The sequence below is a fragment of the Phascolarctos cinereus genome, unplaced genomic scaffold, assembly GCF_003287225.1.
Source record: "Phascolarctos cinereus isolate Bilbo 61053 unplaced genomic scaffold, phaCin_HiC Scaffold_4;HRSCAF=312, whole genome shotgun sequence".
NCBI classification, from domain to species: Eukaryota; Metazoa; Chordata; class Mammalia; order Diprotodontia; family Phascolarctidae; genus Phascolarctos; species Phascolarctos cinereus.
Window position 1 is genome coordinate 698,417,159 of NW_027555847.1, and position 121,896 is coordinate 698,539,054.

Sequence of the window (121,896 nt, forward strand, 5' to 3'; positions counted from 1 at the left end):
TTTCAAAATATAGAGATCTAGCAGAAGATATTAAACCCATGTGGGAAAAGTACAAGGTAAATGTCACCACTGTCATTTTTGTTGCATACAGCAGTTGTCCCAAAGATGCTTTTGATGAATCTATAGAAGATGAGCTGACATCCCAATGCTTTTATCCAATTACAAAAGTAATCAGTTGTATCTACCTGTGCAAGAGTTTACAGAACATTATATATCCAAGGATAGCAAGATAGTGACTCGTCTTTAGACTACTTCTCTCTGAACCCCATCAACAAAGATGAAAATGAGATAATAACTATTATTATAGTTATGAGTATTTATAACTAAACTATGAATAAAATTTATGTAATTATCTGATATGATTATGATACAATTAGCATGTATAATTATCTAATGTGCCATTTATAATTATCTCATTATTATAGACATTTGTATATTATAGACATTGTGGTGAAGTGGATAAGGGCTAGTCTTTGAGTTAGGGAGATCTGAATTCAAGTTTGACACATCCTGGCTGTGTGACCCTGAGAAAACTACTTAATACTCTGTGTCCCAGGCAACTCCCTAAGAGCAGTTGTGACCTCTTTGGTAGAGGGAATTTCCTCACTTGATGCTCCTTACACTGAGGAAATCACATACTGGTTTATTAAAAAACCAAACCAAACCAAATCCTACCTATTGGTTTGGCTTTTTCTGTTTATAAAGCACTTTTCATGCTCATTATCCCAGCAGGACTTTAAGTAATCCTGGTTTGGTTTTAGATAGCTTTAAGAACTACAAAATACTTTATATTCACTGCTTCTTTGATCTTAACAACCCTATAAGATAAGGATTTGTAGGTAATATAAGCATTGTTAGCCTATTTTACAGAAAGGAAACTGAGGCTGGAAAAGTGAGGAGATTTGCCCAATTAGATACAGCATCAAGGAAGGTCATTCCTGGGGACTCTCAAATGAATCCTTTCATCTTTTCCCCTCTATCTCCAGCCCAGCCATCACTTACCTTAGATTTTAAGCTCTTAAAGGGCAGTGAATATTACCATCTATTTCTTTGCATCTCAAATAGCTTTGAGAATGGTGTCAGGCATTTTAAGAGGCTCTCAGTAAACGTTTGTTGATTGGACAATTTAAGTAATTAACAATGAAACCGCCAGGGGATCTAGCTTTGTGATGAAATCCACATTACTTTCATAAGGCTCTAAAGCAGGGGTAATTAGCTTTTTAGCACGATGCCTGCTTGGGACATAGTAAGCACTTAATAAATACTTCCTTCTTTCCTTCCTTCCTTCCTTCCTTCTATATTTTCTCCCTCCCTCCCTTCCTTTTTTCCTTCCTTTCTTCTTTCCTCCCTTCATGGACGCCTTTGGCAGTTTGGTTAAGCCCTACAGACTCCTCAGAAGAATGTTTTAAAATGCATAAAGTAAAATACATAGCATTACAAAAGAAACCAATTAACACTGAAATAGTTATCTAAATGTTTCTTTTAAGTTAATGAACCCCAAGTTAAAACCCGGTGCTGTAGAGCTAACCCTTAAAAACCTTTAGGCAGAAAACGTGAGGCCGCCCCTACCAGCTGAAGGAAGAAGGAAGGACCCTTCCATCTATGGGCCATAGCAGTTGGCTAGTCAGTCAGTCAACAAGCATTGTTTAAGCACTTCCTGCGTGCCAGGCCCTGTGCTTAGCATTGAGGACACAAAGAACAGACCATGACAGACACCAGGACTCTTCCCCTCTGGGAATATTAGTAAGAGAGTCACCAGCTTAGAGAAGCTTCCTGAAGCCAGTTTGCCTATGCCCTGAAGAGCAGTTAGCATTCACAACATAGACCACAAGCCCCCTGTCTGGAACAGAGGCCAAAGGGAGAGTCTAAACCGGGAGGCTCTCCTCCATGGAGGACCTCAGCGGACTCATCTGTCAAATGAACTCAGCTGTGACTAGATCTCTGCTCCAGGGCACGGACTCTAAGGGCACCAATTTAGAGGGGGCTGATCACACTGGGTGCATAGAAACAACCAAGCTTAGCATGGCGTTAGCAAGAGTAATTAATTAAAATACGAAGCTACCAGATAGTGGACTGGAGTGAGTTCCTCCCACAACACACTCCCCATGCCCAACACCTTTCTGTAGAAGACACTCCTTGGCCCAGGCATAAAAAGCCTAACAACTTTGAATTGTTGAATTGGAGTAGAGTCAATTCATTTCAACTAACTTTTACTAGAAGGTATCTCTTCCAGGCTCAGACATTCTGGCATTGAGGTTGGGAGTAGGGATTTGAGTTCAAATCCCATCTCTGCTATCTTGTGCAACCTTGGGCAAATCCTTTAACCTCTCTAGGCCTCAATTTCCTCATCTGTAAAAGAAAAGGATTGAGCTAGAAGGTCTTCAAGGCATCTTCCAACTCCAGGTCTGTCTATGCTCCTATGATCATATGACCATTCGAGGTCTCAGTTTCCTCATCTGTAAAAGAAGGGACTAGACTATATGGTCTCTGAGGTCCTTCCCACTCTATGTCAGTCAATGAGTATTTATTAAGTGCTTATAATTGCTTATAATATAATAATCCAAGGCCCTGGATACTTGAGTACAAAGAATAAAACCACCCAAAGCTTTCATTGTCCTGGGAGCTCTAACTTTCAGGTGCTTGGTTTCTGGCTGGGAGGTTTCTGGCATCAACGGGTCATCACCTTTACGGGCAAGAAAATAAGGAAGATGTTTCTGCTACAGTTTGGGTTCTTTGCAGTTGGGGACTCCGGGAACAGGTTTCCACTCCTTCAGAGGCTCTTGGTAGCACAGAAGAGTGACAGAATGAGGCCATCAGAATCATTCTGACAGGTTATTCTCTTTCCCTGGCAAAAGGGAAAGGAAGAGAAGTTGGTAGAAAATTTTCCCAGAATTAAGAAGGGGGAAAAAAAATCCCAGTGCAGAATAATGGATTGGGGATGTTTACATCACTGGAAATGGTACATCTACCCCCATCTATTTCCATGTTCTCCATGCTTGACTAAATGATCTGGTAGACCTAGAATATTGATTTTTTTAATAGTATATCCTTCCTTCTACAAAAAAAAAATCATCTTTAATTTTCAAGCATTTTTGTCAATAATTCGTTTTGCTTTGCCACAGTGCATTCCTGAATAAAATTATTTCCCTCTCTGGATACGGTACACTCATGAATTTGGAGCACGTATCCCTGGACATGATAGAATCAGAGGCCTGAGGAGATCCCAAAGTAGACTGGATTGAATGCCACCTTGAACATGGCACTATTCCAAAGAACCCAGGGGACTTTCAGGAACCCAAAAAAGGGTGATATCCCTGCCAGGGGACATATTTCCATGTTTATTGGAATTTTGATGTGCCAACTGTCTGAGCTCTTTCCAATTCTATTCCAGTGTTCTACAGGTCAGATGTTGGAGCTATAATTTAATTCAATTCAACACACATCGATTAAAGGGATGCTAACGACCCAGGGCTTGGGGAATTGCTGTCACAGTGGTTGACAGTCAGAATTCAAAATTATCTTGGCCGGCTATAATATTAAGCCTAGATGAATCAAGTGAAATTTAATAGGGATAAATATTAAGTCTTAATAAGTTCAAAGAGTTTACATTACAAGTTCAAGATAGACACAAGACATGACTAGAGTCCAGTGCTTCTTAAATTGTGGGTTGCAACATTTGCAAATGGAAAAAGTTTAAGAAGCCCTGGACTAGACAGCAATTCATCTGAAAAAGATCTGGAGGTTTTAGTGGACTGCAGGCTTGATATGAGTCATCAGTGTCACATAGCAACAAAGAAAGTGAATGCAATTTGATGGAACATTGAGCAGCACGGTGTCTGGGAATAGAGAAGACATAATTCTACTGTGCTCTGTCCTGATCAGCCCATGCCAGGGATGGATACTATATATTAAGAAGGATGCTAATAAGTTATAGAGCATCTTGAAGAGGGCAGCTAGGAGGATGATGGGCCTCAAGTCCATGCCATGTGAGAATGAGTTCAAAGAACTAGGGATGTTGAACTTGGAGAAGAGAGGACTTAATGGGAACATGAAATCTATCTTCAACCATTTTAAGGGATGGCCAAGGTATTAGCCTGGTTCTGCTTGGTTCCAGAGAAGGAGCAGAGCTAGGAGCAATGTACACAAATTACAAAGAGACAAATTTAGGTTTGGTGGGAGGAAAAACTTCCTAATAATGAGAATCTCCAAAAGTGGAATGAGTTTTTTGGGAGGTTGGCCTCCAAGGCCCCTTCTAACTCTTTGATGTTGCAATTCCATTAAGTGCCTACTTTGTACCAAGCACTGTGCTAGGCACTAGAAATACAAAGAAAAGTGCCTGCCCTCAAGGAATTTGAGGCATATTGAGATGTATGACATAGACACAAATAAATTTTAGTATGAGTGGAATTAAGGGGGATTAAGGGAATTAATGCCTGCTGGATTAATTGGGGAAGGTTTCATCAGAAATGAACCTGGAAGGAAGGTGAGGATTGTAAGAAGCAGCAGTCAGAAGGGACTCATGGGAGATGGTTTGGGCAACCTAGTGGAGGTAAGCATCCAGGGGACAGATGGCAGTCTGGTTCATGAAAGGGAGTAATATGAACTGAGGCTAAGGAGGTGGGTGTGAGCTGCTAGATTGTGGATGGCATTAAAAGGTAAACTTGGGATTTTGTATTTTATCCTGTAAGTAATGGGGACCCACTAAGGATTTTTGAAGAAGGAAGTGGCATGGTGTCTATGGAAGACTACTTTGTCAGATATTTGAAGAGTAGGATTTGAGGGGATGTGGTGAGGGAAAGGAGAGAGGCTGGAAGCAAAGACCAATGAGGAGGCTATTCTGTAGTCCTGGTGAGAGGCAGTAGAGACCTAATCTTGAGTAGTACCCTTATGAGTATAGTCAGTCAGCCAACAAGCATTCGGGAAGAGTTTACTGTGCACCAGGCAATGGGCCGAGAACTAGAGATGGAAAGAGAAGCAAAAACATGGTCTCTGTCCTCAAGGAGCTTCCATTCTAATGGAGAAATGTCATGTAAATAACTAAATACACATAAGATATGTATACTGAGTAAATGGAAGTTAAACTCAAAGGGGAAGGCATTAGAATCTGGGGGCAGAGGAAAAGGCCTTCAGAACAGGGGATTTGAACTGAGTCTCGAAGGAGAACCGAAAGGTAGAAGAAGAGGAAATACTATGGAGACAAAATCAACAAGGTTTGCCAACTGGGAGCAAGGATATTTGCTTGCTATGGAAATTGTGAGAATGACAACTTTTGTGTCAAAATTCCCAAGTATGAGGGCATGGGTTGGGCTAGAGACAAGTTCATGAGACAAGTCCTGAACTCTTTAAGAAAGCAAAGGAGAGTGACCTGGAGGTTGGGAGATCAAAGCAGCAACTCCCAAACCAGTTGGTAAAGACAAATAGAATACTTTGAAAGGAGAGGTTCCTGAGTGGTAATGGCAGAAGCAGTGGTCTGGAAGGGGCCATGGGGAATAAGGGCTACACCCTCCCTTCTCCTCTTGGCCCAGTATGTTGAGGGGCATGAAAGAAAGAGCAAACATCACCGCAGACAGTGATGATGAGGGACCCAGAGACTTCTGGAGACAGCCAGGTTTCCATGACTGCAAGAAGAAAAACGTGTGAAGAGAGAATAGGGATGAAGAGAAATTTATTAGTGATTTAGTGGGCAAAAGGGCAAAATGGACATGGAGGACAGGCACTTGTGCATACAATGATTGAGCAACATCTGCTTTCTCATAGATGTCACTGGCTTCTAGCTAAGCTCAAGTGTACATCCTTACGGGATTTAAAGCTGGAAAAGACCTTTCTTAATTTCCCTTTTGGTTCCTACAATCACATAGTTGGGCAATAGCAATGCCTTCTTCCCTCTGCCATTGGTGGAGAAGTCATCCAGCTCTGAGAGTGAAACTTCAGTAAGATGAGGTGATAGAGATATGAGGTATTCAGATGGCAAACTGTACAAAAAAAAATGCTCCCGGCAGCTCACACTGTTGTGTGGCTTGTTTGTGTTGCTGTGCAGTTGTAATGGAAAATGAACAAAAATAAAAATCCTGGGGCCCTTTTTTTGGCCAGGGCTTGGCAGTTAATCCCACTGCCCTGGCAAGATTCCAGCTCAGGTCTCTGCTCCTCCCCTCCCCCTCCAACGGAGGGCTAGTTCAACACAGTTTCTCATTCTAGGCTGTGTGTTCGGTTAAGACAGCTGCTCTTCCATCCACCCCGCCCCCAGGGATGGCCACATTTCTGTCGGGCCCACGGTGATTCTTCTCTCCCCCACCTCTCCCAGGGCTGGCCTGGTGCAGCATTCCAGCCTCTTTACTGAAAGACCATGTTTCCATTTGTTGTAATGGGGTGGGGAGGGACAACTGACAGGATCTGGATTTAGTCTTTCTGGATCTTCCCCTCTGGAAAAGTAGGATCCATCTCTGTCTCCAGGTGCAGTTTCTGCAGTTATAGAACTTCATTCGTTCATTGATTCATTCATTTAATTTTAGGGTTTCGGGAACTTAAGCTGCCTGATCCTTTTTTTTTTTCTTTTTTTTTTTTTTTAGTATCTCTTTCCCATTATCAAATACAAGCCTGCCTATGATGACCTTAAGTTTACTGACCCTCGGTTTCACTAGAAGTTTGGGCCTTTTTTTTGAAGGTATTATCTTAGCAATGAGCTTCTTTAACTTGCTAATGGACTTTGGTTGACTACTGCTGGAAGCAATACTTTCACTTTTAATCCCAGTTCATCTTTGTACTGGGTTCACCAATCAGGAGTTGATCCTCTGAGATGATCCAGACTTTGGTGTCTCCGAGACACCATGTCAAATCTTGAGAGCATTTAGACTACTGAGGACAAAGCTATGTGTGTGGGTTGTTTTTGTTTAGGAGAGGGGGGATAGGGAAGGGAGGATGGTAGGAAGATGCAATCGGTGTACTGTATTCCGGGTAGAAGAGGACTCTGTTCTCTTCTAATGAGTCACTGAAGTCATTGAATCAAATGTTTGCAAGCATCTCCAGCCAAATGATGGGACCAAGAGCCTCTGCTTTCTTGTATGCCACCTAGCTCTCAACCCCCATCCCCCTTCAACCTCCCCATGGTAGACCCACCAATGAGGACTAACTAGCAAGATGTTCAGATTCAAACCCAAATGGGAGACAACTGCTTCTCCAGCCCATCTGGATGAGAAGTAACTAGCAGAAGGCAGCAGACAACCACCTTGTTCCTCACACATATGTTCCATAGGAGCAGAGGCTCTCAGGGATGGGGAACCTGAGGCCTCGAAGCCACGTGTGGCCTTCTAGGTCCGTGGGTGTGGTCTTTTGACCGAGTCCAAGTTTTACAGAACAAATGCTTTTACGAAGGGGATTTGTTCTGTGAAGTTTGGATTCAGCCAAAGAGCCACACTTGAGGATCTAGAGGGCCACGTGTGGCCTCAAGGCTGCAGGTTCCCCACCCCTGGGTTGGTGATACAGGCCAAAGACATGAACAGAGTGAACAGCTGCAGGCAGGAAGGCAGGATGAAAGAAGGCAGAAGGAAGGACCTGAAGAAGGAGAAAACCTGCTACCTGGGTCATGGGAAGCTCTTCTAAGTCAAGTCAACCAGTATTCATTAAGCATCAGCCATGTGCCAGACATTGTGTTAAGTGCTAGGAATACAAAGAAAAACAAAAGACAGCTTCTGCTCTCAAAGAGCTCACAGTCTAATGGAGGAGATAATAAACAAACAACTAAAAACAAATTATATATACATGCACGCATATATACACTTACACTATATGCATTTATACATATGCACATGTATATGTGCATAAATATATGCATGTGTGCATATGTTATATAGGTGTATTTATATACGTATGTGTCTCTATCTATCTATCTATTTATCTATCTATCAAACTCTTCCTGTACAGAGCAGCTAGGTGGAGTAGTGGATAGAGCAGTGGCCCTGGAGTCAGACAGACCTGAGTTCAAACCCAACCTCAGACATGTAATATTCCCTGGCTGTATCACTTACGCCCAGTCACCTCCCCAACAATAAATAAATAAATAAAATTGAAAAATCTTCCTGTAGCAGGTGAGATGTTTCACTGGGACTTGAAGGAAGTCAGGGAAGCCAGGACATGGAGATGAGGGGGAAGAGAATGCCAGACCTGGTGGACAATGACTGAAAATGCCTGGAGTTGGGAGATGGGAGTATCTTGTTCACATAACAACAGTGAAGCCCATATTACTGGATCTTAGCATCTGTGGAGGGGAGGAAGGTATAAAAAGACTGGACAAGTAGGAAGGGATCAAATTATGAAGGGCTTGAAGAACCAAACAGAAGGTGTTATAGTGGATCTGGGAAGTAACAGGGGAGCCATTGGAATTGATGGGACATGGTCAGCTCTACACTTTAGGACGATCAGTTCGCCAGCTGAGTGGAGAAAGGATTTTCAGAAACAAGAGCAGCAGAAAAACGATGAGAGTGAGAAGTCTGTGTCCATATAGAGCAGAAAGGGGACTTAAAGGTCATCTAGTACAACCCTTTCATTTTATAGAGAAGGAAACTGAAGTCCAGAGAGATTCAATGATTTGCCCCATATCACAAGGTGACAATAATGACAATAATAATAATATCTGGCATTTATGTAGCGCTTTAAAGTTGGCAAAATTCTTTATAAATATTGTCTCATTTTACCATTACAACAACTTTGGAGGTAGGTACTATTATTATCATCCCCATTTTACGGATGAGGAAACAGTGAAACAGGTCAAGTGATTGGTCTAGGGTCACGTAGCTAGTAAGTATCTGAGGCTAGATTTGAAGTCAGGTGTCCCTTCATTTTATAGGGTGGCAGTGCCAGGAATTGAACCCCAGTTCTCTGACACCAAAGCTCCAGATTCACAGGACTCAGAATGAAAAGACCTTAAAAGTCTAATCCAACGTCTTCATTTTAAAGATAAGAGAACTGAGACCCTTGAAGATGAAACATCTTGGTCAAGGTCACATAGGGTAGTCAGTGGCAGAGCTGGAATCCGACCCCCAGGCCTCAGACCCCATTAGAGGTTGAAGGGTGTGGACAAGGAATGAACTGGGCACTAAAACTGAATTAGAGCAGTTTCACTTTTTATCTTACAGAGGAAGATAATGATGAGGGACTCAACAGCATGAACAGGAGAAAGGAGAGGTGCTGGGAGGAAGATGGTCTTGGGTTTAATAGACTGCTTGAACCAGATGGAGGAGATGCATCATCTCCTCTTGGATCAGACTGGGCCCATCAGACACGCTCCTATTAGGATACACAAGATGAGCCGTCCCCACTCCCCACCACCTCTCCCAATTTGCGCCATCAATTTGGAGAGGAAAAGAAAAATTACAAGATGATTGAAAGGGCAACTAATCTAAAGAGATCTGTGAGCAGTCAGGTAACTGCAGCAAGATTACAAAAGGAAACCCCTGAGCTCCCACCTCCCTCTTTTTTTTTTTCTACTGTTGGGAATTGAGAGAGCCAGCTGGTCAGCTCAGGAACAAAGATCCTATTCTAGGAATCTGCCCACTGCAACATTATCCTTCGCATGCCCAGTCCTTGGACTTCTGCCGGAGTGAAACTCTACCTGCCTCTGGCTGTTGCTGCTGCTGCTGCCATACACTGCTGCCTGGTAATAGAGGAGGAATCTGTCAGACTACTTCAATGATTTAAAAATTAAAATCACGTTCAACCTTTATTCATCTCTCTCCTGGGCTTGACAAGGCAGTTCATCTCTGTATTTTGAGCACCTTGCTGTTGAAGTTATTAGCACCTTAAGACAGAGGAAAGGGAAAGGAAGTGGGAGCGGGGGGGGGCAGTAAAGAAGAACTTTTGACATCTCTCCACAAAATCAAAGAGCAAGCTGACTTGGGGGGAAGGAGGGCATGGTGGAATAGCTGCTATATTTAAACCACATTATCCCATCAGGGAGCTACCATTTTGAAAACCATTCTACAATACTTCATTTGACGTGGCAAAATGGGTTCGTTTTTAAAACGGTGTTGCCATAACTACGCACTGAGATTATTTCCAAATTATTCTGCATATATCTTGTTTGTACATGGTTATTTACATGTTGTCTCCTTCATTATATTATTAGCTTCTTGAGTGCAGAAATTATTTTTGCCTTCTTGTGCTTAGCACAATCTGTGGCACATGGTAGAGGCTTAAAAAATGTTTGTTGACTGTTGATTGACTGACTCAGGAAAAGCAATCCAACAGGGGAAGACCACAGTGGGTTTAAAGTAATGGTGAAATAGACCAGAGCAGCCATCAAAACAAAAGACTCCCTGCTGTTTACTGCTGGTCACTTCTGTTGGTATCACCCAAGCTTGGGCTTTGGGCACTTTGTCATTCATTCATTCAATATATTTATTGAATTAAGTGTTTAAAGTTCTCTCCTTCCTCATTTCTACCTCCGAGCCTCCCTGGCTTCCTTCAAGTTCCAGACAACACTCAAATCTGTTCTTCCACAGGAAGCCTTTCTTGATTCCCCTTAACATTTGTGCCTTCTCTGTTGATTATCTCCAATTTATGCTGTGTATGACTATATGTGTATGTTTGTGTGTAAATAGATATGTGTAGCCTTGTTTGTAAATAATTGTTTGCATGTTGCTTTCCCATTAGACTGTGAGCTCCTTGAGTATAGAGACTATCTTTTGCCTGTTTTTTTTTTAACTATCCAGCATTTAGCATATAGTACTAGGCACTTATTGAATCCCTAGCAGGATACCAAGGACCATACAAAGAATCTTAGCTCTCTGCCCCAAAGAAGTTTACAATCTAGTTGGTAAGTCAAGAGAGAAAGCTCGGGAAAAGTCAAAGAAGGGTATTAGGCTAATATTGAATGCACCAAACAGGTGATACAGAAAATAAATACCATAGGAATTCAGAGGAGGGAGGGTGACATAAATGGTGAGGCTTCCTGGAAGATTTGGGGCTTGAGCTGAGCCTTGAAGGATGGATATGGACAGGTGGAACGCTGAAGGGTTGATCATTCCAGATCAGGCAAATGACAGTGAACAAAGAAAGACACAGAGATAGGAATGTACTCGGTGTGTCCAAGGAACAGGGTGTACACACAAGCCGGGCCAAAGTGGAGAGTTCATGTAGAGTGGAAAATAAAAGTTGGAAAGTAGTTTGTTCTTTATCCTACACATAACAGACAGCCTCTGAGTGAGTGGCAGACCTGAAGAAAACTGTTTTAGGAATCTTCAGGATTCCTCTGTGGTTGGTCCCCTGCCGAACACACATTTAGGCAGCCATTCGAAGGGCGAAGCTAACTTTACTGCAGTTTCAGGAAATCATGGGATGCAAACTATATTTAAATAGGCAAAGATTATTAGCTGAACCTACCTTGGCTTGGTTTAGCTTAGGAGAGTGAGCAGGTTTTTACCGTTTTAATTGATTCTGGCTCATCCTCTTACCCTCTCCTTACAGGACCAAACGTGTTTTGTTGTTTGGTTTTTTTTAAACTAGATTTCAGGTAAAATCTTTTGGCTCCTCATTGCAGCTTTCCTTTGTGCAGGTACTTGAATCTTATTCTAGAAGTTTTTTCTTCCCTTGCGTTTCACGCGCATACTTCCTTAGTTAAGTCTTCCTTTGCTCTACAGGGACAAAATGTCTCTCAGCTCATGCTCCCTGACTCCAAGCCTTTGCCCCCTGGCCTACTTCCAGTCAGTCAGCCAGCCAATGAACTCCTTTCTCTTTTTATTAGCATTCATCAAATCCTTCCTTCTTCAGAATCCCAATTTCCTGTAACAGTTTCCCTTTCTTTCCATCCTTGTCTTGCACTCGGTTTATACGTTGAGCCCAGCCATCTAGCGAACCTTGGAAAGAGCATCTATGAAGCCCATTTTTAAGTGAGATAACTGCATCCTGGGTAAGCCGAGGCTACAATTCAGTGTGCTGATGCCTCTGTTGATCTCCTCAGGGTGGCCGCTTTCTGCACAGGTGCCCCTCCACAGCTTCTTATCCTGTGCAATGCATGTCCATGTCTTGCCACAAAATCTCAATGAAGACTCCACCCAACGCTTTGGTATCTTCATGCCTCGGTTTCCTAATCTGTAATATAGGAATAAGAATAGCACTTACCTCACAAGGTTGTTTTGAGGATCAAAGGAGATATTTGTAAAGTGCTCTGCCAACCTTAAAATGCCAGATGAATGTCAAGAGGCCTTTGGAGAACACTTTGCGGGTACCAGTGCAATGCTTGGGCTTTCTGTTATCTTTCTCTCTTGCCACATGACTTGTCCTTTCTTCTTTTCCAATCCCAGGTGTCATCGTATGAATGGCAGTAAGGCATAATGGATAGAACACTCGACCTTGAGACTCGGGTTCAAATGCCACTTCTAACACTTGCCAGTTGTATAACCAAGGACCAGTCACTTCATGTCTGTAAGCCTCATTTTCCTCATCTGTAAAAATGCAAATAATACTACCTGGAGGACTGAGTCGCAGTGATGATCATTTGAAATAATGTATGTAAAAACTCTTTGCAAACCTTAAAGTGCTACATGAAGTCAGTTCTCATGCACTTGGTAGCTTTTAAGATATCACGAGTACGGTTCGTTGTTGGTAATAAGCTGCGACTTCCTTACTCCCACCATGTGTCTCTTCATTGCCGCATGGGTCACCTATAATTGTGACTCAATTGAAATTATCATGTTCCATGATCATTCCACAAAGCATCCTTGGAAGATGATGTGTTTAAAAAAAAAAGGGGGGGGTGTGGGCTTCAAATGTGGTCCCAGAGATAGGTTTGTATTTATTGTTTTAAGAACTGTAGAGCAGGGTGGGGGCAATAATGGAAAGCACACTAGACCTGAAATCAGAAGAGACCTGGGTTCAAAATCCTGCCTCCGACACAAGTTATACAACTTTGGGCAAGTCACAAAATAATAAGTAGCACTGTTACTCTAAGGTTTTCAAAGTGCCTTACATTTTGGGAAATAAGTGCTATAATTATCCCCATTTTTACAGCTGAAGAAACTCAAACAGAAAGAGGTTAGGCAGCTTGCCCAGTCACACAGAAAGTATGTGGCTGAGGCCAGATGTCCCGAGCTCTGTCCACTGTGCCACCCAGACAACCACTTAGCCTCTGTGGTTAACTACAGGTCTCCATTTCCTTATCTGTAAAATGAAAGGGTTAGACTAGATGGCCTTTAAGGGCCCTTCCAGTCCTAAAGCTATGGGCTTTCTTTTCCCCTTGGCCTTACTGAGCCTCAGTGTCCTCATCAGCCAAGTGGGAATAATAATGCTCCCAGGGTGGCCAGGATCAAATGAAGTGACACCTGCAAAGCATTTCACAGAACTCTCTTACAGAGCCAGGTAATTGTCAGCTCTTATCATCTTGTTCTCATCTTTTCAGTGGAGTTCTGACAGAACAGACCCAGGACAAGTTACTAGACTGGTCTTGTTCTTTTACATTTCATGTCCTACAGACTATTAATAGCACAGGTAGATAAAATAACTGCCTTTTGTAGCTAAACAAAAATACTGAGATGTAAGTAAGGGATGTCTGCTATAGACTCACTGAAAGCATCCCTGGGACAGCTCCAAGGCACAGGTATAATAGGTACCTCTTTGCATTCTCACATTATTCTAATTTATTCTGCTAGGTTTTTATTGTTATTGTTATCTAATTCTCTTGTCTTTTTAAAAATAGGGTTCAGGTAGAACAAGTCACTCTCTTGCCATTTGCTATCTAGCACAATACCAGACACATGCAAAAAGCACTTAATTAACGACCTTGGTGCTATTGCAGAGACAGATAAAAATGACTACTTTGGGTAAGTTAATAGGAGTACTAGGACACAACCTCATCTTCTGTAGCCTCTGTGGCACAACTCTCAAGTCATACAGTGATGACATGTACTGTGTCCTGTTCCCACGTGACTCTGATATCCTCTGCTAGGTCTCTATATTTCGAAAGCTTTTTTTTTATTCCATGTATTTGGGGGGTTGATGAGTCAATATGTCACATCTATTAAAAATGTGATTCTTAGACTAACATCTCACACCATATGCCAAGACAAGCTCAAAATGGGTACATAATTTAGATATAAGGGGTGACATTATAAGCAAATTAGGGAAGGATGGAAAAAATTACCTGTCAGATCTTTGGGTAAGGGAAGAATTCATAATCAAACAAGAGATGGAGAGGATCACAAGAGGTAAAATGGATCGTTTTGATTACATTAAGTTAAAAAGATGTTGCACAAACAAAACCAGTGCAGCCAAGATTAGAAACAAAGCAGAAAACGGGGGGGGAGAGGAGATTTAAAGTAAGTTTCTCTTATAAAGGCCTAATTTCTCAAATATGCAGGGAACTGAGCCAAATTTATAAAAGTAAGAACCATTCCCCAATTAATAAATGGTCGAAGGATATGAACAGGTAGTTTTCAGACAAAAAAAGCAAAGCTATCTATAGTCATAAGAAAAAATGCTCTAACTCACTATTGATCAGAGAAATGCAAATTAAAACAACTCTGAGGTATCACTTCATACCCATCAGATTGGCTAACATGACAGAAAAAAGAAAATGACAAATGCTGGAAAAGACGTGGAAAACTTGAGATACTAATGCACTGTTGAAGCCGTGCACTGATCTAACCATTCTGAAGAACAAGTTGGAACTGCGATCAAAGAGCCATCAAACTGTGCATAGTCTTTGACCCAGCAATATTCCTATTTGGTCTGTTATCTCAAGGAGATAAAACAAAAAGGAAAAGGATCCATGTGTACAAAAATATTCACGGCAGCTCTTTTTGTGGTAGCAAAGAATTAGAAACTGAGAGGATGACCATCCATTGGGGAATGGCTGAACGAGTTGTGGTCGATGAATGTGATGGAATCCTATTGTGCTGTAAAAAAAGAGGAAGGGCATGGTTTTAGAAAAAACTCAGGAAGACTTGTATGAACTGATGCAAAGTGGAGTGAGCAGAGAACAAGGACAACATCGTGCACAGTAACAGCAATACTATGACAACAATCAACTGGGAAAGACTCAGTTACTCCGATTATTATGTCTCTGGCAATGCCAAAGGACTCATGATAAAAAGTGTCATCCAGTGCCAGAGAGAGAACTGATGAACTCTGAGCCTGAGGAATATTTTTTTCACTTTATTTTTCTTGCTTTTTTTCTCTTGCAACATAGTTAATGTGGGAATATATTTTGCTTGACTTCATATGTATGATTGTTATCATATTTCTTGTCTTCTCAATGGGTGAGGGAGTGGAGGAAGAAAATTTGGAACTGAAAATATATATTTTTTAAATGTCATTCTTAAATGTTGATGGATCGACGCTATATCTGGGTGGTTGTGACCAATGGTTCTGCCTGTAATGATGCACTGGTTTCAGTGCAGTTTATTTGGAAAATACACAAGAATATTTGGGGGTTTCACTTATCATTATGACTATTGTTGTTATTATGGTCACATCACTCTTCTCATCTTTATAGGATCAAAGATTTAAAACCAGCATTGAATAAGAAAATGTTTATAAAGAGCTTTGCAAACCTCAAAGTGCCACGTATGCCACTGCTTGCAACAGCAGCATGACATAGTGGAATGGGCCCTGGGTGGGGTCATGGTTTCCGATTCCATGCTCTGCCACTTCTACCCAATGACCTTGGACACACGGGGTTGGACTAGATCACTTCCAAGGGTCACTTCCAGCTCTAGAATTGTGGTCCTATGAGGTTTACATGTTGTCTTTGTCTTGCTTTCTGCTCCTGACAGAATATGTGCTTCTAGTGCTTAGCACAATGTCCAGCAGATAGGAGGCACTTAATAAACAGGGCAACTAGGTGGCCTAGGAAATAGACTGCTGGAGTTGTACTTGGAAAGACATGAGTTCAAATGCTGACTCACCCTTACTGTGGGACCTCTTTGAGCCTTACCTTTCTTATCTGCAAATTAGGGGTAATAATAACACTTTCACAGAGTTATTGTAAGGATCACATGAAATAACACAAAAAGTGCTTTTCAAACCTTTACATGAGCCGACTATTATTATAAATTCTTATTTATTGATTTATGGAGGTAATTAGAGAAGACTTCCTATTTTACAGATAAGAATACTAAGGTAAAGAGGTGGGGGAATCACAGAACTGGGATCTAGATCCCAGTTTAGCCTTTGGGTGCAGAACTATTATAATACTACTACTACTAATAATAATAATTTACCTTTATATATAAACCTCACAGCTTTCTAGGCCTTTGGGTTTAGAAAGCACTTTCCATGCAAGTTCCACAATGCCTAAAAAATATGTAATACCCTTCTATTCCTGGTAGTGCTAGAAGAGATAACTGGGATTGGCTACACATGGTGCGGATGTGCTACCAGAGAGAAAGTAGCCATCACCCCTCAAGTGCAACACCCTGGAACAATCACAGAAAGTTGCTCCATGACTGTGACCTAACCAGTTTCCACCTTGCTTCACCTGGCGCATTACCATACACAAGAATTTTTGTTTGCTTGCTTCATGGTTGTTGGGGTTTTTTTTTTAACCTTCCAGGTATCAATCAAAACCTCATGCCAGCCTCCACTCCTTGGAAATAATGAAACGAGATGCCGTGCGCGATTCATTCAGCTGGGCAGTGCAATGTGACCTGCATCTGGCTGGAGGAATTAATCGGTTTCCAATCCTCAGGCTGAACTCTCTGGGGCAGTTGAGCCGGCTCTCCCCTGTGGCTCTTAGGGTGTGCTCTGTCTCTACAGATAGAGAGACAAAATGTTTTGCTTTGGCAACCTGCTGCAGGAAAGCTGCTCGTCTCTAAAAACCTAATTTGCACATATTTTGTTCGTGGATTCCGTGCAGAGGTCCCTCCTCTCCACCCTCAGTTAAGTGGCGCAACTCCTTTATATTTGGGAAACTTCCTTTATGTCAGGGAGATGTGGGTTTTGTAAAGAACATGTGAACAAAATATCTGCAGCTAAAGTGTAGGCTCTGGAGCAAAATGGCCCTCCTTTCCCCTGCTGGAGAAAGTGACAGAAAAGAAAATATACCTAACGTTATCGCATCAGTGCCTCCATCTTCCCAACCCAGGAGCTGCTGAGAACTAAGTACTCAGGCATTCTATGCTACTGCAATAGCTATTTAAAAGTTCCCAGATCACAACCTGTGATTTCTAATGCAGACAAGTGGTATCATAAGACCAAGTGTGGGTGTTAAAAATAATAATAATAAATTACTATGCCATTCTCCCCTCTTCTTTTGCCAGGAAAGTATTTATTAACTCTCACCAGGCAGAGTGCAATTCTTCTTAAGGGGCTTTTCAGATGAGGAAATGGAGGCCCACGGAGTTGACCTGCCTGAGGCCACATAAGCAGTACTGGACTGAGGTGAGATGCAAACACAGGTTTTCTGATTTCAGATTGAATGCTCTTTCCACCACCCCAGGATGCCTCTAAAACAGCAGATGATAGGACAGGCTGGGTGGTGGGGAAGGAATACGATAGCTACCTTTAAGCATTTTGAAGGCCTTCATATGCAGGAAGGATAAGTCTTCTGTTTGCCAGCCCTCCACCCTGACAGGCAGAACTAACAGCAGCAGGTGGAAGTTGTAAAGACATATTAAGTTTAGCAGGGATGTCAGGAAACACTTCCTAATAACTGGAGCTATCCAAAATGGAATGGGCCATCTCAGGAACAGGGGGAGCCCTGAAATTAGGGGTCTTTGAGCAAAGGCTGAATGACCACTTGTCAGAGACATTACAGTACAGACTCTGGTTCAGGTATGGATGGAGGATGATCACAGGCTTTCAGAGTTAGAAGAGAATTCAGTACCTATCCAAATTCACTTATATTCCAGAGTCCCCTCTTCTTCAAGATGATGGGGGACCCCCTAACTCCCAGAGCAGACCATTCCCCTTTTGAACAACTCTTTTAGTAAGTTTTTCATTAAATGGACCCCGACATGCCTTTCTGAATCTTCGGTTCCCTGCCTCCTGGGACCAAAAGCAAGCTTGTTCTCTTTTCTTGGTCATCAGATATTTTAAGAGTGCTCTCATGCCCCTGCTAAGTCTCCTCTAGGTTAAACAGGCCTAGTTCCTTCAACCAATCCTCATGGGGCAAGGTTTTAGATTTCCGCCTGGTTGCCCTTCTCTGAACATGTACCAGCATATCAATGTCCTGCCCAAAATGTGATACCCAGAACTGAACGCAATACTGCAGATGTGGTCTGACCGGGGTAAAGGACAGTGGGATTACTGCCCCAGGAAAGCACTTCCCTTTCTTACTTTTCCAGCTCCTGTGGCCTTAGTGATTTTCAACCTAGTACAGAGAATTCTGAGGTCAGTCAATGTCTGGTAAGAAGAAGGTAGTGGTGAATAGCACCTTACTTGAATGACGTTAAGATCAATCTTGAGCAAGTCCCTTAAAATCTCCCTGGGTCTGTTTTCTCATTTCTAAAATGGACTGGAGTAGAAACCTCTAAACTGATCTAAATCATTTGAATACCCCATAGGTATGGCTCCTCTCCAGAGTCGTTCAATTGGATGCTCTCAGAGATTTCCCAAAGACCCAGAGTTCAGTGGTTTCTGGGCTACTTCCAGATGAGTCCTCTAAAGTCTTTACACCCTCCATCTTCCTGAGGGGCACGGTATAATTGTAAGAGCTCCAGAGTTTGGATTCAGGGCAGCACCAGATTCCCCAATATGTTGTGATTCATCTGATCTCACCAAACTACATTCTCCAGTACTTCTCTCTGTCCATATCCTGCACCACAGTAATATCAGGTCACTGTCAGTTAGTCAACAAACATTTATTAAGTACTTACCACGTGCCAGGCACATAAGTGCTGAGGACACAATGGCAAACACATGTTTCCTGACCTCAAGGAACTCATATCTCGTCCACGGGTCGCAGTTAGTGTCTGAGGCTGGATTTGAACTTAGATCCTCCTGACTTGAGGACCAGTGCTTTACGTTGCCACCACCTAGCTGCTCCTAGCTCACATCTTAAGGGGAGAGATAACATGCATAAACAGTGTACACACAATAAGCACATAGTACAAGAGGAAGGTAATTCCTTCATTCCTTACCTCCCCCAACCCCTACCCTCATTGACATAGTGGGGGAAAGAAACAAAACCCAGGAAGATTGAGATTCTAGTCTCAGCTCCTCAATTCCCTTGATTGTCACTCAGTCCCTGAACCTGAGCTACCTTATTTACAAAATGGGATTGATCATACTTACCCTGCTGAGCTCCTTGAGCACAGGAACTGTTTCAGTTTTGTCTTTTTACACTCAACAACTAGCACAATAGCCACCATCTAACAAGTGCATAATAAATGCTTGTTAATTGGTGCCTTATAGGATTGAGGATCACATAAAAAGTGCTATAATTTGGATTTCATCAGTCTTCTGAAGAAGCTGGTATGAGGGAATTATGAAGATACACATACACCACTGTTCCCCCCCAGGATACCCCAGGCTGGAGGCAGATTTCAAACTCTTGACAGACACACTGAAGATCTGAGTTCTAGTGTAGACTTTTTATGACCTGCTTGACCTTGGACTGACTGGAAGGGAAGATACTGGGGTAGTTAGTGGACTGCAAGTTCAAAATGAGTCAATATTGCCACCCCCCCAAAAAAAAGTTAATATATCTCTAATTCACATATTAAGAGGACTAGCTCCCAGGAATACGAGGCTGACAGGCTCACTGCCCTTTGCACTGGTCAGAAGATGTCTGGAACCCTTTGTTCAGTCCTGGCCACAACACTGCAAGAAGTCCGTTGACAAACTGGAGAATGTACAGAAGATGTCCAGGAGGAGGGTGAATGGCCTTGAATCCACATCCTATGAAGTCCAGTTGAAGGAATTGGGCATTGTCAGCCTGGAGAAGACTTAGGGGAAACATGAAGCCATCTTCCTCGAAGGCTGTCATGGAAAGGAAAGATGACCTTCCCTGGTTCTGCTTGACCCCAGAGGGCTGGATTTAAAGAGACAGATTGAGGCTGTAGAGCAGGAAGAGCTTCCCAGCAATAGGATGGTCTTCAAGGTTCAAAGGGCTCTCTTTCACCGGAAGTCTTAACAGAAGCCGCTGCCCCACTCAATAGGTCAATTAACTTGAAGGGCCTACTGTGTGCCAGGCTCAGGGCTAAGGTACAAAGAAGGACAAAAGGCAGTCCCTGCCCTCGGGGAGCTTACAGTCTGAGGAGGACGGGAGGCAAGGGCGGAAAGCTGTACAAACAAGCTCGAGATGGAGAAAGGGGAGATTATCCACGGAGGCAAGTCCTGGGTTAGGCCTCGTGGGAGGCCTGTGGGCACGGGACGGCCGGAGTCTGAGGTGGACATCAACAGCCGCGACCCCTAAGGGGCCCTCATGACCTGCCCAGCCCTCTCTCAGCTTTTCACGACGGCACGTCCGGGCGCTCCCTCAAGGGGAGCCCCCGCGCCCGCGCCTCCTCTGCCCGCCAAGCCCGCTTCGGAATGGCAGGCCAGCGGTTCCAGTGCGCCTGCGCTGGGGGCTCCTCAAGCCTCGATCCGGGCCCTCGGAGCCGGCCGGAGGGGGCGGGGCCCGCGCGTCGGCCCGGGCGGCGTGGGTGAGGGAGTCGGCCGAGGGCTGGAGCCGAGGAGGAAAGGGAGGGGCGGGGGTGAGGAGCGAGGAGGAAAGGGGAGAGAAGGGGGAGGCAGGGGGCGTGGCCCGGCCGCCGGCGCCGCGCTGGTGCCTCTCGGCCAATGAGCGGCGTCCACATGCCGCGGCGGCGAGAGGGGAGGCAGCAGCGAATAAATGCTATTAGAGCTGCCGCCGCCGTCGCCGTCGCCGTCGCTGCCGCGCCGCTCGCTCCCGTCCCCGACGCCGCCGCCTTCGCCGCAGTCTCCTCCTCGGGTCACCGCCGCCGCGGCCCTTTGGGGTGGGGGCTCCGCGGACGGAGCGAGCGCCGCTCCGGCTAGATAGAGCTCCGCGGGCGGGAGCGTCGGTGCGCCTCCGGAGCCGGGCCGACAGCGGGGGCCCACTGCCCAGCCGGCGGCCGGCGGGCGGGCGAGCGAGGCTCGAGGCGCGGGCCGGGCCGGGCGGCGGTTGGCGATCGAGGGCACCGTCCCGGGCTCGGGCAGGAGCCGGGCGAGGGGAGCGGAGCCGAGCGGGGCGGGGGGCGGCGTCACCTGCCCCGGGGCCGCGGGGGGGAGGGCGCCCGTGGGGTGATTCAGCGCTCGGCGGAGCGGAAGGAGGCAGCAGCAGAGGAGGAGGAGGAGGCGGCGGCGCCACGGCTGCTGCTGCTGCTGCTCCTGGTGGTGCGGGGGGTGGAAAGCGCTGCAACCGGCCTTGCCACCGCCTCCTCCGGTGCCGGCGGCCCTCGTGAGCCTGGGCTGCTGCTGAGCCGAGCCGAGCGCGTCCTAGCGGGGCGGGAGGAGTCGGAGGCGGCCCCGGGCGGGCTCGGGCTCGGGCTCCGCAGCCATGGAGAACGCGCACACCAAGACCGTGGAGGAGGTGCTCGGCTATTTTGGCGTCAACGAGAGCACCGGGCTGAGCCTGGAGCAGGTCAAGAAGCTCAAGGAGCGCTGGGGCTCCAACGGTGCGTGCCCGCAGCCCCTCGCCTGCTCGCCCGCTGCGGCAAGGGGAGGGGGAGGGGGCTGCCTGACACACGCCCGCAGAGGGGCTTCAGCCTTTCCTTGTAGTGGGCCCTGGGAGGGGGTACCCACGTTCTTAAGCCCCCTCCTTTGTGCCTCTGGGGTCCTTTCCCGTTTTGTGGAGGACAGCCCCTCCTAGTTGGGGGTGCAGACCCATCCCTCCCTTCCCGCCCCCCACCCTTGGATGTTGTCCGCTTTGCGCAGGAGGGGAGGGGGACCCACGCTTTTCAGCCAACTACCCCCCCCATGTTGGGGCCTCCCGTAGCCTTTTTTGGGGGCTCTCCCCGAGGGATGAGAAGGCAGCCCCTCCTAGTGGGGTCCCCGGGCTCCCCTCCCCCGCCCTCTGCGGAGGAGGGGGCTGTCGGGGGGCCGGGGCCGGGAGTCTGGGCGTGTGGAGTCCGCATCTGGCAGGGAAGGCGGCCTAAGAGAGAGGGAAGATGGCTGACTGGGGCTCCACCTCGTGGGTCTCTCCCACCCGGGCTTCCCCGCCCGGGTTTTCGCTGCGAACCCCCCCCCTTCACCCGAGCCTTCCCCACGTGGGGAGGGGGGCTCGGGAGGGCCACCGCAATCCGATGCCGGCCGTCGTGTTGTCCCTGGCCCCTTTTCCTTGACCTTCTTTTTGTGCCTTGGTGAATCACCCACGCAGCTCCAGCGCTTCTCTGGGGAATGAGAAACTGATCAATGAGCTGTCAGGAGAAATCGACCTCCCGTGGACCCGGGGCTTAGGACTTAGAGAAGCCTCTGACCTTCCGGTCACCCCCCCCACACACACACACATCTGGCAGGAGGGGTGACCTGGCTGATATGTCTCCTTTTTAGGGTCCCCTTCTTAGGTGGCTGGGTTTCAGTCTGAAATGTAGGCACAAGGTCATTAACCAAAAATAAAATTGTATCTTTCTGTTAATTGTCACCTACAGAAAAGATGGTCCTTGGTCTACTCTAGCTAAAGGTTTTATCTTCCAGAATGGAAGATGTTTAAATTTAAACAATTTTTCTTTTAGAAAAAACCGAATGTTAATGTTTTCTTCTTTTCTTTCTCTCATGTTCCCTTGCAAATCTCTGCATTCTACAGAATTGCCAGCAGAAGAAGGTAAGTCATTTGATTAAAAGTTTTTTTTTCCATTGTTTCTTGCCGAGGCTATTAAGATAACTGTTATAATAATTTGCATTTCTTATTATAGGGAAAACCTTATTGGAACTTGTAATTGAACAGTTTGAAGATTTATTAGTTAGAATTTTACTGCTGGCAGCCTGTATATCTTTTGTAAGTATAAAAAATGTCTTTTTCTTTTTTTAAAAAGTATTGGTCAGCCAGATATTGCAGGGATAAAAGTTGTAAAGCTAAAAGCAGAAAAGAGCAAGCAAAAATGTCATGTCAAAGTACTGTCTTGGTGTTAACCATTTGTATTCATAGGATATAAACTATTGATTTATTTTAGAATGGATGCTTCGGTCTGAGGGTGTTTTTTTTTTTAAACTAAGGCAGTTAAAGCTGATTAGATTTTCCAAACACATATTGTAGAGCCAAATAAGCTTCTAAAAGCAAAGGGTTTTTTCCCAATTATTAGGCCTTTTAAATTTTATTTTATTTTATTTTTAAATTTTGGCCGCTCCTTATTAACAAGTTATAAGATCACATGAAGATGGTGATGGGGTCATTGTCATCTGTAAATAGCACTTGCCAAAGGAATATTCCCAGTTGGTTTCCCTTTCTGGTAATAGCAAGGTGACAGTTGCTTCTGACGGGTACAAGAATGATGACGCTGGTGATGGCTCTGGGGTTGACCAAATTTGGTCACTGCCCTTCAGGGTGGTGGTATGTTCATCTAAGTTGGACCCCCCCAACTTTCCCGGACATGACTGAGTACCAGATAGAACTCCTCAGATGGAAAGGACAAAGTTCGGCATGCCCTGTTCCATGGACATAATGTTAGAACTGGGCAGTTTCCTGGTTGTGTGAGCTGGGGAGTCTCCGTTTGCATGCAAGAGCTAGTGGGGTTGCTAAGAAACGAGAGAGAAGGAGAGAGAGAGAGATATGCATGCAAAGAATGAAAGACTCCGGAGGTGATGGGGGCGAAAATGTTCTTGATAAGTTATTAACTGATTTGTTCTCTTCGTCGTGAAATTCTCATGTGGGTTATTCTTTTTTTGAGCCCAGAGAACATTTGTATAATGTGGTAGATAGAGGCCCTTGAAGAATTGCAAGGAGAGCTTTGAAAACTCGATTCTCTGGTTGAAATAAAACAGTCTCATTCAAAAAATTTTTCTTCCCCCACAACTTGAGGACAGGAAGGATTGGGCCTAATGTGACTGCATTATGTACAGGCGGCATGTGTGCCTCTGATTTTCAGCCAGGCATGGCTTTAGAAAACCCCCAAACAACCCACTTGAGGTGAATTTGTTGGCAGTTGGACAGGATACCAGCTGCCCCAAAGGGCTACCTTCATCTTTCCTCTAGCTGTCTTTTCTCTGAAGGAGATTTGAGGAATCGGCCAAGCCATTGACTTAGAACAGTAGACATCTGAGTTGTTTTCCAAAGGGTAGATCTAAGAGGAGCAAACATTCAGTAGACACAATTTTGGTGCTGTAACCCTAAAATGAGCTTTTCCCCACTAAGTATAGTGTGTGTCGTAATTACCGTGACAGTGCCATTAATTACCTTTAGGGTCTGGCCCTTGGATTCTTCTCTTAGGGGAAAGTTGAGGCATGATATCATAGCAAATGATTTGCTCAGCCTACCGAATTGCTCCCAACCTCCTAATGTGGCTCTTTTCCCCGATATTTTTTAAACTTAAATTACGTAGTTTAACTCTAACATATCTGAACAAATTCAGATCCTCTTTGGTGTAGGTTAATTGGTTTGCATGTGAGAAGTACACTACCATGTACTTGAGCTTTTAACTGCAAATGCTGTGTGGATTCATTGAGGGACTGAGCAACTGCTAATAGTCCTGAATAGTTTACAAGAGGAATAAACAGTAGGCAGCCAAAGAGCGCTGGAAATGACTTTGCTGCCTTACCTTGAGCTCTTCACAATTTGTTGAGTAGAATCAAATTTGATCTAACTTCACGAAATAAGGCAAACTGAATATTTAGACTGGGGAATGTCTTACACCTTTAGATGGCTGAAATGGTTTTTTAAAATCTCATTTCTGAGTCAACACAGTTTTGTACTTGGGGCTCACAAGGCGAGCCCCACCCCATCCCCCCACCCCTGGGACCAGTGAGATGTTACATCAAAAGCGAGGTCATGTATATGTTGAAGCAAAATTAACCTTAGCTACTGAGTGGTTGATGTTGGTAACACAGAGGTCAGTGTTGGAAATCTTAGTTGAGCTGGTGAGATGGTTGGGTCTCATTTAGGATCTGTTCGATTTCAAATGTAGGATATTTCTCCCTCTCTCTCCCTCCCTCTCCTTCTCTTTCTCTCTCTCCCTCTCCCTCCCCCTCCCTCCCTCTCCCCCTCTTTCCCTCTCTCTCTCCTCTCATTCTCTTTCTCTCAGTATATTTCTATACAGAGAGAGAGAGTCTGTATATAGTATAGTATGTTTTTAAAACTTAGCATGTGATGGATGTTGAAAGGATAGTTTATCGTAAAATGTCCATAGAGTTTATGGTTTCTTGGAATTCTTGTACTCATTTTCAGAGTATTTCAAGCAGCATCTTCTCTGACCTTTCCATCCCACTTATCTTATGGTGGTCACTGCTGGAAATTATACAGGATTCTCATCTTTTTTGAATTTTAAATTCTCTGGGGCCTGCAGCACAATGAGTCTTGTCATGCATTCGAATCTCTGTTCTGTTATTTAATAACTGTGTGACCTTGAGCCAGTGAACTCGTCTCTAAGCCATATTTTTTTTATCTATAAAATGAAGAGGTTAGATTAGTTGATACTCAAAGCCTGTTTCAACTGTGAATTCTGTGATTCTTTGAGAAAAATGACTGGGAAACAATTTGAAAATGAAAGTTGTTTAAATTTGAGTAGCTGAACAAGGCAGATATGAAGAGGCAGAAGAAAAACTGCTGTGCTGTGTAACTAATTTCTTATTACATTAGCTTCTTTTGAAAAAAAAGTGATGCCTAATTATTTCTTTTATTTTAACAAATGTGTTTTGTAAATGTGAAGTTTTGATGCATGTCTGATAGAGATGGGAATATGTGTTGTGTAATTGGCTCTTCTTAGATTGTAAAAATTCCCCTTGCCTAAACATTTATGTGATATTTCTTGGGACTGTTTGACATGCTAAACCAGAGAGTAAGCTGTTAATTCTGGTTAATGTTCTGCTATAGCGGAATATAGGAAATTGCAATTATTTTTACACTGGTGACTTTTAGGGATTTGTTTAGTCACTTCAGTTGTGTCCGACTCTCTGTGACCCCATTTGGAGTTTTCTTGGTGAAGATACTGGAGTGGTTTGCCATTTCCTTCTCCAGCTCATTTGACAGATGAGGAAACTGAGGCAAACGGGATGAACTGACTTGCTCAGGGTCACAGTTAGGAAGTGTTTGAGGCTAGATTTGAACTCGGGAAGATGAATCTTCCTGACTCCAGGCCCGGTACTCTGTTCCCTATGCCACCTAGCTGCAATATTCACCACAGAGTGTGTTGGGGGAAGGCCCTCAGTCTAGAATTATGTATGTATCTGTGTGTGTGTGTGTGTGTGTGTGTGTGTGTGTGTCTGTCTGTCTGTCAGAGAAAGAACGAGAGATACACGCGCACACAGAGGAGTGAGAACATAAATGGAGTGACCCTGGGGTTCTAAGGTCAGTGTTTGCTGCTGCTTACCTTTTAATTTGTGGGAAAGTGCTAGGGATTTTTTTTCTTTTTCCTACCTAGATTTGCTTAGTCCAGCTTCTGATAAGCCGCAGTGAACCTCAGATGTGATCGTTACCTCTTCATAAGCTGCTTACCATTTCATTGTTATCTCCTGTTCTCTTCCCAGCTTCTGGCTTGCCTTCCTCCTGAACCTCTCCAGCCTCTCCCCCTTTCTGATGTGCCAGCACTGATACTTCTCTGAGGCCCCCTCCTTCCCTGACTCCCCAGGTCCTAGAACAGAGGACTGAACTCGGGTTCAAAGAAATACTTGGGTTGGTTGGACTAGCCAGTTGTATGTGGTTGGCTTCCAGTGTGGTTAATGATGCTGATTCCTGTGGGTTTATAGTCTGAAATCAACATCGTTTTTCCTGTTTAACCTTATAAACCATACTTGGTTGACTGTCTTTTGATGTGTTCTTCCATCCTTGGTTATATTGAAGGCTCCATTATTAGTTTTTTCTAATTTTATTTGTAATAGAAATGATTAGCAGCTACTTCCTGTCCTTAAAGGTAAGCCTGTTAGGGGAGTTCTATCAGCAATAATCAGTACATCTTCATAGATCCTTTCTATTCTTCCAAAATACTCATCAAATAGAAGTCTTTTGTGTTAGGTCTTAGATTTGTATCAAAAGGAAAAACACAGTGAAGGTTTTTTTTAATAGAAAAAAATTTTTTAAACAAACTAGCATTGTCTTGCTCTCACATAAAAGAGCAAAATCTAGGTCAGTGGCTACAAGCATTTATTGACGCATAGGTGTTAATTGCTGGCAATATGTAAGCCAGTCCCTGTCCTCAGGAGGATTACATTCTGATGCAGAAGACAGTCACATACAGAGTACACGGAAGGTAAAGTTAGCCTGGAAGACGTCAGCAGCTGAGAAGGCCGGGAAAGGCCTGTAGTTTGTTACTGAAATGTGTGCCTTGAGACCTGCTGCCAAGAAGGAAATTCAGCCTCTTTCTAACAAGGTGCGAAGCTTATCTTCGAATTGCTAATGCCTCACTGACCTTTAAGAAAGGCCCTTCTCCTCAAGTCCAACAATTTTTTTTTTCCTAGCTAGAGAGTTAAGTTTCTATTTCTAATACACTCTCCTTGGCAAGCCTTGGGAAGACTAGCAGCAGAGCAGCTGCCATCTTGCATCCATTACAATTTATCACTTCCTCAGGGAAGTTGTCTTTTTGGCACTAGGCCTGGTCCTCAGGGGCTGCAGGAATGTGCTGTGTGTCAGAGAGCCTCCTTTTAGACGGTCGGGCCCTCTCTCATTCTCTCCTTGGGGTTTGCCTGCCTCAGTATTTTCAGTATCTTTTTAGAAATTTGGCTATATTCCAATTTTTCCCCCATTTTTGTCTCTGTACCTTGCCCTTACAACCATTAAACAGTAGGCACTGAATTCTCATTGGATAAGACCATACCAATTTCTTGTGGCAAGGTTTTTAGCCAGACGTGTTTTTATTACCATTAATTCCAAAAATGTTCAAAGATTATATTCACTGCCTACTAACTAGATCAGTTGAACTCTTATTAGCCACCATTACAAGTATCTGTTTAAAATACAGACTCTCTGTCCTAACATATTGGAATGCTTTCATTTCAACTCTTTATATTTCACCTGTCCCTCAATTAAAGAGGTGGGGTGATTGACCTTGTAGTGCCAGCTTTGGCACCAGTAGGGTTAGGGCAATGTCTGCTGGTCTTCGGTTTTGTAGCACACTCCTCTTAATATGATCCCATCATTACCTGGTTTAGTTGGAATCCTGTATTAATGTTTGAACTTGGGCTTTGCTGTACTTCAGTCATTTCAGTCCTGTCTGACTCTTTCTGACTCCATTTGGGGTTTTGCCATGTCCTTCTCCAGCTCATTTTACAGAGGAGACAAACAGACTTAAATGACTTGCCCAGGGACACACAGCTAGGAATTGTCTGAGTCCAGATTTTAACTTGGGTCTTCATGACTCCAGGCCCAGTGCTCTATCCACTGTGCCTCCTAGCTGCCCTGGGGTTGTGCTATGTGTCTGAATGCTTCTTGGAAAATGCTTTTCCTTCACTTAACCCCATTGCCTAACCAAAAAAAGAAAAATAAATAAGTAGACTATTAGAAAAAAAGAAAAATGCTTTTCCTGAGATTGCAAGTGTCTGATTTTTTAAAAATGATTTTTGCTCATTTTTTCCCCTTCTTTTAAAAAAATTCTTTGTTATAAGGGATAGCTCTCTGGGAAAGAGAGATACAGGGGGAAAGGAGATGATGTAAAAAAAGTGTATCAACAAAACCTATCTTTTAAAAAAGTTACTGCACTGCCTGGGAGTGGTTTTATTCTCAGCCAGTTTTCAAGAAATCTGAAAAATAAACTTGGGGTAAGAATCTCAGGTATTCTAAAATATCATGATCATGTCTACTGCTTAAGAGAATTTAAATAACTTTTAGTTAGCTGGTGTCTTTAGCATACTTTTCATTACTTGTTTCCCCTTTGGATTGTACACGAATGGTAATTTGAACTCTAGAAATTGCTTTGAGAATATAATGATACTCGGCCTTCGTCTTTTTTTTTTAAGTATATTTAGCACCACGTTAATTTAGCACCATTTCTGCTTCCTATGTACAAGCCACCATGCTGACCAATAGTTCCCGATTCAAATGATTTCAAACGAGTAGCCAGGTTGTTTCTTTACTATATTCTTTGACCGTCTTTGGCTGTTTTCAGTTAGGAGTAGGTATTGTTGGTTTAGATGTATGTAACTTTTCTCGAAAGCTAGTATTTGATAAATCCTGGGAGAGCTCCAAAGAAGGATAAGACTGGAACCCTGTACTCAAGGAAAGTAGAGTCTAACAGAGCAGGCATGTGACTCTGGGTGAGTTAACTGCTCTGGGAGCCTCAGTCTCTTCTTTTGCTGGTGGTTGCGGAAGAAGGTGCTTTGTAACACTTACCGCTTAAGATTAATATGTTAATCGTTGAAAGAGTTGAGAGATACAAAGTGCTATGATGGCTTGGAGAAGGAAGAGGTTGCCCTCAGGCAGGAATCAGGGTCTCATGAAAGAGATGATTGATTTGAGTCTGGAAGGATGGGCAAAATCGGACCTTCCACCTACACTCCCATGGCCTGTCCGTTTCTGCCCATCCTTCAAGGCTTCAGGAGGCATCAAGCGTAGGATGGGCAGTTGGATAAGAGAGGATGAGGTAGGGATAATAGGTTATGGGCCAATCATGGAAGGCCTTGGACACCAGCTGAAGTCGGTTGTACTTTTGGGTAATGGAGAGCTATTGAGATTCTGCAGGATTCTTGTGTTTGGTTTTCTAGCAAGATGATGGCATGGTTAGAGATATTTTGGTTGGAGATTAGTTGGGCTGTGTAGACTAGAGGGTGAACAGATTGGAGGCAGTGGGGCTAGGTCATTAGAACAATCCAGATGAAGGTTTGGGAACTAGGATGGTGACAACCTGTATCTCTGGCTGCCTTGAAAATGAATGTGGCTGTATTTTTCTGCTAATGCTCAAACACTCAGTACATGGTTTTGGTACATTTTGAATATCCATGAATTGTCATGAGCAGCCTGGTGCTGGTTGCAAACACCCTACTGCTCTTGGGCTTTTTCTGGGGAAGTTAAGAAAAATCGTGTGGCACCTTAAAGTGGAACATAGTATGCTCCGCTCACTGCAGCAAATGTCATTTGCTTTTGCAGGTCCTGGCCTGGTTTGAAGAAGGCGAAGAAACAATCACAGCTTTTGTGGAGCCTTTTGTAATCCTGCTCATTTTAGTGGCCAATGCCATTGTGGGCGTGTGGCAGGTAAGCCGCAATGTTTACAAAGCAGCGTAACTAGTGGGTGATGGTGTTAACCCGTCCTCTCGTTCATTCCAGAAGCAGGTCCCTGTCTATTCTAATCTAAGATCTGTGATCTTCTGTAGGGATTCAGTAAAAGGAAGCAGGCTGGTTCTTTTTGTCTGCAGCAAAACTGTCTCTTTCTCTCCCCTCCTGTGATTTTTTAATTACTTTTTCTCTGTTCGGTAGCTTGCTAAGAAGCTACCTGGCTTACCAGAGAGCTAGAAGATCTTTTTCCTTAGGTTTTCCTGACTCCTGGGAAACAGTTTTAGGACCTTAGCATCAACTTGTGATTTTGGCATGTGCTTCATGGGGAAGATGCTGCAAATTGTTCATCCTAGTATGGTCTCTTTTCCCCTCCAGTCACTCAGCCAGTTTGTGCTCATGGATTATAATCAAGTTGACTTAATAAATATTAAGAACCTACCTTGTGCCAGGCTCTGTGCTGAGCTCTGGAAATAAAGATGAGAAAGTCTCTCCTCTCCAAGAGCGTACAGTACAGAATAAACCAAGAATAATAATAAATAAATTTAGTATGGCCTCTAAGACAATAATCTACTACAGAAACGTGATACACTGTGTTTCAAAGTCAAATAGGAATGTCTTCTGTGTTGTTTTGTGGGCCCGTGGTTTATATTTCCCATGTGTCCCTTGCAGTGTCTAAGGCAAAGCTAGGCTCAGAGCCCTTCAGCAAGCATAGCTGGGGGTCAGGGCAAGGTGGGGATTAATGCCCTAGGATGGTAGTGGAAGTAGATGGGTTGGCAGTATTTCCAGGACCATTGCTTTACCTGTATTACAGGTAGATGCTGATGCGCTTGGAGACATCGGTAACCCAAAGGTATCTGAAGATACCGAGAGTGCTGTGATGTGGGATGGCTGGGCAGGAGGGGAGGCTGGGGAGCCAGAGGAGCTGTTGCAGAAGTTTGGCTAGAATGGGAGGCAGTGACTCCTGCCCAAGAAGGTGCAAAGTGATGATCGCCCACATTTGATCATTCATTTGCTAAGACTGACTCGCTGCTTGACTGGCCTTTGACTCCCATGTCCAAAGGTCATTCTGAGCTGGCAGAAATGAGGAAGCAGAAGGAAGAGCTCATTTTTAGGAAAGAAATGGGAGATGAGTTTGGTGGTGGTGGGACAGCAGCGCTGGGGGGCCGCTCCACGCACTCACTTGCAGCTTTCTTGCTTGTAGGACAAGTGTTAATGGGTGGTGGGGTGTGGAGGCTGGCCCTGCAAGCTTTGTAGAATTTTGGGGGGGACAAATTTTTTGATTGTCATGGGACTTGACCTTTGTGTGCATCTCACTAAGACATTGAGGTCAAGCTTCTCTCTCCACTGTTGCTCTCAGCTTCTTGGGCTGAGGTGGTGGCAAAGATGTCTTGAAAAGAGGTTGGCCAAGTGAGGTGGGGGAAACAAGTGAATGATGCCTGGGAAGAAATGATGGGGCTGGGGACCTCATTGGGGGCCTGTCTGTTCCCTTTACATGACGGGAATGATGGGGTTTGTGATCTTAATGCTAGGGATTGTGATATGGCAGAGTCAAGACTCTTGGGCTCAAAATCTTGAACTTCGACACGTAAGTAGTGGGGCAGCCTCAAAGGTTCGTTTTCCTAAAAGGAACCTTTGGACATTATCAGTGACAGCTTTTTCTGTTCTACCTTTGACAAATCTTGGCAGTTAGGTGGTGCAGTGGGTAGAGTCAGGAAGACCTGAGTTCAAGTTTGGGCTCAGAGACCTTTGCCTGCCTCAGTTTCCTTATCAGTAAAATGGGGATAATAATAGCCAGTACCTCTCAGGGTTGTTGTGAGGATCAAACAAGATCATATTTGTAAATCACTTTGCAAACCAAATGCTAGCTGTTACTAATAATAACACATTTAACATGATTTGATTTTTCTGGTAACATTTAACATAGTAACACTTGCCCTTGAAATAACATTTTTAAATGTTGCTATATTCTCAAATATAATTGTCCTTCAAGGATGAAAATGTGTCTTAAGAGAACACATTTCTGTTATGATAGAATTGCATGGGAAGATTGGATTTGTTCAATGACAATTCACTTTACCTCAAAATCGTATAAAATGCTGCTTAAAAAAAACCCTTCAGCATTCTTTACATTTGCAGAATATATTCTTGAACCCCAACCCCCTTTCTTTCTTCCCTCTCCATTCCATTAAACTAGGCTGGCTTGTATTCATTTATGCTAAGCACCTATACCCAAATTCTTTAATTGGCTTAGACAATTTGGGGCTAAATTATGTACAGTGATTTATCTTTTCCCCTTCCTCTTTTTTTGTTTCCTTCCTTAATCCGACCCCACACAAAAACAAAATTTCTTTCCTCCAACTTCTTTTTTAAAGATAGTGGTAGGGAATGTACCAAGTGTTAATTGGCGTTGATTGGCCTTTTGTTTCTAGAAACGTGGAATGTTTAAGCTTTTCCATGTTCTTATTGAGAAAGCTTCTTTGCTCATTTTTGTTGTGTTTAATATGGTGAAAGTGTGACTTAGGTGCTCTCTCAAGAATAGACTTCAATTTCAGCCATCTGGTGAAGTTCTTCACCCTACAGGTCCCCAGTGTAGGCAAAAGGAAGCTTTGAATTTGCCTGGATTGACAAAGAAGGAAATTTCTTAAACTTGCTTATAACCCAGCATCATCAGTGCTTACAATTCTTCCCCAAACCTCAGTGAGGCATGAACTATCCCTGCAAGGGGAGGAGGGTCGTGGAAAGGTGACTTTATTGTTTGGGCCTCAGAATCCAGGACATGTAACAGATTGCCTAGTTGCACAGAAACATAGGTGTGTTCTTCTCCACCCACGAGTACTTTGAACAAACCTAATATATGAGCGTCTTGATTGGCTTTTTAGAGTGTTTGTGTGTACAAGACTACTTTGAATTGTAAGATTCCTTCATGTATTTAGATTTAGTTTTTCTCAATTTAGCATAACTATAATATATTAGTATATTTTAGGGGGGGCCTTTTTAGTTCCATTTAAACAGCCTTCTTAAGGTTTCAACCAGCTGTTGTGTCTGTGATTCTGTGGAAGAATGAATTGGGTAGAGTGAGGCATACCTAATCAACAACCATTTATTTCTTTATTTATTTTTCTTCTTTTTTTTTTCATTAGTTTATTTTGATTTATCAACAATCACTTCCCTAAGCTTTTGAGTTTAAAATTTTTCTCCCCCTCTCTTCCTGCCTCCCTCCCCAAGATGGCACACAGTCTGATATAGGCTATACAATATACATTCCTGTTAAACAAATTTTCACATTAGTCATGTTGTAAGGAAGAATTAGAACCAATAGGAGGAACCACCAGAAAGAGGAAGAAACAAAGTCAATGGAAGAAAAAAATAGCAAATAGTATGCTTTGATCTGCATTCAAACTCTATAGTTCTTTCTCTGGAGGTGGATAGCATTTTCCATCATGAGACTTTTGGAGATAGATGTCTTAGATCCTTGCATTGCTGAAAAGAGCTAAGTCTATCAATGTTAGTCATCACACAATGTGACTGTTACTGTGTACAGTTCTGGTTCTGCTCACTTCACTAAGTATCAGTCCATACAAGTCTTTCCAGGTTTTTCTGAAGTCACCCAGTTCATCATTTCTTATACCTCCATTACGTTCATATACCACAACTTGTTCAGCCATTCACGAATTGATGGGCATCTTCTCAATTTCCAATTCTTTGCCACCGCAGAAAGAGCTGCTATAAATATTTTTGTACGTGTGGGTCCTTTTCCCATTTGTATGATCTCTTTGGGATATAGCCCTAGAAGTGCTATTGCTGGGTCAAAGGGTATGCACATTTTTATAGCCTTTTGGGCATAGTTCCAAATTGCTCTCCAAAATGGTTGGATCATTTCACAACTCCACCAACAATGCATTAGTGTTCCAATTTTCCCACATCTTCTCCAACCTTTATCATTTTCCTGTTTTGTCATGTTGGCCAATCTGATATGTGTGATATGGTAACTCTGAGTTGGTTTGATTTGCATTTATTTCTCTAATCAATAGTGATTTAGACCATTTTTTCATGACTGTAGATGGCTTTAATTTCTTTTTTTTGAAAGTGGTAGTGGTAGTGTTTTAATTTACAAATGGCCATTAACAAGATGTTTAACTTGGGTTTACACTTAGCATGCCGTACAGTGAAAACTCCAGCTGAATTTTTGTAGCTCATTATCTTGAATGTTACATTATGGTTTTCTTTAAATAACTTACTCAGTATTGTGACACTAAAATAATTTTACATGATAGATGCAGAAACATGAAATAATTTTTCTAAATAAATATTTTAGGAAGAACATTCACATTCATTTTGTCATGGGTTTCTTTGTGGCTCTTCTATGTGTGTGTATATGTACATTTATACTTATGTTCATATAAATATATATGTTAATCAAATTAATGAGGCATTGGTCCTATACAATTTTTAACAGTCCATTTTCAATTTTAAAATGTAACAGTACAAAAACAAGCAATATGTTAAAAAATAACCCAAAAAAATGCCAATATGACATTCTCTAGCTAGAACAAAATGAAGTAAAAGTACATATTAGTGGCAGGCTATGCATTTCAAAGAATCATTTTCCCAGTTAAACAAAAGTTGAAATGTAAACATATTAGTTTCTATGTTTTTTTTGAAATGGTTTAGAATGTCAATTTAGGTCTAAATATTAGGTTTAATTTTTTGCATATTTAACATAATGATTTCAAAATAATCTATGATGTCATTTATGGCTCGTCAGTAATGGATGGCTTTAATTTCCTCATCTGAGAACTGCCTGAACAACCATTTATTAGTTGCCTGCTGTGTACCAGGTGCTTTTGTTGGCAGCTGAGTGGAGCAATGGATAGAGCGCTGGGCCTAGAGTCAGGAAGACTTGTCTTCCTGAGTTCAAATCCGGTGTCAGACTGTGTGACCCTGGGCAAGTCCCTTCACTCTGTTTGCCTCAGTTTCCTCATCTGTAAAATGAGCTGGAAAAGGTAACGCAAACCACTCCAGTATCTTTGATGAGAAAACCCCAAATAGGGTCATGAAGAGTGGGATACAACTGAACAGCAACAAACGTGCCCCTTGCTAGAAAGACTCAAAAGACAAAACTGTCCCCGCCCACAAAAGCTTCTGTTCAGTCAGGGAGACTGATACATTTCTACGTGTTTGTACAAAATGAATGCACAGCTGTGTGTGGGCAAGGTACTAGCAGCTAGGAGGCTTGAGCTGGGGCTGAGTCTTACTGAGGGTGTTTTAGAGTCAGAGGAGAAGAGGGAGTCAGGAGCATTCTGGACGTAACGGACGTCAAACACCGAGGTGTGGTGGAACACAGCAAGAAGACTGATGTTGATGGACCTCAGAGGGTTGGAAGGGAAGTGACGTATGGCAGGCTTGGAAAGGCCTGTCAAAGCCAGGCCCAGGAGCAATAGGGAGTCGGTTGAGTGGGGGGCGGGGGCATTGGGCTTCTCCTTTAGGAAAATCACTTGACAGCTTGGGTTGTACTGGGGAGAGACCTGAGTCAGGGAGATCCATTAGGGTCTTGCAGGAGTTCAGGGAAGAGGGCATGGGTGTGAGGTAGAAATGACAAGATTTGGCCCCAATTTGAAATGTGGAATGGGAGCAGTGAGTATGATTTCACAGATATCTAGAACTGGGTAACCAAAGGATGGGGGTACCCCTCAACAGAAATAGGAGAATGCGTTTTGTATGTGTGGAGTTTGAGGTACCCACTAGGCATTGAATTTGAACTGTCCAACAGGCAGGTTTCGATTTGCTGGCACAGGACTACGGACTTGGAAGAGGAGACTGTGTCTCTATGTGGAGGTCTGGTAGTTACCGACAAGCGTGGAAGTGATCATTAGACCCATGGTAACTGGTCATCAAATGAGCATGGAGGGAAGAGGGCCCAATCAGCCATCAAGCATTTATTCTCAGTTTCTACTCTGTGCTAGGTACTGAGCTAGGCATAGGCTACATATTCAAATATATACAGAATAAATAGAGAATAAAGAAAACAAGGTAGTTAGGGAGGTGGGCCTCTAACAGGTAAGGGAGGGGTCAGGGAAGACTTGGTGTAGATGGTGCCTCTGCTCCATCTTAAAGGAAGAGAGGAATCCTATGGGGGCAAAGTCAGCACAAGGGTACGTGGATGGGATGTGAGGAGCAGAGAGCTCTGGCCAGCGGGAAAAACATCTAGTGAGGTTGGAAAATCAGTTTGAGTCCAGGTAGTGCAGGGCTTTAAATCTTAAACAAAGGAGGGAAATCTGCACTTAAGGAAAACCATGTTGTGGTTAGTGTGTAGGATAGGCTAGAGTGGAAATATCCCTGACAAAAATGCTTTATAAGGGGCAGCTAGCTGGTGCAGTGGATAGAGCACCAGCCCTGGATTCAGGAGGACCTGAGTTCAAATCCAGCCTCAGACACATAACACTTAATAGCTGTGTGGCCCTGGGCAAGTCACTTAACCCCATTGCCTAAAATAACAACAATAACAACACCAAAAAAAATGCTTTATAAGATTAAGCTTACTATCAGATGTGATAAAATTGGGTCATTTTATGATAAATAGAAGATGTCTGCAGCATTTCTAGGGTTTGTGGGAAGTGATATGATTTCTTGAAGGAAGGTAACTGTGTCCTTGGGCAGGTCTCTTTATGTTTTCTTCTTTATCTATATAATAATAGGGTTGAGGCAGATAATGTCTGAGGTTTCCAGCTCTCAGTTCTGTGATCTGAGGACCCTGGCTTCTGAAAATGCCTCGAGAGGGCAGAGGGTGTCCAAGCACTCCTGCTGCTCCCTCCTTTTTTCTTGTCCTCCATCTGTTTGATCAGACCATGTAGTGTAAGATCATGATAGTCTTGAATTGAATTCTGATTTTCTTCAGAATGATGTTGACATTTGTGAATTGTTTGAACCACAGAATGACCTTGACCACACAGGTTTCTGGCATTCTTCTAGACTGTAATTTTAACTGGATTTAGTGGTTCTAGATTGGATTGGCTCTTTGACCTAGAAAGGGACTTCACGAACTTGATGACAATAAGAGGTCAATAATTCATAATCTGGCTTGGCTCTGCTAATTAATGGTGGTGTTGCCATCAACAACACTTCTTAAAATGTCTTTTTTTCCTCCATTTGTTTTTAACTACTAGTTGGTAGGCATTTAACATTTTTTTTTCTTACAGGAAAGAAATGCTGAGAATGCAATTGAAGCTCTTAAGGAATATGAACCTGAAATGGGCAAAGTTTATCGACAGGACAGGAAGAGTGTCCAGCGGATCAAAGCCAAAGACATAGTTCCTGGGGATATCGTGGAAATAGCTGGTGAGTAGTTGGGTGTTTGGTTTTTTTTTTCCCAGATTGTGCATGTGAGCATCCTACTTTGTAGTGTCTTGTTGTTCTGAAGTCTGTGTGTTTATCTGTAATTACACCTAAATGAGCCCTTGCATATATGAATTATCTTATTATCACATTTTAGGAGTGGCCAGCATCAAAACAGAGCCTTGCTGTATCCTGAATTATATGTTTCAAAGTGTTTTGGCATCTTCCCCTACACATTGACTACTGAAGTTTTCTGTACAAGATTTGTTTGAATTACTGTATTTGTCTGGTTTGTGCATGCTGTTTGTGCTAGAATACCGATATTCAGGAATGGTGCTGAAATTGTTAATATTTTGTATTTGGATGTAGTGAATGTTTGAAGGCTTTGAAACTAGAGGATGTGAATTTTTTCTGTTTTCATCCTCTGTACAATGTTAAAAAAAAAAAACTTCTTGGTGTTACCCATGAGAATTAGGTTGAAGGGACCAGATGTCACTTATAAATTGTTTCTCTCATGGAAGAGCCATAAATAAATATTATCTTGGAGAATAACTCATTGACACAGCCTCTGTGCCTCCATTTCCTCATCGGTGAAATGAGAGAGTTGTACTCGGAGACCTCAGAGGGCTCTTCCGAGTCAGGATCGATGCCTCTCTGGTCCTCGTGAATGCCAGAGACCTTGGGCAGAGCATCCCAGAGGCGGCCTGCACGCTTTCTGTCATTGTGCGGATTTGTCCCTCGGTCACCTGTGTGGGCACTTTAGGTCCCTACTAAAATCCATCTGCTACAGGAAGCCTTTCCCACCTCCTCAATTCTGGTGCCTCACCTCTCGATTATTTCCTGTTTATCCTGGAGATAGCTTGCCTGTGTGTGTTCTCCGCCTTCAGATCGGAAGCTTCTTGAGGGCAGGGACTGTCTTTTGCCTCTTTTTGTGTCCTTGCTAGATGTTTATCTGTGTACCTTAGCTAAGATGAGGTAGCTCCTGCCCTTTCAGAGTGAGTTTACCATCTAATTTTGTTCTCATGATAATTTCAGCCGTCCTACTTGCTAGTGGTCTGGCTAGAGGGGAATGGTTAGCCAAGGGTCATTTCCGTTAAGTCTACTGGAATGGCAGGCAGCACAGCTCCCTCTTGTGCCGGTGAGCCTGCAGTGGGGAGGTGGCCTTTGGAAGGAAGTTGCTTTGTCCTAGGGATCAGCAAAACCTGGGACTTTATTCCTGAAGCAAGGCTTTAATATTATGACCATTAACATTGTAGCCAGTACTGGTGACTTGAGTTCCAGAGGTAGCGGAATGAACGGTGCCAGGAAGGGGAAGTGTTTTAGTCACTGTCTGAGTTAAAAATGACAACCACACATTTCTTTAGTTAGCACTGTGGTTTACAGAGCGTTCCTTCTGACATCCCCAAGATGCGGGTGGTGTATCTCTAAACTCTATTTTATAGAAGAGGAGACTAGGCACAGAGAGCTCCAGTATCTCATTGAAGGTCGCACGGCTAGTAGGTGGCCAAGCCAGGATGTGGGCCCTTTTGTTTATCTGCCCACACGCAGTATGGGGCTTCTTACCCCTCTGTGGAGGTGTGTCTATTAGCAAAGGAAATGAAAGTGCTCGTCATTGATGCTTTTGTATGAAATGTGGTGGGTGGAATGTGCGAAGTCACACTGCATAATTTAAGCGTTTGTGAATTATTCTGACTTTTTTTTAATAAGCCCCTTTTCAGCTTCCTGGCAGAATACACATCTTCTGTCAGCCGTAAGGATAAAGATATTAAGCCATTTCTAATTCCTAACCAGTCTTAGTTGGAGAGACCACTCTAACCTTGAATCAGTGAGGCGCTGCTCTTCATTTACCTCAGTAGATGGCAGTGTTCAGGATCTCTCTGGGAAAGAGATCACGGAAGAGGGCAAGGGGAAGAATAAAGTTTTGGAGGCCTCTTTTGAAGAGAGAAATAAAGGAGGGCTGGATTATTTTCAGTGGAATAAAGAAAAAATGTTCCTTAAGAAAGTGGAACTAGGAAATCTGAGCTGACTTGAAACAAGAGTGGGGAGTCACAGACTAGCAGAATTCTAGAATTTGAAAGGCTCTCGGGGTAACGTAGACCCAAAACGGTAAGCGCCTGAGCCAGCGATGAAGCTGGGGTCCTTTGAGTTCAACTTCGTGGCTCTTTACTGGGACCAGGTGAAATTCCCACCACCTCTCTAGTCGAGAGGGTCAGTCACCTTCGCTTGAAGACCTCCATGGAAGGAAAGATCACTACGCTCCAGAGCAGCCCGTTTACTTGGGGACAACCACCAGACAATATTGTTAGAACGTTCATCTTTAGGTCAGGCCCAAACTTTGCCTCTTTGCTTTCTCTCTTCCTTCCTAATTTGCCCTCTGGAGCCAGAGGGATCAAGTATAATCCCTTCCCCAGAGGACAGACAGCCTTTCAAACACTTGAAGACACCTGTATGTTCCTCCTAAAGTCTTCTTTTCTCCAGGCTAATCGTCCCGTTTCTTGAGTCCATTCTGAAATGGTATGAACTCAAGGCAGCCCTTTACCATGCTGATTGCCCTCCCCCGCAGCTTATCCATTTCCTCCTTAGAATATGGCACCCTAAATGGAACACAGACTTCACCTGTGGTCCGAGCAGGCCAGACAGTAGACCAGTTCTCCCGCTTCCTTTTTCCTTGAAACCTTGCCTCTCAGTGCAGCGTAAGATTACAGTGGTGCTCTTGGGGGCGCCATGCTGTGTGGCTGGCTTTGAGTTTATAGTTCATTAAAGCTGCTGCCTCCCCACCTTGTACTGAGAAAGTGGGGTTTTTTTGAACTGTCATATGAAGACTTGAAAATAAATAGGGATGAGTAGCATTTACTCAGTTCAGTCCAGTGGGTTCGAGCTTGTCAAATCTTTTCAAATCCTGGCTATTGTCATGCTTGTCCTAAGGGACCTTAGCATATAAAGGGAGGTAAGAGGACTTGACCAAGGGGTGTGTGTCTCAAGCGCAGGTGTGCGCGCGTGCGCGCGCGCACACACACACACACACACACACACACACACACAGAGCTAGGCTCAGAAATGGGCTGCTGCTACAGAACACGCAGTGTTTTCACATCCTTTTGTCTTTATGTTCCTTCTTAGTGCGGGGTTGAGTCACTTCATTTGTCTTGCTAATAGCAAAGTAACGAATGTCATGCCATGGAGTATGGGGTGACTCAAGTCTGGCCTTTGTTTGCCTTTTCTTTGTCCCTGGGGAGAGCCTTGCTGAGGGGGCCAGGGCTGCTAGTGGCTCATAGTGTGATTGCTGTTTTTAAAAAATCTTCTGCAGAGTAGTGGGGGGACACCAGCCTTCCATGCTGGAGTTACTACTGAATGAGGCAAGAGATAGCGGGAGGGAGATCTTGAAAAGCTGAACGTGGCACAGATGCCTGTGTGCTCTCTGCCATGATAAGTTGCGTTTGTAATACACACCCTGTGGTAGAAGGGGCAGATTGCACCAGAATATTATGTTACAGGATTAATTATGTAACACCTGTGTGTGTGTGTGTGTGTATATATGTGTGTGTGTGTGTGTGTGTGTGTGTGTATAATATATGACCAGCCCACAAATAATAAGTGCTTGTCAGCTGAATACAACAGCTTCCAAAGAGTTGAAAATTACTCTGTGGGTCTAATCAGTGACTCAGAGCCAGTGAGGTGCTTCATAAAAGAACAGGTGTGAAAGGTATCATTGGGACGATGACGTGTATTAGACTTATCCCATGGCAAGGCTGGGGGGCGACAGCTGGACAGCTCAGGTACTCCATTGGTGTTCTTGCTACTATGGAAGGCTTCCAGCATTGGGGGGGACCCCCTATGGCAGATTTCTAGAAGGGCCTGGATGAGAATCACAGGATAGATATATGTAGGCAGAAGTAGATTTCAGTCTGTGTAGTTCAAGGGAACAGTCTGTCCTTTATCCCAAGTCATCGATAAGAACATTAAACAGCCTGGGGCAAAGCCAATATCCGGGGGCATTCATTCCACTGAAGACCTAGCCAACTGAAATGGAACCACTGATGACCCCTCTCTGGGTCTGACCACTGAACCTGTCTAGAATTCACCTGATTGTATGAGGAGAGAGACAGAGAGAGAGAGAGCTCACACTTCCATCTTCTACACAATTATTATAGAGATTTATAAAGGTGTTTTTCGTGGTTTGGGTAAACCGTCTCCCTAGCATTCCATGTAACCCTTGTGTCAAAAAGGAGAGTGAGGTGATTGTGGTGTGACTCATTTTTGATGATACCCATGTTGGCCCTTTGTGATCCCGCTTGGTGTGGGTTCATTTATTTGTTTGTTTGTTTGTTTATTTATTTATTAGCTATTTCCTGGCTCTTGTCTCCAATTAGATGTTTTAGAATTTTGCTAGAGAATTGAAGTTGAGCTCGCTGACGCTGACTCTGTCCCCGTTCTGTACCATTCTTCCCCACCTCAGTCCGAGTGGCTCAGCGGTCCCTCTGGTAGTTTCTCTGCTGCCTTTGGTTCAGCTCACCCAGGCCTGCTGACTTACGAGGGTGGTGTAGGTGCTCTTAAAAAGAGCTGGATCAGCTTGGTCTCCCCAGCCAGAAGCATTAGCAACAACTCCCTCAGTGCTACAAAGTAAGGGAAGCAGGTACGGCGTCTATCCCTGACCCACATTTTATAGCCAGGATGTCATTGCAGAGTTCCATCACCTGTAACTGTTTGGTCCTGGAGAATCCCCTGGGAAGCCGTCCCCATTGCCCTCTCCCTGTCCTGAGTCTTCTTCCCCCAGTGCTGGAGGGAGATCGCCCCCAGCTTGTAGACACAGCTCCACTAACCACATGTCCTTTCCATTCTAACTGGTGCTGGCTTTTGTAGTGTTGCCTTTAACTTGCTGTGATATAGAAAGAGCTGACTTTTAGGAAAAAAAGAAATGTACTCTTCCAAGTAGGTCAGTATTTTGAATATAGTTTTCAACATACACATGTGTAGTCTTCTCCACCCCCCACTCCCCAAAGAGGTTTGAAGGATTCGGTATAGTCAAATGAAAAGATCAACTGGCGAATGCTTGAGATGAGGGTGAAAGGGGCAGCCATCCATGTGCAGCTGGCCTTTGGTGGCAGGAGTTTGTGGAATTCAGTCTCAGGTCATAGGAACTCCAAGCTGCTAGGTTTAGGGCTCTTACCTTGCCTTAGTGGGTTTCTAGCTTTCTAAATTTGTGAATTCTAGGTTGTAGGAAACAAGTCCTGAAATGAATCCCCCTTTGACTCACTTCATTCTAAAGTCTGACATAGAGATAAACATCTCTCCTGATAGACTAACCCATCCAGAACAGAAAATGGGCTATTTTGATGTTGGGGCATGTATGTGTGGGGTTGGTTTTTGTTTTTCCATGACTCTGGCCTTACCGGACTTGAGTCAAGAGGTGTGAGCATCCTGTGGAGGCATGTTTTAGATGTTTCACCCAGAACTCCCTTAGTCTTCTAGACTCGTCATGTCTTTAAAATGCTTTAAAAGCACACATGTGGTCTTACTCTGTTAATGTTTGCAAGGTAAATTCAGGTAATTATAAAAGTTGTGCTCCTCTTATTCAGGCGCCTTCTCTTGGTCATACCATCCCCTCTAGGGCTTGTCCTGGCTCTGCTTTTCACCACCAATTCCTAGAAAAAGCTGACTCTGCTTGTTGTCAGTGTTCTCTCACCTCCCACTCACTTCTCACCTCCTTGTCATCTGGTTTCCAACCTCTGAAGGCTCCCCGGGATGACTTTGATCCCCAGATTCTGGGCTTTTTTTCAGTCCTCATTCTTGACCTCACTGCAGCATCGGGCATGGTCAGCCCTCTCCTTTGCAGGTTTCCATGAGTGGCCTCTGCTCAGTTTCCTCCTTATACAGAAGAGTGAGTGCCCCAGGGCTGTGCACAGGCTCTCTTGGTGAGCTCAGCAGCTCCCTTTGGTTCAAGCATCATCCCAAAGCATCCCTGATCTGTAGAGTCCACCCCGAGGCCTGCGTCTCCATCTGGATGGGTCTTGGCTGGACACTTGAACTCGACCCCTACCTGCCTCAGACACTCCTTTCTTTGTCACGTGCCTGTTTCTCTGTTGAGGGAACCTCCGTGTGGGTCCCACTCGTGTCCCAGACCCTCGGTCATGGTGTTGCTCTTACTCTCTCCCCTCCCTCCCCCCATTGGCAGTCTCTCACCAAGGCTTGTTACTTCTGCTCCCCAGGCTCTTTGCTCACAAATCCATCTTCCTCATTCAGGCCCCCAGGATAAACTAGAGGTACTCCTGGCATTCAGAGCCTGGCACATAGGAGGCACTTAATAAATGTTTATTGACTGATGTTGTAGCCAGATTGTCCTTGCTGTGCTCTACACAGCGTTCCCTCTCCTGCCCCCAGGCCTAGAGTGCTCTCCCTTCTCACCATCTCCTCCAGGAAGTCTCTCCTGATTCCCTCACCCCACCCTCAGGGTTAGCCCCTCCTCCCACAAACAGCTTTGTGTCTACTGTGAATAAGAGTTCATTTTTTTCTGTTGGACTTGTAGAGTTGTTTCCCCGCCACCACCCAATAGAAAGTCAGCTCCTTGAGGGCAGGAAACTTGTATTTTAAGCTCTGTATCTGAGTACCTAGCACATGTAGGTGCTAATTAAGTGCTTGTTGAATGGATCAAAGTGTAACAGCTGTAAAATTTACCGAGTGGTAGGTAGGATGAAGTATTTAACTTGACAGAAGGAAAAAAGCTTGCTATATGTGTATTCAAATAAGTTCTATTTATGTCTGATTTGCTTAGAAAGTTCCCTTTAGATGAAGTAGTTTGTGTGCATTTAAAGTGTATAAAGTAGTTTAATTATCTTTGCTTTGTTGACACTCCAGCTGCAACTTAAAGGCTTTTCCTTCCCTAAGCATTGGCATAAATAGTTATCTTTTGGATCATTTCTATCAGTAGCTGGGCAGGTCAGTCGGACAGATGGCAGTATCCCTTGAAATACACTGTCTGTCACATTCTCAGTACCATGCTGAAGCATTCAAAATAACTGTATACATTCTTAAAAATATATTAACATTATGAACTGTCCAAAGAAGAGCTGAATCTTTGAGGCTGAGAGAAGGGTGTGAGGTGTTGTTTGCTGGGGAGCTCTGGCCAGTCCTGGAGATGAGAGTCTCAGATAGATGTAAGCATATTGGGAGCGCTGGTCTTTGGCTTGGCGTTTGCAAAAAGATGACCATGTAAGGAATTGATAGAATATCTCTCCCTGGGATACCTATTGAGGCATGAATTTTTTAGGCAAGATGCCAGTGATATTTGTATGTCAGAGTTGAGTGGCAAAAATAACCAAGGGGAAGGTTTCCAATTTCTATTCTAATTCCCCATATCAGGAGCCTCAAGCTTGAAGCTGTAGTGCTTCAAGATTTGCAGAGTGATTATATATAATCTAATATGATCTCACTTTAATTTGTTAGGTTTTTTCCCATGTATTCTACTTTTAATAAAGAAGAGTAATTTAATTGGACCCAGCATATTGGCAGTTAATTACAACTGTCTTTTCTAAATAAAGATAATAATGATCTTTGATTTATGTGATTCAAAGTAATAAATTGAATGAGGATCAAACTGATAAAAAGTTGCTGCCATGCTGCCTGAAGTGCAACATTTTAGAAATTGTGTATCTCTTGAGTTACCTGACTCTTAAGCAATGCTGCAGGGGTGGTGGGGCCAGAGGATTAGTTGCTGGAACATGGGCCTTTTCCACTGTTATGTACGCATTCTCACTGAACTACTTTGGAGATGCGGGCGTTGCTCTTTTGTGTCCACATCCTCCAGATTGGGAAAGAGACCATTTTGTAGTCCTTGGTTAAGAAGGATGGGGATAAGCTTAATAGCTTTTCCAATTCCCAATCAATCCGTGGCTGTGGTCTGGCCAGACTGGTAGAACCATTTGTTATGAGGCACTCGAGGACCACTCCTAATGGACTAGGTGTGCTGGAGACTCTGCTCCAGCATTCTTTCTAAGGAGAAACAGGCAAAACAGAAAGAAAAGGAGAAAAATAGCTACTGCAAAGGTGCCAAAGAAAACAGGCTGCTGGTAAAACAAGACCGTGACCAGCACACTGTTGTTTGTTGTCGAAAATTGGGGCTCTTCATGGACAAGCCTCCAGACAGACCTCTCTGCATGGCTGATAAACAGAGCAAAGACCAGACCTGATTCTGTGGGAAATGGACACATGGGGTTTTAACAGCTTTCGGGACCATCTCCTTGCATGGTAGAAGGAGGGGAAGAGGAGACGGCCCCAGAAGCTTCGTGTCGGGCACCAGGACTGCTGGTGTTTGGAGTGTGCTTCTGAGGTCGTCCTCCCTGTGACGGCCCCTGTGAGGCTGTGCTCTCTGGGGCGTTCACCACAGAACCAGGAGGCGGATGGCTAGCTGACTCTCTTTTAGACTCTGGTGCCAGTCTGTGTTTAAGATCAACATTCCTGTCTCTTAGTTTGCTGCCATACATGTAGCTGTATTCACTTTAGAAACATACCTTAGAGGGATAGCTAGATGGCGCAGGAGATAGAGCACCAGCCCTGAAATCAGGACGACCTGAGTTCAAATCCTGCCTCAGACCAAACACTTGACCACAATTGCCTTTAAAAAAAATGCCTTAGGAAAGGGATTGTAGTTTGTGATCTTCAGCACTGTTTGACCTTCAGTTTAATACCAGATGTTCAGTAGTGACATAAATTTAGGATTAATTTAGGAGGAAAAAAAAACAATTTAAAATGGTTGAGTGTCAGGAGTGAAATGTCCACTAACACCAGACAGTTGTGACAGACTGCACATTCGGCCCATATAGGAAATCGCCTTTCCCGAGCAGTTGTGTACAGCAGAAAGATGGGTCTCACAGAGGCCCCAGACAGGGTCTGCTCCTGAGCCTGTCACTAACCAGGCTGCATGATGTTAGCAAGATTGTAGAAGGCAAAAATAAACCCAGAATTCGTACTGTTGGTTTAACCATCATGCACATTTATCTGTAGTAAATCTGAGTGTATATGCAGTTGGTGGCATTCTGCTTTGACAGGAATACTGAATGCATAATAATTTATTAAGTGCCTACTGTATGCCAGGCACTGTACTGAGTACTGGGGATACAAATGCAGAAAAGATCTGTGCCCTCAAGCCTCCTATCTAAAGGAGGGGGACAGCACATACCAGGTTAGGAGAAGGAAAAGATAGGGAGCGGGGATACCAGTGAAGAGGAGGTATTGGAGTAGACCAGGGGAAGCCTTCGGGTCAAAGACATGCAAGTGGAAAGCACTCCAGTCTATTTAGTACAACCACCACTTCTTACAGCCGAAGAAATGGAGCCTGTGGGGGTTACTTGTAACCTCTGACCTGACCAGCAGTCACCAGCTTGCCAACTGGAATGTGAAATCAGGGTTTCGGTACCATGTCTAGCATTGTCCTGTGCTCCAGGGCATGGCCAGGGGGCAGGAGGGGATGCCTTGTGATTAGAAAGGAAGGGATTGGATTTACAGGGGTAGGTTTACAGAGTTTGGCCATGGGTTAAGTCATGGGGAAGACAAGTGTGCACAGGCATGAGTGTGTGTGTGTATGTTTTCAGTATAAGATAGTTATTGGGGTGAGGAGGCAGGCTTGAGCATGACCTCTGGTGTCAGGAACTGCGATATGGCAGGTGTTGCTGTCCACTCCCTTCCCAATCCTGTAGTTGTGTGGTGATTTTTTTAAACCCTGGTGTAGCACTTACTATTTAGGCAGAATAAATGTGATCTTACAGGGTTCGACCGATTGTTCTGTTTTGTCGGTCTTGCCTTTTGGAGCTTGATTCTTGTCCAATGTGTCGGTCATATCCCCAGGCTTCATGTCAGCTACCAAGTTGATAAGCTTGCCATCTTGGCCTCCCTCCAGATCATCGACAAAACCATTGAACGCAGTACCAGTCATCTGCATGTACGAGAGGTTAGCCTCCTTAGAGTGGAGGCTCTTCCAAATAAAATTCAGGGGGAGAGCACAGGCCCCTCCCAGTACTGGACTTTGAGGGTTGCCCTTTGTAGAGAGCAAGCTGGTTCAACCCAATCTGAAGAGGAGGAATCTCCCAGCAGGGAGCGGCTACTGTAGCCAAAAAGGAGAAGACTTTAGCAGGGCCGTAGTCTCCACCATTGCTCTCCAGGCCTCTGCCTCAGAAATGGCAAGGCTGTTGGACAGCTCCTCCTTTCTAGGGGGAAAAAAACCCAAGTCTTCATTTAGCTATTTAGCTCATTGTTTCTGAGGCTTTAAATGTGTATTAGCGGGCTTCTCCCTTCACTCTGCAGTGTTACAGATTGGTAATTGCATTAAAATGCTTGCCTGACAGTTAATGTTCAAATCATTTAGATGGGAAGAGAACCCTCTCATGGAATAAGCCCAAGGCAGCATGGACTTTAGTGGTAATCTTAGCTTTCGTGAGTACTTGGCGTCAATTTCACTATCCATAAAATGGGTATAATATTTAATAAAATATTTGTACAACCAACTTTTAATTAGCATAGAATTTAAGCTCTTGGGGCACACGTAGCCCAAGGGTTCTTGGCCTTTTTGTGCACACCCCGTTGGCTGGCTGGTGAAGCCTAGGGGCCCCCTGAGTAATTTTTTTTAAATGCATAAAATAAGAGACATTAGATTACAAAAGGAAACCAGTTCTATTAAAATACAACTATCAGAATACCAGAGCTAAATTCCGGGACCCCAGGTTAAGAACCCTTGATCTCTGCTCCAAATCCCTGATTTTGTAGTTGAGGAAACTGAAGGCCCTGAGGGCTCAGACTGGCCAGGAAGGCACACAAGTGTAAGGGGGAGGCACTGAGATTTGAATCCAGGATCTCTGAGTCCCAGTTTGGGGCTTTCTGCTACACCAGTGAGGAAATTCAGCCATGAGTGTGTATTAGGAGTATTTTATGAGAACACTTGGGTTTTCTTCATGTTTGCGTGACTCTTAGGTTGGGGTTCTCAGCAGAGCCTGAGATACATAGTGCGGTTCTTCACCGCTCATTAGGACTGATGAGATTTATTATTGGAACAGGTTGTGCAGGATCACATGTTGAAGCATCAGTCATGTGAATCTAATATGAGACCACCCTTCTGGGATGGAGAGGTCTTTCCATGTATGCGGGGCAAAGGAGTGGCTTGCTTTTCCTTAATCTTGGTAATTTGGCAGAAGTGTTCTTGGGTTGGTTTTTGCTCATCTTCCCAGTGGAGGCCAAATGACCTGGCATGGTTATTGTGCTTCTCTGCCTTCTGTGCAGCCAGGGGACACCTGATTAGTGGGTGCTCATTGTGGGGGTCCTTCATTGACAGTTTTAACAGTGGGCTTTTTTGTGCTGTTAAATGATGACTTTTGTTCTAAACGTGCTCTATCCTTTTGCTCTGCAAACTTCGCTGATGACCCCCTCATCTCCCCTACTCACAATTGCACTGGATGTCTGCAGCTGTCAGTCCAGCAAATGGGCATTAAGCATCTGCTGTGTATCAGACACTCTGGATCCTGGAGTGATAACGTTTAGAGCACTGTCTTTCCTTTCTATAAGCCTTCTCTTCATAAAGTATGTGCCATTATACTGTCGGGGGGGGGGCAGGGTTGCCATTAGTATGTTTTCTTCTCAGATTACAAATTCCTAGTTGTCAGGATGAATTTCACATTCTTTAATTTCTTACAGCATCTTTCATTGTGGCCTGAGGGCTTGTGGCTACATTCATTGAACACTTGTCATCCACGGAGCATAATAAGTCTCTTGCTCCAAAAGGTGAATTAATTTCTTCCATTCAGTCAGAATCCCACAATTTGAGAGTCGGAAGGGACCTCATACGATGAAACCAAATGGCTGCGAAGCCCACCCCACACCACTCTAGGCTGCCCAGCCCACTTTGGAACAGCTGATGGAGAGCAGGCTTCCTTGGCTTCCCCATCACTTGACCCTTTAGGGGCCAAGCAGTTCACGTTGAACCCTAGACCAAAGCATACCCAGTCCTCGCGTGACGTGAACTCAAGCCCCTGTAACTCTCGAGATAGTTAGGTGGCACCATAGATACAGTGGCACGCTTGGAGTCAGGAAGACCCAAGGTCAGATCCAGTCTTGGACACTTCTTAGCTGTGTGACCCTGGGCAAGTCACTTAACCTCTGCCTTAGTTTCCTCAACTCTAAAATGGGGACAACAGCACCTACCTCCTATGGTTGTTGTGGTGATCAAATGAGGTAATAACTGTAAATTGCCTGGCACATAGTAGGTGCTATATAAATGCTTGTGGTTGCCCCTGTTCTAGACACTCTCCAGTTTATCAGCATCTTAAACTGTCATGCCTAGAACACTGCACAATATTCCAGGTATGTCTGATGAGGGCAGAGTGCCAGGGGACCACGGCCTCCCTCTTCTGACGCTCTGCCCAGGCTCCAACAGGCTTTAGGCTGCTATGCCGCCCTGCTCGTTCCTCCTCAGAGTCCTTTCAAGCCCCAGGTTGGCTCTTGCACCCAGCGAGAGCTTTACATTTGTCCCTGTGGAATCTCGTCTTTAGATTCGTCCCAGTTGCTTTGGATCCTGACTTTGTCATGCAGTGTCATGCAGCTTGATGTCGTCTGCGTACCCGACCCTGGCATCCGTACGCCTTTCCCCAAGTCGTCGATTAGAATGTTAGACAGCCCGGTGCCGAGCGTGCTTCCCTAGGGCGCTCTCTTGGAAACCTCTGGCTTCATAGATAGCGAACCATTAACAGCTCTTTGAGACATGGGCCGAGATGGCTGCTGGAAGAGGAGACTGACTTCCCTCTGCCCTTGTCCCCCCAGTTCCCACATCCCTCCCATCAAAATACTGACTTGCACCAGACCACGCTATGGAGAAATCTGTTGAGGAAACTGGAGTAAGTGACTAATGCCACCCATCGCTGCACACAAGAGTAGCCAAGGGCAGTGAGAAAGGGGGCTCCCTGCGTGAGTGCAGGATGGCCGGGCAGCCTCCCCACAGAAGGTCAAAGACACACACACCCTTCAAGGAAGCCCCAGGCAGGGGCCTTGGAAGTCCTGAGGAATGGCAGCGGCGTACACAGCTGAACCGCTTCGATGGAGAGAGCCAAGGCCCAGCGGCTTTGTAAAGTCATGGACTTGGAGTTGAAATCCTTCCTTGGATACTTTCCTTACTAGTTGTATGACTGGGAAAATTGCTTAACCTTTCTCAGCCTCAGTTTCCTCATCTGTAAACTGGAGCTAACAACAGCACCTGCCTCTTTGGGTCGTTGTGAAGCTCAGAAGCCATGACACAGATGAAGTGCTTTGTCAGCCTGACACAGACCTTCACACAGGTGAAGCCCTTTGTAAGCCTTAAAGGGCCTGCTTGGTCATCTGGCTGTCGCTGTTTCCTTATAAATATGGAATGTCAGAGGACTCTGGGACTCTTGTGCTCTAACCCTCAAAGCAGCAGGGAGGCCTAATCCTGGGAGGAAGAGGGAGGTCAGCAGACTGAAAACAAGGCCAAGCAGAAGGGCAGTGGGAACAAAGCGCCAGCTCAGGAATGCCAGCTGGAGAGGAGTCTTTGAGCCTACGTCAGAAACTTGTGTCCAGCTAGAGTTTCCTCCCAGAGAAGGAGTAAGTAATTTCATAACAATTGCAAAAAGAGGCTCGATGGGAAAGCAAAAAGGACTTTCCACAGGGACTCCATGAATGCCTAGAGAGAATAAAGTAAGAGAGAAGAAATGAGATGAAAACTTGGGAGGAAAAAATTGGAAAGAGAATAAATAGCCAACAAAGTGATGGACCTTCCCCAAGTAACACTCCCTGAAAACTAAACTAGACCAAACAGAAATCAGTGACTCCATGAGACAGCAAAATGGATTCATAGAAAATGTAAGATAACTAACATCAGAAACAGCCGACCTGGAAAGCAGGTCAAGGAGAGAGATCCTTTAAGAATTGTTGAATTTCATGAAAGCCATGATAAAATAGGACAAGTATATTTTCAATTTTAAAAATAGGTTTGAATTGTCTAGGTCTCTTAGAACAGAGGGCAAAGTGAAGATAGGAAAAATCCACAGATCACTTCCTGGAAGAAATCTCAAAAGTCACTGCAGCGGTCCAGCCAAAACCCAGAGCTCTTCCTACATCAAATGGAATAGCATTGTAAACACCCGGAACGAGGCAGTTGAAGGAGCCAGAATCAGATCACCATGATCCGCCTGCCCGTACTATAAAGGAGTGATCTGGGAAGGCAGCATTCCAGAAAGCAAAAGATAACAGGCTTATGATCAACAGCATTTGATGCTGCCAAGCTGAATGTAGTCCTACAAAAAAAACCAAACCCTAACATTTTGGAATAGAGGACTTTTCGTGCATTTCTGATGAAAAGACCAGAGCTGAATAGGAACTTTTAAATATTAATGCAAGAGTCCAGAGAAACCTAAAAAGATAAGTTTATCTCAGCAGTAAAAACTGTACGCTGACATAGTGCTAACATTCTAATAGGTAGAGAAGGAATGAATATCCTTTTTGAACCTTAATGTCTTAAAAAGGAAGGGTATTGAGGGAGTTAAGGAAAATAGCTGTCCTTGGGAGTAGATTGGGTCTTCTAAGGGTTGTAAGAAGGGGGGAAAACGGTAGGGGAAAAGGAGTACACTAGTTGAGAAAAGAGGAAGGAGGTGAAACGTGCTATTTCTCAAAGTCGACGTGCTTGAGAAGTATATGCAAACACGAAAGGAGTGTAGGAGAAGAGGTGTGTTGGCCATTATGGTTGTTGCATCCCCACCGGGAAAAGGTCTTATTTTATGTGGGAGTTAATCTGCCCTTAAGTGTCTGGAGTTATGTCCTGCAACTACTGGCATATTGTTAATGAAATAAATTAATATGCAAATGAGATAGCCATAAAATGCCTAGCAGCGCCTGGTATACAGTAGGCACTGGATAAATGCTCATTCCCTTCTCTTTGCCATTTAATATACAAGAAAAATAGCATTCCCAGGTTTCATCTCGGCAGATATCTTGTCCCTTGGCGGTTAACCATTTCCATATTCTCTGCACCATCTTGTTGTCAGGACTGGTCATGCTTAAAATGGCTGTCTCTGTGGCACTGCCAGTAATCAACTTGATGTTGGCAGTAGGCCTGGATTTGGAGGCTAAAAATAACTGCCGGTGAGGAGGCTAGAACTTCCCTGCTGGGCTGTGGAAACTTGGGGTTTCTTTTGGGGGATTGGCATACGTACAGTTAGAAAGTCTGTTGCATGTTCCTGATCTCCTGGAAGTTAAATATCAGGGTGGAGAGAGTACTAAGTTTGAAGTCTGAAAGACCTGAGATTGAATCTTGTCTCACACACATTAGCTCAGTCACTTACTCTCTCTTAGCCTCAGTTTCCACATCTGTAGAATGGGCATAATAACACCGCCTACCTCCCAGAGTTGTTGTGAGGTTCAGCCAAGATAACATAGACTACAAATGTTAGCTGTTATGTAATCAGCACAATCGGCTGGTCTTGGAAGTATCTTGAGGGCAGACTGTGGGTCAGTAGAAAGCACACAGGACTTGGAGATGGGAGCGTGGGGGCTGGATGTGCTTCTGCCCTCCGTTGGCAGGGGTCCCCTCGGGGTAGCTGCTGGCAGTGCTGCTGTGTTAGACTTGCCACAGCCATAATTCTTGGCTTTCTTTCATTTAAATACTTTTATGAATATTTAATATCTAAGTCCGTGTCTTTCAGGATGGATGACTTAGCCTCTTTGCCTCCTCCTTAATGGCTTTTAGCTGTAGGATTTACTCATTCTCCAGAGGCCCTGGATCCCATCTTAGCTCCAGTTCTTTTCATCTTTCATAGATGTGGTTCCCTGAGAAAGGTATTCCCATCGACGCTGCCTCTCTGGGGTCCATCGGTGTGACCTAGACGTTGTGTCTGTTTCTGCCTGGTGGCGTGACTGATTTTTGTCCCTGAAGGTTCACTTGGCTTTTGTGGAGAAAGCTCGTGTATGGTGACAGTGTTGTGATTCTAGAGTAGATGGTTTCAGCATTCCAGTAGATTTCCTGTAGGTTTTCTGAGATTCGGTTTGGGGCCAGACCTATGATTGCATCAGTTTGGAGAACTCTCATAGTGGAAAGTCTCTTCTCATTTGATAGATTAAGCTGAAGATCAGCAGAGGCTGCGTGCTGTTATACCTAAGGGATTTGGTCATGCAGCTGGTATGTGTCAGAGTCTGGATTTGCACCCAGGTCTTACTGATCCCAAGGCCGGCATCACTACTCCTTGCAGCCTTTCTCGAGATCTGTCTTTGGGAAAAGTTGGATGGCATGAACATAGTGTGAAACCGCTTCTCCTCCAAGTCTGTCCCTTCAACTCTTATCTACACCTCATTACTTCCAGGAGAGGTGCCCTCTGAAGATGTAACCTCTCCCCCTCCCCCAAACTTATTAAATGAATTGGCAAATCTGTGAGGAAAAAGAATTCCTAAAATGAAGATGCGTTCACAGTCGACAAGTGAGACGGCACCTGAATGTGGGATTTCATGGGTACTAGGAGTTCTGCCATGAGAGTTCTCTCCACTTGGCATCTGCCTGGTTTCAGCCCCTTGGGACTAGACACCCCTGGTGTCCCGTTCCCCCCCTCCCCTTTTTCTGTGTTGTCTCTCCCCCATTGGATTGTAAGCTCCTTGAGGGCAGGGACTATTTTTTATTAATGTACTTAGCCTGACTAGTAGGCCCTTAATAAATGTTAATTGGATTATTGGATTGGAAATGAGGGAGGAAACACCCTTTTAGCAGCCTTTTAGCAATTCAGGTCTTATCTGCCTAGAACACTTGAGAGGCTAAGTGACCTGGCTCCGCACTCTCTCCCGGCCCCCTTACTGAATAATGGCTGCATTATCTGGCCTTGCTGGCCAGTCAGTCAACGGGTGTTTATTAAGCACATACTGAGCTCTAGGCACACTCAGGATGCCACCAAATGAACTTGTAGTTTAATGGTGGAGACTGCAAGGACATCTACCAGTGTGCACCCCCATAAATACAAATATATACAAAGGAGCTAAAGATGATGTGGGGATTGGGAAAGACTTCATGCCTCTTGGAAGCAGCAGTCAGGAGAGGGAAGGGATGGCCCACCTTAGGGATGGCCAGGAGAAAGGCACAGAGGTGGCAGCTGGACTGAGAGAAAACCAATTTGTCTGCATCTCCGAGGATTAGCCGGGGCTGCTGACAGGCCGGGCTCAGGCTGTGTAGGCTTTGAAGGCCAGACTGGCTGTTTCTTTTTGGTGCTGGAGTTGGTCGAGTAGGAGAGTTTCAGGCTCAGCCTGTCCTTAAGGAAAATTACTTGTCTGTCTGTGTGGCTCGATGAGGGTGGGGACGAGCCCTGGAACTGTTGAAAGTTGTGATTGCTTTCTTCCCCGGGTTGGCAGGTCTGGTAGAAGGCAGGAAACTCAAGTTCATAAAAGAGGTCGATATTTGATTTTCCAGGTATGTAGTTGACTTGCCATCCATACCAGTCCAGAGAGCGTTAGGGTGAAGGTCGTACCTCTGGCATTTCCTCCTAGCAGGTAAGTCCTCACCCCCCATCTGTTGGAGAAGCCTATAATAGTACGAATCATGGGAGGTGAGAGCTGACCTTTGCAGGGCAATTCACATCCATCCCCTCTCATTTCATGCTCAGAGGAGCCCTATGAGACACACCCCATAGGTGACGTTACCCTCAACTGAGGCTTGAGACATTACTTTGACCACCTTCCTAATAAATATCCAAGGCAGGGATTTGAACCCAGATCTTCCAAGGCCTGTACTCGGCCCACTAGGCCATACTTCCTTTGGCTGGAATCAAGTTATTTTCCATTATATACCTGTAAATGTTTTCCTTTCATAAAGATCTTATTTGCAGAATTTCATTTCTACTATAAATCCCAGTTGCTCTATTAACTGGCGTTGCTCAACTTTGTTTGCATGGAAAAGTACCGTGGGGATGGAGGAAAGAGAAATTTTTTGGAGTTCCTGGTATGTGGGAATTTAGGGTTGAAGACCACAGAAAGGACATATGTCTGGCTGATAGGCCTGGTCCTGACACTGCCTAGGTATGGAACCTGGGCCAGGTGACTGGCTTTGATGCTCCTCTTCCTTCCTTTTAAAATGAGGGGGTGGAATTTAGGAGATCACTTCAGAGGACAGTGTCCCTTCCAGCCCTGGCATTCTTTCAGATATGCCTGGATCCGTCCCCTCTTCTTTGTAACCTGGCCTGCTCAGGCATAGCTACATGGTTTCACAAAAAAATGTTGACTCTCAAACTAAGGAGAACTATCCTCCCTCAAGACTGCCCTGGAGGAGGGGAGATGGTTGGGGTTGGGAGTGTACAAAGTTTAAGACGAGGCAGATAGGTGGCATGTGGGGCTTTTTTGGTTTGGGTTTGTTTTGTTTTTGTTTTGCTATATACATCAAGTCAACTAGTATTTATTTAGCACCTATGTGCCAGGCGCCGTGCTTGGAGTCTTGAAAACAAGGTAGCTTAAGTGTGGCAAAAATTGTGGGTGATGGTTATGTATTTATATGAGTGTTCTGAAGAGTTAGAAACTATTGTAATAAGTATTTATACAGATCAAAGATGTATTTGGAAGGTCATGTTTAGAATTATGGGGTTCCAGCTTTCCCCATAGTATTATTAAATGTCTCCTGCACTAGAGTTTGTAGACTAGGCCTAGGCCACCCTGAGCTGAGGGATGGGCCAACTGCTCCTGTAGAGCTGATAGCTAGAGGCCGTCAGCCTCCATGTGCTCCCTAGAAATCTCTTCACAACCTTACACGAGCATTGGCTAGTAGTTTTCCTACTGGGGTCATTGCTCACTGTTTGTCTAGTGCTATAACAGTCTTTCAAGGGAACAGATAGGGTTGGATTGCTCTTCATGTGTAATGTATGATGTTAAAGGGAGGAAGAATCATTTTTAATTGATTCTTTGTAATGTGATTGGTACCAAGTCATTGAGTCTCTTGTTGGGGCACATGCAAACTGAGAAATGTATTAGAATACAGATAATTCACCCTCCTAAGCCGTCTCCTTCCAAGTCTCTCTTCTTTGGGGCAGGAGCAGAACTAATCACAATAATACTCAGACTCAGTGACTTGTTAGGTATGAAATATTGCTACTTGTTGCATAAGCATTTCCTGAAGGAATTTCTTTTTAACTTGGTGTGTCCCTGCAGTCAGGTGAAAGGCTGCGCTTTTCTCTCTTGAGATTATGCTTTCACGGTCTCCTTCCTAAGCTGGCTAGTTAGTGATCACATGCCCGGTTTAAGTAAGGTTTAGTGAAATGGAGCTTAATTTAAAGAGTAAGCCCAGGCTCACACGATTGGGTGTTCATGTGTCAAAATCAGGGCATTAAAAAGAGTTGAGAGTTAGAATAAGTTCTTTGGTGTGAATGAGCTCACTTTAGACAGAACTGTTTAATGTGGATGGCAGAGCTGTAGCTTACATCAAGTCGAACCTCCGTGGTCCAAAGAATCTTCTCTACGATGTACCCGTAGAGTGACGTGGGTAATGAGCAGTGAGAAAAGCCCATCCTATCTTGGGGCAGGTCATCATTGGGTGCCTTTTCCACAAGATGGCCCTTCAAATACTTGAAGGAGACAGCTTTTGTGTTCTACCTTCATGGAGCAAAATATCCTTCAGCCAGCCTTCTTGCAGTCTGAACTTCAGGCCCTCGCTCTGCTGGCTTCCCCTGGCATACCCTGCCAGCCCATCTCGGTCCTGTCCCCTCCTTTCTTCTCCACGAGATCACCAGCACCATTATTTGTGCTCAGTCATCTTCAGTCTCTGCGTGTCTGTAGGCTCTTTCCCTGCTGCCTATAAAGACACTTGTGTTTTCCCCCTCCTCCCAAAACTCTCACATGATCCTGCAGTTCCCATGTGCTATTGCCCTCTGTCTCAATGTCTCCTCTGGTGATGTCCTCGGAAAAGACCCTCCCCAAGCTGGCTTCCTGATCGTCCACCCAAAGCTGCTTTCTCTTTCTTCATTGCCATATGTAACGCCTGTTCTCAGTCCTTCTCTCTCTTGACCTATTGGCCACCTGCTTCTGAATCCTTCTTGGGGTTTTTGTGACACTCCCCTGGCTCACTGTTCTTTTCGAGTCTCCTTTTGCTGGATCTTCATCCTTGTCAGCCACCCAACGCCGATCCCCAAGGCTTTGTCCTGGGACCTCGTCTCTTTTCTCTTGTCTTGATCTCCCCTGCTGATCCCGCCAGTTCTCATTGGTTCATCTGATTCCCCGATTTCTGTACATCAGCCCTAGTCTCCATTCTGAGCTCCAGGCCTGCATCTCCAGCTGCCTTTTAGAGATCAGTCCAACAGATATTCATTAAGCACCTGCTATGTGCCAGGCACCGTGCTCGGCACTGGGGATACAGTTAATAAAAAGGCAGTCCCTCCCCTCGAGGAGCTTCCCGGAGAGGGGAGGAGACCAGGCGTGCTTGGTCACGGGCAGCTTGTTCTGGGAATTGAAACCAGGCAGAGCAGCACATGTGGAGTGCGGTGAGTCCTCGGCTCCATAGGTAGAATACATGGGGGGAGGTGACACCTTGGGCATCTCAACCTCTGCATTTCCAACAGTTCCTTATCCCCTCCCCCCCCATCCTGTCAGGGGCCCCGACGTTCTCCTGGCCTCCTAGGTTTGACTCTTGGAGGCATTCTTGACTTGACCTCACTCATCCCATAGATGGGATCCATTGGCTGAACTTGGATTTCAGGCCCATCACCTCCCTCGATGCTCGGCCTCTCCCACACGGCCCGAGACCGCATTAGCTTCCTTGGCCACCATCTTTCTGTGGCGCTTCACTGAACTCTCCGCCATCTGTGGTCTAGACATCCCAACCTTGCCGTGGACGTGTGAACGTGGAACTGGTGGGGGGGAGGGGGGTCCCCAAACCAAAATTCATCTCACTCCCTTCGGCCCAGTGTTGCAGCCTGTCCAGACCATTCTGGATCCTCACTCTTTCATCATTGTGTTTGCCGTCTCTTCCATCTTGGCATCATTTGCAAATTTGATGCTATTTTTGCCTTAATCTAAATCATTAATAAAAAAAATATTAAATATCATAGACCCCACATATCGTGTTGATCCCTGGGGCGCTCCAAGGGAGAGCTTCTACATTAGCTGCTAATAGCAGCTAACATTTATATAGTGCTGACTGCCAGGCACTGTGCTGTTTTATGAACATTATCTCATTTGATCCTCGTAACAACCCTAAGAGGTAGGTGGTGGTGGTGTCCCCATTTTACGGATGAGGAAACTGAGGCCGATGGGTTAAGTGACTTGCCCATGGTCACACAGCTAGTAAGGGGGGCAGGAGTTAAACTCTGGTCTTCTGGAATCCAGGCCCAGCACTCTGTGCACGATGGCACCCCCTGGTGCCTGCAGCGGTGGGACGCCGTCGTTACTTTGGTAGATGCTTTTTCAAAGCCAGGCATTCCACATTCTCAGCTTATGTCAGCGCGCCCGGGTCCAGGCCCTTTTGTAGATACTCACCCTCTCGTCTTCGATTCCTGGCAAGGACCAGAATGTGTTGAAGTCAGCCTGGTAGCTGATGGCTTGGAGATACACTTCTTTTCCCCTTTTTGAAGATCAGGACGTCTGTCCTCTGATCCAGTGGGCCTGCTCCCATTCTCTCTGTCTTTGGAAAAAATGCCCCAAGCAGCTCCGGAGTCATCTCCACCAGTTCTTTCTGTGCCAGACGGTGTCGTTCATCAAGTAATTTAAACTCTTTAAGGGCTTATTTACCTGGGGTATCTGCTACCTTCCAGCCACCCTGGTTCTCCCCTTTCCCAAGAACATTCTCCTTGGCAGAGGAAACAGCCCAGACAGTCACCTGAGGGCAGAGGTGAAGAGTTCAAGAGCTCTCCATCAGGAGACATTATCAATCCATCCAATCTATCCAACAGTTACTAAGTGTCCCCTTTGTGTCAGGCGCTGTGCTAGGCACTGGCTATACGCTCAGTAAAGAGAACAACCGGCCGTACCCTCAGGAAGCTTAGGGTCCAGTGGAAGGAAGCAAGGGGTGGGGGAGAACAGTGGCTCGGGGGCATCTGGTGTGGAGCTGAAGCCATCCAGGGCATCAGGTGCAGACTGAGCCAGCCCCAGAGCCCAGACTCTCCCCTCTGTAGAGGAAGGTTTTGGGAGGAGCATCCGTCACAGCGGCAATGAGCTTACCCTGGCAGGGGCATTTTGTCCAAGGAGGTGAGGCCCAGCCAGAGGGCCCCTTTGCTTTCTTGGTAGGGTTGTTCTTCCCACCCGGCTCGCCCAGCCGCTGGCAGGCTTTGAAACTGGAAGGTTAGGAACAGCCAGCTGTCAGCAGGGGTGGGGGTGGGACACGCACTTACCTTTTCTACTCATATTCTCCTGGCTACCACTTTTTTCCTTGACCATTTTGATGCATTTTGAAAATGTCTGAGAAGCCATTGGTTACCCTTCTTTTTCTGGTCTTAGTAGAGAAGGACTAGATGTATCTAGAGGCACATTGAAAAGCTGACTGCAAGGTCTTGACGGGTCTGGGGTTAGTGGGCCTGGGTTCAAATCCCAGGCTTGGCCCACTTTATGTGAGCCTTCATCGGGCCTCATGTGTAACACACGGGGCTGAGACAAGGGGACCCATTCAAATGCCTTCCTGTCCTCAAATCCTGTGGTCCCATGATATCATTCTTGAGCAAAGATTGAATTAATCACATCTCACTTAGGAAGGTTTGAAGATTTCAGAGTTGAGGCAGAATTAGGGCAAATGTGTTGCCAGATATGTAAAGGGAATTTTTCTTAAACCAAATAGAGCAATAATATCTTCTTCATTAAGTTAACTTTTAGATATATTTCCACCCCCTAAACTTGTGTACAAAACAGGTTTGATCATGAGTAGCAAGGACCTATGTGGTATTATTGGTTACCCTGCCCTTCTCAGCTCTTTGTGATTGGGCCTAGTTCAGGGCAGAGGTTCCCAAAGTGGGTGATATCGCCCTCCTGGGGGGGACGCTGGACCCATGGGGGGGGCAGTAGTAGCCTCAGTCCAATTGGGGGGCGTTGGATAAAAATAAGGGGGTGATGAAAGTATAAGGAAAGAAGAGAAAATTTTGAAAAACTGTTTATACGTGTTTCATCTGTTGTATAACAGAGTTAAATTCATAGTGATTACATTATTTTCCAAATAAACAAAATGCAAGTTATAACCAATCAGTGGTCAAGTCCGCTGACAGGTCTTAACAAGCAAGTGTTGACAGGCAAATTGTCCTGCATTGTCAGGAAGTCCAGTGTGCATTGGCAGGAATAGGTGTGTGTAATGGCTTGTTTATAATGTGATACTATGTGGTTACATGATACAATATTGTGTCATCAAAATTTTGATGCAGGAAAACCCCCCCGCAAATTTATAATAGATTATTAAATTTAAGATGCATCATTTAAAAATACATATTTTTTTAAATGACACAAATTTTTTAAAAAGTTAAAGGGTTAAAGAAAGTAGATTTCCACAGGGGGCTCTGAATAATTTTTCTTTTGAAAAGGGGGCAGTAGGCCAGATAAGTTTGGGAACCTCTGGTTTGGGACCTCTTCCCTGGAGGGAAGTGAAGGAGAGATAAGAAGCAACTGATGAGGAGCTAGACAGTGAATCTTTTTTATAACACGTTCATAAGCTCAATAAATATGCAAATATAAAGTTAAATCCCAAAGGATCCATTTGTATCTGAGAAAAGTCTAGATTTTTTGGCGTGTTCCACCATCTTTGGCCTGCATGTTCAGAAGCTTGGTTTGAGATTCTATGTCATTGTACTCAGGGCATGTGTTTCCAGTTGTGCTTTCTTTGCTTTGCATTATTGATGTCCCACATTTGTCACGTTAATGTTGCAGTTTCCATTTTGTTGATAACCCACAATTGGCTTGGTAGTTTACTAGTCCTCGAATAGAGTAGTTTCTTCTAGGGTTGTCGTTTTTTGTTTGGTTTGGTTTTTTTGCAATTACAAGTAGGTATGAATGGTTTTATTCAGAATTCCTTTTTTAAAGTTTTCTTCCAGAATATCATCTGCAAGATAAAGCCATGGTAATGAGATCACTAAGTCAGAGTCTACTTTATAATCTACTCTGTATAGCTGAGTTGCACTACCCTAGAATTATATCAATGTACAATTACAACAGTAATGTGATAGAGTGCTTCTTTTCCCATAGCTTCACTGACCATGAATTTTGCCATTTTAAATTCCATTTGCCAACTTTATTTGCAATAATAATAATTAGACATGAATCCATAGAAACTCCCAGTATATGTCCAAGTCACATAGTTGAAGTGAGATAGTTAAGGTATGATAGTACCTCAAAGTTCTCCTAATCTGCATTTCTCTGATCATTTTGAAGAGTTGGGAATTGTTTGTAATCTATAACAGGCGTTAACTCGGATACAGTGTTCTTTTTCCTTTGGCTGTTTGTCCATTTGGGAACAGTTGTACTATGAAAGCCTTGTACCCAATCCCCCCTCCCAGCTGAGGAAATTAAGGCCTTTCCCCAGGAGCCCCCACTTCCTTCTTACTCTGCATCTCAGCCTTTTGAGATCTCCCATTTTTTTCTCCTTTAGTATGGGCCTTCTCCCCAAGGCTCACCCCTCTACATGTGCCCTGAATCCTTTCTCTTCCTACCTTCTCCAGGAAATTGTTCCCAGTATCACCCACCCCACCCTTTAGCTGCTGGTTCCCTCTCTGCTGCCTACAGGCAAACCTGAGAGCTCTTAGCTCTTCACTGGGACCTGCCTCTCGTTTCTCCTGCTCCATCACTTTCTCCCTCTCTCCTCTGTCTTCCAGTCTCTTCATTCTGTTCCCCTCCCCCTCCCAAACCTCCCACTCTTGAGTTTCCCATTTCCTGTTGAGGACTGGACCTGGCACCCACAGCCTCAGTCTCAGATTCATCCCTTCCTCCTCCCTGGACCCAGGTCTGGTTAGACGCCACATCTTGTCCCTCTGAGCTGGGATCCTTGTTACTTCTCCTCTACCCTCCCAGGGGTCCTTCTGGCCTTGAGTCTTTCCACACAGCCGCCAAAGGGAGTTTTTTCCTAAATTGAATGGCAGCCCCTCCTGGTCTCTGCAGTGAGCATCCCCTCTGGATCCTTGTTTGGCCTTTAAAGCCCTTTACCAACTGGTCCTGATTTACCTTCCCAGCCTTATTATATACTCGCCTTCACACCATGTGGGGTCCAGGGAAACGTGCTGGCCACTGTCCTGTTGTTTTCTGTCTATGGCCAGCCCACATTTCCCACCACCTGCCCTTGCCTGGCATTGAGGGCCGTGGTCCCCATCAAAGTTCATTCCCAAAGGGCTGCCTTTTTTCTTTGCCAATCACCTTCTGTCTCCCCAGAGACTCAGGGCCTTCTCGAGGTTTATGTGGACATACAAATTTATCTCCTCTCTTAGAATGTCAGCTCCCTGCAGGCAGGCATCAGCTTGCTTCTGTTTGTCCCCGTGCCCGTAATAAAGGCTCTGTGGCTAGGTGGGCTTGGAGGGAGGGGATCAGAAGCTCCTCCACGGCTCTCCGATGTCCCAGTGAACGGATCGTCTTCGAAGCAGAAGGCGATCCCTGAAGGCCCCCTTGGTGCTTACTTGGCTGCTGGCTGGTCAGTGCCTCTGCTTCCTGTGCTCTCCGAGGAAGGTTTCTGTGGCTTCTGTCGGGCCCTGCGGGTCTTCTCTGCAGATGCTTTGGCGTGCTTACTGGAGGCCTTGGATGGGGAGGGGAAGGAGAGGGCCAGGGCCTTAGGGAGGACACACAGTAGGGTCAGTAACTGTTAGAGCGTGAGCTCCTTGAGGACAGGAACCGTCTCTGCCTCTTTTTGTATCCCTTGAGGGGGGCACATGGTTGGTACTTAATAAGTGCTTACTGATTATTAATTAAGGTGTGTTTGTTCTGAGTCATTGCACGTGGCTGGTTTTGAAACAAAAGGTTGTGCGGGTTGTACTTGCAGAGCTGAATGAAATATGCGTGTGTAAAGGCCCTCAGATTTATGATTTCTGTGTGAGCGTGGATCTGCTGGTGTAATTGTTGATCCAGATGTTTGCTTTTTTAATGCAGTTGGTGACAAAGTTCCTGCTGACATAAGGCTGACGTCCATCAAGTCTACTACCTTAAGAGTGGACCAGTCGATCCTCACAGGTAATTGTTGGTGCTTACATACGTGTGGAACGGAAAGCCTTTGGCCCCTGCTTCATGTCCCTGTGAAGCTGCTAGAGGATGCCCCCGGAGTTAAATTGCCATTAATGGTGCCGGGCCTCCAGTTTTTATTAAGCACTAAAGGGGCCTGGTCCAGGCCCTTAAGATAGGGATTTAAGCATAGAATCAATGAGAAGAGATCACCTTTTACTAGGCCCTCCCCTGTTAAAAGATAGAACTGGGCCATTGTCATCAGAAAATAGCAATTTCCCAAGTATTTCTAGCCAAGCATTTCTTGAGTTTTTATTTTTAAACAAAGCCTGGGGGAGAGGGGTAAGGTGTAAAGGAAAAGATTGTGGTAGTGCATATGCTTTATATAATTGGCTTTCATCTTACGGGCAGTGGGGTCTCTGGTAGTTAGTAAACAAATGAGCTGGAATCAGGAGAGGTATGTTCTGGTGGAACGTAAATAATGAAGGCCCTGTAAGAGCTTAGCCGCCTTCCTAGCAGTCAGTAATCTCTAAGTACCTGCTCTGCTTCTGATTAGTTTTCTGACCTTGGGCCTCAGTTTCCTTATCTGTGGAAGTTGTTGAAATGTTCCCTGAGGACCCTTCCAGCCCTGACTCCATCTTTCTTTGCCTCAAGAGAAAAAAGTCTTAGATTGTTATTAACCATGCCTCATTTTGTAGAATCCTGAGACTTGGTGCTTTCTGATCTCCTGGTTTTCCAATCTGATCTACTTTATAGCAGTCACCTACCAAGCAAGTGTGATTAACAATAAAAGTGGGCCTAACAATAAACTGACTTCTACCTGACTCTGAGCACTTAGGCTGGAAGCTTGCTTGGGGGCCCTTTCTTTGCCGTGTTTGTTTGGCCAGGGCACCGGGTGGGGTAGAGTGAGTAGGGTGGGGTAGAGTGAGTAGGGTGGAGGGCTCCGGGGAAGGACCTGGGGAAGGAAGGGTGTCAGAAGAGCGGCACAAAAAAACAATGAGAACCTGAAGTAAAGCCCACAGATGGGGAGAGAAAAATAAAAATTGTAAAGGTCATCAAGATTTGGTATCAGATTATTAATTTTAAAGCAGTTGCTTGTATAGAAGAGGCGATGTGAAAAAAGCAGAAACAACAATGGTCCGGGCTGGCAGCTTTCCGAACGGTCTTCATGTTGAAGGAAAATGCCCAAAGGCCACAAGTAAACTCATTACCAACTTAAGTGAAGTCCTGTGCATACAGCTGGAAGTGAAAAATAGGAATCCTTTATAAGCTATTCAGATCTGGTTTTGAAAATAAGAAACTGTTGGGGCAGCTAGGTGGCGCAGTGAATAGAGCACCGGCCCTGGATTCAGGAGGACCTGAGTTCTCAAATCTGGCCTCAGACACATAGTACTTACTAGCTGTGTGACCCTGGGCAAGTCACTTAACCCCATTGCCTAGCCAAAAAAAAAAAGAAAGAAAGGAAAAAAAAGAAAATAGAAACTGTTAGTAAAGGACAGTAAAACATAGGATTGATTTATCATGAGATCAAGAGTAGGAGTCATCTCCTCTTGGCTACCTCCTCTCTGCGTGATACCTGCATGCTTTATTATACAACAAAACTAGGGGTTTTGAGATTATAAATATTGCTTCTGGAAAACTAAGGCTACTCTGATGCAGCCTCTCGTTTTATCACAGAAGCAGCTCTCGGAGAAGTCACCAGGACTGGCCCCCTGAAAGGGGACCAGCTGTCCTGACTTTGTAGCCTGGAGCTCCATCCTGTGCACTGCAGAGCCCTAACTCTGAATGCTGTAGAACCAGAGGGTGGAGAGGCCAGCAAGAGCCCTGGGAAAGGCCTTTCTCCTCCCCTGCTAGCCCCTGCCTCTTCTTTATCTTGACTGCATTATAAGAGCAAAAAGTCAGGCTCTGTCATCTCTAACCTTTTGAGTAACAAGCCTGCCTCAGGAGCCCCTACAATGTGAATCCGTTAATGACTCAGTGCAAAATTCTGATTGAAGTGAAAGTGAGTTTCAAAAGTGACTCTAGAAAAATGAGAAATCTGCTTCAGAACTCTGCAGCCACCGAAAGATCTGCATCAGTTAAACCCGATTAACCTGTGATTTCTGGTTAAAGCCAGGATGAGAAGGGTGATCCTTGAGGCACAGGCAGGCAGGCTCGTGTCACTGAGAGCCAGGCCAGGTCAGCAGCGCTGGCTCTCAGCAGCTGCTGGCCTCTCTGTGAAATCATTGGGTTTTTCCCTTTCTCTTTGTATCATTTGACAGTTGCTTTTAATTGGCAGTCTGTCTTGCCATGGAAGATATTACAGGTTTTTGCAACTTTAAGCTTATTGACTGTTCCTCATCAGGGGGCATACATTTCAATATCTCCCATTTTAATGCTTATCGTTTAGGTGAGTCTGTCTCTGTTATTAAGCACACGGACCCTGTGCCTGATCCCCGGGCTGTCAACCAAGATAAGAAGAATATGCTTTTCTCTGTAAGTACTTTCTTCAAGCCCATTTTCACTTTTCCCATGTTGTAGCTAGCCCTCGGGGTTATGGGTCTTGGGGAATCTTAGCTCTTAAAACGAATAACCAAAAACTTGCCCTACAAATCAGATCGCTAAAGGGAACCTGCTTAGCAAATAGGCTGCACTTCAAAATTTGGTCACTTGGCCACCTTCCAGAACTTGGATTTGTTCTGAAAAACAACAGAAACTTGAACTTGGGGCTGTTGTGGGTGCCGTAAGCCATGGATCTGGCCCAACGAGAAAGTCTTAGAAAAATGACAGCCGTCCCCCATTTCTTCCATAATTCCCTTCTAGGGCACAAATATTGCCGCTGGAAAAGCCATGGGAGTGGTCGTTGCCACTGGCGTGAACACGGAAATTGGCAAAATCCGTGATGAGATGGTGGCGACCGAGCAGGAGAGGACGCCCCTACAGCAGAAGCTGGACGAGTTCGGGGAGCAGCTGTCCAAAGTCATCTCCCTCATCTGCATCGCCGTCTGGATGATCAACATCGGCCACTTCAATGACCCCGTGCATGGTGGGTCCTGGATCCGAGGTGCCATCTACTACTTCAAAATCGCAGTCGCCCTGGCCGTCGCAGCCATTCCCGAGGGGCTGCCCGCCGTCATCACCACCTGCCTGGCCCTGGGGACCCGCCGAATGGCCAAGAAGAACGCTATCGTCAGGAGCCTGCCGTCCGTGGAGACCCTGGGCTGCACCTCTGTCATCTGCTCAGACAAGACTGGCACTCTGACCACCAACCAGATGTCCGTGTGCAGGGTAAGGAGCTCTGGGTGCACTCCTGGGCCTGAACCCGCAGCACTGTGCTTAGCCCCGTGCGCTTGTTTGTAGTGAGTGGGGGTGGGCCGGGAGGGCTCCCTGGAGACAGCTCTGCATCTGGGTACAGGTCGTGACCTTGCTCCCCATTCTGTCTGTGCTCCACGTGTGTGCCTGGTGTGGGCTGCTGAGCGATCCTCTTGGCGTCTCTAAGCTGGTTGCTAGGCTTTCCACAGAGAGATTCTCCCTACTGGTGGTTGTTGGAGGCAGCCTGTAGCTCCCTCTCTCTCCCTCCTCCTGTCTGTGGGGTTGTCATCGGCCCGAAGACTCCAGGCCAGGCGAGGAGCCTGGAGGCTGTAGGGAGATCTTGGATATGCTGTGGGTTCCAGTGGGGCCTCCTCTGTCATCAGGCCCGATTGGGATGCTGCCAGCTTCAGTTTGTGGTTTGGTTTTGTCCTGTCTGTCAGGGCAGGGGGGAGTCTCTATGGCCCCTCGTGTCATCAGATGTGCCGTCCTTACATTTTGTGCCAGCAGAGGGATGTTGGCGTTGACCCATTCCCACCTCTCCTCTGTCCCTTTGGTGGAGATGAGGATTATGGGCACACAGTCTGTATCCAAGCTGTGGAAAGGTGGGCTGGTGGTGCTCTGGCCAGGTCAGCCAGGTAACCGGCCACAGGGCAGTGTAAGCCTCCTGATGCGGAGACACCGTCTCATGAACATGCTTGCAGCTGGACATCCCCCCAGAGTAGGCACGTGTAGTTGGCAGGGGCGGGGGCATGATCCACTCCCTACCCAGTTTCCTCCTATAGAAGCCGCCGACCTTTATTAAAGCCTGTTTGTTCATTCATTTCAGTCTTGTCTGACTCTCCATGACCCCATTTGGGGTTTTCTTGGCAGAGACACTGGAATGGTTTGTCATTTCCTTCTCCAGCTCATTTGACAGATGAGGAAATTGAGGCAAACAAGGTGAAGTGACTTGCCCAGGGTCACACAGATAGCAAGTGTCTGAGGCTGGATTTGAACTTGGGTCTTCCTGACTCCAGGCCAGGCATTCTATCCACTGTGCCATGTAGTCAGAATGCCAGTAAATACATAGTTCTCTGAAAGAGAACAACCCTGCTCTGCCTCCATGAAGGCGGCTTTTTTTTTTTCAGTGTTCTTGGAGAGATTAGCATTTGAGATGAGAGTTAGGCCTCCTTCCCAGGAGCTCACCCTGAAGCCTTAGCTGGCCCCAAGGACTGTGGCAGGGACTGATATTTTCTTGTAGGCCTTTACTTGTTCAAAGGCTTGTTGGCTTGTGTTCTGGCGAGGCGGGGGAGCATCCTCCCCCAGGCTGCTTGGCATCCCTCCGGGGTCCAGAAAACTTGGGAAGGGGTGTGCTCGTGCTGGCCACAAACCAGCAAGGTGGCATGTTGGCTCCTCCGTGTGAAGGGCAGTCTTTTGTCTGCCATGCCATCTCTTTTTGTTTTAACGAAAGAGAACATTTCTCTGAAGAAGTCATGGCATAATTAAGTCGGTGGCTCAGGGAGGAAGGTGCTGGACTGAGCATCAGGAAGACCTGAGTTCAGATCCTGAGTGGCTCTATGACCCCAAGGCAAGTCCCTACTTCTCATCTGCCTCAGTTTTCTCATATATAAAATGGGGTAATAATAGCACGCACCTCCCGAGGTTGCAAGGATCAAAAGAGATAATACTTGTGAAGTGCTTTGCAGACCTTAAAGCGTTACATAAGTGCTAGCAATTATTACTTGTTCATTTATTTTGATCAAGAAATGCCCCTGAAGTGGAGGCTTTTGGTAACCTGTGTGTGTGTGTGTAATTGTAATCATCCATAGGACAGGGGCTTTTCCCCCTTTAATGAGGTTTTATTTGCCCTCTGTATGTATTGGCTTAAATGCCGTGAAAATGTTTATGTCCCCCAGAGCCTGATGAGGCTGCTTTGTCTGAGGAATTTTTAATATTTTGTTGAAATGTTGTCGTCTGTCTTGGGAAGTGCAAGTCAGCCATCCTGCTCGCAGTGGCGTTGTCCTCCCTCCGACCCCGTGGACTAGGACGGAAATGAGGGGAACACGAGACGAGACCTTGTTGTGCTAAATTACTGCTATTTATAGCAAAAACCATAAAATGACCAACATCAGATGCTGCCGGGCTCCTTGGAGCGTCCGCTTAGCAGTCAAAGGCCCCCCCTGCAGCTCGGCCCGCCGAGGAGTAATCGCCGTGCCCTGCGGCTTTGGGTCCTCCTGGTGTCCAGTGAGCTGGTCTGAGGACATTTACAATTTTTCCAGCTTCTGAGAAGTCTTACCACAAAGGAACTCGGCCACTGTAGAGAAGCAGGCAAATATTTCCCTTGGGAAGTAGCTGTTGTTTTTGTTTTTTAAGAATAAACTTGGATTTCTACATTATACATGTTTTACTTAACTGTTCCTCAGAATTACTCCCAGTCTAAGGCAGCCCTGAGCTCAAATCTAGCCTCATACACTCACTGACTGTGTGACCCTGGGCAAGTCACATAACTTCTGTTTGCCGCAGTTTCCTCATCTGTAAAATGGGGATAACAGCAGCACCTCCTCTCAGGGTTGTAGTGAGGATTGAGGGAGATGATGTTTGCAAGGCACGTGGTTGGGACTACATAAATTCTAGCTGTTACAGTAGCATCCTCGTTGTTCTCCAGGTGATGACATTTTCTTTTCTTTGACTAGCCTTTTGAAAGGTTCCCATGATAAGATACATCAGTTCTGAATGATGTTAACGCTTAGGAACGTTTGCATTGATTCCTTCCTCGTAGATTGTAGTACCCACCCAAGGCAAGGACTGACCAGACCTTCTGTCTCTTGGCTGACCTCCTTCAGGCTGATGCTGGCGTGTGTTGTGCATACAGCTGGTGATTAATACATGGAAAGAACATCAGAGTACCCAGGTCTTGAGTGTTTAGACATCAGCAGATTGCAAAACAGTAGATAAAAATGAATGTGACTGTGTTCATCCTTATTTCCGTGGGAAATGCTGTGGTTTCTAGTACTGAGAAAATGGCAGTGCCTAGAGTCTCAACTGTACGTGTTCATCATCCTGAAGATGGGCCTCTGGGGAGGAGAGCTCGTGTGCCCAGGCCTCAGAGTGATGAAACTCTCACCTGTAGCTTCTTTAGCAATCACCTAGTCCAGGGGTGGGGTACCTGTGGCCCTGAGGCCGTATGTGGCCTTCAAGGTCCTCAAGTGTGGCCCTGTGACTCATCCAAGCTGCACAGCACAGATTCCCTTAATAAAAGGATTAGAACCTAGTCCAACCCCATTTTTTTTAAAGGGGGAAAGTACAGGGCTGGCAAAGTGACCCCCGAGAAGACAGAGCCCCAAGTGGTGGCCCCAGAATGCTGGTTGTCTGCCATCTTTCTTTTGCACCAGTTTCCTTCTTTATTCCCAGCCCTGTTTATAGAATTCTTTCACTACGTTAATTGCATGCTGATTACTGAGCCATGTTCGTATTAGTGTTACTTTGCATAAAAGAAGAAATTTGGCTTTGTGACAAGCAGATGTGACCAGTGGCAGGAAGCAGGCCCTTGCATTTGGGTCAGACATCCTTCCACTGTGGTGTTTGGGGGTTACCTGTTGGCATGGAGAAAAGAGCGGCCACCGGGACTGCTGGTGGGCATCAGGTGATGAAGTTAATTCACTTTGACTTTCCATGAAAGCTGACAAAGACAACTGCTCTCTCTTGTATTAGGTTGACAAAGATAATTGTCAGCAAAAAGCTTACCCTGTTTTTCAAACTTCCTTCCACAGATGTTTATTCTGGACCGAGTAGAAGGGGATAGCTGCTCTTTGAATGAGTTTACCATAACTGGGTCAACATACGCACCCATGGGAGAAGTGTAAGTAGTGTGTCCATGGTTGACCCACCACCCACAGGGAGGGCTCGGCTGGGGGTCAGAAGGGTCAGGTTCTCATGTTACCTCTGGCCACTTGTCAAAAATCAAGCATTTAGTAACCCCTTGCTGTGTGCATGTCACACAAGTGACAGAGGCCGTGCCCTCAGGGAGCTTACTTACCTCCTAACCAGATACTGCATGGATGTGTGGGTATTCTTAAAGGAAACCAGAATTCCAAGAGGTCAGCACAGGGGTGGGGAATCCACTGCCTCTAGGAGGCCACATGTCGTCTTCTAGGGCCTTGGCTGCACCCTTTGGACCAAGTCCAAGTTTTACAGAATAAAGGGGACTTGCTCTGTGAAGTTTGGATTCAGTCAAAGGGCCGCACTTGAGGACCCAGAGGGCCACGTGTGGCCTCGAGGCTGCAGGTTTGCCACCCCTGGATTAGGGGTCGAGGGTGAGGGACAGCCGGTGCAATGATGTACGGCCAGACTCAGGACAGAGGCTCAGGCTGGAATCCTCTGTGGGTCTGGGAGTCGCCTGTGTAGAGCCCATAGTTGGCCCTGGGAGAGCTGGTGAGAAACTCGGTAAGAGAGTGTGGAGAGAAAGGAGGAGCGATCCCAGGACAGAGCCATATGGGCGGGGTGGAGGTGATAGCCATCAAAGGAGGCTGAGAAGAAGTGGTCGGGGAGAGAGAAGAGAGCACGAGTGAGCGCTAACCTTTTCAGGGCGTTTGAGCTGAAGAACGACGGTGTGTTAGGGGCCTGGCAGACGGCATGGCGGGCTCCTCGTCTTGGTTTTTAACTTGGGCATGTTTGTGAGCAGCAGAGAAGGAGCAGAAGGCAAGGGGAGGCAGTTGGGAAGGTGGGAGGAAGGGCCTCAAGTAAAAGGAGTTTTAAAATGGGGGCACTAGCAATTGTTGTCTGCCTCACAGAGGATCAAGGGAGACCGTGTGTAAGGCACTTTACGGATGTTAAAGTAGTGTACCAGCGTCAGCTGTGATAGTTGTTAGTCCTAGATAGAGGAACAAGATGTGACGGGGGATGGGCTGGAGTGGTCGAGCTTCTCTGGGACTCACAGCACAAGAGAGGCCTTGAAAAGGTAGCTTAGGGCCACAGGCATGGAACCAGAGCGTATGAAGATGGTGGTGGATTCCCTAACGGAGATTAAAAATCTAAGCATTTCACAGATGAGTCATTTTAATAGGCCAAATTGTCCATCTTCTACTGTGATCTTGAGTAATTCATTTTTTTCAAGGCAGAAATACAGTTATTTCTTATTCTCAAATGATGGGATTCTCTGAGCTACTTCTTTCTAAAGGTAATGGTTAGATGACTGCTGACAGGCTTAAAGTAAAATAATGTTTAAAAGAAAAGGTTTGTGAATCTCATTTTTAATCCGAAGTAAATTATGTCGTGAATTGGAAGTAGATATAGATAATACAGTAGGTGGGCAAAGAGAGATTTCCACGATTTCTGTCTCCTAACATCACTGTGCTCACTTTCCAGTGAGTGTCATTGAATGACAATAAAATTTCCTTTTCGTTTTAAATAAGATGCTTAAAACAGAAACAAGGAGAAGACCTTTTGCAGATCCCTTTACTCTTCTGACTCTTGTCTTGAACAAATGAAATAGGCCAAGAGTCAAACTCCAAGAACATATCGACCATTTATCTTCCTGTTAGAGATGACTTCTGGTTAAGGATATTCTGCCGTGAATTTTGGAAACGGTTTTCATTCATCTAGTTGTACAGTGTGTGTTTACAAACCTCTCTGTCCAGAAGATGTTCTAGAACTTATCAAGTTGGGGCCTGTTCGTGGCTCTGCCTGTCCTGGATGGGCCTGGCTGGCCAGAGAAGGAAGTCCTCTATAAAGAATGGTCTTAATTCATTTTAAGTGAGGGCGTGTAAAGGCATGGTCTCCATCAGCAGACTAGGTGGAGCCAGTGTAGCATTTGACTTTGAGAGGAGACAGTAAATCGAGAGGACCCCATTTCAATATGGTGCCCCTCGCTCCAGTCATTCTGGAATGGAAAATGTCATTTAATGCAGAAATGGAACTTAGAAACCAACCAACCCTGGAACCCAGGTCATCAGAAGTGATGTGCTCTGAGCTTGCTGCCTTCTCTTCCTTTGACAGGCATAAAGATGACAAACCAGTGAAGTGTCATCAGTATGACGGTCTTGTAGAGCTGGCCACCATCTGCGCCCTTTGTAATGACTCTGCTTTGGACTACAATGAGGTGAGTGTCACCTGCCTGAGGGCAGGGCCCATAAGGCTGGCTGGTGCCATTATTGCAGCTTTTATCTCTTGAAGGGCATGGTGGGTGGTCTTAGAACACAGCCCCCTTCCTCCCGTTTATCAGAGGCGTTCTGCACCCAGCCCTTTACTGCCTGCCATTCACCACTGTTCTGTGAACAGCACATCTTAGAGTTGACATGGCTGGAGCAGCTAGTGCAAGTGAATTGTTTGGCCCACGTGCACACGGCCCACCGTCCCCTCCCAGAGCATGCCACACAGTCCGTCTTGCTTCAGCGATGACAGCATCATGTCTTAGAGACAGCAGGCTGAGACCTTCCACACTTCCTTAACACGAAGGCCTAACCACAAAACTTTGTCAGGGTAGCATTGATTTTGAAAATGTGGGGTCTCTTCCTACCCCCGCCCACTCCTTGCCTCACTTCCTAAGAAGTGAGCAGCTGAGTCGAGAGGTCTGACTGCACGGGCAGTTTAAAGAGCATTGACAAAAGCCTGTCCTTCCAGACCAAACTGGAATAGTCAGTGAGTCTTGAAGAGAACACAGAGACTGTCCAGCCAGACTCCGCTTTGGGACGGGCTCGGCACTGGAGAACCTTCACCATGGTGACGGCCTTCACCTTTTTCTTTCCTTCGTTTTTCTTTAAAATGAAGGCAAAGGGAGTGTATGAAAAAGTCGGGGAAGCCACAGAGACTGCCCTCACTTGTCTGGTTGAGAAGATGAACGTCTTTGACACGGAGCTCAAAGGCCTCTCCAGGATTGAACGCGCCAATGCCTGCAACTCGGTCAGTCCTCAGGACCCGTGGGGCAGTGATGGGGCGGGGGGGTGCGCCCTGTAGATGCCACATCTCATCTCATGGTGTCTCTGCCGCTTGTGGTCCCTTCTCTCAGGTTATAAAACAACTGATGAAGAAAGAATTCACCCTCGAGTTCTCAAGAGATAGAAAGTCAATGTCTGTCTATTGTACACCAAATAAGCCGAGCCGGACGTCCATGAGCAAGATGTTTGTTAAGGCAGGTGCCAAGAAGGAGAACTCGTCACTGCCTTAAAAAAGCCAGAAACTGGTGACCTGCTTAACTTGAGTGTTGCGGTACCGAGGTGACCCGAAGCCCGCTTTGTAACCTCGATGTCTTGTCCTTTGCTTTCTAGGGAGCCCCCGAAGGCGTCATTGACAGGTGCACACACATTCGTGTGGGGAGCACCAAAGTTCCCATGACTTCTGGGGTCAAGCAAAAGATCATGACGGTCATTCGGGAATGGGGCACTGGCAGAGATACGCTGCGCTGCTTGGCGCTGGCCACGCACGACAGTCCTCCCAGAAGAGAGGAGATGAATCTCGAGGACTCGGCCAACTTTATTAAATACGAGGTCAGCCGGTGAAAGGGGTCTTCATTCACACCCTCCACATCACTGTGTTTAGGAGAAAAGTCTCCAGCGAATAAACCCCCCCTCCCCGGCAGATGGCCTGTCACGGCCTGGTCGGGGCTTTGCTGCTCCCAATGTTTACGTCTCTTTTGCTGTTTTAAAATCCTCTTTCCTCTGTCAGAAGACTTGGTGGGATTGGGCCGAGGCCAGGAGGCTTATGGGGTAGCTTGATGATGAGGGGCTGGGCAAGGGGATTTTCAGAAAAGGATGGAGTGAGTGAGCAGGTTTCCTGCTGCCTCTTGAGTAGGGGTGGAGCGCTCTGTTCTTGTGGGGCGAGGGGGTGGGGCTCCGTCATGAGTCTGTTTGCCATCTGTGGGCGCTCTCCGTTGTGGAAATGCCAGGGTCTTCAGGGTCAGCCAGTCTCCAGGTCTTTTTCTTGGCCCATTTCGGAGCATAGGTGAGGCACCAGGAAGTTAGTGACCTGGCTGTGTAACGTTCCTTTGGCTTGTTGGGCACGGGCTGAAAGGTGCCAGGGTTTGGGGCTCGGGGAACGGCGTGTGGGGGGGTGCAAGACAAGCCTCGAGCTGAGGCTGGGGCACGTCGCCGTCACCGTCACTGTGCTGCCAACACGCTCGCTGAACCTCTCCTCCTTTCCAGACCAATCTGACTTTTGTCGGCTGTGTGGGCATGCTCGACCCCCCCGAGGACCGAAGTGGCCTCGTCGATCAAGCTCTGTCGGCAGGCTGGCATCCGCGTAATCATGATCACCGGGGACAACAAGGGTACCGCCGTGGCCATCTGCCGTCGGATCGGCATCTTTGGCCACGAGGAAGATGTCACTGCCAAGGCTTTCACGGGCCGTGAGTTTGACGAGCTGAACCCTTCTGCCCAGAGGGACGCCTGCCTCAATGCCCGCTGCTTTGCCAGGGTGGAGCCTTCCCACAAGTCCAAGATTGTGGAGTTCCTGCAGTCCTTTGATGAGATTACCGCTATGGTAAGTCTGTGAGAAGACTCCCGGCATGGGAATCAGAGAGAGGCAGGGGTTGGGGGGCGTGGGCTGCCAGTCAGGCACACATCCCGTTCAACCAGACAGCGGTGGCTGAGCCTGGTGTCTACTCACTGGTAGGCCCAAGTCACAATTTCTCACTTCCCTTTTGAGTGCTTAGAGATCAGTATCCTGTGATCATCTTCATGTTTCTGTACATACTGATGGACTGGAGTCTCTCCAGGAGTGCCTCCTATGTGCCAGGCACCCCACCAAGCACTGAAGATACAACCACAAATAAAAACAGCTGCTCGCTGCCCTCAAGGGGCTTACAGTCTGATAGAGGAAGGAAACACACAGAAAGGAAGCTAAAAGGGGGACAAGGGGGGACGATGCCCTCAAGGGCCAGATGGAGAAGGCCAAGCGGTACAGCTGGTAGGGATGGGGAACAGACTGAGCCATGCCCCCTTCCAAAGAGGGCCTGCAGCCCTCTGCCCTGCCCTCTGGTGAGATGGGAGCACCGTCTTGCAGGGGAAGGAAATTTCTGAGTGATGAATTTCCTGGGGAAGAAAGACAGTCAGGCATGATGGAGAGAAATCCAAAAGCTGCGTGGCTGGTGGGAAACGGGGGCTGCCATCCTGCTCCTCCAAGCTCCTGATGTGTATTCACAGCTGGCCCCCTGGTAAGAATGGGGGGCCACGTCATGTAGTGGGATTAGGGGTCTGCAGGCCCAGGTTCTGGTCACTCACTGGTTGGCCTGGGGCAGGACTGGTCACCTCAGGCTTTGTTCTGGGATGGAGCAGCGAAGGCTGGGACATTGTCTGATCCTGTGAGTGTCAACGGTCTAATGGTTTGCTCTCAAACCACCTACCCTTAGACTGGGGACGGTGTCAATGATGCCCCAGCCCTGAAGAAATCTGAGATCGGCATTGCCATGGGGTCTGGGACTGCAGTGGCCAAAACCGCTTCGGAGATGGTGCTGGCAGATGACAACTTCTCCACCATTGTGGCGGCTGTCGAGGAAGGACGCGCCATCTACAATAACATGAAGCAGTTCATTCGCTACCTCATCTCTTCCAATGTTGGGGAAGTCGTGTGGTGAGTGTCAGGGATGCCGCTGTGGGCAGGCATGCTGGTCTGGCACAAGCCACTTAAAGTAGTTGCTGTCCTAATGGGAACAGTGACCCCCGTGGACCCCGTGGAGGAAGGGAGCGGCGTCTTGGAGTGGCGGGTGGGCTTGGGGAGTGAGAGAAAATAGGCTCCGGAGAGGTAAAGGCAGAGTGGGGAAGGGCGTCAGGAGACCAAAGCATGGTCAGGTTTAAGCAGCCTGGAATTACATACCAATTCCTCATGCTGTAAAAATTAGCTGTTTATTGTGATCTCTGTGTAACAGAAGAATCGTGTATGAGCCAGAATACAAGTTTGTGCTTTGTTTCTGCCTCAGTCACAAAGTATCCATTTTCTTCTGTAGTTTTATTTAAAGTTGTGGCCCACAATAATGACCCTACTATGTGTCCTTCTCTTCTTTTCTGGGGGTAGTATTTTCCTGACTGCTGCTCTAGGTTTTCCTGAGGCTCTAATCCCTGTCCAGCTCTTATGGGTAAATCTGGTGACAGACGGCCTCCCAGCTACAGCCTTGGGCTTCAACCCTCCCGACTTGGACATCATGAACAAGCCGCCCCGAAATCCCAAAGAGCCCCTCATCAGTGGCTGGCTCTTCTTCCGCTACCTGGCCATCGGATGTAAGTAGACACTGGACAGCTTTTCTTCTTTGCAGTTCCTTGTGAGGTGTTAGTAGAGAAGTCGCATTGACTCGCTTATCGCGTTACACATTTCCGTCCTGGAACTTTTCACAAATGTGTTTGTTCCATCACATCTCCTTCGCACCTCCAGACAGGAAATGTTGTGCCTTTTTTTTTCCCTCCACTGAAATGCCATATGCCTATGAAGGGTGCTCCAACATGGCACGTTGGCTTATTATGAATGAGGCCTGTGTGCAAATCCAACTGTGCCTCTCCAGAGCCGGCTCTCAGAACATCTCCTAGTTAGTCGTTACTCACGTGATGTCCAGAAGCCATCACCAAGAGAGGCTAAGGAGGGAATTCCCCTTGGAAAACCAGATGATGGTGGTACTCAGAGGGCTGTGGAGAACATGACGTCATTGGGGCTAACTGCCCTTTGAGGGGTGGAATCCCAGGTGGACTGGAGGCCTGCTTAGCATGTCTGACACGTGGCCCTCCCACCTTCACTGAACACATACACATGGGTGTGCGCACACGCACACACACACACACACACACACACACACACACACACACACACACACACCCTCCCCCCTCCCCCGAGTGGGGAGAGGAGCAGTAGTCTGTATTACAGAATCTTTGGGGTGATCCTGGGGTTTTACTTTTACTTCTAAGAACTGGACTTTTAAATAAATCTAGCCAGCCGCCAGCAGAGTGCTTCTAGGGGACGGCGCTGGAAGAGCAGTTCACTTGTTAGTAACTTCATTTTTTAGTTCAAGGAACAGACTGAAGCCTTTTAAAATAAATTGTTCTTCAGTAGGTCGAACATGTTCCCTGTAGTCTTACTTTATTCCACAAATGTATTTCTTAGCCAGCTTTCTTCATTGGTGGTGCAAAAGTGGTCTTGGGGGCACGCGCACATTTCCTCCACTTGTGGTAGAGCCCCGGGCCTCGGGCGTTTGCGGCCCTGCTGGCCAGGCCCTAGTCTGAGGCGCCTCCCTCGTCTTCGCCCTGAGTGGCGCACTGGCCCAGAGGGCGGGCCGGCCTCCAGCCTTCCTTCACCATTTGTTCTTCCGTCCCCAGGTTACGTCGGAGCCGCGACTGTGGGGGCGGCCGCGTGGTGGTTCATTGCTGCTGATGGTGGTCCGAGGATTACCTTCTACCAGCTGGTACGGGGCTGTGCTGCGGGCGAGGGGTGGCGGAACAGGCAGGTGGGGGCAGGTGGGGCAGGCGCAGAGATGCCGGGCGTGACCCTGTCCTCCTTGGTTGCAGAGTCACTTCCTGCAGTGTAAGGAGGACAACCCGGACTTTGAGGGCGTGGACTGTGGGATCTTTGAGTCACCATACCCCATGACGATGGCGCTGTCTGTGCTGGTGACCATTGAGATGTGCAACGCGCTCAACAGGTGAGTGACTCCAGCACCAGCTTCACATTCTGCTCCTTCACACAGCTGCCGTTCGTCACGTGTTTACAGCACCTCATCGTTCACAATATGGTTTACTCCACAACTCTGTGAGTTGTGTAGGTGCCTCCCGATTTATGTGTGAGTGGAGGGGATCCCCCACACAGGGAGAGCGGGCAGACCTCATCGCTGAACCTCCACATGTGGTTTAGGGGTTTGTTTTTGCTAGGTAGTGGGGTTAAGTGACTTGCCCAGGGTCACACAGCTAGTAAGTGTCAAGTGTCTGGTCTGAGACCGGATCGGAACTCCAGTCCTCCTGACTCCGGGGCTGGCGCTCTCTCCACTACGCCACCTAGCCGCCCCAGTGTGTGTTTCCTTAATTCAAAAAGTAGCTCTTGCTGTTGGTAATTAGTTACCCAAATGGAACAGGAATTTCTGAATTGCTTAAGATGTTAGGGCAAAGGAAACAGAAATGGGAGGGGCTCCTTGGGCCTGGAGACCCAGAGCAAGATAGCTGCCCCTAGCCCCCAACCCCAGGAAGACTCCAGGGTGGGGGCCGGGCGCCAGGGCAGAGGCGGCAGCTCGGGATCACAGTCCCGATGGCTTGGTCTTTATTCTGAGGGCTGTAGGGGCTCTCTCTGGTCCTCTTCCACATGGGTGATGGGACGTGTGTGCGCTCTCAATGTCTTCCTGCAGCTTATCGGAAAACCAGTCTCTGCTGAGGATGCCACCTTGGGAGAACATCTGGCTGGTGGGCTCCATCTGCCTCTCCATGTCCCTCCACTTCCTCATCCTCTATGTAGAGCCCCTGCCGGTGAGTCCCGTGGGCCCCCGGGGGTCCCTCCCTGCTCCCCCTCCCCCACACCCTGCCCTGCTGGGGAAGCCCCGCCCTGACCCTGCCCCCCTCTTCAGCTCATCTTCCAGATCACGCCTCTGAATGTGACCCAGTGGCTCATGGTGCTGAAGATCTCCCTGCCCGTGATCCTCATGGATGAAACCCTGAAATTTGTGGCCCGTAACTACCTGGAACCTGGTAAAGAGTGTGTGCAGCCCACCTCCAAACCGTGCTCTTTCCCAGCCTGCACCGAAGGGATTTCTTGGCCGTTTGTGCTGATCATTATGCCCTTGGTTATCTGGCTTTATAGCACAGACACTAACTTTAGTGACATGTTCTGGTCTTGACTGACGTAGTTTTACATAAAAGATGTTTAACTTAATCAATTAATTTTTTTTTATTGTTTAAAGCAACTGTCTATTTCTGCTGAATTTTCACATGAACATGTTTGCTGGTGAAGGAGGTTTCATACTCTAGATTTTGTTTTGCTTTTTCTGACTCCAGTGGGGCAAGATTTTCCTTTTTTTATACACATAATTAAAGTGTCCATTGACATGTACAGAGAACTAACACTATTTTATGCAAATATTTTTTTGTAGATGAAAAAGCATGTACAGTGTTCTGTCTAATAGTCTCATCCTTGTATAAAGAAATCGTTGAGCCAGCAGACATTGTCAGCAAATTAATTGGCGGCAGATTTTAGGGAATGAATGTGTGTGGTTTTTTCCTAAGACTAAGCAGCATGTATGGTCTTCTGCATGATCACCTGGATTTCATTTGATGTCACAGTCTAATTTTTTTATTCATAAGCCAATTTTTCTGCACTGAGCAGAGTACTGCTACCTCAGTCAGTATTTTTGGTTTGCTGCCCCACCCGCCCCACCCCTCACTGTCAGCACCGCCCCCTCGCCCTTCCCCCGCTCCCTCTTGGCTTCTTGGTTCTCCATGCCGATGGCTTTGTTTACACCCGTCTCCATGAGAGGTAGGCCTGCTCTCGCTTGTGCAGAAAACATTGTTCCAGATCCACTCTCCTGGACTCATCTCCCCCCACGTAGTTTTTAAGGTTATTTATTTAAACGTCTAATGTATTTTCTCGTAACAGACATTGTTTTGCCAACGTTGCCCACTTCAGCGGCACTTACCTAGTTTTAAAAGAAATAAATAAAACCTTTTAAATGGATAGAGGAAAAGACCTGTCTCGTTTTAACTCTTAAAGTGGCTTAAGCCTAGCTGGGACTCCTTACTGATCGGATCAAGTCTACTCATTTCCCTTCAAGGCCTTAGACAGACCAGAGCCTTGGGAATGTGACTGAGAGGGGCAAGAGCCTGGCACAGTTAGAAGTTGGGTCTGAGGGCATGAGTTGTCATCTGCTAGATACACTTAATGCCGGTCCTGATAGAGACATAACATGAGCTCCGGGGGGGGGGGTGCGTGTGTGCGTGTTTTGTAAAATCTGTAAATAGCACATGACCAAATGGACATACTGCATAGAACAGTTTTTATTTTACTGTGGCACTAACCACCACCATCATTATCATGGTTGATGTTTGCGCATGTTTTCAAGTTCAGTCCGATACCAACAGCGTGTAAGTCATTAACTGTCCTAACTGTGGTGTTTTTCTCCAATGCCTTCCAACATTCATCAACTAAAGTGAGTATTTTTTTGTTGTTAACCAGGGGTGACTTTGCTTTAAAAAAAAAAAAACAGTCTACTGTATGATGTTAATGAATAAATGATGACTTCCTTGGTCCGGTGCTCCCTTGCTGTGCTATGTGATTTTCGCCCTTTGGGCACCTGGCCCGAGCGGCCACACAGGCTTCTGATGAGGAACCGTCAGAGGGCAGTCAGGGCACAGACAGAGCTAGCTCACCTGCCAGGACTGTGTCTGTAGCACTAGAATCACTGGAATCGGTGGGTCCTTACCAGGCAGTTAATCTCAGCAGCCCCTCTCCTTAATCTGCTTCTGGGTCACATCCCTCGCATTGAATCCAGGGCCCTCCAGTCGATGGTCAACAACTGGCTGGCTTTCCAGAGGAAGTTAAGTCCCCATCTAAGATAAACGACAATGGGATAGGGATAAAACTGTCCAGAGTACTGGTGTGAATACTCGCTGACCCTTCCACGAATCCCCTCTGGGGTAGCCGATGTACCAGGAGTGTCTGGTGCGGCCTCAGCAGCCCACCAGAGCCACTTTCTTGGCACCCTTAGCTGGACCAACTTCCCTCAGCCTCCCTCTCTGTGTGAATGTTTGTGGGAAGGGGACGGCATCACATATGGGGAATGGAAATGCCAAGAGGTCCTAGGATTGGAATGCTTCAGAGGCAAACTGAAATTTTAGGAGGTCATGTGCTCCTTCCATTTTCCTTTTAACTACCTGAATGAGCTGCTGCTGTGGGTCTTGAAGGTCAGTCAAGGCTTTCCCCCTGCCCATGCCCTCCTTCAAGGGGGTGTGTGAAGGAGGCGAGTCGTGGAGGGCCTCCCTCCACAGAAGGCAGCAACAGCGAGCCTCCAGTGCCCTCCTGGGCCTACGTCGCCCCTCGGTGTCACATTTGCCTGAAATGCCTGGAGAGGAGAGGGGCACGTGGCTGCTTTTCTCCCACGGGCCTCACTGTAGCTTAGGCTAGCTTGCCACCAGATTCCCCACAGATGGGCACGGTGTCTTTGGCCATGGTGTAGTCGATAGCCACCTTCTGGCAGCAGACCAATTGGCTCCCTTCTCCTTATTCCCCAACATTCGTCCTGGGCCCTGTTGGTGCTGCTTGCGTGGGCTGAGGATTGCTGTTCTGCAGCAATCTCTGTTCAATAGTGAGGAGCTCAAGACGCCCTTTCTGTGCCTTGGCGATACCTATATCCATAAGGCCCTCCTTTGCGTGTGTCGCTGGTGCCGTGGGGCATGGGTAGGAATCCTAGAAGGGAGGGGCAGGTACATGCCCATCCTGGTTCTGCTCCTGTGATGGGCCAGAGCTTTCAACCAACACCCATCTCTGCAGTCTCCACCAGGAAAACAGGGAGAGTGCCATCTTGACCTCTGCCTGTTTGAGCATCGTAGCCCAATTGGGGGCCAAGTACTCTGGCAATATCTTAGAATACCATGGCCCATTCCCCACTCAGAAACGAATCTGCGTTCCCATGTAGGAATCGAAGACTGACCAGTCAAGTTTTGACTAAAGCCTCACGTTAAAATAAGCTGAGTCTAGCAAGGAAAGGCACCAGTTCCCGCCCTGAACAGAACAAGCTTCTTAGCTATTGGATGACCTTGAGCATTAATACTGCGCTCAGTCTCTGGCTGCCCTCTGGGTTGACGATGAAGGGGCTTTTCTCCCTTCATCTCCTTGAAGCATTTCTCAGACCATGGCCATCTCTCAAGAACACAAGCAATGATGGGAGTCCAGCAGGTGGCCAGGCCCAGTGGAATGAATGCCTGCCTTCACTGCTCACTCCTGACTTGCACTTTAAACCATTAACTCTCCTTTTTCCGTGTGCTGGTTTCACATCCACTAACCACCTCTTGGGACATGTTTCCTAACCGCACCAAGCTGAGGGTGAGGGCAGCTAACCTCGAAACCGTCAGGGTAGTCCAGGTGTCCCCGCATCGTGGGCCAAATCATGGGAACATGCTGGCCGGTGAGCTGAGGTCCAGAAAGAGCCAACTCTGCACCATCTCTCTCTGTCACTATTGATCTTTTTATCTTATTTTTGTCATAAGAGTAACTTCCTTTCTCCCCCCATTTTCCTACCAGGCTGATTTCCTTTCTCTTTCCTTTTCAGCAATACTGGAGTAACCGCTTCCTAAACCATTTTGCAGAAGTGTGAGGTTGTTTTGTTGCGTGCATGTGCGTTTTTTTTAGCAACATCTACCAGCCCTCTGCATGTGTGATGTTGGGGGGAAAAAAAGGAAAAAAAAATCCTCTCAAGCTCATTGTGTGTGATGTGGAGGACGCGTGTGACCGATGGGGTTTCACTTTTTAAAAAGAATCAGTTACTACTTTACAAACGTGCAATATAGCTTAACAAATCCGAAAACCTTCCCAGGAAGTTTGGGTCTTTGCTGTACGGAGATTTGGGTCTTTAAAAACTTCAGCCGACCAAGAATTAGGAGTCGGCAAGCAAGGTTCCCTATTTCTTCCTGGAATAAAATGCCATAGCTTATGTAATGTACAAATCCTCAGTTGTAATGCATGCCTTCTGTTGTAAGTAGCCAACCTTCTTGTACGGTCTCATCGAAACGTGCTACTTTCTAAACAGCAATGTACAGTATGCTTATTTATAAACTCATGGAAAACACTACAGATGTTGAATGTTAAAAATCATAGCCAGCCCTCCAGTCCAGAACTTAAGTTTTTTTGTTGTTGTTTTTTTTTTAAATGTGTGCAAACAACTCTTTTTGCACTGTAATAATGTAACTTATTTAAGGAAATCCAAGCAGTAGACAGATGTTGGTGCAATAATACAAATATCGTGATGCGTTTATCTTAGACCTAATGCTAAAAGTCCACTTTTGATCACAAACGCATGTTGGACGTTAGAGACTGTAAATAAAGATGAGTTGTTTATTTCTGTGCTCAGAACAATAAGCATCACAGCCATCATGGTTTCAGGTAAATAAATTTATTCTACAATACAGCCGTTGGGGTGTTATTTGATGCACCACTTTCTGAATGGCCATGGCCCGACCGACCACTGGGGGCCTTCCTGGTGCCACTGTCTCCTGGGAAGGAGGGGAGGGTGGGCAGCCCAAGAGCACTGCAGGCCAGGGAAGTGGCCTTGGCTTATCCGGGAAGCCCACCCTTTCTTGAGCTCAGTGTGGTGACAGGTGTTGAGGTAGAGATAATGCTGCCTGGTAGCCTGTCCCTTCTAGGCCTATCCACGTTTACACAAAAGGCTTTGAACACTGACTTGTCTCTGCCTAAGAGCATGTAAGGAGGAGGAGGAAGGGAGATAGGTCAACATGCAGTACACAGAGCAGAGGGGCCTATGGGACCCCCAGGCTTATGGGGTCCTCCTTTCCCTTTGATACCAAAAAAGGTTCTCAAATTAGGGCCCATTTTGAAAGTTTCGTTGTGTCTTGGCTTGAAAGGTTCAAGTGCCTGCACACACAGAGTACCTTCCCTTATGTAAAACCAGCAAAACAGGGGCAGCTAGGTGGTGCAGTGGATAAAGCTCCAGCCTTGGAGGCAGTTCAAATATGACCTCAGGCACCTGACACTCAATAGCTGTGTGACCCTGGGCAAGTCACTTAACTCCAGCTGCCTCACCAAAAAGCAAAGAAAAAACCAAAAAACCCCAGCAAAACAAGTCTGTGTGAAGTGTCTCACACCTGTAAGCCCCCGCCTCTGGGGAAAAGAAAGGTATGTTTTCCTCTTTTCACACACGAAGGTCAATCATAGTTAAATAGCATCTGACTTCATTATGCCATGTTCATATTTATGAAGATCACTATAGCTAGTAAGACTTCACTGGGTGAACCAAGGCTGTTACCCTCTGCCCCCCAATCTAGAGCCCTTTTTGCCATGTTACTAACCGGTCAGGCTGGAGGAGTTGGCAAAGGCCCTCACAACCACCACATGCCAGATGGAGAGCCGGGTTGTTGCCAGAAACTTAGCTACTGTTGGGCTTCTCTCCGTGTTCGCTTAGGGGCAGTTCAGAGAACTCACAGGCAGGGAGAAGACCATGTACCATGCCAGCTTGGAGCTCTCCCCAGGTGAAACTCAGAATTACATCAGTGGGAGGGAGTGCAGGGGACTTAAAATGGTTGGAGGGAGAATGTGGGTTTAAATCCTGCGCCCTGCCTGTTTGCAAAATGACTGGGCTGGATTGGATGAGCCTTATATTAGGCAGGACGGAGGGTCAAACCTAAGGGCCTCCAAGCTTCCCCTTTCTTACTCACCGTTTCCACTGCGGAGAACACAGGCTAGAGCAGACCACTCTGTATTGGCACAGCTTACCCCACATATTACCAAATTCTGCAGGATGGCCTGACATAAATGTTTAGTTCCTACAAAGGCTAAAAAAGTGTTTATCAGTTCCTCCCTGGGCTTTCCAAGGCTTTGCCTACTATGGTAGTGTTTTTCTAGACAAATTAAACTATATAATCCCAAATCTTGTACAGAGCAACAGTGACTCCCATCCTTGATGGCTGCCTCAATTTTGAAATGCCTCTACTTTCCCACCCCTACAAGATAGGGTCAATACCTAATGAGCCGCTTGAAAATTCTGACATCCCTGTTACATGAGGTTTCAAATGCCTACTTTTCAGTCTCGCTGCAATCCCCAAATACCTTCCCCTCCACCCCTGTTGGGGTGGACCCAGGTTATCCTCTCCAGGGATCCTCATGAGACCCCATGAAGTTAGAGCTAATGAAACAGCTGTCAGACAGCACCACCCTCGTAATGTCCCGTGTTTCCCAATCCGTGGGGAGGAGGGGGAAAGAGTCAAGCATGGTGGATTCCACAGGGACGTTTCATTTGTGAGGCACCCTGGGGTAGAGACATCTGAAATCATCTCACAGCATGCCCAACAGCCTGCCTTTCAGATCTCAAGGCAACCCCCCAAAATCTAAGCAAACCAAACACTCCATTTCTCCCCGTGAATCCTGGCAAAGCTGCCTGGTTTGCTCAGGGTCCTAAGTACTGATAATCTAGGAGAAGGGAAGGAGAGAGTCGGGGAGGGCATAAAATGAACAGGGAAGCCTCTGGGCTTTTAATGTGTGCAAGATGTAGTCTGAATCAGCCATAATCCAGAGGCATGTCCCTTGCCCCAGAGAGATGCACTTGGCTATAACTCTAATCTGAACCTTCAACAGGAGACATCTACCTTAACCCTGCTTTCTTGGGTGGGACGAATAAGATATCAGGATGGGGGAAAATCACCAATGGAGGGGAAACAGTCTCAGTACCTCCTGAGATGTGATAATCCACATTCACAGAGAAATGTAATCCTCCCCTTCAAAGGAATCCTCTCCTGGGCCTTTTAAAATAGTAAGCTTCTTCCTCAACATGCTGGGGCCTGCTTACACTCAGGCATGTATGTCCCTGCCAGCTGGCCAAACAGGTAGCTCATGGACTAGGATCTCCTGGAAAAGTAGGCACTAGCCCCAGGTTACCATCCTCATCTCTGGCTGCACCCCTTCCCCATTCACACACCCCACTCTGAGTGGCCAGGACTGAGCAGGCCAGGAATTTAATGAAATGTCTTTACTGGGCCCAGCTTGATCAAAAGGCCCAAGCAGACAGTTTCATCCGTACATCTGTAGTTTTCTCCAGTATAACAAACTTGGGAGCCGGCTCTAGCACAGCCCTGCATCTGGTCCTCTCCTACTGGACGAGGATCCCCTGCTCAGGAGACTGCATAGGATGATAAAGGGACTGGTTCTGAAATGAAAAGGCCTGGGTTTGGAACCAAACCTGATGCTCACTACCTGATTCGACAGCACTAAATCTGATGACCATCTGTAAAATGGCAAGGTTGGACTTTCAGGCCTCTTGAGACTCCCTACCTCGAGCTAAAAACTGATCTGGAATTCAAAGACAAGCCTGGGCCTTAAGAGGCCCATCCAGAGTGGCAGTTTTCATGGGGTAGGAGTGGGAAGCCTTGACCATGAGCCCAGTGGGGAGGGAGGGGAGGGCCCCAGAAGGTCAGCCTCACTGTTCCACAGGGCCGACCAGCTTTGGAGAACAGCCCAAGCCAGCCTGCAGCAGGGCCCGGTTTAGAAGTCGCCTCCCAACTCTGTGGTTCCAGGAAGTGGTTTCTCTTCTCTGGTTTTTAAAAGGCCCCAGAATCCTTCCTAAACCCTCTCACTTGGTTCCTAGACCAAAACACCACCCACAGAAATGAAAGGGGAGAGAAGAGGTTGTGGAGAAGAGTCGGCACTCCCCTGAGGGTGCCGGGGCCACAGAAGAGAGGAGATCCCTGGGGATGGAGAGAATGGGTTACCCTGCGCCCAAGGACAGGGGCCGGGGAGGCCAAGTGCCCACTAAGAGCTGACTGTTTCTCTTAAAGGTCATTATCTCCTGTACTAGTGACTTCAGCTCCATTTCTAACGCAATCCAAGTATTTATTAAGCACCTACTAAGTGCAGGATACTATACTAGGATCTCAGGATACCAAACCAACCAATACCTACACTCAAGAAGCTTATATTCTACTGTGGAAAAGAGCAGGGTTAGATGCCACACATTCATGATCAAAGGAGGGAGAGCATCTACAAGTGGAAGAAACAGAACAGGGCAGCTCAGTGGATAGAGCACCGAGCCTAGAATGAGGAAGACCTGAGTTCAAATGTAGCCTCAGACACTTACCAGCTGGGTGACCCTGGCAAGGCATTTAACTTGTTTGCCTCAGTTTCCTCAACAACAAAATGGGATAACAACACCCAGGTTTTTGTGAGGATCAAAACAGATATTTGCAAAGCAAATGCCAACTAATATTCTTAATACCCTAGAACACTCTGACCTACTTTGCCACCAAGATAAGTCACAGCAGGGGTGGGAGATGCCCACAAATGCCAAAATAATCTTTTTAAAATCAATTTTATTTTTATCAATTAACAAAAATCTATTTTGTCTCCCTCTCCCCACCCTCTCCCCCAGAAAAAATAAAACCAAAAAGAAAACCCCCTTTAACAAATATGCATAGTCAAGCAAAACAAATCCTAACATTGGCTATGTCCATAAAGGATATGTCTCAGTCTACACGTCTCATTTTGGAGGAGGGTTCATCCGCTTCTTCCCAGGTCTTCTGAAATTGGACTTGGTCACCACGATGACCCAGGCTTGTCTTTACAGTGTTATTAGCACACAAAGTGTCCACCTGGTTTTGCTCATTTCTCTGTGCATCAGTTCGTCTGAGTCTTCCCATGTCTCTTTAACAGGCCCCATCCCCATTTCTTATGGTTAAAACTCTTCCATTACATTCTTCAAACATCCCCCAAGTTTATGGGGCATTTTGTCACCACGAAAAGAAGCTTCTATCAATGTTTGTACATGAGTCCTTTCCCTCCTCCTCTCAACCTTTGGGGCATGGGCCTAGGAGGGGTATTGCTGGGCTAAAGGGTTTAGTTACACAGTTCAGAAACTTTACTGCTCTCCAGAAAGGCTACACAAGTGTGCCTGCTTTCCCACAGGCCCCCAACAACTGCCAGCAGCCAGTCTCCTTACATCTTGCCACCCTGCAGACAACGATGCAGGAAGACCTCCAGCCTGTGCTCTGTGCCCCGTGCCCCAGCAGAGAGTCTAGGGAAGTTTCTTCTCCCCTCTGGAGTTACAAGGGCTCTCGACCTCAAACTGTCTCACTTGTGTTCCTCTGTCCACACGTTCTGTCTCCCAACAGAAAGTAAATTCTCTGGGAGCAGCCGCGACGGGTTGGTCGGTCTCCCCGGCAGCTAGCGCAGTGTCGGACACACAGCAGGCACCTAATACAGGCGCTAAGCTGAAGTGGGGCGTCCAGAAGAGGAGACAGGTGAGTTGCAACCAGCGTTGCCTCTCTCTGTCCTAGACAACGCCTGACAGCCCTGCTGTCTCCCCAGCAGCACCTCTACCGTCTCAAAGACCTTCGCAGTGACATGTTAAATGGGCGTGTGCTCCCTGAGCAAACAAACAGAAGGGAAAGTTAGCCGCAACGGGGGAAGAGGAGCTGGCTGTCCTGGCCTAACTGAAAAGCTGCTACACACAATCAAGCTGGCCCATTTCAATATGGCCTGGGAAGCCCTAAGAGTTAAAAAACCATGACCCACCACACCTTTGCAAATGCCAACAAGTCAGGAGACAAGGGTTCAAATCTCAGCTTCAACACTCAAAAGCAAGGTGATCACTGGCAAGTTACTCAAAGTTCTCTGCCTCAATCTTCTCTTCTGTAAAATGGGGATGCCAACACTTGCCATACCTACCTTAAAGCACTCTACAGAAAGGAGTCCTATCACAGCAGGCCTATCATTGCCCACTTCATGGTAAATCCACCCAGCCAGCCAGGCGACTCTGCCAAGCACCCTGGGAGCCCTTCCCTGGTCTCACCTCCAGTCAGGAAGTGAAAACCTGAGTCTGGCCCTTCCCTCAGAGCATCTCGAGAGTTATCCAGGGACCACTCAGAGGCCCTGTGGTTAAATCAGGTTTGCCAGGCTTGTCGTGAGGTCCAGCCCATGTCCTGCTATCAGCAGTGAACAGGTCAAGGCATCGAGGGGAGGCCGCACCTGAGCCCAGAGTCACAGGCCCACAAAACAGGTACAAGAAGAGGCCCTAAGTGACCCCCAAAGGGCTCTGAGAGCTCACTTCTTGCCCTTCTGAGAGGCTTGTGTTTGAGGTGCTGGGAGGAGGGCACTGCTTGACTGTAAGGAGGCAGGCTGCTCAGAGCTCCAAACCACAGGCAGTTACCCAAAAAGAAACAAGGTAGTTCTCTCCCAGTAACCACCCCCTGCATTTTCACTGCTGAAAGCAAGAGCACGAGGTAGAAGCAGAGCTGCTCCCACGTGCCTGCCCTGAGCCAAGGCTTATCCAGTCAAAGGAAGCCCTCCTACCTGGCAGCACAGTGCAGCGCAGCACAGCCAGCTTTCCCCAGGGTCTGAACATCCATCACCCGGTGCTGGTGCCAGACCAACTGGAAGGAACGAGCAGGAGGGCATGCCCTCCAAGGAGCAAGCTTGTGGCTTCAAGGCCCATGGCAAAGCATACTCCATCAGCCTCAGGGACAAGTCCGGCAGACACGTGCACCTCAACTCTAGGGCTGCTCCCCCAGGAGGGCCACCGTAGCCTATCTTTATGCACATTTTACAGGTCTGGAGACAGATGAGAACATTTCAAGAAAGCAGACCTTGCCACCCCTCCCAGTGACAAGAACAGATCTTGGTGGAACTACAGGTTAGGTTACAGACAGCTCGGTTCTGAGGAGCAGGGGAAGCCTGCTTTGGAGGGATCCCTTTACCACATGAAGCAGAGGAAGCTACAGGCAAGTTAATTAAGCACAAAAGTTCAAACCATGGCTCCGGGGGTCGTTTCTTCAGGTACTTAAGACATGGGCTGGGGGGAAAGATGGAAGATTCTGTGGCCAACATTTCTGGCCCTGACCCAGTTTGTGAGGAAGATACCAGCAGAGATGCAGCTGGCACACATGACACCCACACACAGATGAGGCAGCATAATTTTAAAACCTTTAACAAAAAAATTAATTTTCCAGCTATTCCTGGAGACCAGACAGAACAGGAGAAAAGAAGTAACAAAAACTGCAGAGTGGCTTTCATTTCAGCCAGAGGAATTCCATTACTGTACCCAAAAAGTGGCTTTATTCTGTAATTACAGCAAATGAAGAGCCAGAAATCTTCAGGAAAGGGGCTCCCATTCACCGTTCTATGGTAAGCTACAGCCAATGATGAAGATCATGGCCTGGGCTCTATAGGCAAGTTGTTAGGTTATCAAACAGGAAAACGTTTGCAGAATATCAAGTCTCCGTTTAAGGCATTGCCAACACTGCAGAAAGAAGCAAAATCAAAAGGGAGATCCTGAGCAGCCTACTGGAGCTGTCAGCAGATGGGACAGTTTTTGAAAGGGCCAACCTGCACTGCCTTAAGAAACTAGCGAGAGCACACCTCCCCGGACCGGCCCTTCTTTCCCACCGCGCTGCCACATTCCCTACGAAGCATCTCACTCAGAGTCAGACATTTAGAACCAAAGTGCACAAAGACCGCTGTCTGTCCCAGAGCTCCAGCACGCCTGCATGCTTCCCAGACTGCTCGTGCTAAGAGCAGGGAGAGGACAGCGATCTGGAGAGCTTGGCAGCCTCAATTTTCAAAAATGAAGTTACTACTGAGAACAGAGAGCGAGAAAACCAAATTCCCCGTTGAGACAACATGGTGGTCTTCTTCCCAGACGAGGCTGCCCCCAGCTCTGCTCGGGCCACTCTGAGCTGCGCCCATCCAAGGGGAGACCAGAGGCCTCACTGCATGCCAAACCACTGCTCCTGGTCGGCCCACTGTGCTGCCTCGCTGTCGCTGCCCTCCAAATCCCCTTCTTCCCCACTTCCTTCCATGTCGTCCACATCTTCCTCCTGAGTAGCATCGGTGGGACTCTCCTCCTTCTCCATCTTCTGCATCCCCTCAAGAGACTTCTGGTCATTGGGATCCAGACTAAGGGACAAGAAAACAAAGGAGAGCGTCCTGAGTCACACGCTGCTCCCCACACTCGGATCCCTCGACACCCTGGCCAGTCAGCATCACTACTGCTCCCCGTCAGAGACCACGGGAGCAGAAGACTTGGTCCTCCAGGCCGTACCCCCTTGGAGCAGGCAAGGCACGCTACCTTCATTTAAAATTAAGAAGACAGGGGCAGGTAGGTGGCGCAGTGGATCCTAGCTGTGTGACCCTGGGCAAGTCACTTAGCCCCAACTGCCTCACTAAAAAAAAAACCAAACAAATGAATTAATTAATTAATTAAGAAGACTTCCTGAGGTTCCTTCCAGCTCAAAATACAGTGAGTCTATGACCTTTAGGCCCAGAATCTCTCTAGTTCAGAAGACAGTATACTACGGCCATGTCAAAGCTCTAAATTTCTCCACATCTGCAGCCACTGAGCACCCTACTCTTCATTCTCCTCATCACCCACTCAAACTGATTCCTGATTCCAAGCAATGCTTAACCTGAATGGCCGTTCACGGCTTGTTAAACAGAAGTCCACTCGGATGCCCATATCAGGTGTAACAATTTAAAGATCACCACTGCGATCTAACAGCCTCTCCGCTCAGTAGCTGATAGTCTGAAATCAGAGATCTGGATGTTAGGTCACAGAGGAAACCGTTCCAACAAACAGAACAAATACTCCTATCAAGTTATTAAAACATCCCAAATCCAGAGGACAAGGGACGAGGCTGGGGCCTATGGAGAGTCAGTCAGACACCCGAGGAAAGCTCCTGAATGTAATTCTGACAAGCAGACACATACCAGACAGGCCTGGGCTTTACCTTGGCCAAGACCCTTGACCAATCTGGGCCCCAGGATCCCTCTTTTGTCAAGCAAGGGGGATCCCGGGATCCTAGAGTTACAGCAGGTAGGGACTTCAGAAACAAACTAGTCCAACCCTCCATTTTGGAGATGAGGAAATTGTGTCCCAGGGAGAATAAGTGATTTCACTGGCTCACAGAGGCCTCACATGTGACTGAGGGGGGGATTCTGAGGTCCAGAGAGATGGAGACCAACTGACTTGCCTGAGTCACAAGTCATAAGCAGCAACAGTCTTCTGATTCCAAAACCAGAGATTTTTGTACCACACCACACTGGACTAGAAAAATCTCCAAAGACCATCCTAGTTCTGACATTCTGTGGCTCGATGATTGGTAAAAGTCAGATGGACTTTATACTAAAGTTCCTATTTATTTAGAAACAGGAACACATTTAGATGCCAGCACACACAAAATCGGGCCATTTCTGTCCCCAGATGCTGTCATTTTCTATGCAAATAAGAGATGTAGAAAATTGTCTGCCACCTCGGGACGGTTTCTCCGGCCATGGAAAGGTGACAGAGGTGCGTCACAGATCATTTCTCTCCGATCATGCTGTTGTTCTCCACAAGTAAACTTTGTATCTGGTAAACCCGCACACCCCATGCCTCCCCTGAAGAGGCTCCGAAGGCCTTACCTGAGAGCGATACTGTACTGGTCCATAGCTTCTTGATACTCATTGACAGCCACCAGGAAGTCGCCCAGTATTCGATGTAACACACAGTCACTCTGATTGGCCAACGCATTCCTCAGCAAAGCAATGCCATCTTCATATTTCTGTTCTCTGCCTGAAGAGAGCAAGATGACCTCATTGTCCCACTTAGAGGGCTGCTGAAAAGGACGGTTCCATCTCAGCCTGTTACCTCACGTATCCACCCGACCACAGCCTTCATCCCAACCTGACAATCTATTTCTAGAACTGGCAACAGCACAGTGATGACAGAAGCGAGCACTCATTCAAATCCCCGTCCCACTGGGTGTCAGAATTCCATTTCTCGCCCTTTCACTGCACTGCTGCCGCACTGGCTCCAATCACAAGTCAAAATGCAATCTGGTTTTCTGACAAAAACCATTTGGCTCCTTCTTGGTCCATGCGTCCTTCCTCAGTGACAACATCTGGCTAAATACACTACACAAACACAAATCCTGGCCGACAGCAGCCATTCACTGTAGTTAACGTGAATGACGACGCTTCGTGGCAGTCAGTGCTGGCTAAACAGCCTTTGGGATTTGTATGAACTTACTAAGTAACTCTGCTTTCTTCACCACCGCTTTAATGTAGTCGGGCCTCTGGGTTAGGGCTTTGTCCAGCAGGGTCTTTGCTTTCTCCTGGGTGACGGGATCTTCAAGACACACAGTGGCTAAAAGGGTGAGGGTCTGTGCATTTGCTCCGAGGGTTTTATAGACGTTGTTGGCCATTACCATTGCCTCTCGAATGCTGTTTGACGCTAAATAACATTCAATGAGACCTAAGGGAGGAAACAAAGAGGGAGAGGAGGCAAATGTAATGAGGTTCCAAACCATGCTGCTCCACCGACCATCTGAAAGTTTGAAATCTAGAAGCCTGTCAAAAGGCAGACAGCGGACAGCTTCTAGAATGAAATGAGCCAGAGAGGGCTCGGAGAATATCAAAGAACGTTTCTCCCTCTCAAGCATCTAAGGAAACAGAAAAAGCCTTCATACCTGCACTGCACACCTCGAGTGTCAGGCGCTATCTCCATCACTGGAGACATAAAGAGCTTGCTATGCAACCATGAGACTCAGCTCAGGAGACTCAAAGTGCCCAAGAGAATAGCCACAAGGAAGAAGCCTCTTCTTCCTCTCAGGCAACACGTACTGGACCATTAGCTGGGCTTTCAATGACCTCTGACCTGTGTTTAAAGGTGATGGTCTGACAGAGCAGAAGAACTAGTCAGGTTGTCTAGGAGAAATGACATGTTTCGCTTTGAATGACACGAAAGAGTTCTGGGCCACAGAAAGTTCTATTAGACTGGGAAAAAACTATCTAATTCCCTAAAAACCAAAACAGATTCAAATCACATGACTAGTTTTCTTTTCTCTCTTTTTCTACCTTCTCCCCTTTTTTATGACCATGTCTCCCTAGCTGCCCAGGCTAGAAGGGCAGACCCATGCCCACTCTGCCTGGCACAGAAGCTCTGCCCTGGTCCATTTCCCACCTGGGCTGGTCTGTGCCTCCTGAGGCAGCCGGGAGGCCCTCCACTGCCAGGGGCTCGGTGTCTCGGTGTCCAGTGGAGTGCCGACGCCTCCCTGGCTTTAGTCTGCCTGCTGCCCGGAGCTCCCAGACTGATCCAACACCCTTTGACTGCTCAGCAGCAGGGACTACAGGTATGGGCACTTAGCCAGCTACCTGACTTTTTTCCAACACCGATGGTAAAATGCTTCATGTGATTATTTCAAGAAGAGCCCACTCCTTCACCCATGCTAACATGGGCACAGGCACAGAGAAGTAGCCCTTGGCACACACCTCCTGGAACCACGAAGCACAGACACATCTTTGACCTGCAGCTTGCCCAGTTACCAGCAGAGCCTCCAATGTCCTCCCACCTAAAACCAACCAGCAGAACAAGCCCCATGAGTGATTCCTACCCCACAAGGAGGTTATTCAACCAAAAACCAATGACCAGTGAACAGGACAATGTTTTCATTAGCCATGAGCAATGCTCATTCTTTCTATCCGCAACTCTCCTGGCTGGCAAGTCACATGTTAGAGCCTGGCAGGAACTACTAGAGAAGGAAATGTGAAGGAGAGGGGAAAGAAATCAGGGGACATGAATGTCATGAAATACTACTGTGCTATAAGAAATGAGGAGATGGTTTCAGAAACACCTGGGAAGACTCATAGCAACTAATACAGGGCAAAGTGAGCAGAACCAGGAAAACAATTCATACAACAGTAACAGCACTATAAAGACAAACAACTTGGAATGAAGCAATGCAATAACCAACCATGATTCCAGTGGACCCAGGACGAAGTGTACTTACCCATTTCCTAACAGAGAAGTAATGAGCTCAAAATACAAATTAACAAATATTTTTTGGACATGGCCAATGCAGGAATTTGCCCTGCCTGACTCTACATATTTTCTACTAGAGCTTTGCTTTTCTTTTCAATGGGGAGAGGGCGAGGGATGGATTTTTGTTCACTGAAAAAATTAAATTATATTTTTTAAAAATGAAAAGATGTGAGATTGATTAAAATGATGGTGTCAGAGAATGGGGTGTGAATTTCTAGACGAGGATTCGAAATGCAGGAACAGCGAGGTGGCCAGTGATGGAGATCATCTAATGAGACGTGACTTTGGACCAACCCTTGGACCTCTTGAGATCCTCCTGCAGCTCTAACCCTATGATGCAATGATAAACAGCCAATAAGAACAGATTTGCCTGGAGTCTTGCAAATTTAATTTGAAAAAGGCTTTAAACTGAAAAAGAGGGAGCACAGCCAACCTATGCCCATCAAACTAGATACAGGAGTCACCAGATTCGCAACACATCCGATCAGATACTTTAGATAAAGTAAAACTACAACACAGGAGACACAAACCCAAGAATGGAGCCAGCAATATAATCTATGGCCTCAGATGTCTAGACACAAGTGCACAGAATGTGTGAACAACCCAGGCACGCCAGACAGAGACCCTGCACAAGGAAGCAAACTGGACCTCAAAGTGTCACCGAAACCCAGAGGGATGAGACCCGGGAGCAAAGAGTACAGGGCTTATTTAAAAGGACAAAGGGAGAGAGACACGGAGCAAGAGGCACTGGCTATTAGGAAGCTATCCTCATGCAATCAGAGGGAGGAAATGTGTTGGCCAGTACAGGGTCTTAACAACCACAGGATAAAGTGGGAGCGTCAAACATTCCCCACCAACAACATAGTTTAGGAATAACTCAAAAGCCCTGTTTGGGGAGCACTGCATGTTTGCTTGGGGAAGGGGAAAGCCATGAAAGGAGTGCTTACAAATAAAAACTTTTTAAAAAACAGATCTGTAGCTACTGAGCTTTATCACCATCGATTTGTTTTTCCTAAATTTTCTTTTCAAATCTGAACTCATCTAACTGTGAGAGTAAGATCAGTCCTCAGCTTCTGAGTCATTTTTACATTTTTATAAAAATCGACTTGGGAGGAAGTGCATTTACAAGATCTGTCTGAATTTCTGTGAGGTGAGTCACAGAGTGATAGTGAGCTGGCATGGCTGATCTGAACTCCCGGAGTCAAGTTCACATGAACTTGACTATCTCAAAAGAAAGCAAAACGTAAGCCAAACCTTTCCCCACTTTGGGCTCACAGAGAACCGCCTCGTTCCCACAAGCCGGCCTTGCTCTAGGAGCAGGCAATGTTCCTTCCGTTCTAGTTATTCAGAGGGAAGACTGTATAACATTCCTAGCCCGCAAAAAGACAACAACACTACAGAGAAAGAGAAAAAGAAAAAAAAAAGCTGCCCCAAATGGAGGCAAGTTGAATTCCTAGGAATCTGAAACTAAACTCTGCAGCATTAGGAAGCTGAGAAAATGTAGCACTCAGTAGCAGCACTATGGCTCCCTCCCTCCATCCTCAACGGCCTTAGGTAGGTTCACTGCTCTTACCTTCGTAACAGTCCAGCCGACAAGGGGCAAGGCGTATGGCTTCCCGAAAGTGGATTATGGCTTCTTGCACTCTGCCCATATTTCTAAGGGCTGCACCCTTCAGCAGCAAAGCCTGGACACTGTTACTGTTGAGCTGAATAGCCTTAGCTCCTAAATACAAGGCCCGAGAGTATCGTTTGCTATAGAAACTATGACAGCTAGAGAAAAAAATGACAAAGATCAATTATCAGAAGCACTACAAGAAATCTCGCTAATTATTCAGCCAAAATCAAAGGGAAAGCTCTAAATTCTTCTACAAACCAAAAAAACAAGTTGTGTCTTTTCTTTATATAAACCATTACCATAATCCATACCTCTGATTTTGACCTAAGATGTTTGTCAAAGACCCAGCTACTAAAAAATGAGAGATCTTTTGAGGAAGGGGAAATTCTGTCAACTATCTGGGCTTATGCTATTAAATGGGACTAATTTAAAGCTGTGTCAGTTACGAAGTTGCTTTTAGAGGCAGCTAGGTGGTGCAGAAAGTAGTGCTAGCTCTGCAGTCAGGATGACTCGAGATCAAAACCAGCCTCAGACACTTACTAGAGCTGCCAGTGACCCTGGGCATGTCACATGACCGCTGTCTGCCTCGGTTTCCTCGTCTGTAAAATAGGGATAATAGCACCTACCTCTCCCAGGGTTTTTGTGAGGAGCAAATGAGATCATATTTGTAAAGCACTCTATAAATGCTAGCTGTCATGAGCTATTATTATTTTATGCACTTCATTTAGTAGATCCAGGCAATTCTCTCCCCATTAAGAATTTAGCTTTATCTAAAACAAAAGCCTTTTTGGCGTACAGAGGGAAAGCAACAAAGAGCAGGAAGGCATACCCAGAGACTACCCATGGTTCAGCATGCTGATCAGAAATATTAAATAAGCGGCAGCCCAGGTTCTCGACATCTTCGAGTCGTCCTTCTCGTGCTAGTAAGTATCCATAGACATCCATTCCTAAAATACACATTCAGAGTCGTTTGCTGGATTCTCACCTTAAATAATGTATCTGAGAGAGACGACTTTCCTTTGTAAAGGGGCAGAGCTGCACAGCTGGCGGCTCCTGCACTCATGCCCACCACCCAAACCCAAGCAAAACCTGGGCACGGTCCTCACTGGTCCGTGTCCTCCTCTGACTATTTACCTTCTGCCACTTTTTGCATCATAGAAATGACAGTCACATAGGAAAAGCCCAAAGATGAGACACAATGCCTGCTTTGTATTTTCAGGAATCACTGGCTCCCCATTCCACAGTGTGAGGGATAAGCTACGTTAACATCCAGCAAAAGCATCAGACTCAAGAAAGCATGCCATCATTTTTCTGGTGCCAAAACCTCTAGGCACGATTCCGGAAGCACACGCTTGAAGTGTTAAACATACCAGTCACATTCAGAAGAAAAAAAAAGTTAACCTACTAAAAGTTGTAGGAAAAGCAATCTGCTACTTGGGTCTAGTTATTCAAGACTCCGTCTGCTGTCCCTCGTTCACAAAATTTTCCATAAATGACGTCCAAGGTCTTTCATCTTTTCTTCTCTGGTCACTATTGCCATGAGAACTTACCTCCTGCCTAGACCGCAGCACCATTCTAAAGCTGATGCACCAGATTCCGGTCTTCCCCTCTCCCATCCCAATACTCCCTTTTATGTATCTGAAAGACTAGACTTTCCAAACCACTTTACAAATGGTGTGGAGAAGGCACCAAAATGGGAGTCAACATGTGGATGTTGGCATCAGCTCCTAGCTTGCTGTGGGATTCTGGGCAAGTCATTTAACCTGTTTCCTGGCCTATAAAAGGAGAGGACTGGACTAGATGAGCTAAAAGTGTCTTCACCCCACAAATGGAGCTGTGGAGACAGGAGGCCACAGTCAGAATTCTGGACCCCTGCATCTAACTGAGCACGCCCACTCCCTCCTCCTCTGCACACTTGCTTCTCTCTAAGCCCAGGAAATGGGTTTGTGGTTTCATCAGGATGGCCATCAGGCCCTCCCTCCCCAACCATTGTGGCTCCTGGGTAACTGGAGGCTCTGCCAGAGTTGCTGTAGCTAAAACCTGCACCCTCTTCAGCTAATCTAGTGATGAGCCCCAGAGTTTAGTGAGGCTGGACCTGGAATGACAGACAGAAAGTCACTGTGTCCATACGCCCATGCTCAAAGCCTTCCCAGTGCAGTAGAACCTGCCAGGTACAGCCTTTGAAAACCAGGGCTCACCTCCAAGCCAAGAGGTGAAAATGCTACTTATCTGAGACTAGTTGCTTTCTTCCTCTGCCACTGCTTAGTAACCCTTGTGTTAAGGCCTTCGTGAAGGCGGACTCCAACCAGCCACGTACAGTATGAGAGCTCACTGTGACTCCCTGGCATATCATCTGAATTCTTTCAGTTAACATTACAGACGTTCATTACACGAGTGGAAAAGGGAGACTCGGGTACAAAGAAACTAAAATAACTCATCATCATTGAAAGAGATCATTTTCAATTTGCATATGCAAAAACCATTTCAATTGAGACAATACTAGAGTATCATCTTACCAAAAAAAGAAGTCTTAAGAAGTGATTATGGTCTAATTTACAGAAGATTTCTACAAAAAAATTTTAGCAGGAATTAACTCTTCATTTTCCTTTGTCTCTTGATTTTTCTCCCAGAATTCAACCGACTTTACCTTTTATCAGGTAGGGGTCCAACATCTGGGCCTGTTCAAATTTGAGAATGGAGTTTTTGTTATCTCCAGCCCGGAAGTACAGATCTGCTAAACTCCCCAGTAGGTCCACGTTATCTCTCAATAAGGACTTTTTCTCTAGAGAACTTTTAAGATATTAGAGATTACATAAAACAAACACACAGAAGTCAGCAAATATAAGTGGGTTTCCTGACTTATAACTTAAAATGCAGCTTATAAAAAACAAAATGGGAATCACATTAAACTAACTACACTGAATAACAAAAAAATAAGGGGAAAACATTTCAACACTTGGAATGAACTTTCTGGTCTCCGTTTTGCTGGCAGTTAAGAGATAGCAAACACAATGTAATTCAATAGTTTCCAAAGGTGATACCTACTCATTGGTCTGCCATAAAGCTAGATAAGATTACTAATCTAAAAATCCAGAATTTCTTTCGTTTTTTTTTTTTCCAGAGAAGCAGTAGCCGTGAGCGCCCCATGCTCTCAGGAGGCAGTGCAGGCCAGTTAGGATGAGATGTCCCAGATCCTCTGCAGGATCAAACCTGCCATTCTTGTAGGGCTCAAGCACAGCAAGCTAAGGAGATCGGCTTTGCCAGAGTACAAGCTTGAACCCAGTCAGCCTGATTTTCCATTTCAACAGGTTTCCAATAAAGATGATTACCTCTGGGGCAGTTCAACATGGAGAGGAACAAGTGAACAAAATGTGGAGCAGCTGACGGCACCCCCGGGACACACACCTGGCAGCGGGAGAGCCCTTAGAGAAGGAAGCACCTTTCTGGCCGGGCCGCCAGGCTGGCCACACTGGAATCCCACCAGGGAAAAGCCCCTGACAACACTAAATGAACTGTCTGTGGTTCTTACCAGATGGTATTGATAGCTCTGGTGTTGTCACCAGTGTGGACAAAGGCATATGCTTTGATCCACACTGAAAGCCAGTCCAAGTTAGGAATGCTCTGGATTACATTCATTGTCATGGATGCTACTTCTGCACCTTTTACAGAAAGGGACAATAAACCTAGTCCAAAAGAGACAGACAGGAGGTGAGGGATAGTGTCCATTTTGACAAATATAATAAGTAGATGACTATACTTTTTCCTGTGTTAAATGAGACTACACACTCATATAAAACTGATCCTCATTTATCAGGCATCAGAAATGTAATGGAAAGAGCAGTAGATTTGGAGTCAGGAGGTCTCGGTTCAAATCCCACCTACGCCACTTACAAGCCACAGATCTTGGCAAATTACTGAACTGCAGTCTCCCCAACCGCACATTTGCACTACCTACATCATCAGGTTGTAAGGAAGCACTTTGTAAGCCTCAAGGTACTAGGTAAATGTCAGCGGTCAAGTGCTCCTGTCATTCCTGACTCTATCGTAGACCATTTCATTTTAAACAGCAACGTAAACTTTTCCTGAGACACTTGACTCGACAGACCTAGACAAGTGAGCAGAATACAAAATGAGGGAGAAAAGCATGTCTACCTAGAATGGCGTCCAGAGCCAGCGGGCACTGTCTCAGCACCTCTTTGTAGCTGGTCACAGAAGAGCGCTCCTGACCCGCCTTCTTGTACAAGTTGGCCAACATCATGTTTATCTGTAAACAACAAAATCATCAAGAAAGAAAAAAAGAGAAAAACCCAGTGAAAACCAGGTGATTCATCACAAAGGAGTTCTAGTCCCCATTATCAGCTAGAACCCCGGGGTTTCCAGGAAAAAAAAAATGCCACCTCCCTCCCGTCCCCCTGCAGTGATCCTGGCTGTCCACTGGGCCCTCTCATCTACACAGGAGGCCCAATGGCTCTCTAGCTGACCAAACCAAGAGCAAACAGTTCAGTCAAGTCTAATACCAAATCTCCTGCATCTGAAAACTGAAAAATGCTACATTCAAAAAATATTAGTATCAAATCCATACTAGTTAGATTTCTTCTTTCTTGTTCTCAAAACAGCTGGAAAATTCCCCAAGCAGTTGCCTGGGTTTTTATATTTAATATCTAATTATAATTAAGGCACAAGAAAGAGGAACTAATGGCACGACTAGATGAAGTGGGTCAAGCATCTCCCCTGAGAGGGAATGCTTGACCTCCCTCTGATAATCAGCCTGGCTTGACTGGCATTTAAGGGATGGCCCACAGCTACAAACTGCACGTGCCAAAAGAAGGCTGCAGAGGACAGACTCAACCCGACAGCTCCCCTCCCAGGTGATAATCACACACAGATCATCCACACTCTTTAACGCTAGTAAGCAGAGACTCCCACATTTTTGGCACAACACACAAGTATGTGACTTAGTAAAAGCTTTATTAAAACAAGCCTTTCTAGACATGCAAGAGGGTAAAATGAATTCTGAAGAAAAAGAAAAATGTCGAAAGGAAGAGAATGCAGAGGATGTAAGTGTTTATATTTTCTACAACTGCACAAAGGAAAATGAGGAGACCTAATTAAAAAAAAAAAAACAAAACTAAGAGGCCTGCAAAGCCATTATCAAGGACCTAATTAGGCAGGCCCACAGGGGCAAGAATATGTGCATCTGGTAGCTTTCATTTACATAATGCTTTATACAAAGCACTTTCACATTCAGTATCCCATCAGGCCTCAAAATAGACCTATGAGAAGGTAGGCAGGGCAAAAGGGAGAGAAGAAGTGAGGCGAGGCCACATCTTCTCCAGTTCTCTGGGTCTAGATTACGGCTTGCTCTGTGCTCTAGGACTGTGCCATACAATTTAACACCTACAAGTTCATCCAAGAGTAAAAGGACATCTGCTCTTAACAGAGGCCTACGGTATATTAACTCATCTAGTATGACACTTCTCAAGCCATGCACTAATGCAAACCACCCTCTGCCTGACTTTAGGTTTTCCACTTTAAACTCTTTGAAAATGTAACACTTGATAAAAAGGGAAATGCTTAAAGGAAGACTCCAGTGCTAGTGTCTCCAATAAACGAGGATAAAAGGCGCCTTCTCGGCTACTGGATCTGGCAAAACAAAGCCTGAGAGGCCTGTCCTGGTGGAGTGCAGCACAATTCAGCTCTGTACATTCTTAGCCTATTTCACTGTCACTGCCAATCTGATTTTTATAATTTTCTAATGGGATAGCCAATCCTTTCTCTCCAAAACAAGCCCTTCCTTGGAAATCTCTTTATAATTACAAATCTCTCAGTGCCAAACACAAGCAGTTATAATTTTCTAAGGCAAAATGAAAAACCTTTATGTGACAGATGTATGCCTATTAAGAGAACTGAATACTTACTAAGTTATTATAACCTATCACTGGAGTTTTCCTTTAAAAGGTGAGGGAATGTGTGGCGATGTTTACCATACATTAACAGAAGTTCATTTAGATGCATTTTGACTCACTTCCTTGTCCTTTACACAGACTGAGAAGCCCAGTTAACTCCCTAACGGACAAGAAAGAAAAAGTATAAATATTATATTTGATGAATATATCTTTTGTGTTTGCTCCTAGCTATTACAGAATTAAGGACAGGAGGTCCCAACACAACGTAAACTTATTTTACACAGAAAAAAGTCAAATTTTCTAGTTTTCTGTGTGTTGCAAGTCAATCATCCCATTAAAAATAAATAAAAGTAATAGAATTTGGGAGTTGAAAGAAACCTAGTCCACCTAGAATGGAAGGTAAAAAATAGTAACTATTTCACCACTTTTTTCTAAGAGCTTCCAAGAACCCCATAAGTCATCAAGGAAGAAATCTCATATTTACTTACTGAAAAAGAAACACTATCATTCAAAACTGGCAGCCTGAAAGGCTTTCTGTAAGGAGTAAATAGTCTTGAATATAACTATATCTCTCTTAGGCAAAAAAGAAAAAAAAATCCTACTTTATGTAAAAAAGAAAAACAAGATCCTCTTTGGGGTGGGTGTGAGGGGCACTGTAGGAAGTCCAAGTTAGTAGAAGGGGATGGTGATTTCTTTTCTCCTGGGCTAGTAGTATGAAAGAATTAATATGCTTTTAAAGGAGGCATCAGCAGTAAATATGGTTACATTTTAGGCCAGATATTATGCTGGTTTTAAAAACAACTGACTCAGAAGTTATCAAAATCTCTCTCAGCTACCGGGATTAGTTTAGACAAATAGTGATCATATTTATCAGCCACTTTTTATGCTTAGTAATGAATAACTCACTTCATATAAACAGCAGAGAGAAGGTGACGACTTTGGGGGTCCAGAAGTTATAAACCTAGTCTAGACCCAGACTCAGAGGCTCTAACTGAAATATAACAGAACTCTAAGGTTTAATAACCCCCTCTCTTAAAAAAAGCCAGATGTACTGTTTCTGACCCTAAGATGCAAACCCTTGTTAGTGGAACAAGATGTACAAAATGAAAAGTGTCTTGGTGGCTTTTTGGCGTGATGTGGGGATACTGAATATGAATAGAAATTTATTCCTGAGTGCAAAAGTTCCCACTGCTCTTTTCATTACAATGCTTTCAAAAACACTCTGATTAATGATGCCTTGTACAATAAAATACAAATCTGTATCCCACATCTTAAGTGTGTACAAAAGGACTTAATGTTCTTGAATTCTTAGCAAAGGAGCTAACAAACCAATTCCTGTTATCCTGATGCAAGTATGTATTTTCAAACAAACCATAGACGGATAAGATGAGATTTTTTAGAAATAAAGTGACTGCCAGACTTCTACTGGCAATATACTATTTCCTAGGACGAGAAACCAATCAAAATAACAAACAATACTTGTGATTCATTCCAGCTGACATCTCCCTCAGCCCAACTTGCCGGGAGAGGAAATTTTTCCCCCTGTATTGCCCTAAATTGAACCCCTCAGTAGCAGAGCCAGCAACAGGATAAGTCATGTGTAAACAAGCAGAGGGGGCCCCCTTACTCATGGCATTCATAGGAAACATGGGCAAGAGAAAGGGGAAACAGAAAAACATTCACCAGCTATGGACCTGAAAATGTAGCAAACCAACCTACTTTAGGGGTTCTCTGTCTGGAGGGGATCCCATCAAGGACAGCGATTGCATCTTTGTCTTGTTTTAGCATTGTGTAACACTCAGCCATTCTGTATTTCACTTCAATTTCAGATGGAAGACACTATTAAAAAAATAAAGACAAGAATATTATAAATGAGTTCAAAATACTATTGAAGCAGCAGCTATTTGGGGGGAAAATCCAAATACCAATCACTTTCATTTCAATTCAGTGAACACATGAAAGCTGCTACAACCCAAGCCCTGCCCTCAGAAAAGGCAAAGAGTTCAACAGGGCAAAGGACAAAAACAGCTATTATACAAGGGAGAATTAGATAAGTGAAGAGGCCGCTCAGCTGTGGGAAACTGAGGTGAGAGGAGGAAAGCTTCATGGAGAAAGTGTCATCTGAACTGTATCTCTGAAGGCCTGGGAGATGGAGGGGCAAAAGACAAAACAAAACAAGCCCTACCACCTACCAAGCTTTTTTAAGGCACTTAAAACTTACTGGGGGAAAATTAAGACATAAAATCTAAGTAAATACTAGAGAAATACAAACCAACTGGGGACTGGCGGGAGTGTTAGACTGAATACTGACAACTGGGGAAAACAGCAAAGGCCTCTCATTGTAGGTGACCACTGAGCCTGGCCCAAGGGTGCACAAGGGATTCTAAAACATGGAGGCATAGAAGGAGAGAGTGTGCAAGTCAGTCCATTGGGAAAGAACTCAGAATGAGTAAGGGGAGGGACACGGCATGAGGCTGAAAAGGGAGCTTGTGAAGGCTTTCAAATAGAGACGTCAATCCTGTGTTTCAGGGATATCTATGGAGGCCATAGGGAAGATGGCTTAGAGAAGGGAAGGACTAGAGGCAGGGAAGTCAATTAGGCAGCTCTGGTAGAAGTGGTGAGGCCCTGACCTAGAGTGGCAGCCAGCAAGGTGAGTGGAGACAAGAGATATTCTGCAGGCTGATAAGACTTGGCAACCACCTCCACACAGAAGGTAAGAGTGAACAACCAGGGATGACTCACTCCAAGGTTGCTAGCCTGGCTAAGTGAAAAGTTGAGGATGTCTTTGATAGAAATTGGGAATTTGGCAAGTATCATTTGGAAAGGGTGGGGGGTAGGGGACAATAACATGTCCAAAACAGAACTCATCAAGTTTGACATGCCTACGAGACATTCATGTTGTAAAAACATCCAAGGGAAATGGGCTTTTTTTGGCTATTAAATTGGTATAGAGAGCAGGAAGGGACCTTAAAGACTGTCTGATCTGACCCCCTTGATTCCATAGCAGAGGGCAATGAAGCCCAAAGCAGGGAAGGGAATTATCCAAGGTCACACACCTTATATACAGCAGAGCTAAGATGAGAAGTCAAGCCTCATGGCTCCTAAGCTGGGATTCTTTCTCCTACTGTTGACTAAGGAGATGAAAAAAATACTGCTTCGGGATTCTATTCCCTCATTAACTTTTTTCAGGGAACAAGCAGGGTGTTTGGCTTTGTGTTAGAAAGTATCTCTGTTGTCAAAACAGAATGTATCAATACATCTTTTTAAAATTAAAAGGAAAAAAATGAACTTGCTGACAATAGAAAGTTACTTTCAAAGTGCCAGGAAAAGGAAATGAAGTCAGCTTTACTATTTCTATTTTCCAGGGACCTGTGTTACACAACAAGCCATCACATCTGTGTTGCCAAATACCTGACTCTGAGGAGTTGAAGCAGCACTGCCAGTGGAAGGTCGCACTTTGGATGTTTTACTTAAGGCCTTTTTCTGCTGTAGGGCCATTGTGTACTTGCTAACAGCATTCCGATATTCTTTATCGTGAAAGAGAGAATCTGCATGGTAGACCAAAAGCTGGTACTTCTGAGATGGAGAGAATAATTCACTGGGGGAATAAAAACAACATAGCCCACCAATAAGTTCTTCCTCAAAACTAATGAAGCATCTATACACAGTGCACACAGGCCCTAGTCCAGGGCCTGGCCCACGGTAAGGGGGAATGAATAAAGCACAAAACAGAGCTCCACATCCAGGAGAAAATAACACAGTTACTAAGAAAATGATCTTGAACTTCATCAAAGATCCAAAGGCCCGATCAATCCACCAGTCTGACCAAAATTTAATTAAAGGTAATCGAATACTCCAGATGTTCTATCTTTTAACATCTTCCTGAACCAAAAGTAATAGGTAACTTAGATTTAAATGTCTGCTAGTAAAAACTGTATACTTTATAAATCACATGGAACAAAATGAAATGCTCTAAAGTAAACACCAAAGACAGACAAAAACCAGGGCTCCTCACTGTCAACATTAAGCGGACAGTGGGAAAGTGAGCCTCACACTCAAGGATGCTCAAAGTGCACTAATGGAAACGAGGGGTTGGGCAATAATTGCATTTCTAGTCATTTGTAATCCTTCTGTTTGTAAGCAGAATGCTTCCAAAATTGTAGCAGTCCAGAATACTAAGCCCACAATGATGGGGAATTTTAAATATGACACCATTTACACAGAGCTGGTTGCAAATATTCAAAAATTTCAACTGGATTTGTTCTAAATGGTGTCGATCCCACAACCCTAAAACTGAAATATTAACCAAGTGATTCTTCTGACAGATCTGGTATCACATGTATACTCCCAGTCCTGGAGAGAGAATCTGAATAAGCAATGAGTAAGTGAAGGAAAAAAATCAAGAACTCAACATGTTTTAACTGTTGCAAGAACCAAATCAACAGGTAAGATTTTTTTCTTTCTGGAGGGAGGGGGCAGAAGGGAATCATGGTAAAAGAAAAAATTAAAATAGAAAAGAGGTGGTTTAAATGGGGATGAGGATAATCAATAGAGGCAACAACTCGTTTCTGAGTGATAACAGTCCTTTCTCAGAAGCTCAGCAAAAGCTCTCAGAACATTTTTTGATGGCAGATTAAAGGCAGCTGAATTTTCTCAACATTTCCCTCTAAATAACTTTAAAATAACGTCTCATCAAATTTTGGAGCAGCAGAGCCAACAAAAGGTCAAGGTGAGACATTTTTGCAGTCTAAAACAAGTTAGGAGGCTGGTAGCAGAGGTCTGTGACACTGGAGTAGAAACCAGTCCAGAATGCACATGTTGCAGTACTGCAGCTGGCCCTGGAGGTGGCTGGCAAAGGAGCAACAGCGGCAGCTTCCTGGTCAAAGACCAGAGAAGCAGTCACCATACTATTCCCCAGATCATACCACCTTGGAAGTACTGAAAATTTGCAGAGCCCCAGAACTAGCTCTGAAAATAGTAGCACAAAAAAAGTCTGAACTGGGGACAGTGTCTCCCCATTCCCAGGTGAGCAGAGCCCAACTTTGATAAAAGGTTCAAAATCAATAAACAGGCTGAAAAAATGAGCAAACAACAAAAAAATAACTTGACTAAAAAAAGCTACTATGGTGATAACATATAACAATGTGAAAATAGCTACAAGCAAAACCTCAAAGAAAAAAAATGCCAATTACACTCAAGCCCGACAAGAATTCCTGGAAGAGTTAAAGAAAAAGATAAGTATGGTAGAGGAAAAATTGGGAAAAGAAATGTGATGAAAGAAAATTATGGAAAGAGAATTAACAGCTTGGTAAAAGAGGAAAATAACAGAAAATAACACCTTAAAAAACAAAATTGGCCTAATGGTAAAAGGGGCACAAAAATTCACTGAAGAAAAAAAATTTAAAAAATAGAATAGGCCAAATGGAAAAAGAAGTACAAAAGCTCACCGAAGAAAATAATTCCTTAAAAATAATGACTTAATGAGACACCAAAAAACAGTAAAACAAAGTTAAAAGAATGAAAAATAGAAGAAAATGTGAACCATCTCATCAGAAAAACAACTGGCCTGGAAAACAGATCAAGGAGAGCTCATCTAAGAATTACTGTACTACCTGAAAGCCAGGATCAAAAAAAAGAGCCTAAACATCATATTTCAAGAAATTATCCAGGAAAACTGCCCTGATAGCTTAGATATAGAGGGTAAAACAGGAATTGAAAGAATCCACCAATCACCTCCCGAAAAAGACCCCAAAATGAAAACTTCCAGGAATATTATAGCCAAATTCCAAAGCCTCTAGGTCAAGGAAAAAATATTGCAAGCAGCCAGAAAAAAAAAATTCAAATATCATAGAGCCACAGTTAAGATCACACAAAATTTAATGGCTTCCACATTGAAATATGATATTCCAGAAGGCAAAGGAGCTAGGATTACAACTAAGAATCACCCATCCAGCAAAACTGAGTATAATCCTTCAGGGGGAAATGAGTATTTAATAAAAATAGAGGACTTTCAAGTAACCAGAGCTGAATAGAAATTTGACTTTCAAACACAAAACTCAAAAGAAACATAAAAAGGTAAAACATGAAAGAATAGTCATAAGGGTCTCAATAAAGTTAAAGTGTTTACATTCCTATATGGGAAGACAATTGGTTGGTTACTGTCCTTCCTTCTCGAAGAGGACCAAAATGACATCACTATGCTAGAGTCAAGTTTCAATGTGTCCTACTGTGGCCGATCAGATCAAAACGAGACCAGAATGAGACATGTAAACCCTAAGAATGTCATTTTTAGGGCAGTTAAAAAGAGTCTACATAGAGGATATGGGTGTGAGTCAATTATGTTGGGATAATCCCAAAAGGAAAATGAAGGGGTGAAAAAGAGGGATGCACTGAGAGAACAGGGGAGGAAGAGGCAGAATAGGGAAAATTTTCTCACATGAAAGAGGCTGCAAAGAAGAGCCTTTGCAATGGAGGGGAAAACGGGGAAAGGCAGCAGGCAATGCCTTCAGAATTTGTTCAAAGAGGGAAGAACAAATACATGCACTCAGTTGTATATAAAAATCTACCTTATCCAACACGGAAATAGGAGGGGAAGGGGATAAGAGAAAGAGGGGGAATGATAAAAAAAAAATAAAGTAGATTAAGGGAGGCAATAGTCAGAAGCAAAACAGATTTTTGAGGAAGGACAGGATAAAAAGAGGGAGAAGAAGAAACCGAAGAAAATGGGATGGAGGGAAATACACAGTAATTATAACTGTAAATGTGAATGGGATGAGCTCACCCATAAAACGGAAGCAGATAGTAGAATGGATTAGAAATTAGAATCCAATAATATGTTGTGTACAAGAGACACACTTGAAACCAAAAGACACACACAAAGTTAAAATAAAGGGCTGAAATAGAATTTAATATACTTCAGCTGAAGTTAAAAAGATAGGGGTAGCAATAATGACCTCAGACAAAGCAAAAATTGACCTAATTAAAAGAGATAATCAAGAAACTTTGTTTTGCTAAAAGGTGCAAAAATGAAGTAACATTAAAAAAAATTTACAGCAAGTTTCTCTAATAAAGGCCTCATTTCTCAAATATATAGAGAACTGAGTCACATCTATAAAAATAAGAGCCATTCTCCAAAGGATAAATGGTCAAAGGATATGAACAGATAGTTTTCAGAAGGAGAAATCAAAGCTAGCTATAGTCATTTGAAAATAGGCTCTAAATCGCTATTCATTAGAAAAACGCAAATTAAAACAACTCTGAGGTGCCACCTCACACTATTAGAAATGACAAATGCCAGAAGGGATGGGGGAAAATAGGTACAACAGTAAACTGCTGATGGAGTTGTGAACCTGTCCATTCTGAAGAACAATTTGGAACTAGAGCCAAAGGGCTATAAAACTGTACTTCTTGACCCATAATCCCACTACCAGGAAAAAGGACCTATACATACAAAAATACTTCTAGTAGCTCTTTTTGAGGTGGCAAAGACTTGGAAATTGAGAGGATGCTCATCAATTGAGGAATGGCTAAACAAGTTGTGGCATATGATTGTGATGGAATACTACTGTGCCGTAAGAAATAGGGGAGGGGGTTAGAAAAACATGGCAAGAACTGATGCAAAGTGAAATGAGAAGAACCAGGAGACAGATCGTTGTGCACAGTAACAGTAATGTTGTAATGATGATCAACTGTGAAAGACTTGGCTACACTACTCAGTACAGTGATCCAAGACAATTGCCAAAGGATTCATGATGAAAAAATGCTGTCTACTTCGAGAGAGAAAACTGACGAACTCTGGGTGCAAACTGAAGTATAATTTTCTCACTTCCTTTATTTTTATTTCACACATGTAATTGATATCATAATGCTTGCCCTCAGGGAAGGGGAGTGGGGGAGAGAATTTGGAACTCAAAATTTAAAAAGTCAAAAATAACCTTGGTAACGTAGAAAAAAAGACTGTTTTTTACACATCTTCCCTCTCTCTCCCAGTCTTACCCCATAAAAGTTTCTCAATAATGCTGCAACACCACCTGCCCCCAAGGAAGACAACAAGGTGGAGACACAGAAAAGAGCAGTGTAATACCAGGCTCGGCCACTTACTGTTATTCATGATGACAATTCAATTCAACATTTATTGTCTATTCGATGTAAAAAACTATGTCAGGCACTAAGATGGGGGGGGGGAGCAGAGGGCAGCACAAACCTGTGGGTGCATCAGTATGTGAAGTCTCAGTATGAAAACTCCCTCCACTGATGCATATTAGCCACTCCTCCCAGCTCAGTCCTGAAGACACTGAAGCCTAGGATGATGAAACTAAGTCACTAGCCCATGATCATAAAGCTAGTGTGTGTCAGTATTAGCACTTGAACTCAGGTTGTCCTGACTTCAAGGACAGCCCTCTTCAGCATGGGTGAAAGATAGAAAGATTTTTTTTTAAAATGTAATCACTACCCTTGAGGAGCTCAAGAGAGCTAGAGAGAGCAAAGATGTGACACGTACATAACTACATTTAATATAAGGTAGCATGTGATGCCAGGGACAGCTAGGTGCTAGGCCTGGACTCAGGAAGACTATCTTTGTGAGTTCAAACCTGGCCTCAGCCACTTACTAGCTTTGTGATTCTGTTTGCCTCCGTTTCCTCATCTGTAAATTGAACTGAAGAAGGAAATGGCAAACTACTCCAGTATCCTTGCCAAGAAAACCCCAAATAGGGTCAGACATGAATGAACAAAGCATGATGAGAACAAAGGAGAGAGTTAGATTAAGTTCCCTAGGAAAATATGAGGGGGAAGAGAACACTTTTGCCTGGAAAAATCACAGAAAAGGTGGCTTCTGAGCTAAGGTTAGGAGAGAGATGAGAATTGAAAGGTAAGAGATAAAGAATATTCTAGAGAAGGGCAGTAACCTCTGCAAATATACAGAGGCAGGAGTTGAGAAAGAGGAATAAAGAGTAGTCCAATTTTTTTGGAATACAGTATACACAGAGGGCATTTCCTTTGACACCGTGAAACTGGTCAGAGAATCACTCAAAATGTTAGAAGTAGAAGGAACCTTGCAAATGATGATTTCTAAAGCACTTCATCTTTTATAAAGCACTACCCTGACAATAACTGCAAGAGAGGTAGTACAGGAATTATTATACCCATTTCATAGATCAGTTCCACCAAAGGGAAATGACTTTCCCAAGGTCAGACACCTGGGACTTCTCATTCCAAGACTAGTGCTCTTTTCACAACACCATGCCTGCTGCTGTGATGAGGGGCAAACATGCAATCTTATCACGCTCAATTCCCCATCTTTAAAATAGGGCTAGCACCGCCTACCTTGCAGGACTGTGAAGACGGCTTCATATAAATCAGTCTCAGCATTGGAAGGGGCTCTAAGACCAGCTCCTTCAACCTATCACCAACCTTAAATTATCCCTAACAAGCTGTCCTCAAGCATGGGTCTAAAGACCTCTGTACTCCCTGAGCCAGGCCAGTCTACTTCAGAACAGCTCGAATCGCTGGGAAATTGTTCTCTACATCAAACCAAACATACTCTTCTTGGCAACTTAAGCTCATTACTCCTAGCTCTGCCCTCTGGGGCCAAGCAGACAGGTTGAATCCTTTTTTGACATGACAGCCTTTCAAAGACACCTGAAGCCTGCTCTCACTTCTCTTCTAAGTCTTCTCACAGTACCACCACCCTCATATAGTGAGAACCCAGGGTTTTGAACCCCCTGACTGCCTTCCTCTGGGTGCCTGATGACTCATCAATGTCATTTCTAAAGGACAGACCCAGGGCAGAGTGCAGCCGGCCTACTACCTCACTGCTTTAAATGCAGGATGAGATGGCACTGGCTGATTTGGCTGCTATATCACATCACTGACTCTCTGAGCTTGCATTTCACTGAAAACACCAGATCTTTTTCAAACAAACTCCTGTCTAGTCCCAGCTCCCACATCTTATGCTAAAGCAGCTGACTTTTTTTTTAATAAGAAGTCTAAGGGGCAGCTAGGTAGCACAGTGGATAGAGCACTGGGCCTGCAGCCAGGAAGACCTGAGTTCAAATCTGGCCTCAGAGAGACACTTGACACTTACTATCTGTGTGACCCTGGGCAAGTCACTTAACCCCAGTTGCCTCCCTGGAAAAAAAAAAGTCCAAGACTTTAGATTTATCATTATTCAACCTCATCTCACTCAACTTGGCCCAAACTTCTACCCTGTCAAAATCATTTTTGATTTTGACTCTATCACCTAACACTGTGTTTGGCACATAACAGACACTTGGGAAATGTATATGGACTGACTGATCTGGTGTCTTAGCTGAGCTACCACGCCCTCCCTGCCATTATTAAATGGGAGTTGTTAATATCACCACCTATAGTTCCCTTCTAGCTCAAATCTATGATTCTAAGACTGGCTTCACAGTGGTGTTAGGAGGAAAAAGTTGCACTGACTTTAAAGTTCTCCTGAACATGAACTATTTATTAATTCTCTCAGTCTCAACCCTTGAGTCTTTCCACCTAATACACTCTGAACCAGGGGTGGGAAACCAATCTAGAAGCAGGGTGCGGTGGAAAGAGGGCTGAGTTTGGAGTCAGAAGATGTGGGTTCAGTTTCTGGCTCTCCTGTTTACTACTTGTAAGATCCTGGGCAGGCACATGTACAAAAATATTTATAGCAGCTCTTTTTGTGGTAGCCAAGAAATGGAAATTGAGGGGATGCCAATCAATTGGGAAATACTGTGGTATATGAATGTAATGGAATACTACTGTTCCATAAGAAATGATGAGCAGGCAGACTTCAGAAAAACCTGGAAAGACTTAAATGAACTGACACTGAGTGAAGTGAAGCAGAACCAGGAGAACACTGTACACAGTTACAGCCACACTGTGCAGTGACTAACCTTGACAGACTTAGCTCTTCTCAGCAATGCAAGGATCCAAGACAACTCCGAAAGACTCATGATGGAAAATGCTATCCACATCCAGAGAAAGAATTCTGGAGTCTGAATGCAGATCAAAGCATACTTTTCTCTCTCTCTCTCTTTCTGTTTTTTTGTTTTTTCCTTCTCGAGGTTTTTCTTTGGTTCTCCCTTTGGTTCTAATTCTTCTTTACGACATGACTAATGTGGAAATATGTTTAATATGATTGTACATGTATAGCCTATATCAGATTGCAAGTCATCTTGGGAAGGGGGAGGGGGGTAAATTTAAATCTTACAAAAATGAATGTTGAAAACTAAAAATAAATAAATTTTTTAAAAAAAAGGTCCTGGGCAGGATTCCCTCACTCTCTTAACTCTCTAGTCTGGCTTCCTATCTCATTATTTAACCAAAACTGCTCTCCATAATGATCTCTTAGATGCCAAATCGAACGGCTTTTTCTGAGTCCTCATTCTCCTTGCCCTGTCCACAGCCTTTGACACTGCTGATCATTCTCCCCTCATGGGCACTCTCTTCTCTTGAGGTTTTCAGAATACCTGCTCTGCAGGTCTCTTATTTCTTATCTCACAGCTCCTTTTCTGTCTCCTTTGTTGGCTCTTCATCCAGGTCATGCCCTCTAACAGTAGGTGTCCCACAGGGCTCTGTCCTGGACCTCTTTCTCTTGTCTTACTTTATTTCACTTTGGCGATCTTATCACCTTCTATGGATTCAATTATTATCTCTATGCAGATGACTTTCAAATCTAATTATTCTGCGCTACCACTCTGCTGATCTACCATCTTGCATCTCAAACTGCCCATTATAAATCTTGAGCTGGATATTTTGTAGACATTTTAAACTCAACATGCCCAAAACTGATGTCATTATCTTTCCCCCTAAACCTTCCCCCCTTCCCAACTTTCCTATTACTGCTGAGGACACCACTAACCACCCAATCACCCAGGCTGAGGTTCCATCCTTGAATCCTCACTCTTTCCTACCCCTCATATCTAATCTGTTGCCAAAGCCTGTCCATTTTACCTTCATTACCAACACACAGCTTGCTGCCCTTTTCTCCTCTGACAATGCCATCATCCTGGTTCAGGCACTCATTACTTCATGCTTCTACTACTGCACCAGACTACCGGCTGTCCCTCGTGCCTGGAAGGCTCTCCCTCCTCATCTCTGCCTTCTGGCTTCCTTCAAGCCCCAGTTAAAATCGCCTTTTCTACAGGAAGCCTTTCCCAATCCCTCTTAATTCTAGCAACTTCCCTCTACTGATTATTTCCAATTTCTCTGTATATTGCTTGTTTGCATGTGAGCTCCAGGGGAATAAGGATCCTTCTTTCACTGTTCTTTGTATCCCCATCACATAGTAGACATTTAATAAATGTTTGCTAACTAAATGAATGATTAATAAGAGCTTATATTCATCAATATATCTATTATCTATCATGAAGTTCTCAAAACATTTCCCTGTTGTCTCCACTGGATGCTGGCACAATCACTGTGACATAGACTCTACAGACAGGTACTGTAATCCTCACCCGTAAAATGAGGAATTTACAATTCCTCAAGTCCACATGAGCTAATTCACAAAACCATGTTTCAGAGCTGGGATTCACACCCAGGTCTCTCCAATGCCAAGAGCCATTCTCTCTCTACTACATCATGTTATTGTTGTCCCACTGTGGTACCCCAGCACCCAGGATATCCAGGCCCACTGGATCCTGATCAGGCCACAAGCGCCCCCAGAACAGGCCCACCCACTTCTAGAGCATCACTTTCTCTTCCTAAACCAGTCTGGCCTGCTGTTTCTGCATCCCACATTTTCCCACCTATTCAAGCCAAGGCTTTCTTTTTGGAAGCTAAAATATAAAGACAAACAAAAGAAAACAAGCCTTGCCATTACGGACCTTACAGGAAATGCAATATGTACTTAGATTAGGAAATACAGGCACTAACAAATGGAGACATCAGGAAAGGCTGGTGAGGTGGTATCTGAACTGAGCCTTTAAGGAAATTAAAGATTCTGAGAGACAGAGATGAGTGAGCCCATTCCACATATGCAGACAGCCTGAGCAAGGGCAGGGAAAAGGGAAATGGAATGCCAAATGTGGGGACAGCAATTAAGAATTAAGACAGTTTGATTGGAAGAAAAACTACGTAAAACTGAAAGTGAAATAAACTGTAGGTTGGCTGAGATCAGATTACAGAGAGCTTAAATAGCCAGGGTGAGGAGTATGTAATTCATTTTACAGATAAAAGGATGCCACAGAAGATCCTAGGGGAGGACATCGGGGAGGGACCTTGAGAATATTGTTTAGGCAGCTGAACGGAGGCTAGAGCAGAGAGTGCAGAGACTGGAGGTAGGAAGAATAATTAGGAGGCTTTTATAATAATAATAACAGCAGCCAGAATTCATATAGTGCTTTGCAAATATCTTACTTGAGTCTCACAACAACCCTGAAAACTAGGTGCTTTTATCTCCATTTCACAAATGAAGAAACCAGGGCAGAGAGAAGTCTGTCTGGGACAGAGAAGTCAAGTGAATTGCCCAAAATCATACAGCTATTAAGTATGTAAGGCTAGATTTGAACTCAATTCTTCCTAACTACCAGATCAGGGCTCTATCCACTTCATCACCTAGTTGCCTCAAAGTACTAGAGAAAATATTACTGTTCAACAATTTCTCTCATATGCAGATTGAATTATGTTTTTCCTTTCTTCTAGTTTAAAGATTATGTTAATAACCTTTGGAATAAGAGTACAGTTTTCAAAAAGAAGCATCAACTAGGTGAATGAATTTAGACTTCTGCCAGAAAGAGGAACTTTTAAAGGAAGGTCATCAGAACATTGTGCACCAGCTAGTAACCAATGTCAGTTAAGTCACTGTCAATATATGTACAAGAAAACTCATGACTCTGTACAGTTATGTTATATTCAGCATTTTTCCCTAGTAAGACTAGAAAATTATTAATTATATGTTTAATTGCAAAGGAAAAAGCAGTTGAGCTTTCAAATTTATTTTGCAGCACATTTAGTTTTGCCTTATGTTACAGACAAGAGGCACTGGGGTGGCACTTGGCTACATGACCACCATGAGAAAAAAGGAGAGATGTGGAAATTCAATCTACTAGGCTTGGAAACTAAAGAGACATGAAAGCGTGAGACAAAAAGCAACACAACTAAGGTTCCAAACTCCTTCCCAAAGAGTCTTCTCTGCACTGCCCCACCCCCGCCCCCAGCGTGCTCCAGTCTAGACTCATGCCAAGGGGTACAGAGACTTGCCCCTAGTCTTGCCCCTCCCCTTTCCCAAACTCTGGTCCCCTCACCTGAGCCGTGCTCCTTCCCAGAGCCCCACCTCCAGTCCCAGTTACACCCATGGACCCGCCCCTTATCCCGGTCACGCCCCACTTCCAGTGCTCCACCCCCTCTCAGCTCAGACTACCTGACAACCCTAACCCCACTAACCCGAATCCCGAACTCCGCCTCACGGGCGCGCGCAGGCGCGTCCAAATCCCACCAGCCCACCTCCCAAGGCCCCGCCCTCTCAGGCACGCGCTCCCTTACCCCGCCTCCTCTCCTTGTCCAGGCTGCTCACTGGCCCCGCCCTTCTCCCGGCCCAGTGCGTACTAGCACCGCCCCCTCATTCAGCCACCATTAGCCACGCCCCTTCAGGCCCTCAGCCTCTCCCAATTCAGATGTTCCTGAGTTCCCACCCCTTCAGGCGCGCGCCTCCTAACCCCGCCTCCATCAACTAAGCTCGCCTCTCCTGGCCCGAGCACCCCACCTAGCCACACCCCCTCAGGTGCGCGCCCCTGACCCCGCCTCCAGGGGCCCTCCCCCCTCCGTTCCCCTCCCCCCACCGGACCTTTCACGCTGGGTCACACTCACGGGTTGTTGTTGCTCATAGTGAGGAGGAGGCTGCTGAGGAGCCGCACGTTGGAGTGCAGCCCCGCGGCCGCCATGTCCCGCACGTGGTCGATCACGTTCATCTTTGCTTTCCCGGAGGAGCCACGAGGACCCGGCGGCGGCCGAGGCGGTGACGGACACCAGCGAACTCTGGGGGGAGGGGAGGGGAGGGCAGCGGCGACGAGCGCGGCGAGCGGCACCTCAGCGAAGGCGCCAAAATGGCCGCCGGCTCGGGGTCCTCGTCAGGCCCCCTTCCTGAAATGGGCGGGAGGCTAAAGCGATGCCTGTGTGAAGAAAAAAAAATCCTCGGTTCTTCTGGGAGCGCTGTTACAACCTATTACGTGTAAGGAAGAGGAAATACTTGGTTCCTGCTGCGGAAGTTAGGCAAATAAGATGCGTTCGTGTAATTTTCTGTTCCTGCAGAAGAGTACAAATTTACTATAAAGTCTTAGGAACTCCCAGAGCAAATTAAATATTTTCGTCAGGCGCGTCTAAGGCAACCCTAAGTGTCGGGGCTAACCGCGCTTGCGCGAGTCGTTGATCCACATGGTTTCCACCCTATCCTCTTCTGTCCAGCTGCTGCTCTGAATCCTGGTCGCAGTTATGTGTCCCCAGCACCCCTTAACCCTCACTCCTCCACCGAGTACCTAGGTTCCTAGTAGTTCAGTGTAGTCAGGAAGACCTGAGTTCCAATGCGACCTCAGACGCTTGCTTAGCTGTGTTACCTGGGGACGTCACTTTCTGCCTCAGTTGCCTCATTTGTAAAATCAGGCTAGAATTCCTTAGAGACGGAACGTGTACTCAGCTATCCCTGACTATCCAATCTACCACGCTGCCTCTTCCCTTCTTCCCCTCCCCCCATGCCTGCACATTCTGTGAAACCTGTCACTATGCTCCCGTATGTCCACCACAGGAGATCCACCCAACGGACTGTCTTTGCTCATTCTTCAAGCTGCTGCTGCTTCTTTTTTTTTTTTTTTGCTTTTAGGCAGTTGGGGTTAAATGACTTGCCCAGGGTCACACAGCTAGGAAATGTCAAGTGTTCGGTCTGAATCCGAATTTGAACTCAGGTCCTCCTGACCTGCTCTATCCACTGCGCCACCTAGCTGCCCCTATCCTTCAAGCTTCTTCTCTGAATATCCCGTCTTTTTTTTTTCCCCCATGAACATGGGCTTGTTGTGACATTGAGCAGAAATCTGCCTCTCTGCAATTTTTACCCAGCGTCCCTGGTTCTGGCCTCTGGGATCAGACAGAGCAAGGCTAAGCCCTCTTCCACGTGACCATCCTGCAGGTTTTTGAGGACAGCTCTCAGGTCCCCCACTGAGAAGTTTCTCTTTTCCATTCCTACTTCCATCAAACAATCTTCCTAGGATGTAGTCTACAATCCTCTTGTGGTTCTCTTTTAGACTCACTCCTGATTAGTGAATAGAGCTCTGGCCCTGGAGTCAGGAGGACCTGAGTTCAAATATGACCTCAGACACTTGACACTTACTAGCTGTGTGACCCTGGGCAAGTCACTTAACCCTATTGCCTCACCCTCCCCCAAAAATGAAAGAAATAGAATCACTCCTGATTGTCATTGTACACTTTAAAATGTGATGCTCTGTGCTGAACATAACACTCCAGCTGTTACTTGATGAAGGCAGCAAGGGAGAGCAGTGGGCAACATCCCTGGACACAGAATCAGGAAGACCTGAATTCAAATTCTGACTTCAAACCTTAAGTGTTGTGTGACCCTAGGCAAATTATTTAGCCTTTCCCAGGGGCCATACTTACTTCATCTGTGAAATGTGAAGCAATAATCTCTACCACCCAGGGTTGTTGTAAGGATAAAATGAGATCATATTTGTAAAGCATTTTACGAACCTTAAGGAACTATAGAAATACCAGCTATTATTATTAATCCTCTCAATGCAATCTAAAATCAGATTTGTTCCACTAAAAAAAGCCATTTTCCTTAAATGAATTATCCATTTAGCCATGCCTCCTCCAAAAAAACCTAGATTTTTACTGTTGATTTGTTGAATCCAAGATTATGACTTTACATTCATCTCCAATAAGGGCAGACAATTTATAAGTTTCAGCCTACAGTTCTAGCGTGTTGAGATCTTTTTGGAAATCTTTGTCATTAGTTTGTTTTCTCTCTTTCCCATCTTTGTGCCCTCTGTAAATCTGATAAGCATGGCATCATCCCTAAAATAGAGAATTCAAATAGCTTTCACAAGGTCACACAGATAGATAGTGTCAGATCTGGGTCTCCAAGTTGAACTGTTTGGCATTTAAAGCCCTTTATAAATTGGTCCTCTCCTACCTTTCCAGTCTTCTTGTACCTTACACCTCCCACCATGTACTCAGATCCGGTGACACTGGCCTCCTTGTTCCTTGAACTTGACTCTCTCTCTCTCCACACTCCCAGAAATTTCACTGGCTGTCTCTCCCGCCTAGAATGTTCTCTCTCTTCATCTCTAACCTCCTGCAAGAAGCCTTTTCAAGTCCTCCTTCACCCTACTGCCTTTGCTCTGAGAATATCCCCTGTGTATATCTTGTCTATACATAATTGTTTGTATGCTGTCTCCTCCAGGAGACTGTGAACTCCTTGAGGGTAGGAACTGGTCTTTTGTCTTCTGTGTATCCCTGATGTTTAGCACCATGCCTGGCACATGTTTGACCTTTGTTTTTGAAGAGGAACAATGACATCATGGGGCAATGTCTTGACTCTGGAGTGAATTGGCCCTCAGCCTCACTCTCTCTTCCAGTCATTGAAGTCCAGTGGCAGGACAAAAGTCAAGATGACTGGCGATGGCCCAGGATGCAGTGGGTACCCTTGGTATCTTCAGCATCTGACCAAGCTCTAAGGGCTCCACGGCGCCTGCTTTCAGCCGCCTTCGTGGCCTTTGCAACAAATTGTTCTTATCCATCCATTCCACCGGGGGAAGTCTTCACACGCTTGGGGTAGACTCCCCCTGCTTCACCGACAGATTTGAGACCCCTTGGTTAGCCATAACCTGTTTTGGCCCATCTGCCAAGTCCGTTTGCCAGGGTGTGGCAGCTGTGCATACAGCAGCTTCTTGGAGCCACAGGTGAGAGCTGTGTGACAGGTGGACACCAAAGGTAGATGAGCAGCCCTCACACCAGAGATGCTAGTCCTCCCTGACCCCACCTGGCATATAGTAAGTCCTTAATAAATGCTTGTTGACTGGCCGCCTTTTCTGATTTTCCACTAAACCATATGTCCTTTTTTCATTCTTGCTTGTGCAGTTCACCTTATAATTAATCGTGCATTTTGACGGCTCTCCTAAATTATCTGCATGAGGGGGATGTACCAGCCGTAGGATATATCTGAAGCTGGTATTTACATCCTTTATTGTTCTTTAACTTTTTAAAAATTCAGAACATTTATTTTAACAAACAGTTGAATCCTCAGGACAATCCTGATGCTATGACAACTGTTCCTTTGGTTCCAGGGGTTGTCCTCTCATGGAATCCATGCCTGAATTTGTGGGACTTCATTTTTAGGGGCCTCATTTGACTAGCCCCAGCAGTACTAGGACATCCCTTAGCCTTCTCAGGAATGCTTTGTCTTGCATTTAGCAGGGTTTCCACATTTGTCACTTTTGACTTCTGAAGATGATATGCCTCAGAACCATAATAAAAAAATAACAATAGCTAGCATTTATATAGCCCTTTAAGGTTTGCACAGCACTTTACAAATATGATCTCATTTCATCCTCACAACAACCCTGGGTGTTGGGTGCTATTATTATCCTCATTTTACAGATGAGGAAACTGAGGCAGACCGAAGTTATATAACTTGCCCAGCTAGTCAGTGTCTGAGGCCAAATTTAAACTCAGGTCCTCCCGACTCCAGGAATGGTGCTCTATCCAATTTAGCCATCTGCCCCGAGGGTGTATTTTCATAATGTCTCCTAAAACTACCTTCCCTGGCCAAGTAGAACAAATTTAATCTCTCTTTCACTGGACAAGCCTTCAGATACTTGTAGACAGTTATCATGAATACATGCTGATTTAAGAATTACTGTTTATAAGGTACCCACAGGGCATGTCACATTTAGAATGCCCAAGGAATAGTGGGATATCATAGTGACAGGACTTCTTTGGAAGCCAGAAACCCTCGATTAAAAATCTTGCTTCTTATAATCTCTAACCGTAT

The 121,896-nt window shown here is 45.5% G+C and overlaps 2 protein-coding genes and 1 long non-coding RNA gene across 8 annotated transcripts; 1 reads left to right on the forward strand and 2 right to left on the reverse strand.

The window, feature by feature from the left end:
• Window positions 1–15,126: 15,126 nt before the first annotated feature.
• Window positions 15,127–20,908, reverse strand: LOC110196848 (uncharacterized). 2 transcript variants are annotated; one of them, XR_013486479.1, is made up of 2 exons: window positions 18,804–20,908; window positions 15,127–16,737 (listed from the first exon to the last, which is right to left on the reverse strand). It is a non-coding gene; the product is annotated as an uncharacterized LOC110196848 (long non-coding RNA). The 2 variants fall into 2 exon arrangements; XR_002321328.2 differs by having other exon boundaries at window positions 17,269–20,908.
• Window positions 20,909–21,337: 429 nt separating this feature from the next.
• On the forward strand, window positions 21,338–83,990 carry ATP2A2 (ATPase sarcoplasmic/endoplasmic reticulum Ca2+ transporting 2). The gene is given in 22 exon segments (XM_078154291.1): window positions 21,338–21,545; window positions 22,673–22,690; window positions 22,782–22,864; window positions 30,092–30,196; window positions 37,414–37,552; window positions 63,584–63,664; window positions 66,042–66,127; window positions 66,455–66,919; window positions 70,693–70,781; window positions 72,917–73,019; window positions 73,688–73,819; window positions 73,926–74,052; window positions 74,189–74,403; window positions 75,058–75,096; window positions 75,098–75,394; window positions 76,263–76,483; window positions 76,925–77,127; window positions 78,211–78,296; window positions 78,400–78,533; window positions 79,227–79,344; window positions 79,443–79,563; window positions 83,136–83,990. Coding segments are annotated over 22 exon segments (2,994 nt in total). The 5' UTR covers window positions 21,338–21,427; the 3' UTR covers window positions 83,150–83,990.
• A 3,890-nt stretch (window positions 83,991–87,880) lies between these two features.
• On the reverse strand, window positions 87,881–118,097 carry ANAPC7 (anaphase promoting complex subunit 7). 5 transcript variants are annotated; one of them, XM_020970193.2, is made up of 11 exons: window positions 117,708–118,097; window positions 106,311–106,497; window positions 104,619–104,738; window positions 101,146–101,257; window positions 100,523–100,676; window positions 99,641–99,783; window positions 97,823–97,940; window positions 96,952–97,148; window positions 93,588–93,812; window positions 92,981–93,131; window positions 87,881–91,477 (listed from the first exon to the last, which is right to left on the reverse strand). In XM_020970193.2, exons 1-11 carry the CDS (start codon window positions 117,806–117,808, stop codon window positions 91,288–91,290), a joined length of 1,698 nt encoding a protein of 565 aa, XP_020825852.1. In that variant the 5' UTR covers window positions 117,809–118,097; the 3' UTR covers window positions 87,881–91,287. The 5 variants fall into 5 exon arrangements, with proteins under 5 accessions (XP_020825852.1, XP_078010422.1, XP_078010419.1 ...); XM_078154296.1 differs by having other exon boundaries at window positions 117,685–117,918; XM_078154293.1 differs by lacking the exon at window positions 106,311–106,497 and having other exon boundaries at window positions 117,708–117,791.
• Window positions 118,098–121,896: the final 3,799 nt, after the last annotated feature.

Bases quoted from the DNA above. Each gene is read 5' to 3' on its own strand.
- ANAPC7 (XM_020970193.2), bottom strand. From the start codon at position 117,808: ATGAACGTGATCGACCACGTGCGGGACATGGCGGCCGCGGGGCTGCAC. The intron at 106,498-117,707 runs GTGAGTGTGACC...TTATTCCCCCAG, and splicing joins ACTATGAGCAACAACAACCC to TGAATTATTCTCTCCATCTC. The intron at 97,941-99,640 runs GTAAAGTCGGTT...TGTGTATTTTAG, and splicing joins GGACCCCTACCTGATAAAAG to GAATGGATGTCTATGGATAC.